Source organism: Nelumbo nucifera, chromosome 4, assembly GCF_055504915.1.
Source record: "Nelumbo nucifera cultivar China Antique chromosome 4, China Antique-T2T, whole genome shotgun sequence".
In the NCBI taxonomy this organism is placed as follows: domain Eukaryota; kingdom Viridiplantae; phylum Streptophyta; class Magnoliopsida; order Proteales; family Nelumbonaceae; genus Nelumbo; species Nelumbo nucifera.
Genome location: NC_142652.1, coordinates 1942971 through 2045429, shown reverse-complemented (window position 1 = coordinate 2045429; position 102459 = coordinate 1942971). Strand labels below are relative to the sequence as shown.

The window sequence follows — 102459 nt, the reverse complement described above, 5'->3', positions numbered from 1 at the left end:
TTATTAAATAAACGTTTGTATTTCATTTGTTTTCAACAACGAGAAAAATATTTGATAAATAGTTTATGGACAATTAAGTGCCACTAGGTGCCATTAGGCACCACATCAGTGGAACATTAAATAAACGCTCAACTGTTGGGGGAAGCGTTAAAATGAAGCTCCTCTAATGATTGGTGTACACATATATTAAAACCCACTTTTGTGAATATTAATACAAAGATGAATATGATGGAAAAAAATGCTGATTTGGTGATGACATAGCAGCCTATCACAAAATGCCAATGGACAAAACACATGCTAAAAATATGGAAACTTGGTTAATTAATATGCATTATAATATAATATATTATATATTTTTAATCTTAATATTGATGCAACACGATCTAGTGGCTCCTTACTGGAATGATAGTTCAAACGTCGATGTGTGAGGTCAGTTGGTCAAACTTCAAAATAACAGTTAGAGTACCCGGGTTGCTTTACCTAGGGCGAGCACTCCGATACTTAAGTCAATGAAGAGTTTTTATAATGTTGGAAAGCTAGAGATCTGTGAATGTTAATTACACGTATCTTTTCTAAGGAATGTAACACCTTTATATAGGCGTAGGTTGTCATGGGCTTCACGTAGCGTGTCTGAGATCACCGGCCTATCTAATTCATAAGTGGTTTCACGCTCGAAAACGGACTCCGCATAAAGTGATAACGCTTATCTGGTTGCCTCCAAAGTGGGTGGGACGAGAGTCAATTCCGTCGGCATGGTGACATGATACCGGAGGAGTCGAAGACGATAATCTACTCATGAAGGAGGTCACTTGTCACGTCGTGTAAGTTGCTAACTAGGCCTTAGTTAGGTTGACGGAGGTAGGTTGCCTCTTACGCCGAATCACCGACTTGACATCTTCTGGGGCATCCCCAGGTCAGCCTACCAAAGTAGGGTCGAGGAGGTCAAGATAGGTGCGATGTATTCGAAATGCTCTCGAAGTCAATACTTACATGATGCTGAGGTGTCATATGAAGGTTCTAGGGTGCCACATGTTGCAATGTCACGAGAAGGCCAAATTACCACTCACCAAATATTATATAATTATATATTTATTTATTTATAATATATTATAAATTCAAAAAACAAAAATCCAAAAAATTCAGTTGATTAACCAATTGATTTCGGTTAGGTTTTGATTTATGAATTTTCAAAAAGCAATGATACCGGTTTTATTCGAAAAAGTTTTACGGTTAACCGAACCGTGAGCAGGTGTACACTGCGCACTGTGACTGTCTATTTGTTCAATTATGTTAAATTAGACACGTGGAGCCAAAAAAAGGCGGCATGCTGTAAATAATGTTATCCTTTGGTTTAAAATCAGACGGGGCGGGGCGGATTCATCCAAGGCATTGTGTGTTAACATTGAGTGGTCAACTTTTTTTTGGTAGAAAACAGTCAAAAATTGACTTCCTGTAAATGCAAATTAAACTGTATGAATATATATAAATGCTATAATACATAAAAATAGTTTATTTTACAAATTTGCCCCTCTAAAATTTTGGAGCAGAACAGTATTATAACATAAAGAAAAAGAATAAAGTAAAGATCAACACTCAACAATCTATACATCATAACACCATCATCATCTCTCCAAATGTAAAGGAAAATGTCGGTGAAAATTGAAAAGAGAAGGGTTTTGGGCAAGAAGATAAAACAATGACATTTGTGTCTCCAAAAGAAATTTTTATAGGATTAATTTTGGAAAAAAAATAAAAAAAAAGCCTTTAACGCATTGTTACTTCAAAATTTTTAAAAATAAATTTTCTTAGAGGTTGAACCAAAGTACCAAATAAAAACCAGTTGGATTTCTAGAAAGTCATTGTTTCATACTTCAAATTAAGATCCGTCCATTAATTCAATGCAAACAAACACCACCCAAGTTTTGCATTCAAGTGAATTCAATTTCAATTCATGTCTTATCCTTTGTATTCCTTGGTTTGTATAGTATAATCATCCAATCTCATCATTCCTTACAACTTGAAAAACTTTAAAACCAATTTAGGATTTCCTACCCACAACTCTATTCACACTTGTCCACAAAACACTACGTCTGTGTATTGGGAATAACATATATGAGCATAAAATATTCCTTATATGTGACTGTGATGTCATATGGATTGGTATGGGTAGAGTCATCATAGGTAAAAAATCCGGACTCCAAAGAACAAGTTGGATATGATTCATCAAGTCTCAACAGCACCCACTGAAATTTGCTGATAGTCGAGGTTATCCATATAAGAAGATTTGGTCCTCATTTTTGGGTTTTGTAGGCCCAATTGTAGATGTACTATTTTTTTTCTAAGTCAAATGGCAAAGTTTCATTAAATAATGTTTAGAGTACAACCAAGAATCAGTCATCCAGAAAACCAAACAAGAACAATACCGAATCATACAGTAACAACAAAACAATAGAACACGAAACAAGAAAACTTTTTGCTGGCTGTAGATGTGCCGATTTGATCTCTTCTTTTATTTTTCCCCTGCTTTTCTTGCTATATTATACCATACCATTTGAAAACTAATTAATGTATAGGCACAACCACATATATTAATGGAGATGTATTTTGTTCTCATAAGATGTTTAACATCAGAATCTATAAAACAAAACTAGCATTTGTTTTTGAGAGAGAGAGAGAGAGAGAGAATTGCTGCCCTAACAATACATTATTAACCTTTTAATTAACTAGGTCTATGACATAACACCTCAACCTTATAGGGTCAAACATGCATCTCAGAGAATCAAATAGCAAATAAAAGCTTTAGGCTATGTTTGATTTGAAGGAAAAGGTAAGGAAAGAAAGGAAAAGACAGGAAAACCAATACAAGGGTTGTAAAGGTTTTCCCACCTTTCCCTACATGGATCGATGGAAGGGAAAATGACACGAAATTAGAGGAAAAATAAATAAATAAACAAATCAAAGAGGGATCTGGTAATACAACTAGTTTGGTTTAATTTATAGAAGTGGGACTACCTAGGTTATTTCTTTTCTTATTTTACAAGCACGAGAGATACGTATATAGAGTAAGGAGGCCCTAGGAGAAGGAAAAAGGTTTCCTACTTTTATTTTTTATGCAATTGGGTTTCGTTCTTGTCACCAACATCGATCGACCCATGGACTGGATTTCCTGTTTGGAAGCTTCACATGGCCTTATGGCCCACACACATAACAAGCAGAAAAGATTCTCCTCTTTTCCATCCATCCACTCACACGGTCACACCTTGTCAATACTCTCAACGTAAAGAAAGTTGGAGATCATAGGAAGGCAGAAGGCTTCCCACTTTTGAATATCGATGAGACAATGACAATTCAACCAAGTCCATGTGATGGAACCCACGATGACCATCATCTCCAACCCATACATGATCCCGGCCATCCCATCATAATACTGTGGTCTACGTAAATTAGGCAACCATATCCACCAAAATTATCCCCATCCCAACAATTAAATCTTCGTAGACATGCATCCATGCATGTAGGGATCACTACTTCACATCCCATGAAGATAGACATCATTGGTTCTGACAATGTATGTGATGATGTTATCATGATCATTGACAATGCATGTATGTAATGTGTCTTATCATCATGAATGTGAGGGAAAAAAAGCAAGAAAAGAAAGATAGGGAACCGATGATGTCTTTTTTTTTTTCTGGGTTTTGCATGCATGCATGGAAGTGTGGAGCCACAAATTAATGAATTATTATAGCATCAAAGGTCAAAGCCAATTTTGGTACTTAGAAATTAAAGGGCGACACGAAAGCTAGGCTATCCATGCATATAAACATGAGAGCTAGACCTAGAGCCAAGAATCAAGCTGAATGTTTGTAACTGTAAGGCCTCCCTTGTCCCCCCGGCCCCTAGCTTTCTTTACTTTATAGCTTTAGCTTGTTGGAAAGAAGAATGAAGCATCTGAAACAAGAAAGTTTAGTAGGCTGGCCCTACTTAGTAGGATACAAAAGGGTCAAGTTTTAATTTGAAATTTTGAATTTGATTGAATGAAAGAAAGGAGCTGAGGACAGGGACAACCCTAGTCCCCAATAAGTAATTTAAAATTCAAAAAGAAGTTAACTAATGCATCAGGGGCTTGGGTTTGTGATGCAGATGGGAGTGTCTCTCATCCTGTGCAAGACCCACTGGTCTAACCCTTTTTAATGGTCAATAAGCATATATAGATTCCATTCCAGCATCTAAAGTCATCTTGACGTTGTCTTCAATATTGGAATTGAAAGCTCAAACCTTTTTTTTCTTGGTCTTCACTGTTTGACTCAATTCACTACACAGACACCCCAAGACGGAAACCCACAAAATCTAAGCTTACTGATATCATCTACATTCTACACAATGAGTATTTGTACTAAATCCAAAGCCTCATAATGTGATGAGATGAGGCCGCCTGGCTTAGGCGATGAATTTCGACGAGTTTACCAGTTGAAAAAAAAAAAAAAACAGCCTTGTCATGATCTTCTTTATATTTGTGGTTCTCGTGTCTCGGATGCTTTAAATTTGGACGCAGCGCCCAAAGAAAAGAAAAAAGAAAAGAAAAGAAAAGAATGTGGAGACATGGCTGTGTCCAAATCATTTGGTGTACATTTCACCAACTAATTTTCCCTCAATCGGCGATCCATCACCTAATTTTCTTTCCATTCTCTTATTAATTCATTATATTATATGCTTTTTTATATTTCTTGTAGCTGTGTGATACATATGTGCCTTTAATGTTTGAAAAGATTTGTTGTTGTTAGGTCGCCTACCAGATAGGGGTGTCAATTGGACTGGATTTGGTCTAATCTGATCCAGTACAATGTGAGTCCATTACAAATCAAATGAATATTTTGGACCGGTCTAATTCAATGTCTGGATTGTTCGATCTATTTAAATTCGTTTTAATTTAAATTGGTTTCAACTTAAACTTAGTCTGTTGACATTTATATTCTTATCTTATATCAATGAATCAAATATTGGTTCAATCCAACCAAATCCAATATAAATTTAATATGAATGAACAAGGTCCAGTCCAATCTAATAAATATTTTGAACTAGATTGGTCTAATCCAATATGTCTTATTGGTCTGTCCAATCCATCCAAATTGATTTTGGGGTCAGTCCAAAACCGGCCTATTGACACCCTTGTTACCAGAGTGGCAGAGTGTTATCAACTCATTCAACTTCAATCTCAATTATTTGAAATCTGCTATATATATAAAACTCTTATCCTACCATTGTGCTTTTGTCATCAAAAGCCGTTTTTCTGTCAAATTCAAAATTCATATTCATATTTTGGATTTAAATTTATTTAAACCCGTCTATGGAGTGAGGAGAAGTGAGGAGGCCTAATCACGTGTTTGGGGGTGAGAAGAGGTAGTAGGAGAGATGGTAGAAAGAATTTTCAGCATAGAAAAACTGTTTTGATGTGAAAAATTAAAGAAGGAAGAGTTTCAGGCATTGGAAGCCTGTTGAGAGTGAGGTGGATTGTATTGATTGGTTATATGGTAGAAAAAAGATGATAAAGAGTAGGAAAGGCTGAAGAGCCAACTTTCATTCATCGAAAATATTCTGGTTTACATTAGCCTCCTTGCGAGGCAAATCATATATAAAAGCAAATGCGGAATATAAGAGAGTGTGTCACCCATCCAAAAGAAATGGCCAAAACCAAGTTTAGCAATAGGGGTTAATCAAACATTGGGTTTATTTTTGAAATCGAATCGGGGTTATCGGTTTTTGGAAAACTGGTAACCGAAACTGAACTAAAACAAATCGGTTAACTGGTTTGATTAATTATCAGTTCGGTTCATTAGTTCATCGGTTTTTTTATTATTTACAATATATTATAAATATATATATATATAATATTATATTTTAAATAATAAATAATAAATAATATATTATAAATATATATTTATATATAATGAATATTTATTAATTTATAATATATAGAAAATATAAAAAATATATAAACTATATATATAATATACATAAAATATATAAATATATGTATATCAATCGGTTTAGTTAACCGCCAGTTTTCTATTTTGATTAACCAAAACTGAATTGATACCTTTGATTTTTTAAAATACTGAACTGACCGGTTCAGTTAACCGAATTTTCGGTTTGGTTTTGGTCAATTGTTTTGATTGGTTTGATTTTTAGGTTTTTCTTGCTCACCCCTATTTAGCAAGTTTATGTGCAACACAATTGAAATCCCTCTTGACATGGCGAACCAAGATTGATACAAATGAAAGGAGAAGTTGCTTGCAGTCCATAATAAAAGAGTGAATGGACCAAGGAAGGTAGGATGACTGGATGAGTCCAACAAGCACTGGGATAGGAACTATGGAGTCTCCTTCTAGAATAATTCTTCTGAAGTTGAGAGAAATAGCCAAAACTAAGCCCAGCAAGTAGAGCCTGCTCTTCACCCCTAGTTGTGGAACAAAGAGGAATAGTGGCTGCCAAGCTAGCCACTTGATTACCGAAGGAATCAACAAATACGGCTTCAGTGCCAGTCGTGGAAGAAGAGAACTCAGCATCCATGTTCACCATTTTGGTGCCCTCGATTGATGGGAGCCAAGCAATAAGAACACTGTGTAGAGAGTGGCACTGAAATCACTACACTATGTACTAGACCTGTTCATGGGCCGGGCTTTGATCCTGATTTTCCATATTGTTGGGCTTAAGCTTCAGGCCAGGCCCATTCATATTTTGACAAAAGTCAAGCTCAAGCCTGGCCCATGAACAGGTCTATTATGTACATATGATATCCAATACTCCTTCAGCATAGTAAGAGATACAGCAATAATAGTGGAAGGGTGATTGACTTGTCAAATTTGAGAGTATTATGACCTTTTCATAAGTGCCACCACCCACCAATGTTTTCAACCTGTCGTTGGCCGGGCCGGCCCAACCGTTCAAATTGTGACCCGGTCAGGATTGTGGGTCTGGTTCAGTCAAGACCCGTCAGATGGTCAAAATCGTTGATTTGGTCAAGAATTGTTTGACCCGGCCAGTCCGACTGTTGACCCATTCGACCCGGTGACCGAGTTGCGGGTTGTACACTTAATGTATACAAAACTTTCAGAGGCCATAACTTTGTGCTTCGATATCCGATTAGGGTGTTTTTTATTTTATTTTGGATACTTTTTCGAGACCTATATGTCCCAAGGAGGCGTAGGCACCTTGCCCCACTATTTTCATAAAAGAAAACCCTTTTTGGCCTCAAATTATAATTTTTAATATTTTAAAAAATAAAAAATAAAAAATAATATATATAACATACCTAAAATATATTTATATATTATTTATTGTTAAAATAATTCAGCCCAGCCGATAGAATCAGTGACCTACGACCCGCAGGCAAAAATGGTTTGGCCTCTAAGTCGGTTTTTAAAACATTAAGTGCCACATATCGATTGCTATCTTCTCAAAGGGTGAGTGGGTCTCCAACTCCATAACATTGGACACCAAGAGCCAATCAACTAAAGTCCCATCAATCACTTCAGATCGTATAGATAAATTCGAGGCCCACCACACAAACTTTGTTAAAGGGCAGTGCAGAAATAGATGTTCTAAAACTCTTCCATAGAGCACAAGGGACAAAAAGGATCAACATGAGAGATTCTCTTAGTAAGCACAGTCCCAACCGGAAGGGCCTTGGATAAACGTCTTCATATGAATGTGATAACCGTGGGGGTAAATACTTACAAGTCCATAGTTTATTCCACAAATGAAACCTAACACCAGTTATAGAACTCGAGCCTTGTTGATTGAGGAGTTCCGTATAGACTGATTTGGGATGTGAATTGAATTGTACAAATTTTCCAAAAATTAAAACAACGTAATTATCTTCCTGCTATAATATATGAATATATATTAGAATTGTCTAAAAAGAAGAAAGTCAAGAAAATCATAGATACGGGTACCCATTCCCTTGCTGTTGAGCTTCTGCTTTAATAAAAGAATTAATGGGTCGGTCGTTTGTGTTATTGCTTTATAAATTTTTTATATTCATCGCAGCCCTCTTGAGTCTTGATATAGCATCACCTACGAGAAAATTGGCTTATAAACATACTTTCTGTAGCATTGGGCCTATCGGCCCTCACCTCTTAACCAGCAAATTTTTCTGAAAAGATAGGTTAGAGCTTGAACAAATGTGTTTTCCTTTTCCTTTCTTTTATTGTGGGGATCCAGACATCCAGTAGGGATGATCTCATTTTCTTATTTAATGCGGGGTCAGGCATAGGTAAGGTTCAAAGTATCGATACATGTTGGCTGATATGTATCGTTCCGGTACCCTTCCGATACACCCCTACAGTGAGTGTATCAGGAGTCTGACCGGTTCAGGGGGTGGAGGAGCCCTAAACCGGCCCCCCTGAACCGATTGTGAAAAAAAAAAAAACACAACAAAAAGCAGTATCGATTCACCCGATAGGCCCCGACCGGCATATCGGGCATATCGATATTTTGAACCTTGAGTATAGGCAACCACTAAGGTGGTGTTCAGCCTCACACTGTTTTATTCTTTTACCACTGTGAGCATAATCAGCAAAGCAAGTAGGCAACACCCTCCCGATTGTGCAACGTTTTTTAATAGATATAGACTAATAAGGAATTTGAAGTGTTTTAGGTTTATTATAATTAGTGTTGCAATTAAAATATGACTAGAATGCTGATATGACAAGTTACTTAAATGGATAAGAAATGCTTGGAGATACTAAGATGGTCTATTGTAGAGAAAGACCATAAAGTTGAATCCATATATTAGGGACAAGGCTTGTTGAGTTCAGTAGAGCTTACATGGGATTCTTTGCAAGGACATGAAAGAAACACCATTTTGGCCTTTTCATTTGAAATCTTGTATTGCTTAAAAATCTTTTTCGACCAAAAAAGAAAAAACACAAACCAAGTGTTCTCTGAGAAGTACGATTGTTGTTGAACAATAAAAAATTCCTTGTTTATAACAATAACAAGACAGGAGTGTTTTGCAACTTCAATCATGTCATCCAAAATTACTATATTCCCTCCTGTTACTAGTGAGTAGTTGCAACCTCCATTTCCTGAAGAATGTGTGAGCATTCCCAACTCTTAAATGCCTATTAAAGAGTTCATCACTCCAGTCTTGTCTGTAGTTTGTTCTGTTGATTTCTTCCTTTTTGGAGGCATTAATCATAGTGGTTAGTGCCTTTGGAACAGGAAGTAAATTTCAGTATCTTTTGATGTATTATGTTAGATAATATGTGTTGCCCTGAATTCAACGCATATTTGGTTGTAGTGTATTCTAATTTGTTTCCTGTTAGTCAACAAGATCCACTAAAACCAGTGTTGAGTGCTAATTCATTCCATAAAATCACAGCTCTGTAAAATAGAAACTGAAAAAAAAAAAAGATTTAAATTGTACCTACAATATAACATCTGACAAGGGGATAAATTCCCATTTCATGTCCATTCTCGTATCTGAAGTGGGCGGCAACATAGAATTCACAGGCTATGGAGGTATAACCGTGTAAATGGTTTGGCTCAAATGCTAGTCTTCTATCAATGATGATGAAGAATGTTACAAACCACTCTAAAATGGTTATCCTTCTTAATTATACAAAATTGTAGCTTGTTGCATAAACGAACCAGAAAGAATCAACCAATCAAGTGGCCATATATTTAACGCATCAGATATCACTACTGTTTCTTCCTGGTACATAAATATGAACTTAGTGTGCTTCAGGCAGGGAAATATAAAGCATTGATGGCTTCAAACAGCTTGAACATGTTAAAACAAGCAGCATATACCAAGGTGCAGCTGACAATCAACCTTTCTGGAATAGTAATAGCCACCCAAACAAAAACATAAACTTAGATAATGGCCATGAATTCCCAATCATCACTGTTTTTTCTTGGAATGTCAATATGGACTCAGGGGTGCTTCAGGGTAAGGAGATATTCAGGGTTGGCATCTCCATACAGCATCAACCTCTTGCTGCCAATCCCTAAAGAAACCTGAGCTGCTGATTCCATTGGGCTTATTCCTCTTTCTACAACAGGTCTAATTTAGATTGCTGAAAACCATGTGTTTTGTGCCTTACAGTTAATGTTAGATATACAGCAGCCTTTATGTTTCGTTTTTCATGCTTTTACTATGTCATCTTTGAGCATAGAAAGTCAAAATCAACCCATCTAAGATTTCGTTTTTCCCATCTAGTCACATATGCTCAGTTACTGGTTCAGCGGGGATGATTGATACAAACATCCCAAGTTCGATGCTTTCTTCTTTCTAGCTTATCTAGTTTCCCCTCATACATTAATCTTCAATTATTTCCTCTTTAGATTGAATGTGACCATTGTTTTTGACCTATTTCCCTTGTTTCTATTGATCTTTAAATACATCAAATATTGAAAGTTTTTCCAAGCCTAGATTATGTTCTTTAATCTTTTTTTTTTCTTCTGTTTCTAATAAAATGTTCTAGATCTTCCTGGAAGTACAAAAAATAAAATTCTCACAATATGTGTCCCCATGAATAAAATTACACATTTATAAATGGTGTTTTTGTATTTGGATCACAGACTTGACACAGCAAAAGAAAAAAAAAATTGAAAACATTAATTGGGTTAGAATTCACAGTTGAGGATCCTGCAACCACTGACATTTTGCATCATAGTAGCAAAAGCTGGAAATAAACACAAGACAGAACTAATTACCAAAAAAAAACAGAAGATAAAATATACATTCAGATGCTTAGAATTCTTCCATGTAATATGAGTTCTATCTTTGCTCAAAAGCATTGACAAAATTAACTTAAACATAACATCGATGGTAATGTTAATCTATACCTCTACTTGCAAAATCTGGAATTGAGATCACAGGAAATGGAGGAAAAACAAAAAAGAAGTGACAATAGAAGCAAAAAGGGAAAAAAATATGTCCTGCAAAAACTTACAAGAAAGAGGGATACCTAGTTAACTCCCTCAACTAAACACCTCATAGAATTTCTCAATGACAAGTAATCCAGAGTCAATTGACTCTAATGGATCCTTCCGAAGACGATGTCTTAAGCAGTTGGGAATAACAGTGGCAATATCCTCAGGAGCTACTTTATCCCTCCCCTTCAGTGCAGCCAAAGCTCTTGCAGCCCTGTTTGTCACAATATCACCTCTCAATCCATCAACATTCAGCTCAGCACAGACCTTAGAGATCTTCACCCGAAGATCATGATCAATCTGAACAAAAGAAAGATAACTCCTGGCTGAGGCAATTTGTTGTTGGAGCTTCTCCTGCTCTGCCTTGTAGGATTCACGAAATTCCTTAGGATTTCGGTCAAACCTTGACCTCTCCTCCACGATCTTAACTCTGAGCTCCGCATCCTTCACAGTTCCCACCTGTGCATGCATACCAAACCGGTCAAGAAGCTGTGGCCTGAGCTCACCTTCTTCAGGATTTCCAGAACCAATCAGAATAAAACGAGCTGGATGTGAAATGGATATCCCTTCTCGCTCAACCGTGTTCCATCCAGATGCAGCAGAGTCCAGCAGCACATCCACTAAGTGGTCATCCAAAAGGTTAACTTCATCCACATAAAGAATACCTCTATTAGCTTTAGCAAGAAGACCAGGCTCAAATGCTTTGACACCCTCAGTGAGGGCCTTCTCAATATCAATAGTTCCACAGACTCTATCCTCAGTAGCACCTAGGGGCAAATCCACCATGGTAATTTTGGTTGTCAGGACAGGGAGTTTCTCTCCTTCAAAGATCTTCTCTCTGACTTCCATTGCCATTACTTCTGGGTCATCTGGATCAGAGTTAAAGGGGTCCCCAGCAACCACTTTGATCTCAGGAAGCAAATCCACCAAAGACCTCACCGTGGTGGATTTCCCAGTGCCACGGTCACCCATGATCATGACACCTCCAATCTTGGGATCAATCACATTTAGTAAAAGGCACAATTTCATCTCATCTTGCCCTACTATAGCAGAAAAGGGGTACACTGGCCTCTGACTTTCCTTTGATGCGAGCTTCTGAACCTGAAAAGTGACATGGCTAAAAGATTTACTACTAATTCTCTCAAATTTAGCTTTAGACACTTCCCTCAGAGCAATTAGTGTTTAACTGATCAATCTCAGCCTATTTCCCAGTTCATCCAGAAACAGAGTTGGGATCTGCCGCACTTTTTTCCCGGCACTTATCCTGCACACCCATTGAGTCTATGATAGACATCCCATTAAACATGTATAAATACCCATACACGTGAGACCACAATGTAATGGCACACTTGTCACAGATTGAATGGAAGTCCATAGACAAAAAGTGCAGCAGATCTAACTCTATAAACTTTGTGATTCCCGAATTCCGGATAGGATTCAAGCTACCCGATTAAACTTGCATTTTATGAAATTAATATTACGTTTAACTGATTTAACTGAAAACAAAACACGAGGGTGAAAGAAGAAAAGCCAAGATACGGAATACAACCTGTTCTGTGGAACTAATTTCTGTGGCTATATTTGTAACTGCAGCGTGGACCTGAGATCTTCCCTTCTTGAGGGGAATTCTGATCCCTTCATAAAATTTCCTCCCATAAATCTGGCCTGCAAGTATAGATCAACGAATTGTGCATTAAATAACTATTATAATAATAAAGCAAACAGTAATAGTAACAACAGGAAGAAGAAGAAGAAGAAGAAGAAGAAGAAGAAGAAGAAGAAGAAGAATGGTTAGCTTCTTCTCGCCTAAAGTATACTAAATCCCGGCTGTCTTCATCGTCATAAAACCGAGGAATTAAGCAAACCAAAGCAATGGAGACGAAATGGATAGAACTCATCCATGTCGAAATTCAAGAATCTAAAAGAAATTAAAAAGAATGGAAAGTTAAGCTTTCAAGAATATCGAAGGATGGACTGTTTATTGTTATTATCCATTTACTAATTTGCTTTCTTTTCTAAGGGGGAACGGGGGAGTAAGGATTATGCGTTCCAGAAATTTGAGAATGCAAAAGAAAATAGAAAGAAATTTGAAATTTTGATACTTAACTAGGTCAGACTTGATGAATCATCCATGATGTTAGAATCTGAGAAAATAAACTAAACAAAAATGGGAAAATTTTAAGCTAGCAAATGCATTGGAAAACACTGTGAAAGACTTACCCATGTACAAAAACCTAAGAATGCAAAAAAAAATAAAATAAAATAAACAACAACAACAACAACAAAGGAAAGAAAGATGGACAGGTAGACTGATAGGAACAGGAGAGTTTTGATGCTTGTTCCCTAACGTACCTGTAGCAGAAGAGAGGCAAGAAAACGAAGGTTTTGAAGAGTGAGAAGTGGGGAGCCGAGAGGCAGAGATGGAGGAAGAAGTGGCTCCGAACAATGCCGCCATGTCCAATTGCGTCAGAGACTTCCCTCTGTTTGTGTGTGTCCCAACTTTCTCATGGAATGGAGGAGGTCGTTTGGATAAGCTTTTCAATCTATATCCATGTAACCACTTGTTGACAAGCCTTGAAGATACTCGGCCGGTTTATCATCAAGGCACGATTTTCAATCTCTCTCTATAACATTTTAAATATTTTTTTTAATATTGAAAAATGACAAAATTCTCATATTTCTTAATTTAAAATATTTTATGTTATAAATTTAAATTTATTTATTTATTTTTAATAATATCATTGTAAATTTTTAAATTTAAATTTAATTTTTTAAGTTTAAATATTTTAAATCAATTGACCAAACCGAAAATCAGCTCAAACCAATACAATCTGAGTTGGTTGATTTTCACTAATGGTTAAAGACCCTTGAACACTCCTAATTTCAACTAAATTAATAGTGTAATCTCTAATAAATAACAATAGTTTAATCTCCAATAATTACTGAAAATTTATAGCAAAATACACAATTATTGAAAATAAGTTTATAATGAAAATACAATAAATAACTAATAAAAATACAATAAATATATTAAATTTGTCTATAAATAGTGTAATCTCAAATAATAGTTTAATCACTAATAAATATTAGTCAATAAATTATAATAAAAATGCATAGTTACTAAAAATAAAATTTATAATAAAAATACAATAAAAACAATAAGTACAATAAATTAAATTTAAAATGTTAAATAACAGTAGTTCAATCTCAAATAATTATTGAAAATATTTTGTTAAATAACAAAACAAAATAGATTTATACATTATTATTGAAAATACATTTATCAAAAAATGCAATAAATATTAATTTATTATATATAAATATATAATAAATATAGACTAAGATTTTAAAATTATTATTAGTAAATATTAATTTTTTGAAAGTTATTTTCTATAATTATTAATTGATATAAGTGAAATTAGTTTTTCACAACATTATTTATTTATTTAAATAATATCATTATTTAAAATTTTTAAATTATTTATTGAATTTAATAATCTATACTATTATTACATAATTTCATTATTTTTACTATTTAAAATTTAGTTATGTTAAATATTTTGTTGTTTAAATGTTTAAATAATATGTAAAATATTTAAAATTTTTGTTATTTGACTTTATTTATTTTAAAGTTATTACATAATATTAAGTATTTTGTTATATAATTATTTTGTTGTTTTTAATATTTTGTTATTTAAGATATTTAGTTATTGAAATATTTAAATCTATTTTGTTTTCAATGTTAAACTTTTATTATTTGAATAACATTTAAATTTAGTAATCCGTAAAATTATAATTTATATTGTTAGTACATATTTTCATCATGGATTTTGTAATTTAAGAGAAAGTTGGGAATAGCGGTGCTAGTTGACTAGTCCGCTAGACATTAAAAAAACCAAATTCCTATTTCTTTATCTATTGGTTTTTAGAGATAATTTAGCCTATGTTGCTTCCTTATTGATTTAATGGGTAATTATGTAGAATTAAATAAACAAAAATTCAATAAAAATAGAAAATTAGGAAGAGGTATTTAGAGCAAGAAAAGACATGTTGATGTGGACAATCTTGCTTTAAATATATAAAATAGATAAATAGATTGTTTAAAAATAAACACCTAAACCTCCCTTATGGTTAAGCCTCGTCGTTATTTTTTACTTTTAAGAACAAGAACCTCAATTTTCAGATACGTGGCAAAAATGTTTGGGCAGCAATGAAGAAAAACAGTCAACATCCTCAACTGTCAATCCTACCCACTTGCTTCAGTTCACTACATCACAGCTGTGCATTGGGAACATCACCCGTGAATAATGAAATACACGTACTGAAGATATTCTGATATTCTCAAGTCAAATGCATGGCTGAATGTATTGAGGTTGGTGAAAAGAGCACTGTGTGAGGAGCAAATCCCGTATCACACACCAAGATATGTTGCCCATAAAAAGATGATAGGCCCACCGCCCACTTCAAGTTCCAATCCCTTTCTAAGTTGTAGCTGCGATTGGATTGAACTAAGCAAGGTTAAAATTTTTCCAACGTATACATATCTGCGGGTCACCCTATGCAAAATATAGGTGTTTGGGGACTCCATCTCCTACTCATGAGAACCCTGCCCATGCCTACCCACAATACACCACCCCCCGTGAATTAGGAACATCTCCCCCTGCATAATACTATAAAGAGGATGGGATGTTCTCCATGTGTGGCTGCAACAAACGTGGGCAAGGTTCTCGTGAGCAAGAGATCCGGACTCTTGTTTGGGGGAGTTTGTGGGTACGAGATCCAAGTTTGACTGCTGAATTTGAGTTTATCTTTCTTTTTTTTTTTTGAAAATGCCCAAAGGCTGATCCATTCAACAATTATTCAGTTACATCGGATTCCAAAGAAAGAATAAAAAAAGTAGGTGCCACAGACCAAGAGTGCGTTGCGCTGAATTACAAGACAAAGCATGTTTAGCAAGTCTATGGGCAACCTGATTACAAATCCAAGGAGCAAAAGTAACTGAATAGTCTTGAAAGTGGGATATGAATCTCTTGCAATCCATAAGAAGAGTGTAGATACTCCATGGACGTGTAAGGGTATCCTCCAACAAAAGATTAATCAAAAGTTGTGCATCACCTTCAATTACAACAAAAGAAATACCAAGAGAAGAGGCAAAACGAAAGCTTTCCAAAAGAGCTAAGGCTTCACTGAAGAGTGTAGACTGAGGTGCTATCGGAATAGTGCGTGCAAAAAGAAATGATCCATTATCATCCCGAATAATAATACCAATGCCAGATTTATCAGTAGCAGTGGCACCATCCAAATTGATTTTCACACTACCTCTTGGTGGTGGAATCCAATGGATTGTTGTAGTTGGGGTCAAAGAAACATTCTCATTAGGTACCACTAAAGAGTGATGAATAACATCAGAATGCAACTGCCAATCCACACGAGCCTCTTCTATCTATAATGAATTCTAGGTATTGGTGTTGATGATTGAATATGAGGGCATTCCGAGCAAGCTAAATGTGCCAAAGGATATAGAAGTACTAACTACAAATCAAACCATAAGATTGACCGTTACTCAAATAAAGAGAAATCCATTCAGCAATCCATTCTGATAAGCTTCTCTCCGGGTATGAATCAGGCCTAAAGCTCATAGAGGAACCAAACCAAACCAATCTAAAAAATTGGCAATGCAAAAATAAATGATCCATTGTCTCTGTAGCCGATTCACACAAAGGACATATGTCGTTGCAGAAATAAAGAATTGTATGTAGTGGGTAAAGCATTTTGGATCAACCTCCAAGTGAAGAGTAATTTAGGATTGACAATCTTGAGGCTCCAGAATTGACGCCAAGTAATGTTAGAAGTCAGAAATTGTTGTCTTGAAGAAGTGGGATGCATAAAAGTTATAAGTTTGTAACCTGATGCTGTAGTATAGCGTCCATGAGGTGTCAGCTTCCAAACTAGTTTGTCTGGCATTGTGTTAGCCTGTAAGGGAAGTCAAATGGAGACAATAGAATGAGCAGTAAGTGAATCAAAGGAAGCTGCAATTTGATTATTGTGCCAAGTCATAGAGAAGTGCTCAATAAACTCTGCAACTTTAATGTTGTGGTTTGGTGTGGGAGCCAAGGTAGAGGGAATAACCCCAATTGGTAGGCAAGGGTCGTGCATTGCATCAATAGTCCACCCATCCCCAATAAGCCAATGGCAACCTTGGCACAAGATATCTCTCAGCTTTAAAATGCCTTGCCAAATGTACGACTCGGAGGGCAATAGTAGTACAAACGAGAAATTTTTAGTCTTGATATATTTTGTCCCTAACACCTTCACCCAAAGAGCTGATGGGTTGGAAAGGAGGTGCCAACCAGTAAGAGCTGATGCATCATAGAATCCAAGTCCTCCCTCATCTTTTGATCTCAAGAATGTATCCAAAGAACGCATATGAAGACCATGCTTATCTAAGTCAGACCACCAAAAATGCCTACAAATATTATTAAGATCAGTACAAATAGTTTTAGGTAAGAGATAAAACTGCATGATGTATTGAGGTACAGCTTGTAGAGTGGATTTGATTAAAGTTGTGTAACTTGCATGGCTCAAAGTGTGTTTCTTCCAAGAACTAAGTTTGGACTTCAATCTATCAATCACATAATTCCATTCACCAGTTTTTAATCTACCCAAGAATAATGGGCCTCCAAGATATTTCTTTGTACGGTTCATAATATTCACAGCAAAACGATTGGATAGTTGAATTCACACTCATCGATAAGTATTTGGACTAAAGAAAATTGTTGATTTTGAAAAATTAACTTCCTGACCAGACCATTTGCAAAAGTCATTTAAAAGATGAAGAGTGGTCGTAGTTTCACGATGTGTACAACGACCACACAATAACAGATCATCAGGTGGTTAATAAATACTAGAGAGGTTCTAAAATATGAAATTATATTATTCAAGTTTCTTATGAACATATAAAACGCATTTATCCATTCATTGTATAAGATGGATCACTCCCAGATGGTAATAAACTAGAAATAAGGTCAATTTCATGACCTCAAAAACCAATAACCTGATACAGATATAACTGTCAAAAATGAATCGGTAAATCTCACCGACAGGACAGGTATCTAATGCCTAAAATTAACTCCATTGGGCAGTATATATATAATTACATGTGATGTCTCAAATGACAATCTTCCAGATTACAGTGAATGAACAGATGATTTTCCATTCCACCGGTTAAATACTTAAATCATTATGCCACTGGCTCAACCTCCTTATTATCTTTCCCAACCCGGACTTTGAAAAAGGGCTTTCAAAATTCATCGAGGGGAACCATTTTACAAAATGTAAAACAGAACTTAACCATGGGTCATTTGGCACTCCTTACAGTTTCTTCAGCCCTGGTGAATGCATCAGTGAGCACATCAATGGTCCAATCCTTCACATCTTCCTGCATCTCAAAATCATTTTATATCTATTACCAAAAAAAATCATTTTATATCTTTATAACCAATAACATCAGAATAAAGTCGTAATCATATTGATACTAATCAGTTACCTTTGTTCATGAAAATAGAAAGAACATGAATCATCTGCACTCAGAAACAATATTGGAAAAAACGGGGAAAAGAAAATCGAAAAAGAGAAGAAAACAGAAGGCTAAAGTTATAGCTAAGCATCAATAGTTAACTAGATGCAATAAATGTTTTCATATTCTCTCATGATTTCACGTGATCTAGGATATTTTCTGTTTCGTCTTTGTTGAGAAAAGATGCCATATCCATATTGCGGGGGGCACAACCCATTTATAAAATCTAGAGATATGTACAGTCGAACTGAAAAAAAAAAAATAACAAAAAAAATGCTGGACTCCAAATGCCTTTATGCAACTGAACTCTAAGCCATGGAGCTCTTTAACATAGATGATCAAGAAAAGTAAATTTTCAATATTTACTTGCACTACGTTGAGAAGACAGTATTTTCCTTCAAAGATCTAATTATAAATTCCTTCCACAACCTCCAACAATATGCAGAAGTAATTGGGATTCCAGAATACATGGTCCTTTCCATAGCTCTTCCTTCTAAACAGAACTAACAAAAGATGGGTTGTCTCATAATTGCAAAAACATTCATTGATTATAATCCATTTGGAGATTGGGCAAGAACTTCCAGTCTAACTTAAAATTTAATATGTCCTGCTGGTGGCTAATGCTATATAGTAATTCTTTGCATCTGATAATTGTGTATACAGATTGATGTCACACACTTGAGAATAAAGCCAAGAATGTAAATTCTCTACATCATGTGTAAATTATTCTTCAGACGTAACCTTCACAAAAGGGCAATATAAAGAGTTCTCCTGACACGTAGAATGAGATGTTGCAGAGATAGCTTCAAAGATCATGGGCAACAAAGTTTGTCTACTGTGATTAAGTTGGATGAGAGCATTTTAGTGCCAACTGTTTACCAGGCACTGGAAGAGAATCATGGAATTTTTGCTACTTAGTAAACTAAGTTTTAAAAAGAAAGAATTGAAGCTTTAATCTTTGGCTTTTTTCCCCCACAAAGTGGCCACTTTCAGACTCAAGCTCACTTTATCATGCTTGTCAGCCTGAGATTTTACCATTACATCAAGCAATGGCCCCTAGTATAATCAAGTATAAATTCTAAATGCAGGAATATCTCAATCTCACCTTAGATGGATATGCAGCATCTGGTGTACTACTCTTACAAGGGACTGAGGTAATACCATCCTCAAAGGCTCTATTTGTTAGCTTGTCAGCACAATGCAAGTTAGATTCTCATCAGAAGTCGCACCAAGGAAATCTTCCCAATTGAATGCATAAAAAACAAAGCAAAGGCTAAGGCTATAAATAGCATGTAGGATGTGAGAGAATTTCATCTTCTTATTGGAAGTACTAGGGCCTTTTCCATCTTTTTCATTGTGGTATTTCAATCAAATTGAGAGAGCTTGTTAATTGTACTATTGCCCTGTTTGTGAAGGCTTAAGCTTTGCTTGAGTTGCTTTAGCTGAGCTGCTTTGAAGAAGCCACCAAAAGAAACTTCATGGGAGAGCCAATGTAAGCAGCTGAAAAATAATCAGTTTCAGCTCTCCAGATTTTTCACCAAACATCTTATAGTCTTGCTGAGTAGGCCCCATCCCACACAAGAGCATCAATGTTCAAGCCCTCCCAAACAGGCACTATATTGTGATCATGAACATTTGTATCTTGAAAGCTTATGAAGTCTTCTTTCTAAAATAGTGGATGGTGATGCTTTAATTTATAAACATCTTTGTTTAACATCCCCATTCTGTAATTGCATTGATCATATCTTAACCATAAGGTGATCAAGAATTTTGGAGTAGGAAACAGAATTCGACTAATCTAAGAGTGACTATTTCTTGAAATTAATGTAAAGCTAAATGCAAACAATACACTGACAGAACAAAAACTGAGGTCCTGGAACACCAACAAACAAAGATGCACTAGCTCATGAAGCACCATGCTTAATGATCCAATAGGTAAAACACTAAGGATTCCACCGTCAGTGTTGGCTATGTGAAAAGTCACTTTAAAAAGATATTCATGAATATGCTTCACATGAAGGAGCTTTCTGAACTATGGCAAGTAGCTAAGATGATCATTAGAGTTGATATATTTTATCATAATCAGCATGCTAAAATATATATATATATATATTGCATAGTAAATGCAGTAACAACAGAATCATGTGCCTCACCAAATGTAATGGTTCACCAGTTCTTAAGCGTGCATTTGGGCGGGCAAGTTTGGATTCGAAGGGAGTCCTTGGCCTCACTTCTTGGATTTCATCCCATTCTTCACGACTAAGCATCCTAACAGTACCCTGACCTGCAGGAGCATTCCGTATCTTGCGCTCGATCCTCTCTTGGGATTTGGATTCATCATACTGTCAACACAATCATACCACACATAATAATAAATAATCACAAAAGTCAAAACTCAAGTAGCATGACTAATTCATGTTCATGCTGCAAGCAAAGCAAAAATAGAAATGAAAGAGGTGGTCGCAAGAAATAACATGAAGCTTCAGCCTCCACCACTACTTTTTGCATCATGCATGCAAGTAGTTCAGACGCCAGACTTTGAATAGTTGGGAAATCCCAGAAGTCTTAAAACCATAATACCACCAACTCACAAATTGAATCAGAGATGACAAAGAAAATCAAATCATCAATCTTCCAGAACAAGTTAGTAATCTTCAAGATTGAACACATTGAATATGCAGTCCAGATATCCCCCAAAAGCATACATGTATGGAACAGCATGAGGGCACACCAGGCAAAGGATTTTTTTTTTTTCATTTTTGGAAAAGGTAAAGTAATATTTATTGAGAATGAAATACACACAAGAGGCTGAGATCAGTCCCAAAACAGGCTGACTGATCTATTCAGCAATTACACAAGCCATCAAGACAAAGAAAATAATACATCTGACACATTACAGTTTCTAAAATCTGCCGCCACAGACAACCAAGAAATCAGCTTGCCCACTAACTTCTGGGTTAAGTCCTCCAGACTTAGAAACATGTTACTGAACACCCTTCTATTCTTCTCGGTCCAGATACACCAAATTACAGTACTTGGAATCATCTTCCATAAAGTCTTCTTTTTCTTGCTCAAGCCCAAGATATGCCAGCAGCATAACAGCTCTTTTACCGACCTCGGCATCACCCAACAAAGGTCAAATTACAATTTAAACTACTACATTATTTGTAATAATCTAGATCTTTACTCTTCCAACATGTGTTCCATAAGAAAACCATTTTATCATTTTCTTTTTGAAAGGGTAAAGTGTTGAACACCAATGAAAAGAATATTCACAAGCCTTGCACGTCCAGTTCAAAAAGTGGATGCAGCAATGCGAAGCATAGGCATAATTCACAAAGCAGTTGCACCCTTAAAACCCTAGCTAAATCAGTCATACAATTTTACCTGCATTTCTAAACAAACCCCCAAGCAGAAAACCCCTTGTATTTTCACCGATTCCCTCTTGAACTAAGGTTATGACTGTGCTATGGCCTACAGCATGGGCCGGGCTCGGGCTTGGCTTTTGCCAAATTTTGAATGGGGCCCGACCTGAAGCCCAAGCCTGACACAGTGTAAGTCAGGCCCGAAGCCCGGCCCGTGAACAGGTTAGCCTACGGGCAAGCAGCTTAAACTTTAGAGCTAGAATGAAGTGTGTGAACAATATTGATGGCACAACACAAACAGATTCAACTTTATGGTATAGAATCCAATTTTCTTTAACAGTTCAAATTGTCATACCATCATGAGGACCTTAGCAAAGAGAGCAACAGCTACAGCAGTGAGAACCATTGGCATGGTCAGTGTGTCAAGAAAAGCCTTTGACTCTGGGACATAGACAATGAATTCGTCCTTAGGATTCTTCTTCTTCCTCATCTTCTGCATTTTGGCCACTTTTGTCTTCAGGGTTTCACTAGGGCCGTCCTGAGACCATGTATGAACCAGTCTCCAGGATCGGAATGGCATACGGAAGATCCCATACATTGCAGATTATCGGAACCAGCTTGCTGTTGTAAAGAAAACAAAATAAATGAATAAATATTAAAAGAAAAATCCTTTCAAAAATAAACACAAGAAAATTATTAACAGTATAGTCTGCAAATTATGTATGAAATTACAAATAATACCACATTAGCAGTGCATGGACAGAATTTGGTCCTCTCTATCAAAAGAAAAGAAGAAAAAAATGTCTCTAATTATCCAAGTATGGCAAATACAGGTTTACATAGGAGACAGCTTTCCTTTCATTTACAGAAAATAATTTTAGAACTATCTGATCAATTCTCTAAGCTCCACAATCAAGATTGTGTAATCAGCTAATCAAGCTGTTCTCAAGTCCCAAAACAAGCTGCTCTCAAGTCTTCACCAAGCTCAATCAACTTATTGAAGGATTTTCTTATTATCTATTGCACAACATCCATGTTTTGGACAGCTGTCCATTTACTCATGTTTTATGTTAATTGTGCGAGTTTGGCGGATGTCCCATTAGTTACTCCTTTTATTTTAGTTTAGGCCCCTTATATTCTTTTTTAATCCTGATCCTCCCATCTACTCTCCCTCTTTTCCCTTTTTTACGCTTTGGTTTCTGCATTTTATTCAACTGAGCCATTTATTTTGTCGCATCTTGCAGTTTGCCAAACATGATTAGAAACTTGCTATATGGTTGAGCAGAAAGTTGAACACAGAACTCTTTTTTTGTTTCCTTTAGGCTGTGTTTGATTTGATATAAAATAGGAGAAAAAAGAAAGTTGAGGGAAACTAATTAAGGAATTTCACAAATTTTGTTAAGAATTCTCTTAACTTTCTCTAGCCTATTAGAGTCTAAAACCTTCCTTTCTCCACTACATACTGTAGATGAATTTGAGTATTCCTTTTGAATTCGTAGATAATCCCTACTATGCTCTGCCCTTCAGATAAAATTCTTGAAATGTTTTTTTTTAAACATCCCACATTCCATAATTCCATTCAGATCATTATAGGTGAGGAATAATCTGTGACCAAGTGATCTAGCAAAATTCCACTGATAGGTCAGATTTTCAATGTGAGAGCCAGAAAATGGCTCACTTCATGGCTGAAGTGTTGGAGCTGCCACTCATCATGGAGAAGCGATGGCAGTGATGAGACTCCCAACATTGAAACTGAAAACTACTTTGATTTGTAATGAGTCCAACACTAAGAAGAAGCTATCTAGGTAAGTTGGGAAAAAAGAGAGGGAAGGTGTTAGGCACCCCTCTCTCTTTCCTATATAGATGCCAATTCCGAAGTTTTGATTTGAGCAAAAGGATGAGATCCAAGAAATCCAAGGGAGATTATTGCACATGAACTAGAAACACCTCAGCTTAAATGATGCTTAACCATATGAGAATAAGGGAGCTAAACTATCTAATGTACTTGCATATGTTAGAGACTAATGAAAAAGACATCCCTTATGAGAGCGACAAATGTGATGCATAACTTAAATACAATTTGAATAAATGAGGTGACTGTGTTGTCACTTGTCAATATAATAAGCTTAATGATTCAAGAAGCAACTAAGGTAAACATCTACTTTAATGCAGCACTTGGCATTGCTCCAACAATCGATAATTCAAATAACAATATCTACTTCATTTAAGAAAAGGAGGAATTGAAGGTTCTTACAAGACGCTCAAAAAGGACATTCACATTATTTCCAGACATCATTTGGCATTAAAAATGTTCTGAATCTCCAAATGAACATCTATTTCATTAGAGGGATCAAAAGTTGAAGACTTGAAAGATAAATCTAATATTTTGGACATCATACAGTTAATAATTGAAAACCTGCTTGGGAAATCTGGAAAATTATCACTCAAGAACCATTCTAAAACTGATAGCTGAGTAAATCTAAAGGAATTGAAAAGAAATCTTCTATGAGTTCAAGGACTTAACATGTTATTGTTCATTTTTTCAGAGATGCTAAAGGTTTTTTTTTGTTTTTTTGTTTTTATAAGTGAGATGCTAAAAGGCTGGGTTCAGCAATGAAGCACATTGAAGCCACTATTCTCTAGTTGTGCTTGCTTTCAGGTAGAGTCCAGGCTTACATTAGCCACGGAGAGGGAGAGGCTCAAATTTTCTGAAACATGTTAGGAGCTACAAATTCAAGCCAGAGTGTAAAATATTTGACTCATACAAAAATTAATACAAACACCGAGGGGCGGGGGCTGTTTCTGTCTAGCCAAAGCAAGACTAAGAGCAGCCACCACCTTACAGAGACGCAGGATACCAAGTAGAAACAAAAGAGAAATTAGCAGAAACACCCCTTTGTAAGAACCATACAGAGAGGGATCGGGTTGCACCAATTTGTTCAAGCTCTTCTTCCCACCTATGAAGGGGAAAGCACTGACTAAAAGATGAACCCCCTCCTTACATTTCAGTCAGAGCAACAATCAAACAATACATATGTAAGAGCTTAACCGAATACGAAGAAAGGTTTGGGCATTGTTAATCTGCTCAATGCATCCCTGGTTGGACCCAACGAGGGTGGTGTTACCGGGGTCCGCCCCCCAACCCTCTCACCTCTCTTGGGACCAACTTCGACTCATTGTTAGAAGGATAGCAACATGGATGAAGCCCTAACCTTTCTGTCTTTTCAATCAGAACAGGAAGCCCATAAAGAAACCCGAAAACAGCACTTACCTGCGTGTGGAAGAACTGTAGGGAGCGTTCCTTGAAGCTGGATTTGTTTGGAATCCGACTGCAATGGTGCCGACCAAGTAGGGCGTTCTGCAATTCAAAGGACTAGCCCTTATGTGAAATACGAAGGGGATGAAAAGGAGGAAAGAGGAGAAGTGGAGGGTGAAACGAAGAGTCGAGGAATGCAAAGGCGAGAAGGAGGAGAATTCGTCGGAATCGAACCGGTTCAATTACAGCAATGGCCGATGTTCCGGCCTTTGACCCTCAAAGGTCCGTTTGGTTCGCGGGAATAAGGGTTTAGAATCGGAATTGGAATCTAACCGTTTGATCGGGCGAAATGAAATTACCAATTTGAGAGATTGAATAGACGTCTTTACGGGCCGGGCTCGATCAAGCAAACATGCTCGGTAGATCTGTTCATGGGCTGGGCCGGGCTTTCACTCTGTATTAACAGATTTTTTTAAGGCCCAAGCCCGAGCTCGACCCGACCAATAGGCCTACAACTTGGGCCTGAGCCCAACCCTCATAAAAAGCCCGAAGCCCAGGCTTGGGATGGAGCTCGAAGTATATAACTCATGCTGTTGCTGAAACGGCTGAATAGACAGAGAAATTATAAAGAAAAAAATAAAAAACGTATATATATATATATATATATTATAATAAATACTATACATTTTATATTATATAAATGAGTTAGGTCGGGCTTTTTTGACAAATCCCAAACCCGGCCCAACACACAATCAAGCTTGGCGTTTTGGGCCCGCGGGTTTAATTACATGTCCAAGCCTGACCGGGGGCACGGGCCGAGCCATCGGGCTACCCAGCCCATGAACAGGTCTAATGCTTGGGACTAGTTGACGAGTGTAAGTTTCAGTTAAAGCTGCAACTTGGGCCGAGTTGGCCCTAACCCAACCCGACAAGTGGGTTGGATCGCGTTGATGCTTGGGTTAGGGTTAGGATTGAAATTTATGAGCCCAACTTTACTTCGGGTTGGGTTAGGTACTTTGACCCCTCAAGCAATCCAAACACGACTCTATAGTATATATAATATAAGAAATATATTATATATGATATATCATACATTGATTTGTTTAGATGCATGATAGTTGTATAGCCCCCACCATATATTATCATTTATTTTTTTTAAGATAATCACTTCAGTTAATGCTAATTGGAAATACCAAAACTTTAATAACATATTTTATGTTTTTTGAATATTTTATTCTTTATCTCCTCTCAATTGTTTGCCACCCATAGCTTGTTGCCCATAATTCCATAAAAGAACTATTATAAGTCATAACTCATAATAAATTATACATTTCAAACACTTTTTTTTTAAATTTCGTATTTAAAAAACCAATAAAAACATCAACAAACAAATACTAATAAAACATAGGATTAATATATGTAGTGAAAGTTGAGTTAAGATTTGAGATTAAGAAGTTCTACGTGATTATAAGGGATGGGAAGAAGGTTGGGTTGGGCCTAACCCAAGCCCAACCTAACCTAAAGTTGGTTTTGGGTTAGGTTAGAGTTGAAGGAATTTATTTAGGGTTAGGTTTAGGGTTGGGTTAGGGTTAGGGTTGGGGGTTTAGAACTTAGGGTTGAGCTAGGATTAATCCCAACCTGACCTAACCCGGCCCAACTTGCAGCCCTAGTTTCAGTGGTGTTGTGGTTTATTTGGTGGGCATGTAATAAGCTCCTATTCCAAGAGAAACAGTTTGATCCACATAGCGTCCTTATTCATGCTCATGTTCGAGCATATTTTAGATTTTTTTTTTCAAAACTTGGAGCCAAGGTTCTGAAAACCGACCCGAAAACAGAACCAGACAAGAGACCCGTTTTCGGTTTGCTGGTTCAACCGTTCGGGTCGAACGGTTCTACCTGTAATGTCAAAATAAATTTAAAACTAAAAACAATTATAAATAATATAAATTAAATAAAATACAGAAAAAATCATAAAAATTACGGAAAAAAATCATATCTTTTATCAAACTATATTCTTATAACGGCTGGGATGCGTGGGAATGGCTTTTTCTACTTGATGTGTGTTGCTTTTAACTGCCAACACGTGTCCCTCCATTTCTCTCTCGGCTCACCCTTTCTCTCATTGCCTTTCTCCCGGCTCCCCTCGTCCACCTGCCCGAGGATCGACTCTCTCTCTCTTCATACTTACAAGTCTAGCTCTCTCTCGTATGCCTAAACTAACCAATCGCCTGTCTCTCTCTCTCTTCAGATTTACAAAGATTTTACATACCACCTGTCTCTCTCTAGACTTCACCCGAGGAGAAACTTGCCTCCCAAGACTCTCTCTTCCCTTTCTTATTCCCCTCATTTTCTTTCCTCTCATTCGGTTCGTCTTCTCGAGATTTTCACATTTTTTCTCTTCCATGTTCCCATTGTCTTTCGCTCTCTCTTCACAGACCTCAAAGGTCTCGGACTGACCCGCTTATTCAATGAGAATGGGGGGGGGGGGGGGGGGTATCTCAACGTTCAACCTTTCATACGGGAAATGGGGCTTAGGGGTTTGGGAGAGGGTTATATCTGTAACCCATTACCAAGAAAAGCTCCCAATGCCCTTGTCTGTAGAAGTTTCAAACAGGTATCATTAATTTTTTTATTGTTGTTTTGTGGTATCAATCAATGCTTCTTTCTTTGTTTTCTTCTATATTTTGATCTTTATAATTCAAACGAAAAATTTTGACTTTCAATTTCTCCATTTCTCAGATTTTCACCATTGCCTCATCTTCAACATTTCTCGATCGTTGGCCTTCATAGGCTTTCACCATTGCCTTATCTTCAATATTCCCATCGCTACCGAATCTCGAGGTCCAGTCTCTCTCTCTCTCTCTATTTAGGGTTTTCTACTTTACCTGTGTTCAGTTATTCTCAGACTTCTTCTCGGATGATAAGGACATCATTGCTGAGACCATCTGGCTTACTCTCTCGTGAGAAATTTCTGTTGCTTGGAAGCCCTAAGTAGCAATCATAGTAGTTTTTCCTCTCTCTTCTCTGCCTTTCTCTCGGTGAGAAACCCTAAAATGGTTTTTTTAGTTCTTTTATTTATTTATTTATTTATTTATTTATTGTGATGTCAATTAAAGTTTCTTCGCTTTCTTTCTATTTCTTTTATTTTCTTTTTTGTTTTGACATGTAAGCTTTTGTTTTCTTGGTCTACACATTTCCAATCTGATGTAACAATGATTCATTGAGTACATAATTTCCCTTTGGAACTACATTGATACCGGGTTTTTGTTTTTTGGAATTATTCTTAATCTGTTAATTGAGAGTTCCACTTTCCTTGGTTATTTGTTGTGAGCAAGAATTAAAGTATCAGTATAATATAACTATGCCAAAAAATACATATAAATTCTATAAATATATTAATAACATTATTATTTTTAAGATCAAAATACCAAATTAAAATCGAATCGATCAATTTAATTAACCAACTTTCGATATAATTTTAATCAAATTTTCAATTTTTTTTCTCACCCCTAACTAACAGGGGCCATAACCTTGCATAAGCAATATACTTTGTGTGGGGTGAATGAGTTGTATTGCTATGATGCGTCTTAGCAATTTCCAAACTAGAATCCTCTTGTTTGATATATTCATGCTTTACATTTTCAGGGATTGGGTCCCATCCAAGTGAGGTATGTTGATGCCTGCTACTTGTAGATTATTTGCATTATGAATAATGATTGCAGTTCCTACAGGACCATGTTAATTAGAAGAGTTGTGCATGAACATTATTTTTGTAATAAAAGAAATTAGTTAATTTTACAATCACATATATTACTCTTTTTCTTCATTTTTTACTCTTCCAATTATTTTTTCAGCACGGGCGCCCCTCGCTAAAAGTAAATTAAAACAATCTAAATATAAAAAATATAAAAAACATCGAAAAAATATAGAAATTTTCAAAAATATAGAAAACACACAGAAAATTGCAAAAAATACAGAAAAAATTAGATTAGAGACAACATGAATCATATGCCCAATAGAATATTCTGTGCTTATTTTCTGCAATTAAATTATTGTGAGTGGGATGTATTGCATATGATCTTTCAAATAGCACTACTTGAATTCAAAAAAATAAAAAAAAAAATTGTAAAATAGCACTATTTTGATTAAAAAATAAAAAAACATCACCTTCTCCGGTAATGATGGTGTGCTGATGTTGGACTTACACAGAGGAAAAAACGCTGGTCACCGCTGCAAAAACCGCCAGTCGCCGTTTTCTGCTGCAAAAGCAACCGATCACCGCTGATCAAGTAAAATAACAAACCGCCCGCTGCTTATAAGAAAAATATAAAAAGTTAAAAAACCGATCGATGGCCGCTACAAAAACAACCGGTCACCGCTGAAAGAAAAATATGAAAACAACCACCTGCCGCTTATAAGAAAAATATAAAAAATTAAAAACTAGCAGTGGCCGCTGCAAATGCTGCTCAACCGCCGATCATCGGTCACCGTGAATCGCCGTCGCGCATGTTGTCAGAGGTGAGCACCTGAGCAGCTGATACTGAGAATTGGAAGGGGACAGGGAAGAACGAAAATGCAAGCCCGAAAAGATTTGTTCGAGATTCCGGATCTGCTACTCACTACTTCTTCCCAAATCTATACCCACAAAACACCGCCGTCGTGTATTGGGAACATCTCCTGAAAAAGGGAGCTATTCTGTTTGTTCGAACCCTCGCCTTTACTTGGAGTTGGGACATGGGCGTAATTTTCTTTTCTATTTTTTCTTATAAGGGCAACTCTTTGTCCTGAATATCAATAAAAGATAATAATTTTATAAAATAACAAAAATAAGATAACCTTTTTTTGGAAAATATCAAAGAGTCGATGACACTGTTCATCGCCTTCCTCTGCCTCTATATTCATCCAAATACATAGGATTTGAAACCTCGGTGAAGGATGCATTAACAGCAGTTCTCACGGGAAATGGCACTGTCCCACTTCTAGTATACCCATTGGAGAATGGCAGTTCTCACGGGAAATGGCATCGTTGTTGTGTTTTTGTACCGGATGAGAAAACCGCTTTGGTTGATGAAGGCAGCATTCTCGTACTAGTAGAGATCATGGAGATAGGACATAGAGACAGAAAGAAGTCATGACAGATGTTCTTTTGCAGATCTACGAGGATAACTTGGTTTACCGAACCATGGTAAGCCACAAAAGGGCAATACCGCTGTTAGTGGCTTTGTCTCAGTCCGGCATGACTCACACCAAACAGAAGGTTGGTGAAACAATTACTTCATCCATTTCTGGTTTACCATTACTGATTTCTGGTTTTTCCTTCTCTTTTTTGTTTGGGTTTCTAAGTGCGAGAGAATGAGAGAGCAAAGAATTAAGGACAGAGGAAGACAATGAATAGTGTCATTGCCGTTCCTTGATATTTTTTAAGAAAAGTTACTTTATTTTAATTATTTTATAAAAATATCATCTTTTATTGATATTCAGGGCAAAAAGTTGCCCTTACCTGCTAGAAACCCTTTTTTAATTTCAAGAAAAATGTAACCTGCAAACTGTTACCCAGGGTCAAACAATTTAACCGTTTGATTGCTCAAGTCAGCGGTTCTCTAACCTTTTCAATGGTTTTCTAAGAATCCTGAGTTTTAGTTTAACCAGAACCGAAGACCTGACCTGTTCTCCATTTTTTGGGCCAACTGTTCGATCCAGTCCAATTTTGAAAACATTGCTTGGAGCCTTTTAACAAGGGCAACAACGTTGATAAGGCCTAGGCCTGGCAATTGGGTTGGGTGTGTTGAGTTCAAGTTGGGTCAAGACACTTCAGGTTGAATTTCGAATTGGGTCAGCAAATGTTATGCCCTAACCCTAAATTCAAATTCAACCTGAACATTTAAAAACAAAGGAATTAAAAACAAAGAAATTAAAAACAAAGAAAAAATACAAAAAATATCAAAATTAAAGGAATTAACCTTAAATTTTCAAAAATAAAATAAAAAACTTGAACATTTAACAATTTAAAGAGTAAACACTAAATAGTAAATATCAAATAGCGAAAATTTCTAACAATAAATAAATAGTCTAAATAAGACCTAATAATCAGGTTAGCGGGTTGACCCATTACCCAACCCAATCCATTTTTTTCCGAATTGAATCGGGTCATGTCATTATGAAATTCGGGTAGCTAATATATGAGACCCTAACTCTATTTTTTCAGTTGTGCTGAATCGGATTCACGAATTGGGTCAACTTTTTGCTCTAAATCTAATAAGCAGGCCCCTTCGACTTCAAGCGCCTCTAGATAGGTGATAGGATAAACCACCCCTTAAATTAATATGACTAGAATATTATAAAAAATAATAATTTATACATAATACATAAAACAAATATTTTGCCTTGGTTTTTGATTGATCATATATTAAATTAATTTATATCTTTACCCTCATTTGTAAACTAATTATATTAAGTTGATTGTCTTGATTTTAGTGCAAATAATATAAAGATTAAATTTGATTACACGGTCCCTTACATTAATATGGCTAAGGTAATGGACCTACAGCTAGAAAAATTCAGAAAATCAACATGACCGAATAAAATATAACATCACATTTTGAATCAATGGATATATGGCAGAATAAACCAGCTAAGGAAGCCTTAAAACTAAAAAACATCCATATCAGACCACCTCAAGAATGGCATCTTGATGGGCTATTTTCTTTCATCCTTATATTACATAGTAATGACTGCAACCAGGACCCGAATTGGACCCATCACAGTTATCATTCATAAGGGGTGTGTGTATGTGTGTGTGAGAGAGAGGAGGCCCTTAATTGTTGAATTAATTGAGTTTTCATCAGTTTCATTTGCTAGGAAGCTTCTGGTATGCTTATCTTTGGCTTCATTGACTTGCTGTTGTCAAAAGGTCTCATGATCCTGCGTGGTCCTCTTCCGTTGTCAGTGAGTCCTCCCTAGGAATTAGCTTTATTATTAATGACTAATGTACTTTTAAGTCATTGACTTGCGGTCGGGTTGGGTCGGTTTATTGGGGATTTCCCAACCGACCCGACCTGGTCGGGTTACCTGAGGTAGAAACCGAAACTGACCCACTGATAGGCCAAACCAGCCTAGTCGGTTTGAGTCGGGTTGGGTCGGTTTCGGTCTTGCTCCTGCACAAAAGGACACCTAATTGAATTCTAATTGTAATTGCCTAATGGGTTGCCTATTTGGTGTAAAAGACTATAGAAAGTTAGAAACTAAGATAGATTGCCTATTCTAATTGTAATTGCCTAATGGGCCTTCTAGTTCTAGTAGAAGACTAATTATAGTTAAGTAGGAAACTACTCAAACTAGGAACTACCGAACTAGTAGAAGACTAGTTCGGCTCGGGTCGGGTTGGTTTCGGTTTTCATACAAGAAAACCAAAACTGATCCGATATATCGGTTTATATATTTTCCCAACCCGAAACCGACCAGTATTGATGAAAACCCGGCCGACTCGGGTTGGGTCAGTCCGGATTAGTCGGTTTGGTCGGGTTGGGCATTCTTATGAACAGCCCTACTTGCAATAGTTTATACAAAGTTTTGTACTCCTCTCATAGTCTTCCTTGTACAAAATAGAGGAGAGACAGAGAATGGAAGTAATTCTCGGTTAGGAACTGATGGCATTGTTTTTTTTTTTTCCTGTTTTTCTTCTTTCTGGTCTTCCTTTTTCTTTTATTCTTTTTTTTTTGGGGACAATTGTTATCATGAAGTAAGGTAATACACAGTCACACAATGGCCAAAAAGGAAACTAAAAGGTAAAAAAAAAAGTGTTTAAATTGTAGCTCAAGACTGACAATGGAGGCACTCTTTTTCTCAATTGGTCTGAGGCTCACTTTAGGCCGAGACTTGGGCCCGTTTGGGAGGGCTGAACCTGACTTAGCCGCTTTCTCTGAGCCACTTTGAACAAGCTATTTAAAGAAACATTATTGGAAAGCCTTTTTTCCTTTTTCCTGTTTTTGGATTTGCTCCCTGAAAGCCCTCCAAAAAGGCACTTTATTAATAAGCAAAGGCTAAGCTAAAAGCTAGTGCAGCTCATAACGGACCTGGAAAGTTTAACATAGTCAAAACCAACAGGTATTAATATCAGGGAACCCTGCCCATACCTGGTGAAGTTAAATATTTGGTTTCTATGTATGCAAGCAAGTGTACTTCAATGGCATGGTGACTGTGGTGAGCCAGCAGATCAAATTCTGATATTTGCACCCTGTAGTCAGACTCTGTAGAACTTGGGCATCCATATTTAATAAAATTAATTGTCGTGTAATTGGCTTGACTTAAGGATTTTTCTCTGTAGAGGGAAATAAGGGTTTTTAATCCCAAATCCTCTAGAGGTCTGAAGGGTTTTTACTCTCAATTATCTTAATGTATTTCCTAAAGCAGCTTTCTAATTGATTTGAAATTGGGATTTTTCAACTCACACAGCACTGAGCTTAATAGTCATGGTGTACGACTTAGGCCCAATTCTATCTATAAACCACATGTACAAAGGACCAGTTAAGTCCCATCAAATATTTATTTCCCTTCCCTTCAATATGTCCACATGGTGTGGTACAATTATCAAACTTCATTCACCCCCCCCCCCCCCAAAACAAAAAAAAAAAAGAAAAGAAAACATTATAAACTACCCGAAAAAGACCTTAAACACCCTTGACTTGGACAGGTTGTAACTTGTAAGAGTATTCATTAGATTCCAACCATGAGATTAAAAAACACAAACAAAAAAAAAAACAAAATAAAACCCAAATTGGAAAAGATAGTATCGTCTTCAGAGAGCTTAACAGTGAAGAGTTGTTTATTTCTTTTTCATTTTGATGGGTCAGCTATGAAACCACCTACTTCTTCACTGAACCTACAGATAGACACCCTACTCAACCCACCAGCATTGTGGTTGGACACAATTCTGATATTTGGCAATCAAATCAGGAAATGGCCAACAGATTGGAATTCTATTAATGCGCCATTAGATTGCTATGTTTTTTGACATGGCAATTTCTTATGTCAGTTTGACTGATTGGACAGTCCTGATCCTCTAAACATCAAACATGTGGCAAGTTATGGCAATTTCTTTCTTTTTTTTTATCAAGGTTTTCTCTTGACATGTGACAGTCCTGATCCTCTAAACATCCTCTAGCACAGGTTCTCTTTATACAGGGGTTCTATTGTATTTGGTTTTTGGATATTAATGAATTAATTTACCTTACAGTATCAAGATTTACCTTACAGTTCCTCTAGCACAGCTGCACAGGTCCTCTAGCACAGAACTAAAAGGCAAACCATATAAGTAATTTAGATCAGCCAATTCAACCAGATAAAAGGGCCATGGTTATTCATCAAAAAAAAATAAAAGGGCCATGGTTGGCATTTGTCTACCCTCTTTTTCAGCAAAACAAGTGCCACCTATTACTATTATATAAATTACATTTGCACTTTCTCAAACATAAACAGATCATTGGGTATCAAATTACAAGTTAAAAATTTGAAACAAACAACGATAATGTATGAAATGTTAAATGAATACATACATACATATGTTATTATATATTATAAACATTAATAAATATATTATTTATAATTAGGTTTAATACGCTTTGTGGTGTGGTCTGGTTTCTAAACTTCAAAAAACCAATCTGAACTAGTAAATTTATGGCCCAAGGAATTATCAGACCAGATAAAAGGGCCTGCATTATCTTCTCTTTTTCTTCTATTTCAGAAGAAATTTTACCAACCCCCCAAAAAGAACAGATAAGGAAGAAGAAAAAAGCTTTCAGTTTTGTTAAAGGCTTACAATTGGTTGTTCTATTATATGTTTTTGCAGGTAATTTGCAGGTAATCAAAGAAAGAAATTCTTTCAAGATCTAAGTGTGATTTCTATAAACCAAAAGAAATGAAAGAGACAATTAATCATTGAAAACAACTTACCTGGAAGCAATGAGTAAGTTTGGAAATAAGGGGATATTGCTCCAGATCAAAGAAGTTCTGTACCACTTCTGGTGACACCAGACCAAGATCCAGTCCTTGCTGAAGGTCCTGGGTAGCACATCACCAAAAAAATAAGTCATCTTTTCTGCTAAGAAGAGTATCTTCTGAGAAAAGAAAGATATCTCTTGAATGGATGCATCAATTACATTCATAGTTTGCCCCATCTGCATAATCTTTTAATTCTAAATAAAAAATATAGGAAATACAACAATTAGCATTTTGTCTCCAATGCATGTTTGAGTGGATAAAAATAATTAGTATTGTATGGTAAGCAGAGGTTTGGACAATCAAATAACCAATTAAACCTTAAAATGGATGCAGCATAAATAAGAACATTGAAATGGATGACTGATAGGCATGACTAAAGGCGATAGGATTAGAAAGAGAGCTCTAGCAGGTAAGTTCTACTTGAATGTGTTTGGATTTTTTGTGTGCAAGTATGGTGGGGATCTTGCATGTATAACCTTCTAGTTATACTCTAGAAAATCCAGCATCAGCAAGCCAATTTTTCCCTTTTTTACATTTTTTTGAGCATTACTATAACTGGATTATGGAGAGCTATGCTACACCACAAACTCTATAAACCCATGGATCCATGATGGTCGAAGCTTTTGCTGCTAAAGAGACCCTGAAAGTCCCATTCGAAGCCCATGGCAGTAGCAAGTTCAAGACTGTGAGTCTCAAATTCAAAGCAGTTGAGCCCAGAACAAGGATCACATTTTACAGTGGGTTCTATCACACAAAGCTTCATGACTATGGCACCTTTGTGGGCCTGTCCTGGATCGTGTAAGGGTTTTTCCTGTCTCTTAATTTTCGGTTGTATAATCACCATGTTACCAAGCTACAGTCTACAGAAAGATCCAACTATAATTTTGAATCATAGCTAATGTAACAGTCATACTTAATCATACTTGTTGAAATTTTGGTTCTAGTAAGTGTTGGTGGAGATGCCTTTGATATCAAGGATTTCAGTGGTAGAGTTTAATTCCATGCTTGAGCATTCAATTTATTGGAAATTTATTGAATCGGCATATTTTGGGAAAATCAGATAAATACAGGGAAAAAGCAGCATATTTTGGAAATTTATTAAAATCTTCTTTTTGACTTTTTAAGTTCTTAATTATTTGGTACCATTTTTTGTTGTGAAGCAAAACTTGTCTTTGAAGAAAAAGAGAATGCACAAGAAGAAGAAGGTGTTCAAGCCTTGATTGGCATATTGCTATTGATACAAGTTCTGGAAAGGGAGCAACAGTATTCTTCCAATTCCAAATTAAAGGGGATTAAACCTCTTCTCTCCCATTGGAACCCTCCATTATTTTATATTGATTTGTGCATTAAATAATTAATTAGGAGGGTACTTCCTAAAAAACAGTTCGATAAACCATGTTTGAGCAGATCTGGTAGAAGCTACTTCCTAAAAAATAACGCAGGAGCTACTTCCTAAAAAACAACGCAGAAGCTACTTCCTACAAAATACCTATTTCAAGGTGCAGAGATCCAAAAGTTAGTGTGAACTTTTACAGGGACCGATATCATTGATCCAAACTACTACAGTGTGCACTGAAAGCTATCATTGATTCTGCAGAAGCTTCATCACCAGAGATCAGAGATCGTGGAGAACAGCAGAAGAGGATAAGAAAACCAGAGATCAGAAATGAAAACATTATTGATTTTACCGATAAAGCTACTACAATGTAGAGAGACTACGATGATGAAGAGATTTACCGGAATCAATGTGGACGATGGACGGCGACGAGAAGGATCTCTAAAAGACGGTGAGAAACTGCCGAAAACCCCAGTGAAAATCTTGTGAATATCGCCGCTGTGATGGCCGGAGAACAGGGGTGAAAAATCCTTAGAAAACGGACGCCGACGAGAAGAAAGGAGGGGAGGAAGCTGAGAGTTCGATTTCGATGCTTCTCAGTTCAATTGCTGGGGCCGAGGGTTCGAACTCAGTCTAATTTTTGTCAAAATGTCAGGAAGCTGAGAAGCCCGAATTGAAAAGTTGGCTAGGAGCTTCTCAAATCTAGACTATTTTGGTCTTTTTAGGATCTTTTTTGGCATCTGTCTTTTGGTATATTAGCCTTTTAGTAACCAAACAAAAAAGACTATTTTTGGTCTATCGAATTTTTAAACAAAGATCTTTTAAGAAGATTTGCCAAACAGGACCTATATGATAAAATGCATCTTTATACATATAGTACAATTGATATGTTTATATATTAGGTGTTGATATGTTATAGTTTAATCTGTTTGGCCTGAACGGTCGAACCAGTGACCTGCAACCAAGAGACAAAAAGCTTCGGTCCGTTTTTAAAACAGTGCATAGAACACCACCACCACCAGGGTAATACTGATAGTGTGTTTTGTTTGAAGGAAAAGTGAGAAAATGAAGTGAAAGATGGGAACATAGCAGCTTAAAGGTTTTCCTAACTTTTTCATCCTGTCCCCACCTTTTTCCTTCACACCAAACACAGCCTCACGGTCAAATAACGTTCCCCTCAAAAGCAATTATTTTAATCTGGTGTTCCCGCTAACTGTCCTCTCAGGTCTTAACAAAACCTCTTTCTCTACTTTCTTTATTATTTTCTAATATTTTATTCATTTATCCATGGAATTGATTCTGCATTTTCCATTTTCATTTTATTTTCTTTTGCTCTCTCCACTCCGTGCATTTCTTCTGTTCGTTCCATTTTCAGAAATCATGCAAAGTTCGGAATCTGACATCGGTTTTGCTATGTTTTGAAGAACTCTCCGATTCGTGTTGGGTATTGCTTAACATTGCGGCCCCCTCCCTCCCCGCCCCCTTTTTTTATTATCTATTGTCTTCAATTTCCTGCTCGAGCCGAAAGTTTCTTACTTCTTGCTTTCATCCTTATTTACATTGATCGAATACTTTAGAACTTTGCTTTCCTGTTTCGTTTCTCGTTTAAATTGTAAATTGGTTTCAGAGCTCAGAGGTTTGACTCTTTTGCTGTTATATCGTTATTGATCTACATCAGTGATTGAATCCTAAGATTATTGAATTAGGGTTTAATTAGGGTTCCTAAATCGTATTTATGTAGTTTAAAAGATATTGTAGAAGGTATGTCCCTGCATCTATCGCTTTTTAATATAGAATCTTGGTCTGTAACACGTTTACCACGTTTCATGCTTTTGTAGTTTCCTCGCTGTTTCCTTTTATTCTTTTTTTTGTTCAAATAAATCACACACACACACACACACACACACACACACACATATATATATATATATATTTCATTTTTTTGGTCTGATACACAAGGCGTTCAAGCTTTTAAATTTTCATCAATCCAATACAAATAATAGATCATATTGTGAAGCTTTTTGTTCTTCATGTTTTTATTTGCACGACCCAGTCATATTTGTCGCATTTCTTGGCCTCTTTTGTTAATTATTCTCATTTGTTTACAAAGCTTCAAAATTATAAATTCATAGTCTATGGAAGGGCTTGGAAGGGGTGGACTGGATGCAGACCTAACCTCCAGCATTTTGTGCATGGAATGGCAACCCTCAGACTTGAACCTGCATTCTCATGCTTGTCAAACCAAGATTTTACCATTGCACCAAGCACTGGCAACTTCCCAGTCCATGAGATGTTAGATCATATTTGGGTGGGGCTTTGGCTTTAAGAACCTTTTAGTCTTGTTTCTTGCTACTTCAGTCTGTCTGCTGCATTTGTTTCTCAGTTTTTCCCCTTCTGAAGTCCAAGTCATTACAAAATTTTGCAATGTTTTTTATTCATCCTTAAAGAAAGCATGGGCAAAAGCTTTGGCCTTGAAAGTAGAATTGCAGGCAATTTTCATGGATTTGCAGTTTTGATCTTTCTTTATTCCTTTTTTATTTGATTATACCTGCTTCGTTTCTTGGTATCGTGCTTAAAAGAGCCTTGTTTCCAAGTTGTTGTATTGTTTCTAAAATTTCAGCCCCTTCACCACTCTAATAGAAATAGTGGATCATGGTTGGATGGAACCTTGGATTGGGGGGGGGAGCTTGTGACCTTGTGCAATTCAGTCACATTTTTTGGTCTCCTTTGTTAACATCTCTCCAGAATCATTTCAAAGTTTACAAGTCTTAACTTTTCTTATCAGTCTACCTAAGATGATATAGATCACATCTGGATGAATATTTGTCTTTCTAAACTAGACATTTTTCGTTTCCCTTGCTTAGATCCAATAATTTATGCTACACTTCTTGGTGCCTTTGTAGTCATTTCCATCCCTTAGAACTTTTATTTCTTAGTTCAATCTGTCTCTAATTTTATTGAAACATATTTTGGTTACTATAGTTAGAAAATGAATTAGAAGTTTATTTTATTTTATTTATACATTTTTAAGCTCCATCTAGATATAACTGTTTTCCTTTATTTAAACTTACACCCAGTTTAGGTTTCATGGCTGTCATGATAGATTCTTGATTCATCCATTGTTTTTCCTTTTTTTTTTTTGTGTTGGATGATATTAGTACTAGTTTGTTTGAACTTGGTCTGGCAAATGTGTTTCATCCAGGACAGTCTGGGGATGATGAGTCTGAGATCAAAGAGGAAGAGCAATCAAGATCCTCAACTACAATTAGAGCATTCCTTTTTACCTAGAGTAGGCATGTTCACTAGGAACTGTGGAAGCAGCCTTCCCAACATTATAAATATAGATGATGAAGATGATGATGACGATTTGCTAATTTATTCTCCAAGCCAGGTGTCATCCGCCTCACAGGTGAATGTAAGACCATGGGGATTCAGGATTCTACTATTTCAAATGCTCAATAGATGTTCCTCTTACATGTTCTTTATGTTGTTATATGTGCAGACAATGGGATTATTTCCTATTCCGAGTTCAAGGGTTACTGTCACTGAAGATGATTTGGAACTCCGTCTTGGATTCAGAGGTGATCTAGTACACTTTTGATGGATATTGATTTCTTCTTCTTCTCTCTATGGGAATTGTGTGTTTATTTATCTTTTTCTTTGTGAACATATGTGCCAGGATTTTATTTTTTAACCCATGTGACGTATTATCTATTTAATTGTTATATATGGTCACTTATCATCTAATTCAGGCTACCTGTTTTGACAACCTTTCCGTGTTCTTGTCCATTGGTTGTGCCTTTCAGTCATTTCTTGCTTTTATCTTTGTTGTGCAACTGGTTTAAAATTATTGGTTTTATCATCTATAACCTGGATAGGTAAATATATAACCATTAATCCTACATTAGCATACATGTTTTTGTTAAAATATTTCATAAATTAAGTTAAATGCAAATGTTAGTTAGACTAAGATTGTGTTTGGTATTAATGCCGTTTCTCCAAGGTGTTTTCTCCAGGTCAGCACCATGTAGGCATTTTCTCATATCCTCTGTTTGGCTGAGCATTTTTCAAGAGTTTTCAAACCATTACAAGCAACAGTCTCACCTCGGGTTATGTGCAAACAGCTTTTTGAGAAAATGTCAAAACGAAGCTTCTTGTATTGGAGAAAAGGTTTTCTCCTTCTTGCCTATGTGGTGCCAAATGGTGCTTGGCTGGCACCATATAATATTAAAAAAGTGCATATCACCTGGAGTAGTTTATCATTTTTCAAGGCGTTTCTGTAGCCTGAGAAAACAGCAATGGTACCAAACAAGCTCAAAGTCTGAGTCATAGATGCACTTAGTTGCAGGCAACGGATGGGATTATTAATTAGGAGAAAATAATGGATGTAAATACAAATAAACTGAACTTACTCACTTGTTTCTAGTTCATGCTCTTCTCACTAATGTCCTGACCTCAAACATGTGCACCAAGTTTTTGGTAAAACCGAACTCTTATCTCTGAAAAGCAAAAAAGATCAAAATATAAAACAAATTAGATTACCTCCTTTTATAGTCAGGGTTTTAGGTTCCATGACAATGTTGAGTGTATGTTTGTTTCAGTCACAATTCTAATTTGTTGACAATGATTTATATGATGTTTGCCTGTCTGGAAGGGTAGAATGGTAGAATGACAATGTTGGAGAATGGCTACAGTGGGAATATTATTTTAGATGTTACCTGGTGCAAAACCGATGTAATTGGTAATCAACAGAAAATAATAGAATGTGGAAGCACAGTGAAAGGTGGTAAAAAAAAAGATCAAAATATGGTTCTGGACTTGGAATAGTCAAAATCTACTTTTGAAAATAACCCATTTTACAAATTTACCCTTCTAAAGTTGGAGGAGATAGAACTGTATAACATAAAGAAAAATAAAGTGAAGTTCAGCATTCTCCACTTTACATGCTGCTGTTGTCAGCTCTCCAAATGCAAAGGGTAATGCTGGTCAAAAAAGAAGGGTTTTGGGTTTTGGGAAAGTAAGAAGATAAAACAGTTGTTTTTGTTTGGAAAAAAAAATCAAAAGTCTCTTATCATATTCAGAGAAGTTGGCCCTTTGAGCTGCTAAGAGGCAGTTTTACGATTAAGTGAAATTCCTCAGAGGTTGCACCAAATGAAGTGGGACTTCTGGAAAATTGTTTTCTTGGACTTCAGAGGTCCATCAATGCAAACAAATGTCACATAGACTTAAAAAAAAAATTCATGTGAGCTGTCATCTCTTTCCTCCCAGGAAAAGTAACTATCATTTGATGGTCTATTTTGAGAAATTAAAGTATATGTAGCATGAGTGGATTGGCTATGAAAGTGCACTTTTCCTCTTCCCTTTTTCAATACATTTCTTATCTAAAAATAGTAGGTTTTTTTGTTCTGCATATGTGCTTGTTATTGAAATTTTACCATCCTTTCCTTGAGTAAATGATCATTTTGACACAACTTTGAAGTTCTGTACTAGGCATATTGACTACTTAGTCCTATTTTCAATTTAATTTTTGATTTGTTTTTTCTGATGTAATTAGTGGCTTGGCAGTGCATAGTGAATCTGCTGAGAATCGAAGTCACACTGTCAATGGAGTAGGAGAACCTCCACGACCTTGGAAAGTTGTCAAGGTATGGATAATTATGCATCCTTTTCATTTTATCATTAATCTCGTTACCACGTCCCAACTCTTAATATTATTAATGAAGATTTCAGTGAGGATTGCCAAGAGAATTTAACAAGAATAGTTGGATTTGGAACAGCCGGAAAGTGATCTGCTCAAATTATCTATCATGTAATGCAGGGACTATCAGGAACAACATTTCTGAGGGTTTTCTGGTAGAGCTATAATAACAAACCAAAATGAATGACTGTTAGCCAAGCAACCAATCTTTTTTGTTCTTTCTGAGACAAAGTCTGAAAAGTATTTGCAAATTCTAAGAAAGAATTCTTTGGGTTGGATATTGTGATAATAAGTTGGATATACTTAATGATGTACATCTCCTTGGTATAACCCATCAAATTATTTTTGTCCCTGCAATAACTGCTTGCTTCTATTGATCTATGACTTCAATTGATGTTACTCTTGGAACAAGTCTGTTGATTTGGGCAGTTAACTGGAGGAGAGTGTCTAGTCCAGGATGCTATCACATAGCAGATGGAGATTCAGTCCATTTCTATCCACATTTATGACAATGGCACCCTATATGTTTGATCCTTTCTGTTGTTTCACCACCTATTGGATGTGACTGTACAACTATTGGATTCAGCAGATGGTGCAAACTGCCTGATCTTTATTGCACATTTCTTTTACTGATTTCCAAATAAAAGCAATCGGTTGGTTGGTAAGGCTTTGTATGAAAATAAATTTTGGCTGTCTAAGTGGTGATTCAGTCCATTTCTATCCACATTTATGACAACAGCACCCTATATGTTTGATCCTTTCTGTTGTTTCACCACCTATTGGATGTGACTGTACAACTATTGGATTTAGCAGATGGTGCAAACTGCCTGATCTTTATTGCACATTTCTTTTACTGATTTTCAAATAAAAGCAATCGGTTGGTTGGTAAGGCTTTGTATGAAAATAAATTTTGGCTGTCTAAGTGGTCTTTTTATTGGATGTATAAATTATTGGGCACATCCTTGGTTTGGTTCCATATCATAAAAAAGATTCATGGTGTCAAATTCTTCAGTTGAAAGAGCATACTTGTGTGATTGTTAGGTTAAAGATGTTTGCATGAACCTTATCAAACCATGTATTTTGATTTGATGATCCTGTTTGATAAGCATAAATCAGAATTTCCAGTTAATTATACCATCACCTTTTCTAATTCTGACACGTGTAAGATGGTGGCATAGCAGACGAAGTTTGGAGTGCCTTCAAGCAGCAGGCAGCATGTGCAAGAGGTTGACGAAATAAAGCTTAGGTGCACAATCTGCATGGACACCATGAAGGAAGAGACATCTACTTTATGTGGGCATCTTTTCTGCATGTCCTGCATCACAACCGCCATCCGGGTCCAGAATAGATGCCCCACCTGTCGGAAGGAGCTGTTCATTGGCAATATCCACCGTATTTATCTCCCAGGATCCCAGTCCTGACTCTCTACCTTACAATTTGATACATAAACAGTTTATACTCCATATACCCACCTTACCCCTCTATACTTTGGCAGATTGTCAGCTAAAATGCCTTTTAATTTTTGGATAGTAGAAGAAGGTTACGTGGAATTTGTAGTGGATGACCAAATTTTATTAAAATAGTTATAGTTCTTAGTAGGGGAGTCATCGGTGATGATATAGGGTTTTGATTCTGCTGTTGCCTGTTAATGGGATGAAAAGAATGCAGAGGAGGTAGATGTATAAAAAGAAATTGTTAATTCAGACCTTACGGATTCTCATTTTTATTCTTTGTTTCGATACAATTTAATAGAGGATGGACATTAAAGATGGCTTATTACCTTTATATTTTTGGGTACAAAGAGAAAAGATGCAGCAGCAACTACTTGGGGTGGTGCAGCAGTGCAATCCACAAACCTGAAATCCTCAAGCCTGATTCTTTATAGATTTTGCAAAATATCTTGTATTCTGATGCCAGTATCTTTATCTTTGGTTGACTAGGTCTGTTAGATGGTTGGCTTCTTTTATAGGTGTGGCTGAAGTGAATACGCGTTTGAGCGTTTCCCACTCTCCCCCACCAATCTCCATTTATCTATGATAATATTGCTCGTGAGTCGTGAGCGGTGACCCAAGGAGTTTTGACTTTTAATGCACTGGACGGTAAGCTTGGAGTTGCCTTCACTTGCGATGTTGTTTTGATTTAGTTCAATCATCAATGGCTCCAACGACCATTTCTTTTGCTCCCCGTGCCTCTGCTACTGTAATTGTGTTGATGCCAATCATCTTTGTATTGAAGTTAATAATGTTGCTGTAGAACCATCTCTCGCTGCCCAGCCAGTTGCTGATGATTTTATTGAGTTGTGGTACCTTCCATCTGATATTTTTTTGGTAAAACCATTTGATGAATTTGAGATTCTTATTTGTAGTCTTATTTTCATATTAGTGCATGATTTCTTGAAAGTTTTAAGTTTGATGGCCGCCCATTCAATGGATCTGGCTGGCTGGATCATGTTGCTCATTGTTAAAGGCGTACCTATTCCTAAGTTCTATAATATGTAGGGTATTTTCTCTCCATTTTACTTTTACATTGGTTCTGTTGTTTATCCTTTGCATCCATAATAATATCCTTGTTCTCCCTAGGTCCAATTGATTGATGGTCTCCACCAGTTTCCATGTCTATTTGGCTGCCTTACATTCCTTAAAGACGTGGTCCTCCGTTTCATTTGACTACTGGAGACAGGGAAAATTGGGTCAATGCTCCAAACTCTTGATCTTAAGTCTTGATGGATTAGAATCTTTCTTGATACTGATGGCCACGAATAGATCATAATTTTTGGTTGAATGAGAAGCTTTCTAACTAAGTTCTTGACCTCAAGAATTTGTCTTTTGCATCCCAGGTTGCAGTTAGAGTAATGGAAGTAAGTGTTCTGAGGTATGAAAGAAAAAGGTATTTCTATTTGTCTCACATGAACAGTTGCAATATTTCTTGGTCTTATGGAAACAAAGCTTCCAAGATATAACTCTTTCATCACACAGAGGAGAGGTTATGGACAATATTTGATTTGGCTGAAGCTCTGACTTAGTTGAGTGTCATATGGTAAAACATTTTTATGGTTTCTAGTGTTTACTTAATCTTGTTCCAAGTTGCCTACCTGATGTAGACTCCAAGGAAGGAGACTCGAACCTGTGTCAAAAGGTTCGAGATGTCAACGGGCCAGATTTGTGTCAACCCGAACCCAACTCAAAGCAACACCAACCTGAACCTCTGAACCTGACAGGGGTACCCAAACTTACCTGTCTTATAAATAAATAAACATTACAGGCGCCCATCCCATTTGTACTACACCTATACACAACAATCCCGGATCACCTGCCAGCAAAGCACGTTCCAACCCCCTATCAAAATGATCTCACACTGCACATCTTATATATGGCGGGTCCTACTTTATGCTGTGTCCCAATTTCATAGTGAGATGTGCAGTGTCAGATCATGTTGGTAGGGGGTTGGAACGTGATCCCAATTTTACACAACCACACTTGTCTATAGTACCTATAAAAGAGTGAATTCCTCTTTTTTTTGGATTTTTCATTGGATGTTTTTTACCCCTCTTGTGACCTTGTCTAAGCAACAGCGGGCGTAAAAAGGGCATATATGTCCTTTATTCTCACTTCAGAAATTGTCCACTCAAAACTGTTCAGAAACTACCCACTTATAAGTTATAACCGTTTAGAAACTGCCCATAAATTATAAATAGTTGTCTTAGAGATACTACCATGTGCAAATGCACATACACGTTTACTAGTATATACAAATGTTTCAATGCTACAATGCAAGCGGAAAATGACCCGGCAGTAGGGTTGGATCTGTGGGTTTACCACTTAACCTGAGCCACTGACATCCTTAGTCCCGAACAGCCACTATGATCTCAGCAAGTAAATCTTGTTGTGGTTTTTCCAGTCCTATGTGTTAGAGAATAAAAAACTATTCAGGACCTTATCTAACAACTGAAGATTTTATGTTGAATGATTCTTTAAGATGGTATCAGAGCATGTTGGACTAAATGGCCTAGTATTTTATCTTCATTGCCCCCATTATAATTAATCAAGTTTCAGCACAAGATGGATAGGCCTATGCTTGTTCATGCTTCAAAGTCCGGTGGGTATTCGCATGAGAAAGTGGGCCAAAGAATAAAAACCTATTCAGACCTAACAGTTTATGGACACCCATAATAAATTAATAATAATGCCTCTATCTTGACTTGCTACAGGAGAGAAGGATATGTTGGGCATTCGTTGGAGGTTTCACCAATTAAACAACTAACTTGTATGGGCTTCCATGGGGAAAATGATTCGGTATGACTATCTAATACATACAAGGTTCATCACTTGCATCAGAATAACATCCATACTTTCACCTTCGCCTAACGAGCTCTAAGCTGAAGTAGACTGTTGGGTTATGATTGGTGGTTAGAAGAGATAATCCAGTAATCGTGGTTACATAAGATTTAAACTCTAAATGCAGATGACAGTGCAAAGACAAGCCTTGTGTGCTGAATTTCTAAAAATTGTATTTACATTCTACATATTTTGTATTTGTACTCTTTCCAAACTGAGACCTATATCCAATTTTGCTTTGGACATCCGTTTGTAGACCATTTTTTTTTTTTCTTTTGGACATCGACTTTGAATTTAAAATGATAAGCGTTTGAACATTGTAGATGACTCCCAGAAAAAAAAATTGTCAGCACTCCTATATAGCCTATAGGCTATAGGAGTGCAATTTGGGCCAGGTTGGGTCGGGTTGAGGTCAACCCAAGCCCAGGGAGTCTCATTTAGCTTGATTTTTCATGACAAATGTAAAGCCCAAAATAGGTGTCAGGACGTAGGATCTACGAAAGCCCAAGCCCAACTTCTAACACAACCATGACTCCATGAGCCATATTTCGGTAGTCGGTTTACTTTCTCCCTAACCCTAATATTACCTCAAAAGCCTATAGCCCCATTTCCCAAGGCCTCGAGGAAGCCCGAGCGTTGCTCCTGTATCCTTTTGACCAGGTCCCCATCCCGGTATGGCTGGGATATTGGGGTCAACCGTCAAAGGGCTACAATCAGGGCTTGGACAAAAACTAAAGAAACCACCAGATCTTACGAAGCTGAGATTTCCAAGCCCAATGAAGTTAAGCCAAAGCCCACCCACCACCTCTGGACCACCTATTGCCCAATCAAAGAACTTGCAATTTTTAAGCTGCCATCATTTCAATTGTATTTTGTGTGCTCCTTTTTAGCATTTTAATTCAATCTTCATGTGCCTCACCACCATCTTTCACACCAAACTTAAAAGCTCATGTGCTTTTTTCTGGGAGAAAGATTTGGATTAGGATACAAAAGATTAAATCTATTGAAGGGATTTCGAAGTTGGATCTGGGCCCTAGGTGATCATCATAAACAATTGATGGCAATGGGCCTCTCATGTGCTCCTCCTCCTTGGGTTGGTTTCTTAGCTAATGACCAAGGGTTTAGTTATAATATGTTGATTATATCTCTAGCTCCTGTTCATGTGGCATGTCTCCCCCATGATCCTCCTTGAGACTGCAGAACAACTTGGCCTTTTTACATCTCCTACCTTTGCCTCGGATCTGGTGATCTTGGTTTTCTTTTTTTTTTTCTCTTTCTCTCTCTCTTGTGTAGTTTGGTCAATGGATAGTGATATAAATACCGAGAGAACAACTAAAAAGCTGGCATCTTGGAAATGAGATGATGTCAATACACCAATTAATTAAAATTGGGTGGCAGAGTAAGGTTTGAATGTAACATGGATCAAGACCAGGTCTAAACTCCATTTTTTATTTGGTTGGATGCAAATGGGATTAGATTGATTGACTGATTAACACTGTCTTTGATTAGCTAGCAATATGGTTTCCAATTTTCCATTGGTTGCTATAGGTACTACTAACATAACAGTTGCAACAAAGTAAATTTGTCATGTTCACGTTTGTGCTGAAGCAATCCCGAAGCATCTGTTACCTTCCAACCTAGCAAATTAGCTAATTAGACCCTTCAAAGTTTAACCTAAAAAGGTGAAACCATGTGAGGGTAAATTGGGTTTAAGGTTAATTGCTCTGTTTGATCACCTTTTTGTGCTTTCTTTTAAAATATTTGAATTTTCAAATCACAAGTGGCAAATTGTCGGTCTGACATGTAAGGAATCCCCAAAGAGATTTTAGAGAGCTTTTAACATTTCCAATTCCAAATCATATATTTTCTATTGACAGAGATATCAATTGTATGAATATATATGATGTGAATACAAAAATCTCCTCTTGAGTTTCTGACAATCATAAAATCTTTCCCTGTAGTTTTACTTTAATAAAAACCTCTCATAAATTTTTAAAAAATTCAACAAAAATCTCCCTTCTGTCATTGACCCAAACGGAAAACATTAATCGATGAATAAATTTTTCTAATTACCCATTTTACCCTTTTTTTTAAATGGGTACTAAAATAACTAACCGGTGTAGAACGGATTATGCCGATCAATTACAATCACTGGTGAAGAACAGTTGTCGTTAACTCCCTGGGCATTCCTTGGTCAGACGTTAACTCAGTGCTAAACACCTTTTAAGGGTGGAAGATTTCAAATACTATAAACCGAGAGATTTCAAAAGCTTTGTATTGTAGGACTGATCTCTCCAAATGGTTTCTACTTCCCAGTATCGATCAAATTTGTCATCAGGGAATCTGGAGTTTCAAAAAAAAAAAAAACAAAAAATAGAAAATTAATGTTCAAACGAACAACTTCCGAAGTAGAAATAAATGGATCTGAATCCATACGTATTTCCAACAACACAAGTGCGCATCGTCTTCCCAATAGCAACAAAGACTCCTTCATAGTAAGATCATCTCCTTGTGGCGTAATCCTCCATCGTGTTCACGATGCTCCAGAACATCCCACCGACTCTCTGATCAAAATTTGGAGGCAAATCTATACCGTTGATTCCCCCATAGAAGTATTTAACATTGCGGGTGACCGGTAGAACGTAGTAGAATTTCCAACGAATACAACCTTCAAGAGAGAAAGAAAGACCGGAGGTGGAGAGAATTCGGACAAAGTGGGGAACTGAGAATGAATTGACATAATGAAGTTGAGATGGAGTGAAGATCGAAAATCAAATTAGTGATGAAAAAGGATAGAAGTTTTAAGGTGATTAAAAATGACAACCATTGTGGGTATAGCGTACAATCTATTCCCGTGAAAAGTAGTGCTCCAAAATCTAAATTTGTATAATTAGAGCCTATTCTTATCAGAGATTTTTCTCTCTATAAGTTCAAAAAATGGAATCAGAGAGAGAGAGAGGATTTTAACAAACGATGAGATTAATGGCTTCATAATCTTCGATTTATACCGTTCTTCACTGTCATTGGCGACTATTATTGATTGGCATAATTCGTTCTTCGCCGCTCACTGGTTAGTATTATAGTACCCATTTTAGAAAAGGATAAAACGGGTATTTAGAAAAACTTTATTAATCAGTTAAACATTTTCTGTTTGGGTCAAATGACAGAAAGAATGCTTTTGTCGAGTTTTCTAATAATTTAAGGGAGATTTTTATTAAAACGAAACTACGGAGAAAGTTTTTATGATTGTCAAAAACTTTAAGCGAAATTTTTATATTTTACACTCTTTAAATGCTCTATATCTCTAGCTACTGTTAGAGGGCCTGGAGCTGGAGATTGAGGTCTATGGGTTTTTACAAGTGGCACAAGTGAAATACCCAAGAATCTTCCTGGGGCATCAAACTATATATTTATTGGAACTTTTTGGCTTTTATTGAAGCATCTTCAAGTATCTTTCTGTCTAGGATTTCGGGATTACAAAGTTCTGATTAAAGACAAGGTAAAGGTTTTTCTATTTTAGGGCTTTGGGAGTAACAACTTAGATTTAGACCTAACTGGGTCTCTGATATGTTCTTCCTCGTGCTTGTGCGCCTGCACCCTTAAATCTTATAATTAATTGGAAGTTGATGGTAACTGGAGTAGAGGTTTTTCTAGGGTTCTGAGGGGTTGTGGGTTTTATTGGGGACAGGTTTAGATTTTAGGGTGGGGGCCCACCATGTATATCTCCAATTCAAAGGCAGTGTAGCTCTCTAGCCATTTCCCTGCACCTCTCTTTCCGGGCCTTTGCCGGTGCCAGAGGTAGCAGAGACAGCGTTACACTCCCAGGCATTAAAGAAGTTATCTCATTTATCCTACAATATACATATGTGAATTAAATGCAACTTAATCTCATTTATCCTTCTCACATGCTCCTTCTCTCTCTCTCTCTCTCTGCATGGATACAGATAGAAGGTTTTCCGAGGCCCAAAGTCAGCACACCCTTTAATTATCCAAGTCGTACTATAAATGAACTCTTTGTCTTTAGTCTTTTAGCAATTTCTGAGAGAGAGAGAGAGACTCACGTTGTGGAAATACAAATAATGATGTGAGAAAATCAATTCTTCAAACCTGTAAACTGCATAATATTCAGATTCAATTTAGAAAAACATGGTATATGGAATTGGCTAAATACTCCTGTGCTTGTTCTATCCCCATGAACGGGATACAAGTTCAAGTATATAATATTCAGATACAAATGCTTTTGGCAAACCCACAGTGGCAAAGAAAATGAAAATTACTTTTGGGTATGTGAGATTCACCAAAGTCCAAAACTCATCATCATCAGAAGGCAGAAGCGATTTCTACACTGTCAAAGAAACGGGAAAGAGCCGCCTTCAGGCTTCAGCACAAAAGTCATCCTTGAAGTGCTGCATTGTAAAAAAGCAAAGTTTATACCAAACGGTACCTAAAGTAACTGAAATAGAAATACCATTGTTACCTGCAAACTGCAATGAACACGATGACAAAACATCCTCTATATTTAGATACGGAAAATGCAAAGCCAGCTCTGAGGGCCATCATTTTCAGTTAGTCCTTTGGTATCCATACCCATCAGATGTTCCCCAAAGCCTTGGAAGTTGGGTCCCTAGCAGTGCTCAATAGTCTACTGGTCTTCAGGACTATTTGACTCCTCTCTCTCTCTCTCTCTCTCTCTCTCTCCTGGTTTTACTCCTTTACTCCTGCGGATTTCAAGTGAGCCCTGTCTCTAATATGACACCCTCTCTATAAGTATTTTGTATTTAACCCGAAAATCTGCAACAACATATCCAGCAGATCCCCTTATCTTTGTTGAAAGAAATATAAATGGTAGAAGATAATTCATAATCATCTTTTAAAGCAGGGCTAACACGGGAAAATTTGTACCACCTTTGACTTGGACTGTCTCCTGTGCAACTTACCTGGTTTATGTTGTTGCACTATCACAGCCTTGGGCGAGTAAGATATGAGTGGCGCTAGGCTGTCACTTACGGCCTTCATTTATTATTGCCTCTGCCTTCCAAATCGAGCCTCGTAATTGCTCGTTCGGCTTCACCAATCTATATGAATATGATTATGCACGTCTCCCACACTTGCAGAGAAGCATTTCTTGTTTTTTTTCTTACCTCCTTTTCACTTTGGTGATGATATTTTCCTGTGTGGGAAAGGGAAAGGGAGTAGCAATTTGTTATTTTGTTTTGTTGCTTCGGTTATCCATTGCCCAAAACCAATTTTTTTCTCATTTATTTAGACTACTCTCTTTTATTTCATAGAAGCAACATTCGAAAAAAAAAATATAGTTTCTTGATTGAAAACGAAAAATATATTCAATTTAGTGCTAGTTTGACCCAAATGAGCATTAAAGGATTCGTTTCTTTCCTCTTGGCTGAGAAGAAACTGTAGATAACGAGGCTCGGGTAATATTTTCATGTTGTTTCCAGTGGGATTTTGGATTTTCTGAAAGATGGGCGGAATCTAAAATGGTGGGTTTCATTAGACGTTGAAGTTTCATATTGTGGGGTATGGCCTAATTGTCTGGGAAATGCCAATAATTTACTGATATATAACAGCACTTCTACCAGGGTCCCATTCTTCAAATCCTCAAATTGAAATCCCTTTGTTGTATAGCGCCGTTGGTCAAATGCAAGCAAACAATTTTCTTGACTCGTTGTCTTGAAATTCATACCCAACATGGTGTTATTGCGATGCTCCAGTTTGAATCCATTGAAATAAATCAGTTCGGTTTGTCTCCTTCACAATTTGGATAGTTCAATTGAAGGGGTCCTTGAACAATAAATGATTTATGACCAACCATGTTTGGTTTCTTTCTTTCTTATTTTCTTTGCAGGAACAGAAAGTGATAATATTGATTTTATTTGGATCATTTCTAATGGAACTTGTTGAATTTTAATGAGGTTGATAGGTGGGGAACTTGTCAGTTTAGTGTTAAATCAGTTGCATCATTTACAACGCAATTTGATGGATAGTTGCATCGACATCCAAGTCATGCTTTGAGAGCTTAATTAATGATTAAAAACAGAGCCAGTTTGACAACCGAAACAGAGTATACATTAGAATATTACAGTACATCACCATTGGATTCACAGCTCACGCAATTTGGTTATACGTGCAACTAGTGATTGAATGAACCCATGAGACCAAGATGGTGACATGCACAACTGTAGAGAAGAGCTACTTACTATCTCTCTTTAATTCAAGTTTTTACCCGTACCCAACAAATCCCTCTCTGTTCTGCATCTCATGGGTATTGCCACAGTGCCACCTAGAAAGTAGAAACTCTGCTAAAACCAGGAAGTCATCATCTTCCTGAGTCCTGCATACTTCACGATCTGTAGGGATTAGTGAAGGGGAGATCCTCCATGGATTGTCAAGTTGATTGCATTATCCAACTCAGTCCAGAGTACTCGAATTAATCTTTAATTGGTTATTGATTTATTTATCATCCCATTCTCACCCCATTCCCCCTACTTCTAGCTATGTTGGAACTTTGAGGCATTAGCATTTATTGTTGAAATATAAATTGCCGCCTAGGATTACATTACTCATGAGTTTTATTTGCTTTAATAATCTTTCTGCTTGGGTTGAAGCTCTACAATCTCTTTTCAAGTTTTCAGTTTTTAACTTTTCATTGTGTAGCTAGTTTTATTGTATGTCGTATTTATATTATTGAAGTATTACTAGTTTATTGACCTACAACAGATGCACCTATCCAGAACTTACCAGACAAGTCCACGTGTGTAGGACCTCCATAGCCTCTACTTCCCCTACATTTCCTTCAGCTTTCTCGGTTATTTTTTATTTTAAAAGCAGCAACTCCCAAAATCCCCTTCAAAGTCAGTTATTTAATCAGTTCCTCATCTGCCACTCTGGTCAGCAGCTACCAAGAAACAGAAACCCAGAGAGAGAGAGAGAGAGAGGGTGGGGTGGGGGTGGGGGTTCAAATGTTTTAAATACGAAGGTGAACCCGATAACAGGAGCAGTGAGCAGTGTACTTGGTGGGTGGTTCCTGTCATTCTTTCTTATAATGTCCTTGAAGCATCTTATGTTTGTTTTTTTCAGGCTTTTAGCTAATGAAGCTGTTTGTTTGTTCAGTGTAGGAGTCAGAGAGGCTACCGTTCCTGTAGTATTCAATAGTCGTGTATGATTGAAGGGTGTGCTTTCAGTTTGTATTTAAGGGCAGTTATGGCCAAAGATATTTACTAGTTCGAACTTAAACTTGTAGCCTGTTGATAATTGATCTTCACAATTTGTCGAGGATGTTGCTAAACTGTGATCCTAATGATAGAGAAGGTAGTTTGAAGCTTGTGGAGGAACTAACAACAAACGCGGATGAAGTACAACAACAGGTACTCCAGGAGATATTGACTCAAAATGCAGACACAGAGTATCTAAACGGCTTCCTTGGAGGCAGCTCTGATAAGGAGCAATTCAAGAAGAAAATCCCCATTGTGGTTTATGAAGATATCAAGCCTTACATTGAGCATATAGCTAATGGGGAAGCATCGCAGATCATCTCAGCACAACCAATCACAGAGCTCCTCACGAGGTATTAGTCGCCCAACTCTTTCTGTTTTCTTTCCTTTTTTTTTTTTATTTCACTCCTCCAAGCTCAAAGCTCCATCATCTAAAACTTCTTTCCATGTCTGCAGCTCAGGAACTTCAGGAGGTCTACCAAAAATGATGCCATCCACTGCAGAAGACATGGACAGGAAGACCTTCTTATATAACCTCTTGGTGCCAGTGATGAACCAGTGAGATGCTTCTTTTAATTTTTGTTTCAAATCTAGTCTTGCTTAAATATGAATATAACAGTGAGATGCTTCATGTTCATTCTTTATAATATATGTTAAATCTGTTATACTATCAGGTATGTCGATGGTCTGGACCAAGGGAAAGGGATGTACCTCCTGTTTATCAAACCAGAAATCAGCACTCCCGCTGGTTTGATGGCTAGACCAGTACTAACCAGCTATTATAAGAGCAGTAACTTCAGAAACCGTCCCTTCAACAGGTTTAATGTCTATACCAGCCCAGATGAAACCATCTTGTGTTCAGATAGTAAACAAAGCATGTACTGCCAATTACTTTGTGGTCTGGTACAGCGAGATGAGGTCCTTAGGGTTGGTGCAGTTTTTGCATCTGCCTTCCTACGGGCAATCAAGTTCTTGGAGGATTATTGGCAAGAGATGTGTTCTAACATAAGGATGGGCCATGTTAGTGATTGGATAACAGACCCAGGTTGCCAAAACGCTGTATCTGGCATCCTTAGGCATCCCAATTCAGAACTGGCCCATCTGATTGAATCTGAGTGCAATGGGAAATCATGGGAAGAGATAATTAGGAGGCTATGGCCTAGAACGAAGTACGTAGATGTCATAGTTACAGGGTCCATGGCTCAGTATATTCCAACCCTTGATTTCTACAGCGGAGGGCTGCCTCTTGTTTCAACAATGTATGCTTCATCCGAGTGCTATTTTGGGATCAATCTCAAGCCCCTAAGCGACCCATCCAGTGTCTCCTACACCCTTCTCCCCAACATGGCCTACTTTGAGTTTCTCCCTGTAGAGAAAAATCATGAAGAACTGAACCATGGTGTCCGGTGCAATGGGGATTCTGAACCGAATTGCTTAAACAAGGAGGGTCAAGAAGAAGGGGAAGAACAAGAACAAGAAGCGGTTGATCTTGTCCAAGTGAAGGTCGGTCACTATTATGAACTTGTTGTCACTACATTTACAGGTGAGGTTTTCCTTCTTGATCACATCTGACCTACATGTCTCAATTGTTTGTTTTCTTCTTTTGTTCTTGAATAAATTTGATTCACTTCCTGTTTTTGTGATTATGTTCTCATGCATGATCCATAGCCTTGTTTAGTTGTTCAGTCTTTGCTGTTGGTTGACAGATTTTGATTTTCTCAAAAGTCAAAGCCAAAGCCTATCTGTTACTGCAATCTGATCTAGTGACCTATATCCATATCCACATAAAGCTATCCATATTTAAACAAACACAGTTTTTTCTCTATTTGTCGGATTCAGAATTAATTTTATCACTTAGGCATCTGCAGAATGCAGACAATATTCTGAAAACCCTGTCCTTGGGACCAGTCAACTATAAGCACCCCAATATTTATATCACATTTTTGAGGTATCTGTAGTGTATACCTAAGGTTATGCTTGGCTTTATAGAAAATAAGAAACAGTAGGTTGAGGGAAATTTCTTAAGGAATTCCACAAATCTCATATTAGATAACGAGAGTCAATTGGCTGGCATTGGACCACTTATTCAGTCATTGGGCTTTGACCAATTTTAGTTTATTTATTTTTTAGTCTCCAGTTTCTCGTGGCTTGGGCATCCACAGTAGTTAACTGGAGTAAATTCAGTGGAACTAACTAATCTTCTGCCAGTGCTCAGGATCTGAGCTACCGATTGGTGTTCCCTTGTCATCCCCATTTCACTTGGACAAACACATTTAAGTCTGACTAAGACTGAAACAACAATGGGTTGGGATTGGACATCCACAATTCTTAGTTAACTGGAGTAAATTCACTGGAGTTAACTAACCTTCTGCCATGCTCAGGTTCTGAGCTACAGATTGGTGTTCCCTTGTCAGCCCCATTTCACTTGGACAAACACATTCAAGTCTGACTAAGACTGAAACAACAATGGCTTGGGATTGGGCGTCCACAATTGTTAGTTAATTGGAGCTAAGTCACTGGAGTTAACTAACCTTCTGCCATGCTCAGATTCTGAGCTACAGATTGGTGTTCCCTTGGACGCCCCATTTCACTTGGTCAAGCGCATTGAAGTCTGACCAAGACTGAAACAACAATGGATTTCTTTAGTCATAATTTCAAAGGAGTACTAGTGTAATTTTGTCTCTGTTTATCCTCTGCTCAGGCCTATACAGATACAGAGTTGGAGACATTCTAATGGTGACTGGATTCCACAACAATGCACCACAATTCCGGTTTGTACATCGACGGAACGTTGTTTTAAGCATTGACACGGACAAAACCAATGAAGAAGACCTCCTGAAGGCCGTAACAAAAGCTAAGCTCCTTCTTGAGCCATTGGGCTTCCTGCTGACGGAGTATACTAGCTACGCAGACACTTGTTCGATTCCTGGACACTATGTGCTGTTCTGGGAACTAAAGATGAGAGGAAATGGTGATTTGCCGGAGCTGGAAACTAGAATAATGGAGGAATGCTGCTCCACAGTAGAACAGTCGCTTGATTCTGTCTATAGAAGATGTAGAAGCAAAGACAAGTCCATCGGGCCATTGGAGATAAGGGTGGTGAAACATGGGACATTTGATGCACTGATGGATTTCTGTGTTTCTCAGGGGTCCTCTGTAAATCAATACAAGACTCCAAGATGCATCAAATCTGAAAAGGCCCTCAATATTTTAGATTCAAGGGCGGTGGGCATCTTTTTCAGTAGAAAAACTCCCCATTGGGAACCTTTCAGAATAGAAGCTAAATGATTTATATCATGCCACTCTATCTACTGCTAATGTTGCAAGCTTAGCAGGGTTGTATTTTCAAGCACGGGTGTCTGGATTCCTTCAGAATTTGAATTTGTTAAACTGAAAAGAAAAAGAAAAGAATCATTATGTGTTAATAATGACTTTGAAACGAGAGGATTTCAGTGGGTCTGTAATGTAACTTGAAATTGATCTTAATGCTTTCCTTGTTTACTTTTTGATTCTCTCCATCCTCTTGCCTTGTTTTGTAGCAAGTATTAAGTAATAACTAATAACTCTTCTTGTGTAATGTGTAATGCAATCCAGAGAAACGTAAGCCATAGGTAGGGTCATCACTCATCAGCAGTTGGGCATGATGAGTCCATTAGGTATGAAGACCAAAAAAAGAGAGTGAAAGTAAGATAAGGAAACAATGGGAAGTGTTGTACTTGGTCTTGCACATGTGTTAGATATTGTGTGGAGCATTTATTGGAATTTGGAATTATGTGGCTGCAATTGCCAGTCTCCCAACCCACCTGGCCACCTCTCCCCCTTAGCTTCTCATGCTTTCGTTAAGTCTGAACTTTCACACTTCACAGGCAAGGTTTCAAGATGGTAATTGGGCTTTTGATGAGAGCTAAGGTATGGGCCTCAAGGCGTTTTGAAATAAGGTGCCCAGAAGTATTTTAACTTGTCCTTGATAATGTTCGACGCCAGTAATAAATATATGGGCTATGGTTCTGTATCGTATTATCGGTTTTCAAGCTCACCTAAACACAAAATATTAAGATTCCGAAGGCTTCTATGTGTTTAGCGAAGTGGGCTGTGAAATTCATGGTTTTTAAAACCGACCCGGTGATCAAAATGGTCAGGGGTCTGATTATCGGGTCAAACTGTCTGACCGTTTGAACCGAATATTTGGTCCTTTCTGACAAGAAAACAAAAAAAAATAAAAAATGATTAAAACCGTTCAGATGGTTCAAACGATTAACTGTCCAATTCATCGATTTGCTAATCAAAATCAATGATTTTGGGGAAAAATCCAATTTTTAAGGAAAATGGAATTGATCACCTGACCAATTCCCAGTTTTTTAAGTCCAACCATCTGATCTGATCCGATTTTGAAAACCATCTGTTTATTATTAGTGTGGAACATTATCATTGATTCCACATCCTGCTGAATAGCCATTGCATATTGCATTCTGCTAATCCTTGTTTGTTTAAATGTTAGAATCACTCCTACTATTGAGAAAGGTTTTATGCATATCTAATTGTGATTTTATCAGCAACCACCGTCGTCGTCTTGTCATCATCATCAGAAGAAGAATAATGGAGCAACCACCGTCGTCTTGTCATCATCATCAGAAGAAGAATAATGGAAGAAGGCAATTTGTTCCACGTGCTAAAAGCCACGAAGGACCTAACAAATGGCAGGTTTTTTTTTCTTAATTGCAGGGCTGAAGGCTAATATAAACCAAGCCCATTAGAATTTAGGGAAGTTGGGCTTAAATCTTTACTTATTTAACCCTGACCCAGCCCATTAATGACCATTCACATCGAACGATTCTCTAGATGGTAAGAACTAGAAAATGTGGATTGCTTAATTTATGAGGGAGGGTTCGACTATGATACCGGAAAAGCTTACAGTCAATGAACTGGTATCATAAAACAGGTAATCAATCGGGTGGCTTCCATCAAAATTAACAAGCGTGTGCTTTGATTGGTCAAAGTTCTTCCCGTATCATAGATTTTCCCAATTCATGATCCAATGAACCACTAGAAAGAAAAAGCTTAAGCTATGCATCTGATGCCCGTTTGTGAGGGTTTTTGGGATGTAGCTTCTGATGTTCTGAGTTGGGCTTCATACGGGAACACCAGAAGCTGTGTTTGGTAAAAATTTTAGAAAGCTAACACGGGCTTTCCGAACACCCAAACCATTGTTCAAATATAAAGTTACTCTGAATAGCTATTTCGGAACACGGATGCTCAACCACTATATTTCAATTAGCACAATGCATCTCAAATGCAGAAACCCTCTCAAACGGGCTCTTAACAATACAGAACCTATGACAAGAGAAGCTGGGAGAGCAACTGACATCCATCTACGTTATTATTTCAGAGGGATTTATGTTGGTCAGTTGGCAATTTGTAGTCATGGTTCCATGTAAATGGAGAAAGGTTCTTGTTAGGGGTGTGCCGAAATAGAAAATCGGCAGTTACTGATCAAAATTGAACCAAAAATTCAGTTAATCGAACCAACCAGTTAATCAAAATAGAAAATTGGTAGTTAACCGAATTGACCTATATATATATATTGGGGTAAAGTACAAAAAACTCCCCTGAAGTTTTTGACAATCATAAAAATCACCCTTATAGTTTCATTTTAACAAATACTTCCCCTAAAATTTTGATAAACTCGACAAAAAACTCCCTTCCATCACCTTCTCAGACAGAAAATGTTAGATTGATGCACCAGTTTTTCCAAATGCCCATTCTACCTTTTTATAAATTATTTTATATACAAAATTACTGAAATAATCCTGTTTTAATTTGACAAAAACCTCCTTTAACGGTCATCTTCTAACGTTTTTTGTTGAGTTAAAATAGGGTCATTTCGATAATTTTGTATGTAAAATAATTTATAAAAGGGTAGAATGGGTACTGGTGCATCAATCTAACATTTTCCGTCTGGGAAAGTGACAGAATGGAGGTTTTTGTATTTTATCCTATATTTTATGTATATTATATTATATTATATATATATTATATTTTTTATTTTTTATACATTATAAATAAATAAATAAATATGCATTATATATATAAATATATATAATATATAATATATTATTTATTATTTAAAATATAAAATATAAAATTTTATATATTTCTAATGTTTTATTATATATTTATATATTTTTCTACAATATATATTATGAATAATAAAAAATCGAAAAACCAACAAACTGAACTAATGATTAACTGAACCGGTCAATCGATTAACCGATCGGCTTCAGAAACCGATAACACCAGTTCGGTTTACCGATAAATCGAGTGCAGAATGCCCCCTCTCCTCTTGATTGTGGACAACTTAAAGACAAACCTACCCTATGCAACTGTTAGTTCCATGTGAAAGCTTTCTATACATAAGGGTAAAAGTTGGTAGAAAGAAATTGACTACATTTCCATTTTAGGTTCTTCTTTTGCTTCATCTGTTTTAGAAGTGGCCACAACTTGGGCTTAGGAACACTGGACCAGAACACCGTCTTGGGCCCGTAACGACCCAGTACGTAATGGCCCCCATCATAAGATTACTTCTGACAAAGCATCAGCCTAAGATTTAATCTAATCTGAAATGTTTGTTTCTGATGCAAATTTCTGGACGCTGCAGTGGAGAATAAACTATCTGGTAGCTCCAAAACAAAAGTGATGCATAAATCAGGATCACTGCATTTGGTTGCGGTGCAAATTTATTTGCACTAATGTAAAATTATGGTAGTATAAATAATTTGCGTGTAAATTTTGATTTATTTTTGTTTCATTTTTTTTTTATTTTGTAGGATTGCAGTAAAAATGAAGTAAAATAAGACCTAAAGCTGAATAAAGTAAAAATCCAAAATAAAATTAAACCAAAATTTGAATTCTCATCATTTACACTCCCATAAATTTGTACTAATGCAAATAAAATTGCACTGCAACCAAAAGCGAATCCTTCTCTTGGGCGACACATCAAAACTTCAAAAATCAAAAGGACCTTTGTCACAAAAACGGCTGTCCGCTGTCCGGGGTTTTGAGAGGGTGGGTAGACCTGATGGGGACCTAATATTGGGCATGTCAGGTTACTGGGCCCCAGACTGCAATAACGGGTCCTGTGACCCGGTAACCAGGACAGCCCATGCATAAAATTGTCAGCTATAGGAAAGAACAACTGGCCCACCCATGGTCGGGGTGTGAATCTAAAACCACTGGAACTATCCATGATGGGTTATGAATATTGATCCAAATTGAATCCACCTAAGCAGTACACGGATCCTAAATGGTAGAGCCATCATAATCAGATGGAATCCCTCCAGCTCCAATGGGTCGAGTTAGAATTTGAATCCAAAAGATACATCCATTCTGTTCTCCTTTCTTCTTTTATGTTTTGGACCCAAATCCATTTAATATCAAGAAAACGGGTAGATGGGCCTGCGCATTGATTTATCACTTTGTTTTAAGATAATACATATATACCCAAGATTCCAAGAACGCATTTGTGGATGGCTTTTCTACTGATAAAATGCTTTTCAGAGAAACAAGGAAAACAAAAAACATTCATGTAGATGTGGGTCAATACCTCTCTACACGCTACACCAGAGTTGGCCTATCTTCGGTGTGGCAATTCTCGATAAGACTAGCCTGATTTAACTGAGGCATACTTCCAAAATTAAGATAGATCAAACAGGCAAAAGGAACATTTTCATTTTTTTGCCTCAAATCAATGGCCCATGTGTGTGTAGAAAGAGAGAGAGAGAGAGGGGGGGAATAGTGAAAAATGGGGGCCCACTATCTAAGCTGCCACATGCATAAAGGTTCACAATACGGGCTTGTGTTTTTGCTTCGTTCCTGTATTGGACCTGCAAGAACGTCCTATTCACGTGGATGGTGGGCCATGGACCCATCTGTCAATGGTTGATAGGAGAGGTGGAGGACACTAGAGTTGTACAAAAGGTCCACCAATTGCTTCGGATCCTTAGAATGGCCTAGCATGTCGCACGAGTAGGTTGGTGCGACTCTTCACATCTGATCGTTGTCTTTAAGTTAGGCCAACTGTTTCATGGACGATGTGATTACAACTTTACAACCCTTCATCTTACCTTTTTTTATCTCTCATTTCCATTTCTGTTATTCTCTCTCTCTCTCTCCATCAATGCTCCATTGGGTAATGCCCCTTATCAATACAAGGTGGGAAAATAGCATTGATGTGAATTACAAGATTAAACATGTATTCAATCCAGAGGGTCCTCTGCATGGTGAATGATTTACAGAAATAGAGTTGGTTGTGTAGGGAAGCTGCCTAATTGAACAGATAAGGAAATCATAGTTCAAAAGTAGGATGGATCAGGTCATACTTAATCATATTTTTAGCATTAGAAGACCTTTAGAATTAGAAACATAGGATACCTTGAGTTATGCTTGGGTTGATAGACAGAAAAATCGAGGGAAAGTTTTACCCTCAACTTTCTCTTTCTTTATTATTTTTCATGTCAAAGAATAGGTCCATATTGGCTATTCAATATACTCCACCTAAAACCCTTTATAGCTGGGCTGGGATCATAATTGGGTAGTGGCCCTTTATTCATGCTGTTTTTTGCACTCAGGTGTGGGCTATCTTTAAACTAAATGAACACATTGATTTGGGCCCAGTCCATTGCATAGACATTGCAGCAACCAAACAAAATATTACAATAATTTGTGAAAAGATGGCATCATCTAAGAAAAAAAAAAGAAAAAGAAACTAAATAATGTATTTTTTTGGTAGAAAACAATAGTCCATGAAGGCAAGAGATGCAAAGGTCCATCTTTAAACAAAATTGACACATTGATTTGGGCCCAGTCCATTTCATTAGACATTGCAGCAACCAAAAATATTACAATAAATTATGAAAAAGATGGGATCATCAAATAGAAAAAGAAAGAAAGAAACTAACAATGCACCTTTTTTGGGTAGAAAACAATACACCATGAAGGCAATAGATGGAAAGGTCTGAATCTGCTATACCCAATTTCCCATTGCCCAATTACCTTTATCTTAGAAAAGAAAAAAAAATGGCCATTGTAGCTCCTTGGGCTCAGTTTGGAAGGAGTGCAAATACAAATATCTAAAGTACAAAACCTTATATTTTATATTATTTTATATATATTTGTATTATACATATTTGTATTTATACTTCTTCCAAACTGAGCCTTAGGTTCAAAGTATTAATACATTTAAATACGAGACAAGGGGCGAATCGGTATTTTGAACTTATGCTCAACTCTTTTAATTTTTTTCAAGAATAGGTTAGGGTGGGTCTTAAGCATGTCTACCTCTTGGAAGGGGTCAAACCCCTAAAATCCCCTTATTTAATGTATGAGTGTGTCCCTGATACAATATGTATGTATGGAGTTCACTTTTGCTATGATACTGTATAGCACAGGGCTAAAACAGACTCATGGCTTTAGATATATTCCAGTGGCTCTACCAAGAAATCATTCATCTAATTTAAAGTATGGCCATGATAAATTGATAACAAATTAAAAGCTTTATGGCCATGATAAATTGATAAATTGATAATTGTTTCAGCACAGGGTTATGACACTGTCGTAGCAAACGTGGGTTGTTGATATGTATGAGCGATGCATGATAAAACTTTCAAACTTAATTTCAAGTAATTAAAACATGGTCATATGTTTTGAGCGGTTTTGACTTATGTGGATTTCAAGGTGTTTCCATTTTAGCTCATTCATCACTTAAAACAGCCTAACTAAATATGTTTTTTGACTATTAAAGCATAATTTCCTACGTGGTATCTATGCACAAGTGTCATGGGGTAGTCGTTGGGACTCCGTGCAGCACTCGAATGCGATGAGTAAGCCTAGGCAACAAGTAACAACACAAGAAAATGCAACAAAGATGACACACGAATTAGATAAAAGGCAAATTGTATTGCATTAATGGATGGCAAGCATAAGCACACTGTTCAGTGTCGAGGGGATCTTATGCTTAACCTTTACATGCTCATGACTCACTCGACTACCTACCTCCCCTCAAAGAATACGTTAAGCTTTTGGGGGAGTGACAATATGAAACATCAAAAGGATGAAAAATCATACTATGTAATTGCAATAACGCCATTGGCGGTCCCCCCTTACAAAATACATGCAAAGTCCACCCATGACACACATGTTGACACCATGAAGACACGCGGTTGGCACTCTGATGGCTCTCGGTAGGTGTTTGATGGCATGACGAAGGAGTCACCTATGACACAAGGGCGGAGCCAAGATGGCTATCCACCACTATTAGTACAATTTTTCATGTAAATCCTCCCTCCCTCACTCGCCAATCCAATGGTTGGCCCTCACTATGGGCCCATTTACATTTATTCGCCATTTCTCCCTAATTCATTTTAGATTTTGGCCCCCTAAAGAATATTTATGGGCTTCACTCCTGTCTACACAAACTTGAAGTAGATGCACAATACTAGGATACCAAATACAAGGTGCCAATCAGTTGGTTGATAAGGTTTTCTGTTGATCACAATGGAGACTTGGAATCAAATCCCACCTGCACCTAGGCTGCCAGGCTGGGCATTATGGGTTGTGTAATCCTTCAAAAGATATAAAAAAAAAAACACCACGATACCAAATACCAAACAACGCCTTTTTCTGACAGTTTTTATTTGCCATTTCTCCCTAATTCATTTTAGATTTTGGCCCCCTAAAGAATATTTATTGGCTTCACTCTTGTCTACACAAACTTGAAGCGGATGCACAATACTGTTGATAAGGTTTTCTGTTGATCACAATGGAGACTTGGAATCAAATCCCACCTGCACCTAGGCTGCCAGGCTGGGCATTATGGGTTGTGTAATCCTTCTAAAGATATCAAAAAAACACCACGATACCAAATACCAAACAACGCCTTTGTTTCTCACAGTTTTTATTCACCATTTTTCCCTAATTCATTTTAGATTTTGGCCCCCTAAAGAATATTTATTGGCTTCACTCCTGTCTACACAAACTTGAAGCGGATGCACAATATACCACATGTTGTTAAGATTTTCTGTTGATCACAATGGAGACTTGGAATCAAATCCCACCTGCACCTAAGCTGCCAGGCTGGGCATTATGGGTTGTATAATCCTTCAAAAGATATAAAAAAAAACACCACTATACCAAATACCAAACAACGCCTTTGTTTCTCACAGTTTTACACACAGCGGTGGCTACCTAGGCCATTCCCTAAACCGGCCAAACCTCACAAGTCACAACCCCAAAACCTACCCCACAATCCTGACGGGTGCGGATTCGAAACCACGTCTCTCTCTCCGCCATAAGCACAACCAGCAGCACCAGCAGGAGACTTTATCAGAGAGCTAGCTGGCAACTTGAAGGGACAAGAATCCAAGGCTCGGAAGAAAGCAATAAAGAAAATGAGAAGAAAGGTAGCCGTTGTATTCCCTTATTTATTTATTATTTCTTATTTGATTTCTTCATATCTCCCGGTAAAGACTGTAGGAGCAACGTCAACATAGCTGGCTGGTAGAGAAAAAAAAGAAAAACTCTCTCTCTCTCTAGTACCAAAATTTATTTATTTTTTATTAAATTCGTTTTCGTTATTTATTATTCTTTCATGAATACTGCTAGTCTGTTACAGGTTGGACCATGGATTAAAAATAAAAACCCGAAAATCCTCCAAGTTGCAGTACCAGACAAACAATTGAACTGCTTTACAGCCCATAAAAACGATAAACATTTTCAATCTCCTTCTTTTCTTCATTCTTTGTGAGGCCATTTTTTCCCTTCTACATTTCTTTCTCCTTCTCAATCTTCAATTTCAGTTTTTTCTTCCTTGCATAGGTTCTACTTGGAACATCGGAAGAGTAAATCCCTTTTCCTATCTATTTGAATTAGTGGACATTTAAGGTGGTAATCCCTGATCGTGTGTGTGTGTCGGCGCGATGTCACTGTCTGTCGGCATTGTCAGTATTCAACGATTCAGATTATAAAGAAAGGTTTTCAATTGAATTATTCAAAGTATAGTCGCGATGCTTTTGCCATGAGGGGGCTTTAATACATTAATATCCCGGAAGCTGTTTGATCAATTCGAAGCCAGCAACTCGGGTTCTTTCTTACTTTTTTTTTTCTTTCAATTGGGTTGTATACAGATTGGTCGTAATCACAAGTGGGTGTGATTGTTTTGGACGTCGAGATCCATTTCTGGTCTGTGCTTAGTTTGGTTTCTTCATTTCTTGTTTGGCCTCGGGTCTGTTTGGATCTACTGGAGAGGATTCAACATGGGAATGTGGGTGGATTTTGATTTTGGTATTGATGATACTTGGAAAACTGATTGAGTCGTCATCAACGAATGAAGCAGAGCTTCTTAAAGATCTGGTTGTCTTTGCATGGTAAGAGACTGCAGGTATGAAAGTCATAATCTGAACTCTAAGAGATGAGATGACATTCAAGACCAACCCATTCCACACATTGCCCCGCTAAGTGAATTGTAGTTTAGAATGGAATCCAACATATATTGAATTTTAGTCCAATTTCGTTTATCCGTGGATCAACAACATTGTTACCTTAAAGTTAAAGTAATGGAATTTAGCCTATAGAGTAGTACATTCTGTTAATCTAATGATTCCAGAATTCCATTTCATGCCGCCAATTTATACACAGGAAAAGTAAATAAATAAATAAAAGTTGCTCATTGAACTTTTTTCACGGTAGGATTTTTCATCATTTCAAAGTTAAGCGTATTATATTCCTTTGATTTTGATTTAGGGTTATCATTTGGTCTTGACTTGCGCTGTAGATTTCGATTTCTGCAGTAGCACACCCCATATAAGAGATGATAAAACATGTTTACTATATTTCCAGGTAGACAATGGTGAATAAATCTTGCAAACATGTGAAACCAGAATTTTTCTTTTTTTATCTGCCAATCTTCTAAATCTTCAATAAGAATTTTATTTATGGGGTATGTCAATATACTGTCTTCTGTATGGTTTACTCCCATTATATAGGAAGGCCTTTATGAATTAAACATACACAAACATGTTCTATTGGCTTTTACTGCTCCTTGCTCCTTATATCCAATTTTCTTTGTATTATTGTTCCATGTCCCATCTCTTCTGCTTATTTCAGGCAATATCCTCTATTTCAGATTCAATGTATAGGAATTCATGTACTGAGAATATATCAAGACTACTGTTCCTTATAGCTGAAGTGTTTCGCATACCAAATGTCAAGGACTCTTGCAGCATTACTTGGAGGTGCTGCAGGAGCTGTGGCTTTGGTGGGAATGGTAATTGTATTCCTATGGTTCTGCTTATCCCAAAATAGGAGCATTTCAAGGCCTTCTGAAACTGGTTCCTCTGATCAATCTGTTCAAGGTAGCCTGCTTGAATTCTTTCTAAAGAAATCATGGAATTTAAGTGCACTCTATGACTTGCCACTACAGTTTTGTTGATCATCATTTTCTTTAAACTCTGGTGATTAGCAGTGGGAAGAACAAGTAGGGTTGAGTTATCTTTAAGACCTCTTCCACCTGATTCAAGAGAAGCCAGGCGTTTTCTAATGGAAGAATTGGCTTTAGCCACAAAAGATTTTAGTGATATGAATTTGATTGGAGAAGGAAAATTTGGGAAGGTTTATAAGGGCTTGCTTCATGATGGAATGGTTGTAGCCATTAAAAAGCGATCAGGTGCACCTAGTCAGGAATTTTTCGAGGAGGTAATACAACTTCTTTTCCTTACAGCTACTAGTTACTGTATAAGAAACTTGAGAAGTATCACATATAAGTAGATCTAACTCGGCAAGATGATAGAACAAGGACTCATGGACACATTTATAGAAAAAGTATAAACTATTAAAATAGCCCATATTTTGTTGAATTTTAGCATTATAAACCTATCTATATTATGTAATGCAGATACTTGCCTTGGTTTATGTATGGATCATAAAAATTAAATCAGAGTATCATATCATAAGGTTAATGCTTATATCTTTACTTGCAAATGTGCATAGCATGTGCCCTTAGATTAGTAACAGACTGTCTAAATGATTAATAGGAAAATGGCATTCATTGTGTACATTGGCTGTTCATTTTGTTGAAGACGTAAAGGGGAAAAAAAAAGAAAAATGTCATATACAAATGCCCTTCAAAAATCAATGGAGTATCAAAATTCAATGCATGTCCAACACGAACACTCCATCTGTTTAGTCCATGTCCATGCAACACCTCGAAATGATCCAAAATATCTGACATGGTTGATTTTTATGACTTTCATATGCACTTTTTATGAAGGATTTGTTCTAACCTTCCAGTATACTTACAAATTTTTATCTATAAATTCACTGAGAGATTGCCTTTCCTTTCAGGTTCGGTCTCTGTCATCCATTCGGCATAGGAATCTTGTCAGCCTTCTTGGTTATTGCCAGGAAAATGATCAGCAAATGCTCATTTATGAATATATACCCAATGGAAGTGTTTCTAGTCACCTATACGGTCTCTGTCTCTCTCTCTCTCTCTCTCTCTCTTTACTACTCAAGTACATAGATATGGCAATTTTAGTGGTGCAGGTACATGTTCTATGGTTCTTCACCTTAAAATGTAAGCTACATTATAACAGCTTACATGCTATTGCGTGTTGCAAACATGATCTGCATCATATGATTTCTGTATAAGGCATTCTGTGATCTTCTCTTACACCTACAATATTTTATTTGCTGCGTAATTGTAGAATTTTTTTCCTATTCTGTAGGAACAGGTCAGGTTTCTGGTGAGAGGCTAGAGTTCAAGCATAGGCTTTCAATAGCGATGGGGGCAGCCAAAGGTGATCCTCTGCAAAATCAGTGAGCATTGGTGGCTTTGCTCGTATTAATTTTTGTTTCTTTGGTAAGATAAGTATACAAAGATCTGTAATGGGACCCATAACATTCTTTTGTAAGCTTCCCTTGTGGGATTGAATATTATTAAACATAACCTAAGAGGAGTGACCAGACCGAAGAGCACATAACCTTACCTTAGCAGTTGGCATGGAAATTCTAAGATTACCAAGAATGCAACTGCCTGACTCATTGACTTGCTGAATGATATAGTTAGCACCCATCCCAAGAAAGTCCTTTTTTTTTCTTTTTGTATTATGAAAGTTCCATCAACTTGTAAGTCCTCTTTTTGCAAAAAAAATCATCTGGTCTATCTGCATTTATCAACTACCTGAAAACCTAAATCTCTTACTATTTCCTAAGATAACTCTCTATCAGTAGCTAAAATATCAGAGTGGTTTATCCTTGCCTTGTAGCAAGGATACCACTTATTGAGTTGTAACCTGGAAGTCCTTGAAATGCAGCTATCATGGACACTGAATTATTAAAACAATGCTTGCCAATTGATGCATCCTCCTCCATTTATTATCCTGCAGGATTGGCTCACCTTCATTCCTTGAGTCCTCGTTTGATACATAAGGATTTCAAGACATCCAATGTTCTTGTAGATGAAAATTTCATAGCTAAGATTGCAGATGCAGGGCTCCGCAATTTACTTGGTAGAGTTGATGCTGCAGGTCCATCTTCTCAAATAATGGCAGATGACATATTTCTTGCCCCAGAGTATTGACACATCACCCTATAACTGGTTTAAATCGTTTTTGGATGCCAAAATATGCCTATATCTGAGATATTGTGCTAATATATTATAATGCAATGAGAAATGGTGTAACATATCCTTGATTACTGAGGTGGTGTTTGATACTGTGGTGTTGTGTTTTTGTTTTGACTTCAAATAAGCACCACACAAGCAATTTGACTACAACATACAAAAAGCATATTTGGTTGGGCAGGTTCAACTTAAAATAGGGACACCATACGTTGCATTGGGTTATGTGCATGAGGGTGTTGGGGGCAGGGTTCAAAATATTGACACGATATGCCTGATAATATTTTGTCATAGCGGTATCTAAAGGCGTGGGCACATGGAACTGGTGGAATTGCCTCGTATCATTGACAAATGGGTTGGTTCTACCTGAAACCGAATGGAACTGACCTCAAACCAACCCTACCTAATCTGTTATTGGGTAAGGTCTTTGGAAGCGACCCTCACCCAAGATGGTTTCAAGGTCTAGGAGTTTACCCTACCCAAACCGATCCGAAGAACCAGTCTTGGTTGGCCTAGGTGGAACCGGCCTTGGAGCCGAAAATATAAATCCCAAAATACTTTAAGGATGTGAAGAAAGAGAGGGATGAAGGGAGTGGCCGAGAGGGGTGCCGCTGCCACTGCTCTGCTTGTGGGTTCGAACAGGGAAGGGGAGGTAGCAGATCGCCGCACAGTGGTAACAGTGATTTCTCGAGTTTTTCCACCAAGGTCGCACTGTTTTGGTGCGACCCCGTTTCCACGATTTTGGGATCTGGCATCCCACGATTTTGGGATCTGGCATCCCACGATTTTGGAATATTCCCTTTTACTCATCCCTATCCCACAAACCAAACGGAGCCTTAGATCTTTGGATTTCCCCCAAAATTGGAAAAATCTGAGAATTATAAAAAAATTATACATTATGATTTTTTTTTTTTGCTTCATGGGGCTACACAACCCTAGGGTGGGGGGGTGCCCCATCCCCCATTTCCATCTCCTTAACCTCCGTAACCTTGGTGGCAGCAGGATTTGATCCTAGGTCTCCACTACAACGAATCAAAAATCCTACAAACTAAGTCACCATCAATTGCTTTTCATTGCAAGAAAGAGCTATAACATGGATCTATCAATGATCTAGTAACTCATTTATCTAAGAATAATTTATGTCAAAAATGAATTTTTTCTTAATTTTTTAGGAAAAATCCAAAAAATAGTAAATAGTTTATTTATATATTCTAAATGATGTTCATGGTAAGGAAGAACTATAAGATAGATTTGTCAATGGTTTATCAAGCTCATTGATCAAACATCTTGCCTCTGAACCTCTGGAACTCCAAAGTAGTGGAAAAAAATAGGAGAACTCTATGGAAGCTACTTGGAAACGGACAACTCTAGTCATGTGAAAGAATCAACTGAATGGATACGCATCAAGGTAAGGTGGAAGGGAAATCCACCAACCGCAGTGCAGATTGTGGATGGAGAGGAGGTGCTAACAGTGACACTGTGGCCGAAGTTCCTACCTGTGAAAAAAAAAAGAGGCTGATGGCTTGTGCAGAGATTGTTGTCGCTAACTAGAGCTGGATTTGGAAAGATTTGGCGGGGAAAAATGTATCAGAAGAGATAAGGAGGAAGCTAAAAGGCAAGGAAATTGTGACGGACGGGGATGATGGGGAGTTGATCGGAAGTGGGGAGATAGATGGAGAAGAGGAAGAGCTCTTGTCTCCTGGGAATCTTTGCAAGGGATTTTCTTCTTGTGACGTAGCATGCATTGAACGACCCTCTCCTGTGGATCGCTTGGGTGCATCAGATGGGACGGTTCCTAGTGGGGCACGTGAGCCACTTGATAACCGAGTGAAGCGGAATGTTCAAATTTTAAATGAAGAAATGCTCATTGAAGAGGTAGTGGCCCGATGTTTTGAGAGGCTAGCCCAAGTGGGGGCAGGTAGGGAAAGGACGGGGGGTGAGCGGGACCTTGTTGGGTCAGGGAGTAACCAGCTTCAAGAGGTGAGGCGACCGAAGGTAGTTTTTGTAGAAGGACCTGAAACCGACTCAACTTTTCCAAGTGTAAGGGCGCCAGTGGCCCCAAAGGCGAGCCGAACCCGATATCAGCTTCTGATCCAAACCCAGGCCAAGTTGGTTTTGAGGATTCAGACCCAAGAGGTCCGTCCCTCGTTCTGTTACTGCAAAGCTCCACTCCAGTGCGTGACAATCCAGAAAGTTTTTCGCCAGCTATCTCGTAGAGAAGAGGAGGGAAACTATTTACCGCAACGTTGGCAGTGGGAGGTGGTGCTACTATAGATGGAGGAGAGGAGCAGGAGTGACCTAGGGATTCAGTTGGAGGATTTCGCGAGATGACGATCCACGAATCAGGAGCAGTGCTAGAGACGGATATATTGGTTCTTGAAGAGGATAGAGAGGATTCAGAGGTTTCAACAGAGGTACCAGATTGCAGTCCTATTGCCGTGTTGCTAGCAAGCGATTGGCCCACTTGGGTTTTATCCAAGTTCATGGAGTTTGTTGCCTTCCTGGGGGTGTCTCTTAAGGGCATGGAGGAGCTGACGAAGTCGTATCTTGTAGAGGTGGAGAGAAGAGTGCTCGAAGAGAAAAGGAAGAAAGGGAGTTGTTCAGATTGTCATGGGGACTTAACGAAGTTGCTGGGGGTGTAGCGTGGGGTGGAAAGGAGGGTTTATGGGGTAAGGCTTAATGGGAGGGCGGGGATGGGAATGGACCACCAAACCAATCTGTCTCTTCTTTCAAATGAAGATCGTCTCTTGGAATATCGGAGGTCTGAATTCAGGCAGGAGAACGGTGGTGGCAGGGGCACATATAAGCAAGTGGAAGGCGGACATCCTTTGTCTCCAAGAAACCAAAATGGAGACTTTGGATGCCCAGAAAATAAGAAGTGTTTGGGGGGAAGGTGGGGTAGTAGTTATCTGGGATTCAAATGTGGTAGAAGTGAAGGGTAGGAAGGTGAGGCTTTTTTCTATTTCAATTTGGTTCCAGATGCTCGAAGATGGTTGGGATTTTGTTTTAACTGCAGTATATGGTCCAAATGTGAACTCCTTGAGGGATTTGTTCTGGCAGGAACTTGATGAAGTAAGAGAAGAGTGGAATATGCCTTGGGTGGTAGGAGGGGATTTTAACACTACTCGTTTTGAGCATGAGAAAAAAGGGGAAGTGAGGTCCAGGAGAGGCATGAGGGGTTTTGCCAGTTTTATGGAGAGATGGGAGTTAGTGAATCTTTCTTTGATGGGAGCCAAATTCACTTGGACAAACAATCAGGAGGATGCAACCCTTGTGAAGTTAGAGTGTTTTGTGGTGTCTACTGAATGGGAGGAGAAGTTCCCTAATCTGTCCCAAGAGGTCCTTCCTAGACCTTTATTGGATCATATTCCCATTTGCCTGGATTGCGATGGCATTCAATTCAAGCCAGCGCTTTTCAGATTCGAAAACTTGTGGCTTGAAGATGAAGGTTTTGTGGAGCAGCTAAGAAGTTGGTGGGAAGGTGTTTCAGTGGAAGGAACAGCTAGTCATGTGTTGGAAAGAAGTTGAAGGCCTTAAAGGAGCAAATTAAAATCTGGAAGGACTCTTTCAAAGGGGTGGAACAGAAACTGAAAAGTTGTTTAGATACAATAGTAAAAATCGACAGAGCTGAAGAGGAGACAAAATGGAGGCAGCGTTCCAAATGTTTCTGGTTAAAAAAGGGTGATAACAACACAAATTAGCTAGTGCTAGGAGAAGGGAAAATATGCTGAAAAAGTTGGTTGTGAATGGTGTGTTGGTGGAGGAGGTAGACAGCATGAAAAGCCGTATTGTGGAGTTTTATGAGAACCTTTACAAGGAAGAGTGGGTTAACAGGCCAAAACTTGATGGCCTGGAGTTTGATGGCCTCTCAGAGGAGCAAGTTGCAGATCTGGAGAGAGAGTTTGAGGAAAGGGAGATTTGGGAGGCTCTAAAAGAGATGGAAGGAGATAAGGCTCTGGGTCCGGATGGGTTTACCAAAGAATGATGTTTTAAGGGTGTTCTAAGAATTCCATGACTCAGCAGCTATGGAAAGGAGTTTAAATCCCACTTTTATAACTCTAGTTCCAAAGAAAAAAGGGGCAGAGGAAGTGGGAGACTTCAGACCAATTAGTCTGGTTGGGAGTATATACAAATTAATTTCACAGAAGGTTTTCAGGTTGGAGCTGAGAGGGTGGAGGTTTCTTTGTTGCAGTTTGCAGATGACACTCATATTTTGTGATGCTTCACTTGATCACCTTAGTTATGTAATGGCAGTGCTGCAGTGGTTTGAGGTTGTGTCAGGCCTCCATGTAAACAGGCATAAAACCGAACTGGTTGCAGTGGGAGATGTACCAGAAATAGAGAGGTGAGCGGAGGAGTGGGGATGTAAAAAAAGTAAACTTCCTTTGAAATATCTGGGGATGCCTCTAGGTGCAAGGTGCAACTCCAAATCAATATGGGAGACCATTGTGGAGAGATTATACAAGCATTTGGCTTCTTGGAAGTCCAAGTAATTATCTTATGGAGGCAAATTAGCTCTGTGAAAAGTGTTCTATCTCCCCCCCCCCCTTGTATTTGCTCTCTTTATATCCAATTCCTAGTGGGGTGGCTAAGTCTTTGGAGAAGAATGTAGTTCAATAGTACTGAAAGAGAGAAAAGAGAAGGAAGAGAGGAGAAAGAGAGAAGAGAAAAAGAACTCTATTCAATCATATGGCTAGCGGCGCCTAAGTTAGTATTTATACTTAGGGCAACAACTTATAACAAATAACATAGGAAAAGCCAGAAATGCCCCTACTAGGCTGCCACATGTTACAACACTCCCCCTCAAGTTGGAGCTTATATGTCAATCATGCCCAACTTGTCACACAATTCATTATGTTGCAAATAGTGAAGACCATTTGTAAGGACATCAGTTAGTTATTCCTTGGAACTGATGTAAGGAGTAAAAACTTCCCCCTTTTCAAGTTTTTCCCTTATGAAATGCTTGTCAACTTCAATATGCTCGGTCCTGTCATGAAGAACTGGATGGCTGCAATATTAATGACTGCCTTGTTGTCACAATAGAGAAACATTGGGCCATCAACTGAGAGGCCCAACTCTCCAATCAAATTTTTTACCCATAGTACTTCAGCAACTCCATGTGCCATGTCCCTATACTCGGCCTCAACACTAGATCTGGCTACTACACTTTGTTTTTTGCTTCTCCAAGTGACCAAGTTTCCACCAACAAAGGTACAATATCCACTAGTTGATTTCCTATCATCAACTGCTCCAACCCAATCTGCATCTGTGTAGACTTCCACTTTCATATGACCATGTTTCTTGAAAAGTAACCCAGTTCCTGGATATTTCTTTAGATATCTGAGTACCCTCTCAACTACCTCTAAATGGGAGGATGTTGGTGCATGAATAAACTAACTAAGGACACCAACATAAGCTATATCTGGTCGAGTCATTGATAGGTAGAGAAGTCTTCCTACCAACCTTTGAAACTTCTTGACATCTGTCACTGGTTCTCCAATACAATCACCAAGCAGATGGTTTTCCTCAATAGGGGAATCTGCAGGCTTTGCTCCTAACTTTCCAGTGTCCTGCAAAAGATCTAGGACATACTTTCTTTGGGAAATGGAAATGCCTTTTTTTGAGCAGGCAACCTCAATACCAAGGAAATAACGTAGTTGTCCCAAATCTTTCACCTCAAACTGCATAGCAAGGGATTCTTTAACTTTTTGAATCTCAGAGTCCCAATTCCCCATAATCACAATGTCATCAACGTAGACAATCAATACCACAACATTCTTCTGGTTTCTTTTGACAAACAAGGTATAGTCAAATTGACACTACTTGATCCTAATTTGTTGAAGAGCCAAGTGAAATTTGTTGAACCAGGCCCTAGGGGATTGTTTCAAACCATATAAAGATTTTGTTAGTTTGCAAACTTTCCATTCACACCCTTGTGCCACAAACCCAAGAGGCTGAATCATGTAAACTTCTTCTTCTGGCCTTATACCTCTCAACTGACCCATCTGCTCTATACTTTACTGTGAATACCCACTTGCACCCCACTGGCTCCTTGCCTTCAGGAAGATTCACCAACTCCTAGGTGTTGTTTTTGTGTAGAGCACCAATTTCTTCCTTCATTGCATCTGTCCATTCAGGTATAGATAGGGCTTCTACAACACTTTTGGGATTGGAGACACAATCAATGGCAATCAAAAAGGCACGAAATGAGGGTGCAATGTTTTCATAGGACAAGAACTGAGTAATAGGATGCTTAGTAGTACATGATCAAACCCCTTTCCTATGAGCAATTGGGACATCAAGATCATTAGTAGAATCATCAATAGCAATACGTTCAGTAATGTCAAAGGGGACAAGGGGTACCTGGATTTTCCTTCAAGGAGTCAAATGGTGATGGATGTATAGTCTCAAGCTGCTCCACAGCCTTTGAATTCAGTTGTCTCTTACGACGCCTCAAGAAGACATGACATGGAGAGGAGTCAGGAATAAAGGGAAGAGGAATTTGAGGAGCTTGCCTCTCCTCCTTCACACTATTTTCCCCTTGAGGAAAGGCCTGGAAGAAGGATTCAGATTCAAAAAAGGACACATCCATCGATGCAAAGTACTTATGTGTGACAGGATCGAAGCATTTGTATCCCTTCTGGGAAGATGGATAACCCAAGAAAACACATGGAACAGATTTGGGATCCAATTTACCCCGGTTTGGAAATAGATCATGAACAAAACACTTAAAACCAAACACACGTAGGGGAATGGAAAATAAAAGGGATTGAGGGAAAAGTTGATGTGGGGCCTTGTATTGCAGGAGGCGTCAGGCATGATGGCATATGATTAATGACACAAGTTGTGGCCATCATAGCATCAACCCAAAACGCTTTAGAACATGCATGTGAAGCATCATATTATGGACAACTTCAAGAAGATGTCGGTTCTTCCTTTCAACAACGCCATTCTGTTGCGGTGTTTTGGCACACAAGCTTCTATGATGAGATCCATGAAAGGAGAAAAGCTCAGCTAAGTCATGATGGAAATATTCCTTCGCAATATCCGATTGGAAATTTTGGACTTCAACATGAAATTGAGTGAAAACCATGCGATGGAAATCTTGCACAATCTTGGGTACTTCTTCTCTCGAATGCATAGGATGTATCCAAGTGTATCTCGAATAATCATCAATGAAGTTGATAAAGTACTTGTACCCACCCTTAGTAGGTATGTTTACAAGACCCCAAACATCAAAAAAGACAATATGGAAAGGCAAAGTAGGTTTTTTATTATTTGATGGAAAAGTTATTCTACAATGCTTACTCAACTAACATGTTTGACAATGTAAACTAGTGATAGACACAGACTTAAACAATTCGGGGAACACAACTTTCAAAGACTCAAAGGACAAATGACCAAGGCGATTATGCCACAACCATGGTTGACTTTTCGTAGATTGACTCATAAGACTCACAGGAGCCGATGCCGCAGGACCAGCTTTATTCTCCAAGATGTAGAGGCCATCAACCATACTTCCTTTACAAATCATCCTCCCCAAGGTTAAATCCTAGGAAACACAAGAATGAGGAAAAAAGGTTACGCAACAGTTTAAGGATTGAGTAATACTGCTTATAGATAACAAATTAATAAGAAGTTTGGGAACATGAAGGGCATGGGGTAAAACAAGGCCATCAGGAAGGGATACAGATCCCTGACCAGCAATGGTGGATAGAGACCCATCAACAAGTCTCACTTTATCCCTTCTAGAGAGAGGAGTGTAGGTCTAAAAAAAATTTTGACTTACCAGTCATATGGTTTGATGTCTCTGAGTCAATGATCCAAGGTGACTCGGGAGCAGAGGTACACACATGAAATGCAGAAGCACCTTTACTTGATGTAGAAGCAAATGAAGTAGAAGGGGTAGGAACTAACCTATCCATTTGCCCGAGAGTCCTACCATACAGTTCCAAATGATCTCTGAAGGAGTTGATGATGTCTTCCTTGGGATCAGAACCACTAGGATGCTCTTGGGAAAAACCAGTAGTCTGATTATTTTGTTGGTAATCTTGTGCGGCCAAATGTGCAGAAATAAATTTCTTCTGAGGATGCTTCTTTGAAGTGTCTTGATTCTTGCTTGCCCACTTTGGCTTCCCTACTAGCTCCCAACAGGTTTCTCAAGTGTGTCTAGGCTTTTGGTAGTGAGTACACCACAGTTTGTCCTTGTCCTCACCTTTCCTTGATTCTCCCTTTTTCACTCCAATGTTACCCCCTCTTGTAGCCAGGGCAACAGGTTGCTCCCCCTCAAAAACATTCATGAGATTTTTCTTGCTCTCTTCAGATTGGACTAGGGCATATACTTCCTGAACTGAAGGCAAGAAAGAAAAAATCCGCTGTTGGGAGACAAGTTTTTTGTAGGCTTGTGCATCTTCACCATTCTTCCACTCAATAGTCTGATAATAGTCCAGTTCCTTCCAGACATATGTAAGGGCTGAATAATATGTAGATAGGCTATGGTCCCCTTGCTTACAAGTAGATGATTCTGCTTGAAGCTGATAAATCTTGGCAAAGTGTCTCTGTTCAAAATAGGTTGCCTTGGCTTGTTCCCAAATTTCACAAGCTGTGTCAGCTCATATGAATTTTTTTCTTTACATGAGGAGCATTGAACCTAACAGCCATGACATAACCATGCTGTTTTCTTGATCCCATCGATCATGTTCGGCATTACCAGACTTTGGTTCTTTTATTTTTCCACTTATGTAACCAGCCTTCCCCCTAGCTGTGATATACAGTTTGATGCCTTTGGACCATTCCAGATAATTTAGGCTATTAAAGGGGGTAATAGACATAGAGAAAGACGTGCTATCCATTCCCCCATTTAGGTTTCCCTGATGGGAAGTAATACCAGAGGTTGCTGAATCCTCAGTAGCCATTTTCCTCAAAAAAAAAAAAAATTTACTGCTGATTTTTCAAAAAACCAAACTGAGATAGAAGGTTTGTACTTCTGAGATTTAAGAAGGCTCCTAATATAGGTTCAGCTGGACTGTAGGTCAATAAACCTTAGCCGAAACACTTCAGTTTATAAGAGAAGGAGAGAACCAGCCCCTACAACCTCAAAACTGTGACATTCACAGTGGTCATACACTTACATATGAATGTAAACAGTACATACCTGGCTTCCATGACCTACAGTCCATAGAGAAACCTTGGAAAAAACTCCTTACTGCATTCGGCTGCCACCACAAACCTAGGAAAAACTCCCTACTGCATTCGGCTTCCACAACAGACCTAGAGAAAACCCTTACTGCATTCGGCTGCCACCACAAGCTTCTTCTTGGTACAGCAACCAAGAGAGAAGAAAGAAAAAAATGAAGACTGAAGGTTGCGCCCAGATGAAGAACACGATGGAGTCTTCACCTCCTCTTCCAATCAAAAAAAAAAAAACCAGATGAAGAAACACGATCTGAGAAGGTTGTGCCCAGATCAGTGCTCTGATACCATGTAGTTCGATAGTACTGAAAGAGAGAGAAAAAAGGAGAAGTAAGAGAGGAGAAAGAGAGAAGAGAAAAATAATTCTATTCAATCATATGGCTGGCAGTGCCTAATTTAGTATTTATACTTAGGGTGACAGCTTATAACAAATAACATAGGAAAAGCCAGAAATGCCCCTACTAGGCCGCCACATGTTACAACAAGGAAGATGCAGGAGTTTCTGTGGAAAGGATGGAGGGATGAGAAGAAAAAACTCATGTTGGTTAGCTGGTCCAAGGTTTGCAAACCCAAATCTCAGGGGGGCCTGGGTGTGAGAAGAATGAAGGATCTCAATTCTGCTTATTGGGGAAGTGGCTTTGGAGATTTGGGGAGAATCAAGGTGGTTTGTGGAGAAGGGTGATAGCAGCCAAATATGGTTATGGGATCTCTGGTTGGGTCACGGGTGAGCTAAACCAATCCTATGGATGCTCAGTCTGTAAAGGGATTGGGAAAACTTATGGTCCATTCTCAAATGGAATTATATTTAGGATTGGGATGGGAGGCGAGTTCTTTTCTGGAAAGATTTATGATGTGATAATAGACCATTAAGGGTCTCTTCCCCTACCCTCTTTGAAGTAGCAGCAGATAAAGATGCTCTGGTTTCAGACTATTTGCAGGTGCAATGTGGAAGTACTGTTTGTCTCCTATCTTCAGGCGAAATCTGAATGATTGGGAAGTAGAATCACTAGTGGAATTGCTGCATTTGTTGTACAGCACCCCAGTGGAATTAGGGAGAGAGGATAGAAGAGTTTGGAAGTGGGAGAAGTCAGGGGAATTTTCGGTTAGGTCCTTCTACAACTATTTTTCCAGATCAGAGGATGAGCCTATCCCAGTTAAGTCTGTATGGTGTAAGGGTGTGCCCACAAAGGTGGCATTTTTTGTATGGACAGCCTACTTGAACAGGATCTTAACTAGGGACAATCTGGAGAAGAAGGGTATGCTGTTAAACACAACTAACTGTCTGTGTGCTTTGTCAGTATCAGACCGAGTCAGTAAACCACCTGCTACTCCACTGTGTTTTCTCCTGTGAGGTCTGGAACAAAGTCAAGAATTTATATGAGGTGAACAGTTTCTGCTCTGAACCAGTGGCAGATTTTGTGAAGAGTTGGAGAGTCAATGGTCTAACTAAAGAGGGCAAATTGGCTTGGAATCTGACTCCTGCTGCGGTTTTCTGGTGCATGTGGCAGGAGAGGAATGCAAGGATTTTCAAGAACCAACACAGCTCCTCATATACAGTATTTCAGCAAGTTATGGGGAAAATGTTTTCCTGGTTAGCAGTAAACAATGTTTTCAAGGACAGAAATTTTAATTCCTTTTTTGTGGTTGGGAATCTTTTTGTAAATCAGGGTTTGGAAGTCTAGCTCTGCTGGTGCAGTTTTTGTAAATCCCTGTGTACAGCTCCCTGTTGTACATGTTTTGTCTTAATGAAATTTTTACTTTACCTGTTTCAAAAAAAAAATTGTTTGATGTATTATTAGCAAAACTCTTCATATAAACTATGAAATTGTGCATTTTTGTGTTTATACCTTATCATAATTATTTCAACCTTAAATTCATGCTCACAAAAGAAAACCTTAAATTTAGTGCTATTGATGTATTTATGAGATTTGCAAGAGTTTCCCTAATGTCTCCAAGTGTATCCATATCACTCCACTGTATCCATGCATACCCAAAACATATCCATATCCAAGCTTTCCTAATATGATACACAATACTGATATTTTGAGCCTCGGTTTCCCCAAAAAAAGAACCTCGGTTGGAGGAAACGTTAAAAAGACATTTCTTGCACCTGGGGGGAATTTCCACTTTAAGTTGTCCTGTGATGCCTAATGGCGTCTACATGTTTGAAGCCATAATAAACTGTACAGTGTGTTTTGTGCCAAAACATCTTACTTTTTCTATTCCTGATATCAGGATTCAAGCTGAAACATTTCATCTTGAAACACTTTTTGAGTAATGTTATGAAGCAACATAAAGGTGCATTTTCTTTTTATCACACAAAAGATTTTTTTTGATAAGAAAATTACCTTGTGACTTTTCCATTCAAGCAGCTGCAACCATGTGAAATTATCATAGCAGGCTTTCTTGTTCATTAAGGTGGCAGTGGTGCTAAATCTCTAAATGTATAACATTTCAATATAAACATCACATGATTTTGACAGCACGGATTTTCTGCCACTCCTGCCAACTTGGATTGAGTAACTGGAAATCATTATGCCTGGGTTGTTGTCAACAAGAAGTTTACAAAACCTTTTCCAATTTCTTCTGTTTCATAATAATTGGTTCACACTTTGCAGTATGTACAGTTCAGTTGTATTCTAATGGTAGGTCATGTGCATTTCATTCTTATTGGATAATAATTATCTCATAATATTTATAATTGTTATCTATTCCTGATTTACTTTGTAGGGTGAGAGAGTTCAGGAGATTCTCAGAGAAAAGTGATGTCTATAGTTTTGGAGTATTCTTATTGGAATTAGTAAGCGGACATGAAGCTATGCAATCACGGTCCTCAGAATCTGGTCGAAACATGGTTGAATGGGTATTTAATTTAATGTTCTTCACATTCATCTAATAGTCAGATAGTTCTAGGCAGCCATTCAATACATATGTTTAGGAGAATGTTTAACATCCTAAGTGGGAGGTTTGTGTATTCCCTCCTACCCTGCTGGAAGTGGTCCATGTAGGCAGATACTTTTGTAAATATGCATTTAGTGAACAGGTACCATCTTCTAAAATCCCTGTTTTTAGAAGATTGGCCATGCCATAGAGTCAGAAAACGAGATTTAACACCTATTGAATCAGCTTAGTTTCAGGTTTTCTGATAGTACCTTTTCTTCATTTCTGATAAGAAATAAAAAAGGCTGGTTTTCTGTGTTCATTGCAAGCATGTTGTTTAAAAAAGAGCCAACTACTGCAACCTATGGGATTCAGTTCCTTCTATTGCTTCTGTCTTGCCAGGCGCATAATTACGATGACTCCAGCAATATTTCAACCATCATTGATCAGAGATTGGGCAATAGTTTCACAACTGAAGGCATGAAAGAGTTCATACAGTTGACAGTGCGGTGTGTGGACCCTTCTAGGGAGAGGAGGCTGACCATGAGCTATGTGGTAGGGGAACTTGATCGGATACTTGAGAAAGAAATGAGCTTGACAACAATCATGGGAGAGGGTACCACAACAGTGACTCTTGGTAGTCAGCTGTTTACTTCATCCAGATAAGAGAGACAACATAGGGGTCATTGCTTGGTGCAGTGGGAATGCAGATTCAAGGCTGAGGCTGAGAGCAGCCACTGTGTGCAAAAGGGGGGCAAGCCAAAGATTATGTCCATATCCAGTATACTCCTCCCAAGAACCTGAGTAGCCAGGATTATTAATGGGTAATGACCCTTCAGATAAGAGTAGCTGCCCTTCAACTGTTGATGGGTTCTTTGTGATTTTTTTTTCTTGTTTTTCCAATGTAGAATATAATTAGGGGTGCAACTTGGGTTGGGTTGGGTTTGGAAAATATTAAATTTTCAATGGGCCTGGACCCTAATCCGAGCCTGATGTAGTTAAAATTCTTCAAATCGGGCAACCCCAGTTGCAGCCTTAAGTATAATATCCAGCTGTATGATAACTGTATAGAGGGACAGCTGATTTTTCTTTTCTTTCATTTTTTTTAATTCTTCGTTTTATTTTTTTCCACTCATAATTGTACGAGATATCATGCTATTATATGTTACTTGTTAATATCACATTGAGAATAGGGGTTGCTATGGATTTCAGTAATAAGTTGCTGATTTGATTTCAAGTACTAAGTTGCAATGTTTCATCAAAGGTTTAAAAAAGTCTTTTATCGCATTCCTCCACAGGTGATAGGGGTTGCTTTCGTGTTTCAGCATTGAGTTACATTATTCGTGGTTTTAAACCAGTAAATCATGGTTCAACAGCCAAGAATTACCCCTTTTGTGTGAGGGTAAATTTATTATGCATGGAAGACATGATGCTGAAAGAGTTTTGACCAATCAACAACCCTCCCTCCTATGAGTTCTGATGAATACAATGTGATTGGTTGGTGATCAGTTATAAGTTTTCCCGTATCATAGTCGAACCTTTCATGTATAATGAGTCAGATGATTGATATATATATATATATATATATAATTAAAAAAAAAGGAAAAATCTGTGATACCAGAAAGATATTGTACCAAAAGAGATTTGACCAATCAAACACTCTTTCCCTTTGACTGGTACAAAGTTTTTCCGGTATTAGAATCTAACACCATAAAAACATAAAGAAAAAAAAAAACTCATTTCCATTGTCTAGTTTAAAAGGGTCCGAGTATGTTATGGAAAATCTCTTGTAATGCCATGTTTGCATCAATTACCCGATTTACTATAATAACCGGTAACTAGTTTTTTCGGTAAACTCTCAATTAACCTGGTATAGAATATGAAACTTCCGTCGATTACAGTCAAAAATATATATATATGAATTTTTTTCAACACCTCCCCATGTCAGCCAAACAATAATAATATTATACTGTTATACCCTTCAGCGCAATTCAAAACAGGAGAGTCCGTGTTCTGTGCACCCATAAGGTGCACTGAATGAATGCACCCAGCCCGTTAACACGAGTTCGGCGGATCAACCGAACACAAATAACATTTCTCAAATGCTCCCATCTCTTGGCCATGAGGCTTCTTCCATAGTCAAAGAAGTCTTGTCTGCAACTATCAGACACGGCCTTGAGAATAGCATGAGATCATGAATGAGCTGTGTGACCCAGCATGAGATCATGATCTACCGGGGAATAGCATGAGATCATGATATACCAGAGTTGTAATCGGTGTATATTAAGGCCAATAGTAAGCCAGGTCATGAATGAGCTTCCCTCCGCTCCGGTTAACCACCGTTTCCCAAATAAACCCATCTGAATTATTTGGGGAGGTTACGAGCTCTATGTAAGGTTGATCGCCTTTATACGTGTATGCGTCGCCGGCCCATCTGTAGAACCCAAACTTTAAGAAATCTGTGACCGCCGGATAAGACTGCAAGGAAGAAGCAATCCAACGCAAATTAATTAACAACTTGATTAATCAATGAGCATAAGTATAGTAAATTAAGGCCAAAACTTTTTTCCTTTATTTTTTTTAAATTTCTTTGGCCACAGAAACTTTATAAGCACTTGATAACATGATGGTCTGCACGTATGTACCACTAATTTTATTCCCTCAAGGTACTAATCCACCATTAGTTAACCTAAACTAGAGAGAGAGAGAGTCTGTATGGAAAAAGAGAGGGAGCATGAGACACGGTCACTAACGTCCAATGAGGTCCCGAGAGAGAGAGAGAGAGAGAGAGAGAGAGAGAGAGAGAGAGAGAGAGGGGAGCATGAGACACAGTCACTAACGTCTAATGAGGTCCCAAGATAAACAATGCTGAAGAAGAAGAATTGTAAGTAAGTATTGAACAATTATGATGGCTTAATTCAAATCTCAACAATAATATCATCAGATGGGTCATTCTCTTGTAAGCAAGTCTGCTAGTTATCTAGAAACAAATGATACACGCCGTTAATTCACAGCTAATGTATAGAGTGAGATTGTGAGAAAACTCACCGAATAGTATGGAACGGCTGAAACGACGTTGATTGGCTCTGCTGAATCGGGAGATGATAATGCATAGAGCGCTGCCTGAAAGAGTTGTGTTGAACCAGTACCAACCACGATGTAACGACCTTCTGTTTCAGTGTTGGCCACCAAATGATGCAAGCGTCTGATCTCTTCCGCTAATTCCGACTCCAGAAACCAGCACAAGTTTGTAATGTCGGAGACGTAGCTTAGCCATTGCCAAACGGAGATCACCACTGTGCACTTGTCCCCCATCTTCTGCCAATATGGCTCGGACATTTTTGGATCACCACTGTTAACAAAAGTCAAATAAAAAATACCGCCAGGCGTCAATCCGAGAATATGAAATAACTATAGCCTATGACGATCTACATATCAAAAACCCAACTTCAACTGTAATTGAAAATGATGGGGAGCTTATGCCGTTTTGTTTTGCTTGGAAAGCAACAGAAGAAGGGGAAGAGTGGCCGTTAATGCGCACCTCCTGCTCGGTACCAGGCATCTTTCTTCTATTCTCTGTTTAGTTACCGTTACACGCGAAAACAAAAAACTTCTGAAAACTCGAACAAGCGTTGAAGAGAGATATCATATCCATAAATCAAATCACTGTTTCTCGATCACATACGGTTGCTTACCTCTTGCTCCCAACCGTCTTTGATTGTTAGAGGCCCAACCCGACCAAACCGATCAACCCAACCCGAGTCAGTCGGGTTTTCATCAGCACGGGTCGGTTTTGGGTTTTGCAAATTCCTAAATTAATGATTCGGGTTGGTTTCGGTTTTCACACAAGAAAACCAAAACCGACCTGAACTGAACCGACTTAGTTCCTAGTTCAAACATGAAGTTCCAAAGCCCATTAGGCCACCTAGTTTTTGAATGGTTGCAAGAAACTTTGGATTAGTGAATAGTGATTAATGAACAACTTTTGTGATTAACTTTTCATTTAAATTTTATCATAAGAGATGGCTGAAATGATGTTCAATTTATGACTATTTTTTAAATTAGCAAGATTTTATCACAGGGATGAACTTAGAACCCAACCCGACTCAAATCGACCAGGTCGGTTTTGCTTAACACTGGGTCGGTTTTGGTTTCTATGTCAAATAACCCGACAAGGTCGGGTCGGTTAGAAAAATCGCAGTAAACCGACCCAACCCGACCCGTGAACAGCCCTATTAGAGGCCCCCTGTGCTAGAGGCTTCGTCCCTTTGATTGTCAGAGGCTCCCAACGGAAGCGAGCTTTCCCAGCCATCGTACACCCCCCATCTGCCGGAGTGGCTTCTGAGTGGCGTTTAACGATGAAGACATTAACGTCTTTCTTATCTTGTAATGAATTTCTTTTTTAAAATAGATTTAAATGGTTGTTTTTGAAACAGGTTATCCCAGATAACCGGTATTCACTGAAACATAGAAGTGGAATGTTGATTGGTCCATGTCATCCGATATGATATGGAAAAGATACTTTTTCCGTATCATAGATTTTCTTAGTTTAAAATTGTATTATCATATTTGGAGAACATATGTTGGCTCCATTTGGTTTGTGGGATGGGATGAGAAAAAGTGAATATTTCAAAAATATTCATTTTTTTCTCATTTGTTTTGAGGGAAATATAGGGATGGGATGAGAAAAATGTGGGATTTCAGATCCTAAAATCGTGGAATCGGGGTCGTATCAAAACCGTGTGACCTCGGTGGAAAATCTTGAGAAATCATTGTTACTGTCGAACTGGCAAAAAACCACCTTCTTCTTCACCAAATGCTGGCAAGGAACCAATGTGAGGGGCAGCAGCGATATCCCTTCATCTTCCTCTTCTCTCTTCTCCCTCACCCTCTTCTCTCTTCTGTGAGGGGCAACGGCGATCTATGAGGAATCTGCGAGGGGCAGTGGCAATCTTCACCAGATATTGTCTCTCCCTCCATCTTCCTTTTCTCTCTTCTCCCGTATCTTCCTACTCTTTCTGTCTTCCTCCCTTTCTCTGATTGCCGCTGCAACTCTCAGCAGCAGCGATCTGCTTTCTCAACTCTCGCTGCTGCAACTCATGGAACTTTATTCTTCATCTTACATGAATATGGCGAAGAACCAACCTATTATAGTGTTTTTCCTATTATTTTCCCATATATAAAACCAAACAATGAAAAGGTAAATTTTTACACTTTTCCATCCCACCCAAATCTTCCCACAAACCAAACAGAAAAAAAAAAAAAAAAAAAAAAAAAAAAAAAAAAAACTTTTTTTATGATACTTGTTGGAAACACACACACAAAAAAAAAAAACTTTTCTTTTTTTATGATACATTTTAACATGAAGAAATTCGGTATCACCTCTTTTATGATACTGGTTGATTGGGTGCAAGTTTTTCCAGTATCATAATCGAACACCAGGAATAATAATAATAAAAAAAAAACTCATTTCCATTGTCTTAGTTTAAAATGTATATTCATATTTGGAAAAAAATAATATATTTTTTCGAACCATATCATATCCTTTTCAAAACCATGAATCGAAGGCTACGAAAAATTTTGATGGATGGCTAGTCTCATCATTAGATATGTGTTAAGTCTGGTTACGCCATCTACCCTGAAGCTAGTCTCATTGAAGCAACTCTTTTTGTTTGCTCCCTATACTTGGTAAATGTTATTTTTGAAACAGTCTCTCAACAGTTAATAAACTCTGTTAATGTTGTGGATTCTAGTGGCCATCAATATATTTTTGTTTCTGTGTATGGACTTCAAAGCTTTGAGTGAAGGTAGATCTTTTAAGGTTGTTTGGACTCTAAGAACTTCAAATCATGTAGCTCATGCTGTAGCGAGTGCAGGTCGACTGTCGGCGGAATTTTGCTTTAGCAAGGTGATTCCTCTGTGATTGGGTGATCATCTTGTTGTGGATGATCAAAAGGATAGTGTCAATAGCAGTATTATATGTTGTTTTTTTTCTCAATGTTGCTTCAAAAAACCAAGGGCAGCATGTAGGTTTAAAAAATTCAGCAAAACAGGTTTCCTCTGGCACTCCAGCTTATTTGTGTAAAATGGGTCGTGCTTGCTAGGAAATGGGGTCTTTGAAAATTGAAGGAGAAGTTCTAAGGCACGTTTGAAGACAATGTCTTTAGAACATTATTTGCTTTCATTCAATTTCACTGAGTTTGTTGTTGGGTTAAAGGCAAATCCGTTCCTAGGATACAACAAAGCCTTGGACGAGAATCTGCAACCAACAAAGTTGAAGAGTCTCTGAAGAAACCTTCTATGAGACAATAGCAGATCGGACTGAGAGAGAAAGAGAGAAAAAAAAATGATTTTCGAAATTGTGTGTGAAATGCTTGATTCACGCTCCTTAAATAGTTTCTGAAGAGTTATGGAGCAAAGGAATGTGCTAGTTCAGAAAAAAAAGGCACCTTGAACGATCACAATTTCAAACATTGTGACTGTTTAAAAGGTAGTTATTGATTAATGACTGTTAACTTTGAATTGTGCCTCTTGATCACACCTGATCGAATCATGACCGTTGATCACATCAACGGTAAGCATCGCACCAAAAAGCCAAAGCCGCCCTTCACAAGCAAAGTGCACCTCTAAAGCGCCTCATTGTGCCATATACGCGTGCGCATGCGTTGTGCGGTAACAAACCTCCATACTCTCATCTTTATTTCTAAGGAGTGTAAATGAGCTACTATTTAAATACTCAAAACAAGTTGTAATTTTCCAATGTGGGACAAGTTAAAACTGGTTTTAGTAAGAGAAAACACTATTTTTCAAAACATGTGTGCATGTGTAATTTTTCATGTAATTGATCAATCAAACGCCATTGGATTTAATTTCTAATGAGATTAAAATCCAACAATGCCACATCGGCACAGTCCACCAACTATAGTGATAGGACGCACGAGACATGGCATGCCAACCCTATCACCTGCCAACAAAATAAGTTCCAACACTCTACCAAGAGTTCATATCTATGCTCCATCGGGTGCCCCACATGCACATGCATGCATTGAAAACATCTTATGAAATTATCATTAGGAGATGTTTCCAATACACGGTTGAAATGTTTTGTGGGGCACCCATGGATTGTAGATGTGAATTCCCCTGTCAATATGATCTTACACTATAATTTATTATACATAATGGATAGGTCTTAATCTCATGGTGAGGAGTTCAAGGGGCGCCCCACAATGTCCCACAGCACAGTCTCTTGGTGTATTGGGAACATCTCCCGATGATGATATCACCAATTCTAATATTATCATTGGAAAATATTCTCAATACATGGTGAGGATGTGTTGTGGGACATTGTAGGGCGCATATTTGAACTCCATAGTGAGATATATATAGGGTGTCAAATCTTGTTGGTAGGTTGTTGGAAGGTGTTTTATCGAAGAAGATCCAATTCCTTGAATCAAACCCTTCTAACTTCTTACCCCCAAAAGAATCCTTCTATCAAAAAAATTGCAAAATCAAAACCTCATTTAGTCTCTTAAATCAAACAAAAAATATGAACCCCTCATTTGAGCCCATAATCATAAAATTTTAAGTGTATATCTATAATTTTTCAACCGTATGATCATTGTTCAACAGTTATAAAAATGCCTAAAACATTGAAAATTCTCATGCTATCCTACATGAAGCATAGAAATTTGTAACTTTAACTAAACCAGAAGTAAAATCAGTTTATTACACCTTACAGATCTCTCTTTCTCATATAGTCATATACATCCTTTTTGTTTATATATCTTTTTAGTTGTTTAGAAAGAAAAAAAAGGGTAAATTTCTTAAACTACCCTTATGGTTTAGTTAATTGACTAAGTGTATCCTTATTGATTGAAAATTGACTAACACTACCCCTACTGTTTTTGACAATTGACTAATACTTCTTTTATCATTAACATAACGATGAAAAAGATTAATTTACCCTTTATTCTTCTTCAAATTTTCAAAATAAAACAAAGAAACAGGAAATCAAAACCCTAACCGCATTTACGGGGACACATTTGGAGCTGGGCAAATATGGGTGACCCAGTGTAGAGTTGTTAACTGGGTGCTGGGTGCAGAGGGGTTGTCAAGCAAAGCCATCGCTGTTCAACCCAACCGGCGAATTCAGGGCCATTTGGCGCTGCCGAGCTTAATCCGCCCACCACCAACACCACCATAGTCTTCCTCTTTGCTAGTTGTGCCACCTTTACTACCATAACTCCACGGAATTGTGAGTTATGATCAAGAGCATGCATCGCCACCCCACACATCATCTAGAAGCTTTGACTTGTTTGTTAAGCAACAAGCACCTCTGCCCCCATGCCCTCTACCAGCCCCATCAATACCGTGCAGAGTGCCATTTGTCTGAGCAGGGGGAGCGCCAGCCAAAGCTGTAGTATTGATTGTGGAACCACTAAGCAGGCTTGTGTTGTTTGCTTTCAAAATAAATGACACATTCTTGGTGGGTGTTTTGAGCTAACAAAGATGATGGGCCACCAGAATCCTCTGCTCTCGTCACTCTGTTCTTCGTCGAAGACCATGTGGCAGCTATCAGAGAATATAGGGGGAGGATTGAATATGAGCTCAGCAAAATCTGCGATGGCATCCTACGTCTACTTGAGTCACACCTCATCCCTTCATCATCAGCTGTAGATCGAAGGTGTTCTACCTTAAGATGAAAGGTGATTACCACAGGTACTTGGCTGAATTTAAGACTGGCGCTGAGAGGAAGGAAGCTGCTAAGAGCACATTGTTGGCTTACAAGTCTGCTCAGGACATTGCTCTCGCCAAATTGGCTCCCACTCACCCAATAAGGCTTGGGCTTGCACTCACCAGATTGTACTTGGCTGAATTCAATCCTCCCCATATATTCTCTGATAGCTGCCACATGGTCTTCGACGAAGAACAAAGTGATGAGAGCAGAGGATTCTGGTGGCCCGTCGTCTTTCTCCTTACAGATTCGATAGGTGGGTGTTTCCATCACAATAGACACATTCTTGCTGAAACTAAAATCTCCACTAATGTTGATGGTAATTGAACATCCAGCAAACGAGAAATTGAAGGATGAACAAAGAACTGCCGCAAATGCATCTCTGTCTTGATGATGAACAGAGAACTGTCGCTGCAACTTCTAGCAGTGGCGGCTCAAATGCATCTCTCTTCTCTCGTTCTTCCTCTCCCTCTCTCTCGTTCTTCCCCTCCACCTCCAACCTCTCTCTCTCCCCCCTTTCTTCTCTCTTGTCACAGTTAGTTATTGGAGGAGTTTCAATGGACAAATGATTTGGAAGTGGACTTTGGGGTTTCTGACTGGGCATCAGAGGTTCCAGCGGCGAAGGTTGGCAGTGGCGGTACGAGCACCGGTTTTCCCTCTTTTATTCTCGTTGTCATTGCCACTTTCGCTTCCAGTACCAGCACCGGTCTTGGTGGAAATGCATCTCTGCCAGAATTCCCGGCCATTCAAAGAAGGGGAGAGAGAAAGGGGGAGAAAGATGAAGGGTAAAATTGGATTTTAAAAAAATATATTAATGGACTTTGTTGGAATATTAATGGACCTTATTGATAAGGATAAAGTTAGTCAATTCTTATAAATAATAGGTAGTATTAGTCAATTTTCAAACCGTAAGGTACACTTATTCAATTAGCTAAATTATAAGGGTAATTTAAGAAATTTATCAAAAAAATTGTTTTTGATTTATTATGACATCATTTCGTTGCGGAAGACAACAGGGAGGAGGAGCAGAGAAGTCGTTCCTCGAGTCTCCGAGTTCGGACCCGGCGAAAATGATGCCGCCGGAGCTTCAACCCCGTATACAACGTCCGTACATTTCAACCTCTGCGAGCGCTCCGACGTTCTCCAGCTTCAATGGCCGGTACTCACCTGACCGAAGCCCTAACCCGGGCAGCAGCAGTAACAGAAGTAGCACAAGCAGCATCAGATCTTTGAACAATTCTCGCTTTTCTCCGTCTTCTTTCCTCCACAACCCTAGAATTGCTCTCGCTCTTGTTCCTTGCGCTGCTTTCCTCCTCGACCTCGGGGGAACCCCCGTCCTCGCAACCTTAACCCTAGGTCTCATGATCGCTTACATCCTCGATTCCCTCAACTTCAAGTCCGGTTCCTTTTTCGGTGTCTGGTTATCTCTCGTCGCTGCGCAGATCGCTTTCTTTTTCAGCTCCTCTCTCTTCTCCTCTTTTAGCTCCATCCCTCTCGCCATCATCGCTTCATTTCTCTGTGCCGTGACCAACTTCTTGATCGGAGTCTGGGCGTCATTGCAGTTCAAATGGGTACAGATCGAGAATCCTTCCATCGTCCTCGCTCTCGAGAGACTTCTCTTTGCTTGCGTTCCGATCGTTGCTTCGGTCCTCTTCACGTGGGCCACCATCTCGGCGGTCGGTATGGGCCATGCTTCCTACTATCTCATGGTGTTTACCTCTATCTTCTTCTGGTTATTATCTATCCCGCGCGTGTCTTCCTTCAAATCCAAGCAGGACGTCGGTTATAATGGGGGAGAGCTTCCCGGTGAAACCCTCATTCTCGGCCCCCTTGAGAGCTGTATCCATACTTTGTATCTCCTCTTCTTTCCGCTGATCTTTCACGTTGCCTCTCACCACGTTGTCATCTTCTCTTCGGCTGCTTCTATCTGTGATCTGTTTCTTATTTTCTTCATCCCGTTCTTGTTTCTACTCTACGCTTCAACCAGGGGCGCCCTCTGGTGGGTCACGAAGAACACGCACCAACTGCATAGTATTCGAGTTGTGAACGGTGCTGTTGCACTGGTTGTTGTTGTAATTTGTTTGGAGATTAGAGTTGTTTTCCATGCGTTCGGTCGGTACATTCAAGTGCCTCCACCGCTGAACTATCTTCTTGTAACTGTTACTATGCTTGGAGGGGCGTCTGCTTCCGGTGCCTATGCTGTCGGTATGATAACTGATTCTTTCAGCTCGGTGGTGTTCACAGTTTTGTCTATCTTAGTCAGTGCAGCTGGGGCTATCGTTGTGGGCTTCCCATTATTGGTATGTTATTGTTTCTAGGGCTTATAGTGCATGCAAATTTAACCGGATATTACTTAGGTATTAATCAATACACTGCTATATCTTTTCTGCCTTTGCTAGGTCCATTTTACTTGTTGAAAGTTAATTATTTTCCTCATTAGTATTTCAATGCTCCAATCTGAATGTTCTATGGATTACCATTCAAGTGTGTACAAGTGGGTTGGATTCCTAAGTCAAAACCATGGTTGAACCGGTGACATTTTATCTATGCTGTTTTCCACTAACTATAAGAATCCCTCCATGATTTGCAGTAGAGAGGGAAAATCTTGTTAGTCAACCTTCCCATTATCCCATTGTAATTTAATGCTTATTGTATACCAACATTAGGTGCGTCTGTGTGTGTATAAGAACCACAACTTCCAAGTTGAACATATTGCCCACTCAATTGTCTTGGCTGACTTGCATATTCAAAACATCTTAAAATTGCACATCTCACCCATAATCACCTGTTCGGCACCTGACTTGTCTGATTTTCCAAACTTCCATCCTGAATCAAAACATTCACCCTCCTTCATTCTGCTTTTACCTACCATAAGAAACTTGCTACCTTATCAATTTCCCCTAATATCAAATTAACTTATAAACCCCCTCTCATCATGTGTGTTGCTACACTACTTATCCAAAAAAAAAAAAAACCAAGTGTGTTGCTACACCATCCCCCACATGCTTTTTGAATCCTCCTAGTAACTCTTATTAACTAAAATTCCATCTCTCTTATACCATTAATGGTTAATTTTTTAGCACCATCTCTCTTTTCTTAATCCAAAAACACTTTTCTACTAAGCTTTCCGTTACCTAAAAATAGCAATCTCAATTTCTTTTGTAGTTTATCTTATATTTAGAACTTACAGATCTTTCAGGGATTTGTAAAAATGCTTTGTTTATATGATTATTATTGTCCCTTTTGTGCATATTCCAGTTACTTTTTTCTTAAAAGAATGAAACATCTAAATGGTATTAAACTCTCATGCCTTGATGCTTACACCTCACGGATCAAATGCTTTGAGAGCCTCATCTCATGCCTTTCCCCTTCATAAAATTGGTGGAGAGAATATATTTGTATAAATCTTTTTTAAGAAAAATGGTTGCATTTCTGGATTGCGAAACATGTTTAGGGTAGCATATGCTGGGCAGTGGTCAATTTGGAGAATGCGTTTGTGTGGCATCTGCTGAAACCTTTTTGGAGAAGCAATCACGTTCATTACTTTTTATCTGTAGAGAAATGTAGGCTACTGTTAAATTCCTTATATTGTAACATGATGTTTTCTCTGGTTAGAAACCATTCTGCCATACCATTTATTTTTTATTGTCTGAAAGAACATAAATGAAATCAGTAGTTATGAAAATAAAACAAAAAAAAAGCAAAAGCAAAGTGTACTTTACGGTGTATGACACTTCAGAGCCAAAACAGAATTCCTGTAAAATACGAAATCCCTTCTGTGGAAAAATGCCAAAATTGTTAAGAATTAAAGCTAGTCCATTCTTAAACCGCTGGCATTGGCACACAATCCTTTCTTTGCTGCAACTGCACTAACAAATAGAAGTTGGATCCATAGCCCAATTCTAATCACCTGTAGAAAAATATGGCCAAGAGGAAATGATGTCTCTGATGGTGCTGAGGATTGTTTAATGAGAATTGAAAGGAGATAAAAGAAACCTCCAAGAGATGTCCATGGGCATCGAAGTAATAAGTTATGAAAAAAAGCTGTCCATTGAAGGAGGATGAATTGATGAGTAACATGGTGCCATGGTGAGCAGATTAGGCTCATGGGTGGTGGTGAACAAGTTTTTCTGGAAAAGTCCCCGAGCTGAGTAATTGCCAAGAAAACTAATAACAGTCACAAATAACAAGATTCATGAACAGTTCTAGAGAAGTCAGAATTAGAAAATAGCAAATACATAGAGAAACTCAAAAGAGCAAAATTAATGCATTTTTGGAATCCCATAGTCAAAACTACCCTTGGAGGTAAAATGGTCATAAGTTTTCATGGAAAACTCCAAACCGTGCTTTGCCTATTGTGTTGGAAAGTAGACTCATAGGGCTTTCTAGAGACTTGGTTTGCCTTTTGAAAAACACAGGTTTAAGTGTGAAGTGGACCCAAAATATGTGACTGCACATTTTCCAGACAAGCCTTGTATTCAAATTCAAACTTGACCCTTTTCTATGAATGTGGACACTCCGGTGTTAAACTTTCCTACAAGTCTTAACAGCACCATAAGAGTAACTTACTACCATGCTTCCACTATTTTTTTTTGTTACTAAGCTTTTGATAGGCAAATGATAGTGTAACGCTCTGATATGTACTGAAATTCCTTCACTATGTCTTCTAACTATTGAAACATATTTTTTGCACTTCAAATAAGCCAATTCTTCTTTTAATAGTTATTCTAAACCTTGAGAAAATGCTTGCCAATAAGGATCCTTCTAACCTTGTAAGAAGTGAAAACCTCCAATATGATCAATGTTGTTTCCGTTACTTTGAAATTCATTATAGATGATAAAAGATTCCTCTTAAGTGATGGGTTCTTCATCAAAGACTGGTGGACTTTTCCTGATCACTATATTTTTCCTCAAGAATGGTTTTAAAATAGGAGGGGTTCAATTTTCTGTTCATTCTCTTCCACCACCAAAAGAACATAAACTTCATTTGTTTTTTCTAACATCTTTTCAAGTTTAGATTTAGAGGAGTAAGTAATTACCTTCTCTTTAGAAGTCTTTGGATTACTCTCTAATTTGGACGGACACAATATGACTTCATTCCATCTTTTGAAAAAGGATAAGTGTTTTTTGAACCAATCATGAATCCTCCTATCATATTGCCATGCGTGGCCAAGAAGTATGTGACATGCATCCATATGAGCAACATCACACATCACCTCACAATACTTCTTTCCGATGGAAATTCTATCAAGTGTCATTTATCAACTCTTACCTCATTTTCTTTGTAAAGCCATGAGAGCTTGTAAGAGTATTGCTGTTTGTCTATCTTTAGGTTCAGTTTCTCCACTATAATGTAGCTGCTAGCCTCCTACATTAGTACAACTTCCTCCATCAATAATAAGATTACACACCTTGCCATGAAAAAGTGCATCTTATAAGGAAGATATACTCTCAAAGCCAAGCTTCTTCTTCCATATGGACAACGGGCCACATTCAAGTTTTGATGAATGAAAAGAAACTCTCCTTGGTTAGAAGAAGAATGTGAATTTTTCTTGGCCTCTTCTTTTATATCTTCTAAAGTAAGAAAGATCATCTTGTGGTTGGGACAATCTGCAATAATGTGACCAAAACCTTAGCATTTGAAACACCTAACCTGCTTAACATTGGAAGAGCTTGGTTGGATACAATTAGCCGCACCATCTTTCTTAAAATGGCTGTAATATGCTTGGAAGCCGAGATACTCCCTTGCTTAGAGTTAACATGATCGAGAAATTGATAGCTCCTCCCATAGGCCTCCTTAAGTTGCCACTCCACTTTAATTGCAAGCTTGATAACATCTTTTAAGTCCAATATGGTTGCAATTCTTCCACTCTGCTTGTTTCTGCTCGTAACCTACCAAGATAACAAGCAATTGTGTGCTTTTCCTCACTATCATCACACTGCATCATGAGGGCAATATATTCTTCCACTATCATCTCCTTTTGCCTACAATTATGAAATTTGAAAAAGCATATTGGCAGTAATTCTCATGCAGGAATTTCTTTTTCTTCTTAGTCTCTTTCCTCATCTTTTCCCATGTTACAATTTGACTCTTTCGTTCATGAGCTCATCGGTTTTTGAGGTACTCCCACCAAATTGAAGCATGCTTCTTCAATTTGATGGCCATAAGCTTCACCTTGAGATGATTGTGTGCATCTTTGTAGTCAAGGACTCATTCAATGGTGTGAAGCCACTCTATGAAGTTATATGGTTGCATCCTTACTTCAAATTCTGGAATTCCACCTTGATGTTCAAAATCTCATTAGAAGCTATTGTTCCTTCGAGCATCACAGGGAAAAGCCTCTTTGCTCGTCACTTCATGATTGAAGGGGTTAATCTCTTCTCGATCCTCACGAAATTTTTTATCCTTTGAATCATGATGTGACTCATCATGACTTTAGGCTTCAAAGCGCTCTAGATTTTGTTAAAGTTGCTACAATTACCTCCTCAACTCGTTCATTTCAACATTGCATAAGTCTCACTCACATAGAGGAGGATCACCACGACCACGTCAATGAACCATTCCAACAATCGAGAACTGTTAAATCCCAAAGGTACAAATGACACTTTGATACCAACTTGATGCTAGAGAAGTTCTCACAATGAGGCAGTGATTTAAAAGGCACACCTAGGTTCTAGGCGCAACATTTTCAAAAGCCGCATGCTTGGACATAGACATGGGAATCAGAATCTGACGTGGAGGAGTTCAATAGGTGACTCCCCCCCCCCCAAATGTTGCACATAAATAATATTACAATGTACATGGATGGTGTTTTTGCCTATTTGCCATGTGGCTACACTAGTTGTAGGGCTGCAAATGGATTAAATCAAAACGGCTATATGTATTATTATTTGAATTCAAATCGGATCTTATCCATTGGATTTATATTGAATTTGGATTGCAATCAGATATTGAATAGTAAGAATAAATTAAACTAAAAACGACTTTGATATTGTATTTCATGAGCAAATTGAATTGAAAATTAGTTGTATGAAACTTGAACCTAAAACTATTTAGTAAATACACAACAATAAAACCAACATTACTAGAAGATACAATATTACTTTCTTTTAAGCATTGGATAGGGATATGGATACATATTTGATCCAATTATAATATTTGATCGCCCTTAATGGGATCGAATTTGAATTCGAACTCAAACAATTGGATACAATTTGCAGCCCTAACTAGTTGTTTTCCTTTTTTCTCCTAATAATATTTATCAGCAAAGATCCAATAAACAATAAGTTATATATAAATGGGGACATGTGGTAAAATCTTGGGCTGTCAAGCATGAGAACGTGGGTTTGAGTCTTGAGAGTGGTAATTTTGTGCATAAAAATATCATTTATTAGGATTTTAACTAGTCCACCTCTCCTAACTAGTTGTTTTCCTTTTTTCCCCTAATAATATTTATCAGCAAAGATCCAATAAACAATAGGTAAGTTATATATAAATGGGGACATGTGGTAAAATCTTGGGCTGTCAAGCATGAGAACGTGGGTTTGAGTCTTGAGAGTGGTAATTTTGTGCATAAAAATATCATTTATTAGGATTTTAACCAGTCCACCTCTCCTAAGTCACCAGATGGCTGGGACCAACATCGGGTAATGGCCTTTTCTTGTTGGACATAATTTGCACTGTAGCTCGGACCAGCATTTTGGTAAATCCACATACTTCGCACTGTAGCTGAGTCCTATGTATTTTGAAGACTCAGATGTGAGTCTACTCGTGGGCTTGTGCATGGCATCCATGCCAAAGCTGCTTTGGAGATTACCATTATCAACGTACTGAAAGGTCATTGAGCAAATAAATTCCAACATTACCGTCTCATACCTTGCTTTTCCTATTTGACATTTTGTTGATTGATTGTCTGAAAGACTAACAGAGATACTTTTACATAAGACCTCTGATCCTTGGTGATACATATGCCTGGATAACCTTCTTTGCTTCCTTGTATTGAGGTGCGTGTGATTCTTGATTTTGGGGAATGTGCAATTTGAATAGGGATGTAGTAACACTAAAGTTGTTAATTTTCTTATATTTTGCAGTTCCTCCCACTTCCTTTGATCTCTGGCTTCTATGTAGCTCGATTTTTTACAAAAAAGAGTTTACCATCATATTTTGCATTTGTGCTGCTTGCAAGCTTAATGGTTTCATGGTTTGTTCTGCACAACTTCTGGGACCTCAACATTTGGTTGGCTAGCATGCCCCTGAAGTCATTCTGTAAGCTGATAGTTGCAAATGTCATCCTAGCTATGGTTGTTCCGGGTCTTGCCCTCCTTCCCCCAAAACTTCGTTTCTTGACTGAGGTTGGTCTTATCAGCCATGCATTGCTTCTATGCTTCATTGAAGATCATTTTTTCAATTATTCCAGCATATACTACTATGGCATGGAAGAGGAGGTGATGTATCCAAGTTACATGGTTATCGCAACAACTTGTGTGGGCTTGGTGTTGATGAGGAGGCTAGCTGTGGATCACCGAATTGGACCAAAGGCAGTTTGGATCTTGACTTGTCTCTATTCTTCAAAGCTTGCAATGCTCTTTGTTACTTCAAAGTCTGTTGTATGGGTGACAGCTGTGTTGCTGTTGGCTGTTTCACCCCCATTGCTTCTTTACAAGTATTCACCAGTGACATCAGTCTTCTCATTCTCATGTTCCTTATTTTCATATTTCTGTAATTCATATGGAATCAAAATCTTTTCTTTTTGTAACTGAACCCCATTCTTTCGTGAATGTGCAGGGATAGATCTAAATCAACTTCAAAAATGAAAGCTTGGCAGGGTTATTCACATGCTGGTGTGGTGGCTTTATCTGCCTGGCTTTGCCGTGAAACAGTCTTCGAGGTTCTTCAGTGGTGGAATGGGAGACCTCCATCCAATGGATTGCTTTTGGGTTCCTGTATTCTTTTGACCGGACTTGCCTGTATACTTATTATTGCTCTCCACTTTCCACATGTGCAGGTATTAATCGTTTTGACCAATCAGTTTGTTATTTACTCCTTTCTTTTAAAAAACGGCAAAGAGTCCTTCACCAAGATAATCTCTAGTATTCGTAATTTGTCTCCAAAAAGTTTTTGAAGAATGCTTGTATAGTGTTTTTGATACAAAATATTGCTGCAAAACTTCTACCTATAGACATGGTAAGACCCATGAACAGACATATCCCTAGGCAAAGTTGGGTGTCTTTTCATGGATTCCACCTTGTCTATATATATGATGAAGAAATCCAAGAGTTGCATGCACTCGTTTTGTCACGCTACATTCTTTATTCTTTCTTGGTTTATCCTAACCAAATGAGTTTCTCATCCTTGTACAGTCTGCCAAGCGATTCCTCCTGTTAGTGGTGGCAACAGGTCTGCTGTTTATTCTCATGCAGCCTCCCATTCCATTGTCATGGGTCTTCCATTCAGACATGATCAGAGCTGCTCATCAGTCTACTGATGATATTTCTATCTATGGTTTTGTGGCATCAAAGCCTACATGGCCATCATGGCTACTTATGACAGCAATCCTACTCACACTAGCAGCAATTACATCCATTATTCCAATCAAATACATGGTTGAGTTGAGAGCATTTTATGCAGTTGGTGTGGGGATTGCACTGGGTGTGTATGTATCTGCTGAATACTTTCTCCAGGCAACAATCTTGCATGTGCTTATTGTTGTGACTGTGGTATGCACCTCTGTCTTTGTGGTCTTCACCCATTTTCCATCTGCTTCAAGCACAAGATTCATGCCATGGGTTTTTGCCCTACTGGTGGCTCTGTTCCCAGTCACATACCTATTGGAGGGACAGATAAGAGCAAGAAACATTCTTGGGGAAAGTGGAATTGCAGTGGAAGATGACAGCAAACTTACTACACTACTGGCAGTTGAAGGGGCAAGAACATCGTTGTTGGGGTTATATGCTGCAATCTTTATGCTTATTGCACTGGAGATAAAGTTTGAGCTAGCTTCACTTATGCGTGAGAAGGCACATGACAGAGGAGGCATGCACAATCAATCTGGCCGAAGCAGTTCTGGTTTTACTCCAAGGCCGAGGTTCATGCATCAGCGAAGAGCGACGACTGTGCCAACCTTCACAGTTAAGAGGTTGGCAGCTGAGGGAGCTTGGATGCCTGCTGTTGGTAATGTTGCTACAGTTATGTGCTTTGCTATCTGCCTGATATTGAATGTCAACATCACTGGTGGATCAAATCGAGCTATTTTCTTCTTGGCACCAATCCTGCTGCTGCTCAACCAGGATTCAGACTTCATTGCCGGATTTGGCGACAGGCAAAGGTATTTCCCAGTGACAGTTGTCATCTCGGTCTACTTAGTTTTGACTGCTGCATACAGGATTTGGGAAGAAGTTAGGCTCGGGAATGCTGGGTGGGGCCTGGAGATAGGAGGACCAGATTGGTTCTTTGCGGTAAAGAATGCAGCTCTCCTTGTTCTTACCTTCCCCAGCCACATCCTTTTCAACCAGTTCGTGTGGAGTTACACTAAGCAGACTCACTCTACACAGTTGCTTGCAATGCCGCTTAATATACCATCTGTCATAATCACAGATGTAATCAAGGTTAAGATATTGGGGCTATTAGGAATCATATACTCTCTGGCCCAGTATCTAGTCTCTAGGCAACTCCATATTACCGGATTGAAGTATATTTAAACCATAGACATCATACTCTGTAACATATGTTTTGAGCAATTTTCAAGTGAGCTGTGAAAGTTTGAGTTTTCTGCCTGTTTTATTATTCTACATTGTTTCTTTTCCTTGCATGTATGGAGGAATGCTCGAAACCAGAGACCATAGTGCCTATTTATTTGGCAAAAACACCGACTTCACTACGGGCCGATGTAAAATCAGTTGTGAGAGTTTGAGTTTTCAGCACTCCTTGTGTACCCTATTTATGGATGGCGCCGTTTCTTGTGCTGGTGCTGGAATCGGACTGTCAGTCTGAGTGCTATTCAACACCGTTCGAACTGCCTCTCCCAACTTTGCATTGGGAATATCCCCTCATAAAATAAGGCACCAACAAGGAAAGGCTGTTCCAACAGCGTTGCACTGACCGAAGCCAAACTCTTAAGTTTATGGGTTGGGTTTGGGTTGCTACAGACTTTTTCTACTTTTGCCAAATATTTTAAATTATTAATTAATGAAAATTCAATTTTTATCATTATCATATGTAAAGGGGCATGATCAATTTTATCGTTATCAAAAATTGCCCTTGTCAGCTATAATCCTTTAATTTTTTAATCCCATGTTTACCCCTACTTAAATGACTCGGCATGGGGCAAATCGTCCCTTCTCTCAAATCTCCAAACATTGAGTTGAGGCAGAGGAACGAACTGAAGAAAATTATACCACAGTGCAGAGAATAGCAGCGAAGACACCGGAATCATCACAACCACCCACCATAAAATGTAGCGCTGCCCAAAACGGTCTCCTCCACCCCTCACCTCCTCTTCTACTGCCAGTAAGTAACAATCCGCCGGAAAACCCATCAAACGAGGACCAGTAGAAAACGTCTGCTTTTGCATCTCCCTTCTCCACCCTCCATCGACAATTTTGGAACTTTGGACACTGCTCCATCTACGGCGGCTTCCAAATCCACGACCACAACCACCTTAAGATCGTCTGGTAGCACTACCCCCTTTCTCCCCTTCCTTGTCCACTTCTGAGAACACGTAAAATATGATTTTATTTTAGTAAATATAATCATAAAAATCTCTCCTATAATTTTATTTTAGTAAAAACCTCTGAATTTTTAAAGAATTCACCAAAAATCTCCTTTCCATCATTAATTCAGATAGAAAACCATTAAATTACGAAAATGCCCCTGTTTAATCGTTAGGACATCATTAAAATATTTCAAAATATTGGAATCGTAAAAGTTTCAAAATATCGATTCCTAATTTAGCTTTAAAGAAGATTATTCAGCAGTTCGTTTGGTTTTAACAACCGAATACCTGTGGCTGAAACAGGTGGTAGGAGTCGTGACATTACAAGGACGATTTTTGTCGGCAGTCTGGCAGGTGTAGAATCCATGAAAATGCTTGCCAAGTTTTTAGCCGATGGCTTACAAAAGGGACGGGTGAAGAGAGGAAGGTCGCTTATGAGATCCAGTTACTTGTAAAATCAAGCATATTCAACAGGTCTTGCTTGGCAGATGCAGCACAATATCCAATTTATTGAAGCTTCTATCCACCACGGATCCATCAATCC

The 102459-nt window shown here is 38.1% G+C and overlaps 6 protein-coding genes and 1 long non-coding RNA gene across 54 annotated transcripts; 5 read left to right on the top strand and 2 right to left on the bottom strand.

The window, feature by feature from the left end:
• Positions 1 to 10718: 10718 nt before the first annotated feature.
• On the bottom strand, positions 10719 to 13512 carry LOC104591883 (magnesium-chelatase subunit ChlI, chloroplastic-like). Its single transcript, XM_010250984.3, has 3 exons — positions 13294 to 13512; positions 12491 to 12606; positions 10719 to 12042 (listed from the first exon to the last, which is right to left on the bottom strand). Exons 1-3 carry the CDS (start codon positions 13394 to 13396, stop codon positions 10990 to 10992), a joined length of 1272 nt encoding a protein of 423 aa, XP_010249286.1. The 5' UTR covers positions 13397 to 13512; the 3' UTR covers positions 10719 to 10989.
• Positions 13513 to 17854: 4342 nt separating this feature from the next.
• LOC104591886 (cytoplasmic dynein 2 light intermediate chain) lies at positions 17855 to 37146 on the bottom strand. Of its 19 annotated transcripts, XM_088903488.1 has the most exons (9): positions 36872 to 37143; positions 36624 to 36734; positions 35087 to 35194; positions 34384 to 34428; positions 29306 to 29394; positions 25154 to 25240; positions 22238 to 22503; positions 20671 to 20859; positions 17855 to 18379 (listed from the first exon to the last, which is right to left on the bottom strand). In XM_088903488.1, the coding sequence occupies exons 7-9, from the start codon at positions 22478 to 22480 to the stop codon at positions 18299 to 18301; spliced, it is 513 nt and encodes a 170-aa protein (XP_088759614.1). In that variant the 5' UTR covers positions 22481 to 22503; positions 25154 to 25240; positions 29306 to 29394; positions 34384 to 34428; positions 35087 to 35194; positions 36624 to 36734; positions 36872 to 37143; the 3' UTR covers positions 17855 to 18298. The 19 variants fall into 19 exon arrangements, with proteins under 19 accessions (XP_088759614.1, XP_088759619.1, XP_088759611.1 ...); XM_088903493.1 differs by lacking the exon at positions 25154 to 25240 and having other exon boundaries at positions 36872 to 37145; XM_088903485.1 differs by lacking the exon at positions 34384 to 34428 and having other exon boundaries at positions 29306 to 29447.
• Positions 25219 to 29299, top strand: LOC148791962 (uncharacterized). 2 transcript variants are annotated; one of them, XR_016085592.1, is made up of 3 exons: positions 25219 to 27752; positions 27878 to 28176; positions 28784 to 29299. It is a non-coding gene; the product is annotated as an uncharacterized LOC148791962 (long non-coding RNA). The 2 variants fall into 2 exon arrangements; XR_016085591.1 differs by lacking the exon at positions 28784 to 29299 and having other exon boundaries at positions 27878 to 28410.
• A 370-nt stretch (positions 37147 to 37516) lies between the features above and the next one.
• LOC104591884 (E3 ubiquitin-protein ligase complex slx8-rfp subunit slx8-like) lies at positions 37517 to 44708 on the top strand. 13 transcript variants are annotated; one of them, XR_016085590.1, is made up of 7 exons: positions 38113 to 38778; positions 39673 to 39885; positions 39973 to 40051; positions 42036 to 42115; positions 43350 to 44267; positions 44404 to 44470; positions 44551 to 44708. XR_016085590.1 is itself a non-coding variant. In XM_088903483.1 (5 exons), the coding sequence occupies exons 2-5, from the start codon at positions 39685 to 39687 to the stop codon at positions 43587 to 43589; spliced, it is 600 nt and encodes a 199-aa protein (XP_088759609.1). In that variant the 5' UTR covers positions 37517 to 37695; positions 39678 to 39684; the 3' UTR covers positions 43590 to 44708. The 13 variants fall into 13 exon arrangements, 10 of the variants coding, with proteins under 10 accessions (XP_088759609.1, XP_088759606.1, XP_088759604.1 ...); XR_016085589.1 differs by having other exon boundaries at positions 44404 to 44708; XR_016085588.1 differs by having other exon boundaries at positions 43350 to 44470.
• An 8667-nt stretch (positions 44709 to 53375) lies between these two features.
• Positions 53376 to 57245, top strand: LOC104591887 (indole-3-acetic acid-amido synthetase GH3.17). 3 transcript variants are annotated; one of them, XM_010251001.2, is made up of 5 exons: positions 53376 to 53533; positions 53631 to 54084; positions 54188 to 54289; positions 54406 to 55274; positions 56433 to 57245. In XM_010251001.2, the coding sequence occupies exons 2-5, from the start codon at positions 53795 to 53797 to the stop codon at positions 57017 to 57019; spliced, it is 1848 nt and encodes a 615-aa protein (XP_010249303.1). In that variant the 5' UTR covers positions 53376 to 53533; positions 53631 to 53794; the 3' UTR covers positions 57020 to 57245. The 3 variants fall into 3 exon arrangements, with proteins under 3 accessions (XP_010249303.1, XP_010249304.1, XP_010249302.1); XM_010251002.2 differs by having other exon boundaries at positions 53386 to 53533; positions 53636 to 54084; XM_010251000.2 differs by lacking the exon at positions 53376 to 53533 and having other exon boundaries at positions 53540 to 54084.
• Positions 57246 to 64971: 7726 nt separating this feature from the next.
• On the top strand, positions 64972 to 82685 carry LOC104591889 (Protein kinase superfamily protein). 15 transcript variants are annotated; one of them, XM_010251009.3, is made up of 9 exons: positions 64974 to 65184; positions 65908 to 66161; positions 66906 to 67134; positions 67242 to 67474; positions 68123 to 68249; positions 68506 to 68577; positions 69166 to 69352; positions 81321 to 81453; positions 81873 to 82685. In XM_010251009.3, exons 3-9 carry the CDS (start codon positions 66984 to 66986, stop codon positions 82134 to 82136), a joined length of 1167 nt encoding a protein of 388 aa, XP_010249311.1. In that variant the 5' UTR covers positions 64974 to 65184; positions 65908 to 66161; positions 66906 to 66983; the 3' UTR covers positions 82137 to 82685. The 15 variants fall into 15 exon arrangements, with proteins under 15 accessions (XP_010249312.1, XP_010249311.1, XP_088760523.1 ...); XM_010251008.3 differs by lacking the exon at positions 64974 to 65184 and adding an exon at positions 65261 to 65281; XM_088904394.1 differs by lacking the exon at positions 64974 to 65184 and adding an exon at positions 65293 to 65622.
• A 7534-nt stretch (positions 82686 to 90219) lies between these two features.
• Positions 90220 to 100973, top strand: LOC104591892 (uncharacterized). The gene is made up of 5 exons (XM_010251014.3): positions 90220 to 90460; positions 91221 to 92504; positions 98296 to 98867; positions 98990 to 99209; positions 99565 to 100973. The coding sequence occupies exons 2-5, from the start codon at positions 91275 to 91277 to the stop codon at positions 100900 to 100902; spliced, it is 3360 nt and encodes a 1119-aa protein (XP_010249316.3). The 5' UTR covers positions 90220 to 90460; positions 91221 to 91274; the 3' UTR covers positions 100903 to 100973.
• Positions 100974 to 102459: the final 1486 nt, after the last annotated feature.

Bases quoted from the DNA above. Each gene is read 5' to 3' on its own strand.
- LOC104591883 (XM_010250984.3), bottom strand. From the start codon at position 13,396: ATGGCGGCATTGTTCGGAGCCACTTCTTCCTCCATCTCTGCCTCTCGG. The intron at 12,607-13,293 runs GTACGTTAGGGA...CTATACTTGCAG, and splicing joins TTGCCTCTCTTCTGCTACAG to GCCAGATTTATGGGAGGAAA. The intron at 12,043-12,490 runs GTTGTATTCCGT...GTCACTTTTCAG, and splicing joins AAATTAGTTCCACAGAACAG to GTTCAGAAGCTCGCATCAAA.
- LOC104591886 (XM_088903494.1), bottom strand. From the start codon at position 22,480: ATGTATGGGATCTTCCGTATGCCATTCCGATCCTGGAGACTGGTTCAT. The intron at 20,860-22,237 runs GTATGACAATTT...TTGTGTTGACAG, and splicing joins TTGCTAAGGTCCTCATGATG to TATGATGAATCCAAATCCCA. The intron at 18,380-20,670 runs GTGAGGCACATG...TTTGAGATGCAG, and splicing joins CTGGTGAACCATTACATTTG to GAAGATGTGAAGGATTGGAC.
- LOC104591884 (XM_088903476.1), top strand. From the start codon at position 38,668: ATGGCAACCCTCAGACTTGAACCTGCATTCTCATGCTTGTCAAACCAA. The intron at 38,779-39,672 runs GTGGGGCTTTGG...TGTTTCATCCAG, and splicing joins AGATGTTAGATCATATTTGG to GACAGTCTGGGGATGATGAG. The intron at 39,886-39,972 runs GTAAGACCATGG...TTATATGTGCAG, and splicing joins CATCCGCCTCACAGGTGAAT to ACAATGGGATTATTTCCTAT.
- LOC104591887 (XM_010251001.2), top strand. From the start codon at position 53,795: ATGTTGCTAAACTGTGATCCTAATGATAGAGAAGGTAGTTTGAAGCTT. The intron at 54,290-54,405 runs GTGAGATGCTTC...TTATACTATCAG, and splicing joins TTGGTGCCAGTGATGAACCA to GTATGTCGATGGTCTGGACC. The intron at 55,275-56,432 runs GTGAGGTTTTCC...TCCTCTGCTCAG, and splicing joins TGTTGTCACTACATTTACAG to GCCTATACAGATACAGAGTT.
- LOC104591889 (XM_010251010.3), top strand. From the start codon at position 66,984: ATGTCAAGGACTCTTGCAGCATTACTTGGAGGTGCTGCAGGAGCTGTG. The intron at 67,135-67,241 runs GTAGCCTGCTTG...TCTGGTGATTAG, and splicing joins CTCTGATCAATCTGTTCAAG to CAGTGGGAAGAACAAGTAGG. The intron at 69,353-81,320 runs GTATTGACACAT...TTTACTTTGTAG, and splicing joins GACATATTTCTTGCCCCAGA to GGTGAGAGAGTTCAGGAGAT.
- LOC104591892 (XM_010251014.3), top strand. From the start codon at position 91,275: ATGATGCCGCCGGAGCTTCAACCCCGTATACAACGTCCGTACATTTCA. The intron at 92,505-98,295 runs GTATGTTATTGT...TATATTTTGCAG, and splicing joins TTGTGGGCTTCCCATTATTG to TTCCTCCCACTTCCTTTGAT. The intron at 98,868-98,989 runs GTATTCACCAGT...GTGAATGTGCAG, and splicing joins CCCCCATTGCTTCTTTACAA to GGATAGATCTAAATCAACTT.